This window comes from Hevea brasiliensis, chromosome 8, assembly GCF_030052815.1.
Source record: "Hevea brasiliensis isolate MT/VB/25A 57/8 chromosome 8, ASM3005281v1, whole genome shotgun sequence".
In the NCBI taxonomy this organism is placed as follows: domain Eukaryota; kingdom Viridiplantae; phylum Streptophyta; class Magnoliopsida; order Malpighiales; family Euphorbiaceae; genus Hevea; species Hevea brasiliensis.
In genome coordinates this window covers 101,340,477-101,469,865 of record NC_079500.1, presented here as the reverse complement: position 1 = coordinate 101,469,865, position 129,389 = coordinate 101,340,477, and the positions used below count along the sequence as shown (strand labels likewise).

The window sequence follows — 129,389 nt, the reverse complement described above, 5'->3', positions numbered from 1 at the left end:
TGCTTGCTTCTATGAGTAATGAGTTACAGAAGCAACATGAGAACATGCAGAGTGCAAGTGAGATCCTCCTTCACCTATAAGAGTTTTATGGTGGCCACAGCAGGAATGCTAGGTATGAGATATCTAGACAGCTGTTTCGCATGAGGATGTCTAAGGGACAAAATGTTGGGGATCATATCCATAAGATGATTCGACTAATTGAGTAGCTGGAACATCTTGACTTTAACATGGGTTTCCAACGACAAACGGATTTGATCCTTCAGTCCCTTCCTGAGTCTTTTGGGAATTTTATGATAAATTTCCATATGACTAAACAGGAATGCACCTTAGTGAATTACTCAACATCTGGTTATTGCCCAAAAGAATATGCCGTGCTATAAAGGATAAGAGGTAGCTTTGGTTACATCTTCTTCTGCTGGAATGTCCAACAAGTAGATTGGCAATAAGAAAAAGAAACATCTGATTCCTGGTCCTTCCAAGAAAATAGCTAAACAGAAAAAGAAGACTAAATCTGATGAAGGCAAAGGAAAATGTTTCCACTGCCAAAAGGATGGGCACCGAAAAGGAACCGCCTGCAGTATCTTGCTTCTCTGAAGGACAAGAAGGATACACCTTCTAAGGTATGTCCATATCTTGTTATTTAGATTCGATGATACTCATAGTTCATCTATAGCTTGGGTTTTAGATATGGTGCCGCTTCTCACATTTCTAATGATATGCAGGAACTAGCAAACAAGAGCGACTTGCATTCTCAAGATATTAGAGTCCTGATTGGCAATGGCTCAACTTGAAGCTTTAACCATAGGATCTAAATCTTTTTACATGTTTAGACATGTTTTGTGTTTGGATAATATTTTATATGTACCGGATGCTTTTAAGTACATCATTTCTATATCTAGTTTGACTAGAAATTGCTATGAATTTCGATTCAGATGGTGTTTGCAATATTTATTTTGGAAATAAATATGTTGGTTCGGGTTATATGAATGATGGTCTTTATTATTTGGATAATAATGACAAACACAAACTGAATGCAAGTGATCTAAAAGAATACAATGCCATGGTGAAAACCAACTCAAGTTCAAAATATATTTGGCACTTAAGGTTATGTCATGTTGCAGAAGATAGGATTGCAAAATTGGAGAAAATGGGGATTCTATCCTCATTGGGCTCTGAGCCTACTCCAACTTGTGAATCTTGCCTTCAAGGCAAAATGACTAGATCACCCTTTGTTGGACAAGGGCTAAGAGCTGAAAATATTTTGGAACTAATACATAGTGATGTATGTGGTCCGTTTAAAGAAATGGCTAGAGGGGGCTTTCATTATTTTATTACCTTTACTGATGATAAATCAAGGTTTGGGTATTTGTATTTGATGAAATACAAACATGAATCCTTTGAAAAGCTTAAGGAATTTAAATCTGAAGTAGAAAATCAAACAGGAAAAAATATTATGGCTCTTCGATCAGATCGTGGAGGTGAATATTTGAGTACTGAATTTGATGAATACTTGAGAGAGCATGGCATTGTTTCTCAGCTGACTCCTCCAGGAACGCCACAGCTGAATGGTGTATCTGAAAGAAGAAATCGTACCCTATTGGATATGGTACGTAGTATGATGAGCTATACTGATATGCCAATCTCCTTTTGGGGATTTGCATTAGAATCAGCTTTATATATTCTGAATAGGATTCCATCAAAATCAGTTTCTTCCACACCTTATGAGATATGGCATGGAAGAAAACCAAGTCTTAAGCATGTTAAGATTTGGGGTTGTCCAGCTTATATCAAAAAGCTGAACACTGATAAATTGGAGACCAGATCAGAAAGAGGTCGATTTGTTGGATATCCAAAAGATAGTTTTGGATATTATTTTTATTTGCCTACTTCACAAAAGGTTGTGATAAGTAGAGATGCCACATTTCTTGAACAACAGTTTGTTCAAGAAGGAGGCAAAGGAAGGCAAATAGAGTTAGAATTGGAGAATTCTGACCAACCAACAGATCAGATGGATATAGATCCATCTAGTCAACCTATACCCATTAATGAAACATCTACAGCTGTTCCTCGTAGAACAACCGAGTATCTCACCCACCCGGTGAGATATGGTTTTCTTCATGAAGAAGAACAAGAGTTGTCTACTCATGAAGAAGTAGATCATGGAGATGATCCACTTACCTATGAAGAAGCTATATCAGATATAGACTCTTCAAAATGGATTGATGCTATGAAATCTGAGATTGATTCCATGTATAAGAATCAAGTTTGGGATCTTGTTGACCCACCTGAAGGTATTGTACCTATAGGGAACAAATGGGTTTTCAAGAAGAAAATTGGTTCTAATGGAAAGGTAGAGACCTATAAGGCAAGGCTAGTAGCGAAAGGGTTTCGCCAAAGGCAAGGAATAGACTATGAGGAGACTTTCTGCTTTGTTGCCATGCTTAAATCAATTAGGATTTTATTAGCAATAGTGCATACTATGATTATGAGATTTGGCAGATGGATGTCAAAACAGCTTTTCTCAATGGATATATTGAAGAAAACATTTTCATGGAACAACCTAAGGGATTTGAATCCCAAGATGGTTCCAAGGTATGCAAGCTAAAGCGATCCATTTATGGGTTGAATCAAGCTTCGAGGAGTTGGAACATCCGTTTTGATGAAGCCATTAAATCTTTTGGTTTTATCAAAAATGAGGATGAGCCATGTGTATATAAGAAGGTTAGTGACAGTGCTATCACTTTCCTTGTCTTATATGTGGATGACATCTTGTTGATGGGTAATGATACAGTATGTTGACGACTATAAAGGTATGGTTGTCAAATACATTCTCCATGAAAGACTTAGGGAGGCAACCTATATTCTTGGGATTCGCATCTATAGAGATAGAGCGAAAGAATAATAGGTTTATCCCAAAGTCTATACTTGGAAAAGGTGTTAAAGAGGTTTAACATTCTTGATTCCAAGAGAGGATTGTTACCAGTGAGACATGGTATCCACCTTTCTAAAGAGATGTCTCCAAAGACACCTGAAGAAAGAGATAAGATGGCCAGATTCCATATGCTTGCTATTGGAAGTTTAATGTATGCAATGTTGTGTACTAGGCGGATATCGCATATCTTTATTAGTTTGACTAGCGGTATCAATCCAATCGAGTTTGGAACATCGATAGCTGTCAAGAATATCCTTAAGTACTTGAGAAGAACAAAGGATTTATTCTTGATTTATGGAGGTGGAGACTTCCAATTGGATGGTTATACTAATTCTGATTTCCAATCAGATAACGAAGATAGAAAGACAACCTCTGCATAGCTGTTCATTTGTAATGGAGGTGCGATTAGTTGGAAGAGTTCCAAAGCGAGCACGCATTGCAGATTCCACTCATCGAGGTCGAGTATATTCTTTGCATCGAATCTTTGCAAAAGAAGTCGTTTGGATAAAGAAGTTCGTGATGTAACTTACGATAGTTCCTTCCATTGAGTCGTGTTCCATTACACCGTGACAACAATGGAGCGATCATACTGAGCTAAGGAACCAAGGTCTCACCAGAAATCCAAACACATAGAAAGGCGCTACCACATTATCAGAGAAATAGTTGGGCGAGGCGATGTAGCCATGCAGAAAATAGCATCAGCTGAAAATCCAGCTGATCCATTCACTAAGCCTATGTCACAGACTCGATTAGGACCGACATCTTGTTAAGATAGGTCTAAGATTTTGTAATGATTGGCTCTAGTGCTAGTGGTAGATTGTTAGTAGTATGACCTAGAGCATATCATTTAGTATGTATCTTGTACATATTTTTTAATAAAAGGCATTTCCACTTTTAGTTTACATAATATATTTATGTGTAATAGAAAAGGTCCATTGATATTTTGTTAGAAATATTATTCTTAAGTTGTTAAGAATATGAGTGACAATATTTCTAGCACAAAGTATCATAAATAGGTTCACATTCGAGGATACTTCATAATAACGACATGATTTATCCAGAAAGATTGTATTCATGTTTGTTCCCAAGTTATTTATATGAGATATAAATAAGATGGAATGGTGAGTCTCATGCCATATAACAAACATGATAGGCACTTATAAATGATAAGTAGGTAGAACCGGTGACACTTATGACAAGCACATGGAGTTTACTCTTGTCAATGTTTTGTCATAAATCATATCGATGCATATAATCTTTAGACTGAGATATACAGTTATCTTGTATATAGGTAGTTTGAGTTTGATACTGCTTTCATACTTGTACTATGTATGGGTATATGGGCATGTGTTGGCTCCTGCTAGTTATATATGGAGGTAGGTGTTGATCAAGATGGAATCTGTTCCTCTAAGTAAATAGAGATAAAATCCTATGTTCATTTAATTGTTCTTGATGTTTCAAGTTCTGGCCAGACAGATAGATTTATTCGTAAAAGAGTTTCGATGAGAAAAATCTTTTAATCAAGAACTGGAATTAAAAGAGAACATAATATTCATAGCAAATGGAGTTTGACATAAACCATGACTCGGCTTGAGTTGGGATTTTGTAAGAGAGATTCTAGTGCATGGTAACATATGATTATAGGTTTATTTAAGGTAAATCTTATTACTAATTGGGTGGCCATGGCATGCTATGCTAGGTGTTAACCATGGTCTATGAGGTTCATAAAATGATTTAGAGAAATCATTTATGGTAAGAAAGAGTTCTGATGATATTAAGAGTTGATATCATGTCTCATTGCCAATTAGTGATGAGCCTAGTAAGTCACACACATACACAAGTTATCACCTATTTAAATATGATTTAATTAATTAATTAAAGAGTTTAATTGATTAATTAAATAGATTTGGTTTGCAATTAAATTGCAAAGTCCCTAGCATGACTTGAAACCAAATCTAGATTATTGGATGTGTAGTATAAATTAAATTTATATTTAAAGTGTTTAAATATCAATTTAATTGATGAGAAATTAATTAATAGAGATTAATTAATTAATTTATATTTGATATAAATTAATTAGAAGAAGAAAATAATTATTTTGGGTTAAGAACTCAAAATTAAGACACAGGGGCATTTTGGTCATTTTGCAGTGTGACACGTGGCACCATGAGATGGTGACACATGGCATAACACATAAGCTTGCCAAATTTTTTTTTTTAATCATGTAAGATGATTAAAATCAAGATTAAATATAGGTTTGACACTTGGCACAATGTGATTGGGTCACTTAAACCTAGAGCTAATCAAAAGGTGACATGTGGCTAGGGTTTAATGTGTTAACCTAGCTATTTAAGTGTGGTTATAAAAAGAAAACATAACCAGTAGCCTCTCCTCTCAATTGTCACGCCACTTTGAGCCTCTCCAGCTATTTCTCTTCATCTCTCATCAATTCAAAGAGATTAGCCATCAATCTCTTGAATTAAGAACACCAGAAATTGTTTCTAGTGTCCTGTTTACATCTCTAATCTCTTAAAAGGCAGAACTTGAATTTCTAATTAATAGAAAAGGCTTTAGAAGCTGTTCAAGGGCTGCCATAGGTGTTCTTGGTGTGGACAAGGTAGAGGGACAACATCTGGTGTCCTAAAGATGAATCTCAAAGGCGCAGATACGCTGCAGCACATCAAGAGGTTAGTGTAATCGTTCTTGATTTAATCTAGGGTTCTAAAATTAATCTGATTAATTTTAAAATCTTAAATGGCAAATACAGATCCAAAAACATATTAAAAGAGTTTTAGTATGTTGTTTATCATTGAAATCAAATAGATAAAAATAAATCTTGCATGGTGCATGTGACCCTAGGTGAAAATTTTTGAATTCAATGGTATAAACTTGTGTTTTTCACGCTTCCGTTCCTTCATAGAGCTAAAGAATAAAATGGTCAAATTTTGATTTTGGGTAAGAGAAAAAGAGTTGGCTAAAGAACAAATTGAAAAGCCTAGATCAAGATAAGATTAGGAAGAGTAGAGTTAAGATACAGAGGAGGCAAATGTGGTTCTAGAGAAGGTAAATGAGGTAAACAAAAGGGTAAGGATATGGAGAGCTAAGAAAAAGATGACATTAGGGAGAACGTTTGTCATAGTTATAGGACTCAGAAGTGCAGAACTCAGAGCAGGTCATAATTGATGCATTGTTAGGAGCTTGAACCTAGAGCTCAGAGTTATAGGATTTGGATTAGACTTCATCTGTCTTTTGTCCCCAAGATAGAATAAGGGGCAATGGAATAAGAACCCTTTAGTTTGTTAACAGTACGAGGAAAGTTAAGTAAAGTAAGCAACCAAAGTAGGTAGTCGCTATAGGGTGTGTAGCGGCAGCTTGAACTATCCTATTAGGCAGAAAAGCAAAGTCAGTAAGTAGTAAGTTGAATAAAAGTCAACCTAATGGATTCAATTATGCTTGATAAGAAAAGAATAAGGGATAATGACGGCTTTAGGTTAGACTATTGAGATAATGAGAAGATAGTTAAAGATTTGTTATGAATGTTAGGCGAATGTCTTTAATGTGATCAATAAAGTCACTTTGCAGTAAAGCAATAGTGACAGAACAATAGTAGGGTTAAAATGGGAAATAAAAGGTATAGGTGGTTATAAGTCACTAGGAAGTTTAAGGATCAAAATAATGATTATAGGTAAGGGTAGAGTTAGTATTGGAAGAATCTATTAGTGAGAGATATCTTTCAAAATAAAACAAAAGTCAGGGGCACAATACAAATGATAGTAGGTATGATTGAAGTTAGCTCTGGAAGAATCTGTTAATAAGAGGTATCTTCCAAAATACAGCAAAAGGTAAGGGACAAGATAAAGATAGTATATCAGGATTGGACAGTGGTATAACAAAGGGTTGGTGAAGCTGATATCTTATAGGTAGAGCATAACTTTTGCAAGGAGATGATAAAATTTGAAGAAAAGAACCAAAAGACATGGGTTAAACATTATTAAATGAAATTATATATAGTTGATTGTAGGAGGATATTTCTCCTTCTCTTCAAGATTAGCTCGTACTTTTGGCTCTAGAGGGTTATGTAAGGAGCGGAGATTGGGTCGAGGTGACCCAATTATTTGAAAGTTTAGTAGGCACCAGTTCATACACAATCTCCTGATATAAGAATAACAGTAAGTGCATACGTAACATCAAGGATGTATGGATGATTAGGGCAATGACAGTAGTTAGATCAAGTTAGTTACTAGGGCTTATAGCCCTTCTGAACTATAAGTTGGAGGGAGTGCTATCTGTGGATGGGATTTGATGAATGAAACTTTTACTAATGGGTAGATTCGAGGCTAAAGTCTAGAAAGTTATAGGCAATAGATGTGGCTACATCAAGAAGAAGGAATACATAAAGTATATTGTCTGAGATTGTGGTACAACACACATTTCTCACTGCTTTGACAATTTAGGTGGAACTTGTAGGTTTAAGGACACCTATCTAACCATGAAGGGCAATTCCTTATAAAGGGTAGTAGAGGACGATAATGTTTTGATGATCATATTAGGAAGGAGGAACAGGAAGAATCATCCATGGTGAATGGCCTATGTTCCATAAAATGACTAGTAGGTTAGTACTATAGTATGATACTATATAGTAGATGTGCTGGTGAAAACCAATCCCAAAGTTAAGATTAAGAAATAATAAAAAGGTGTATTTCTATATTCCTAGAGTGAAAGAGTTTAGCTTTAATGGTGACAGGAGTGTAGCTTCATACAATTTAGTATCAACCATTAGTGCTAGAAAGATGTTGAGGCATAGATGTCAGGGGTAAGGGACACATCTGTTGAAGGTACTGATGTGGAGAATGTACTTGTTGTCAAAGAATTTGTAAATGTATTTCCTGAGTAGCTTCCAGGATTGCCACTAAATAGGAAAATAGAGTTCTGTATAGATATTGTGCTAGGTACAAATCCCATTTCTATGCCACCTTACAGAATGGCACTAGCAAAGCTAAAGGAACTAAAGGAGCAACTATAAGAGTTGTTGGATAAGAGTTTCATTCAGCCAAGTACTTCACCTTGGGGTGCTCCTATTCTATTTGTGAGGAAAAAGGATGGAACTTTGATATTGTGTATTGATTATAGACAGTTGAACAAAGTGATTGTTAAGAACAAATATCCACTTGCTCAGATTGATGACCTATTTGATCAGCTACAAGGAGCAAAGTACTTTTCAAAAATAGACTTGTAGTCAGGTTATCACTAGCTGAGGATTAGAAGTAAGGATATGCCAAAGACAGCATTTAGGACTAGGTATGGTTATTATGAGTTTCTGGTGATGTCTTTTGGACTCACTAATGTACCAGCGGCTTTTATGGACTTAATGAACAGGGTGTTTAGGCCGTTCCTAGATCACTTTGTCCTTGTATTCATAAATGACATTTTGGAGTATTCTCAAACTGAGGAAGAGCATGTGTGGCATCTGAAGATGGTGTTACAAACATTGAGGGAGCATCAGCTGTGTGCAAAATTTTCAAAGTGTGAGTTCTAGTTGGAGACTATCTCATTCTTAGGAAATGTGGTCCCTAGTGAAGGTATTCAGGTAGACCCTAAGAAAATTGAAGCAGTAACTAATTAGCTTAGGCCTACTACAGTCATCGAGGTATAAAGTTTTCTAGGCCTAGCAAGTTACTACAGGCATTTCGTGCAAAATTTCTCTAGAATAGCAGCTTCTCTAACACGATTAACTTGAAAGAATGTCCCATTCTTTTGGTCAAATGAATGTGAGAAAAGCTTCTAGAAGCTTAAGAATTGTGTTAACTATAGCTCCTGTGTTGACTTTACCGGTGAGTGGAGAAGGGTATAAGTGTACTGTGATGCTTCTAAAGTTGGGTTGGGGTGTGTCTTGATGCAGCATGGTAAAGTAATGGCTTATGCTTCAAGGCAGTTAAAGAAGCACGAGCAGAACTACCCCACTCATGATATGGAAATAACGGCTATAGTCTTTATACTAAAAATCTAGAGGCATTACCTATATGGTAAAATATATAAAATATACACTGACCATAAAAAGCTTAAAGTATATTTTTCAATCGAGAGATTTAAATTTGGGGCAGAGGAGATGGATGGAGTTCTACGCAGCTGGTTACATAAGACAGGCAGGAGTTGGTACAATGACCTCATGGCAAAAAGTATACTAGAAGCTCATAATATCACAGAATTAAGAAGTACAGGTGCCTTTATCACGGAGAACAGTCTTGCTAACGCTTTAATGGCCAAATAGGATTAGCAATGATTTCTGATAAGGTACATGCAAAGGTAGTTATTTCAGAAGGGCACTTAATGAGACATTATATGGCAGGAAGAGCAGATCCTCTCTGTGTTGGATAGAAGTTGGAGAGGCGAGAGTACATGATTTAAATCTGGTGCAGTGAGATGGTTTCTTTGATCAAGGAATGTTTAAAGACTGCTTTCAGCAAGCAAAAAAATTATGCAGATCCAAGGCGAAAAGATGTAGAATTTGCAATAGGTGACTATGTGTTTTTGAAGGTTTATCCTATGAAAGGGATTATGAGATTTGGAAAGAAATGCAAGTTGGCACCCCGTTACATAAGATTTTTTGAGATCATGGATAGAGTGAGAGCAATTGCCTATCAGTTGAAGTTGCCATCAAACCTTTCTCATGTCCACCCAATATTCCACATTTATATACTTAGGAAGTATGTTCCCGATCATTCTCATGTGCTTCAACCTGACACATTGGAGTTAAATGAGAATTTAACTTTTGAGGAACCATAGTAGACTATTAGATGAGATAGCTTCGGTCAAGACAGATCCCTATGGTTAAAGTCCTATGAAGGAGTCAATCTGTAGAGGAATGTACTTGGGAGTCAGAGTGGGATATGTACAGTTTGATATGTAACTCTGTGCCATTATTCTGCCTTGTGTAAAATTTGAGGATGAATTTTTTATAAGGGGAGAAAAATGTAACACTCGAAATTTTTAAATAATTATTTTATTTGTAATTATATGATTTTTGACTAGTTTGGGGGGTCCAATAGGGGCCATATGATATTGATGAGATATGGATATGGGAGATGTGTTTTAAAAGTATTATTTGGATTATTTTGCAGGTTGGGTAGGTTTTAGGTATAGGAGAGACTCTGCCAGATTTTCTGCATAACTTAGGCTGTGTTTTGTCTCTTTAGAGTCTTATTTTGAAATGATACTAATAAATTTATAATATAATTGTTTAGGTGAACAGGGTCAGTCATCCTTCCTACTCAACTGCCACGATAATCTCCGATAATTGGTGAGTAGATATTGATTTTATTTATAATTTTAATATTATTATATATGTCAGGCATGCTCATGCATCACTTATACATATATATATGTAGTTAAATATTAGGCATGCCTTATATTGCATTTGTACTTAATGATATTGTTGTGATCATTGTGTTATGGCAATCTGGAGCTATGTGTGTAAGTTGTTGTGTACATGTGGATATGGATAAGATGGGTAGATGCAGCTGGAGCTTGACTCACTTGGACCCGATCCTTATTATGGATAAGTCAGGGTAGGCACGGCTTGAGTTGATCTTGTTGGCCCTCGTATTTGGATATTAAGAGAAAGTCTGGCTTTGAGTTGATCTCGTTGGCCCCCGCATTTGGATATTAAGAGAAAGTCCGGCTTTGAGTTGATCTCGCTGGCAGAGGTTGGAACTAAAAGAGCTGGGTAGGGAGATTAGCTCCCCATATATGTATGTGTGAGTGCTCCAGATTGCCTTTGGTGTGATTTGACTTGATTTGCTTGGTTTGTATTAAGATGATGCATTTCATTTCCAAGGATGCATTAGAATTAGATAATTATAGAAATAACATATAAAATCAACATCTTACTCTATGAGTCGAATGCTCACTCTTGTTCATCCTATTTTTTTTCAAGCTACAGAAGGAGTTCTTTTTTTTAAGTAATCTGCTTTCTTCCTCGCAGGTTTAATATCAGTTATTTATTTATTTTATTATTTTCTAAATTTGAAATCTAGAACTCCGCATGTGTTAGCAGTAGTATGAGACTTGTTGGATACTATGTTAATTTAAGTTTTTGATATCAATAAATGAAAATTTTTATGATATTTATATAGTTTATAATTAGTTGATTCAGGGTTGAGCTAGGCTCCCCTGGCTTTAGATTTTAATAATTATTAGGTTGGGTTTACCCGAATAAAAATATAATATGACATTTTATTTTATTTTATTTTATTTACATGATGGGCCTCAATTTTGGTCCTTGATTATGGATTTGGGATTAGTAAGACTTACTATAGGCTTCGGGGGTTTTATTTTAGCTCAGGTCCTAGTGCCAGTCAGGCCTAGAATTTGGGTTGTGACAATAATGGCATCAGAGCTGACCTCCCTCAGTATAGTGTGGTTCAGGGATGAACCAGGGGGAAGCTAGTGGGACTGTAACATCCAGTGCGGAAAGGGAAGGTCTCGGCTGGAGCCGTCCTTTGGGAGGGCAAGGCTCACTGATGCCCTTGTCCAAATAGGGGGCAGGAATGAACAGAGTCCCACATCGGAAAGGGAGGGGAAAGTGAAGGGCCATATAAGTGACAAGCCTTCTAACTTGGATAGCACGCTTTTGGGCCTCAAAGAAGGGGTCCAAGGGACAAAGCCATGAGGTCTAGTGGGCTAAAACGGACAATACTATCCAGTGGACCGGAGGGGGCATTACAATCCAAATGCGAAAGCCAGCGAGATCAACACGAGCTGTGCCTACCCCGACTTATCCATAATAAGGATCGAGTCCCAGCAAGTCAAGCTCCTGCCTCGTCTACCCATCCTACCCATATCCATATACGCACCACATGCACACCACTCACACACACGGCTCTAGATCGCCACAAAGCAATAACCACAGTAATATCATCAAATATAAATGCAATACAAGGAATGTCTAGTAAATAACTATGCACATATATCTATAAGTGATGCATGAATATGCCTTAAATACATAATAATATTAAAATTATAAATAAAATCAATATATACTCATAGTACTTCACAAGTCTCTACGACACCTGGGCAGAGGAGGAAGGCTGACCCAGCCCACCTAAAAATTATACCACAAATTTATCAATATTTACTTAAAGCAAAACTTTAAAGAATTAAAGACATCCTAAGTTTTATCGAAAATCCGACAGAGTTCCTCCTATACCTAGAACCTACCAAGCCTGCAAAATGATCCAAATAATACTTCTAAATCACATCTCCCATGTCCATATCTCATCAACATCATATGGCCCTCCTGGGCCCTCCAAAACAGGCAATACTCACAAAATTAAAAATTACTTTTTAGTCCCTAAAACTAACATTTTATAAAAAAATCCTTCAAATGAGCTCTAAAATTTCTAAAATTTTGTCTCACGGTCTTTAACAATATTACAAAGCTAATGCAAAAGAAATTGAAATTTTCTAGCTCCCTACAAATATTTTGTAGATTTTTTATCTAAATTTGGCACTAGTTAATTGAAAAAACTTAGAGTGGGTTTACCTATGCCAATTCTGATGCTTGGAATGCGTCTGAGGCGTCTAAAAATGGTGGGAGATCCAATTCTGAAGTGACTCCTATAACTTGTCTATCTAGCCCAAAATTGCAAATCTGGGTGCCGGTCGAATTTCCTCGAAATGAAGATACCTATGCGAAGCCCATACTATCAGGGGTTAGAATATAATGTTTATAAAATTAAATAAGCTCGTTTAAAGCCCAGAAAAATACTCTAAAGTTTGTGGGACACATGCGATTTTCGATGCTAGAAAATTTTGAAATTTATATTGCCGCGAAGCTCTCGTCGAGTGGAGCACGCTGATACTCTCAGAATTTTCGTGGGGTTCCCAGCTTGAGAAAAATTTAGTCTAAAATTCAAAATAGGTTAAAACTTTCCAGGCTAAAATTGGACAATCTGCTTGATGAAAATTTGTGATCTTGGTGTTTATCCAAAGTTCTCAAGGAGTATAAGATGTTTGGGATAAGACACAGTTCGATTGGTGGTTGGATTGGCGGGATTTTGGCTGGGAAGTCCAAAAGTTGCGCTGCACATGGACACTTCTTTAGGAGAGTTTTTTGGCCACCTGGGTCGTCGGCCCACGGTGGGGAGGCTTGGAGGTGATGCGCCGATGATTGGGGAAGGGAGGGGCAGTGGTCGGCCGGCAAGGGGAGGAGAGAGGAGAGAGAAACGAGGGGGAAAGGGGATGGTGTCGGGGCGTGCCAAAGGAGGGAAGAAAAGAAGGAAAAGGGCCAGTCCGATCAGGGTCAATTCAGTTGGTCCGATTCAGAATACTCAAAATCGAATTTTTTACTTTGCCTTGGGACCCAAAACGATGCTCAAAAATTTTGAAAAAATTCCAAAAAACTTAAAAAAATTTATGGAGTTTAAATATATTTTTAAATTTGCCACATGGTTTTTAAATTAATTTCTAAAAATTAATGAAATTTATTATTTATCAAACTCAATTTTAAAATTTTAGAAAATTTCAAATAAATTTTTATAATACTGAATATAATAAAATATTAATATTTACATATAAAATAATTATTTATAAATTAGGGGTATTATATTCTTCCCCCCTTATAGAAAATTCATCCTCGAATTTTATGCAAAACAGAATAAAATTATAAGATTACATATTAAACAAGTACGGGTACTTGCTGCGCATGTCCCGCTTTAACTCCCAGGTGCATTCTTCCATTGACTGAATTCTCTACAAAACCTTAACCATAGAGATCTGCTTTGACCTCAATTGCCTCATTTGATAGTCTACTATGGCTACAAGCTACTCCTTAAAGGTGAGGTTCTCATTCAACTCTGCTACATCTGATTGCAACGCATGTGAAGGGTTAGGAACATAGCTGTGTCAACACTGGTGCCTCTATCAACACAGCCTTCAACTTCTCAAAACTGGCTTGACACTTGTCATTCTAGTCAAATTTTGTATTCTTATGCAATAACTTGGTCAGTGGAGCAGCTATTAGAGAAAACCCCTTCACAAACCTTCTATAATATCCAGCTAACCTCAAGAAACTTCTGACTTCAGTTGCATTTCTAGGAGGCTTCCATTCTATTACAGATTCAATCTTCTTGGGATCCACTCTAATCCCATCAACTGATACTATATGTCCAAGGACTCATTCAACCAGAATTCACACTTGGACAGCTTAGCATACAGCTTCTTTTCTCTTAGAGTCTGCAGAATAATCCTTAAATGCTCACCATGCTCCTCTCTATTCTTGGAATACACCAGGATGTCATCAATAAAGACCACTATAAATTGATCTAAGTATGGATAAAAGATACAGTTCATAAGGTCCATAAAAGCTGCAGGTGCATTCGTCAACCCAAACGACATCACTAAAAATTTATAGTGTCCATACCGTGTCCTGAATGTAGTCTTAGGTACATCTGCATCCTTTACCGTCAGCTGATGATACCTTGATCTAAGATCAATCTTAGAAAATACACCTGCTCCCTTCAATTGGTCAAACAGATCATCAATTCTGGGCAATGGGTACTTATTCTTCACAGTTACTTTATTTAGCTATCGGTAGTCTATACACAGTCTCAATGTCCCATCCTTCTTCTTCACAAATAACACCAGAGATCCCCATGGTGACACACTGGGGCGTATAAACCCCTTATCCAGTAACTCCTGTAACTGGATTTTCAACTCTTTCAATTTAGTGGGTGCCATCCTATAAAGAGTAATCGAGATTAGCGTTGTCCCCGATATTACCCTAATGGAAAATTCTACTTCTCTTTCTGGTAGCAAATTAGGAAATTCCTCAGGAAAGATATCAGTGAAGTCACATATAATGGGAATATCACGGAGACTAAACCCAACCTTTCTGGTATCAATAACATGTGCCAGATAGGCTTCACAACCCTTCCTAATCAATCTCCTTGTAGCCGTAGCTGAGATAACATTAGACAGAAAATCTATCCTTTCACCCACAATTGTGATCTTTTCATTCTCAGGAGTTTTCAAAGTGATTCTCTTTAATTTATAATCAACTATTGCCTGATGATGTGACAGTCAATCCATCCCAAGGATGACATCACACTCGTGGAAGGGTAATTCAATTAGGTCTACTGAGAACTCATACCCCTGAATCCTCAATGGGCAACCTCTGTACACTTTATTTACCACTATACTATGACCTAGTGGGTTAGTGACTAGGATATCTTGATCACTTTCCTCTACTTGAATTCCCCTTTCCACGAGCAACTTGATGCAAATGTAAGAATTAGTAGATCTTGGATCCACCAATGCATGCACAAGCATATTATAAAGTAGAAACGTAGCCCTGATGACATTCGGAGCATCCTGCTCCTCTTGTGCCCTCATAGCATATGCCCTGGTTGGTGCCCTTGCCTCTAGCCTCTCAACTAATTCTGATGCAGGCCTCTGTGAACTCCCAGCTACCTCTGTTTTACCATGCTTCCTACCCCTCTGAGTTGCAGGGGTGGATCTATCTGCTTGTACTAGAGCAGCTGTAACATTTCTCCATGGGCAATCTCTCACTTAATGCTCAGTAGACCCACACTGGAAACATCCTCAAGTTAGTCGCCAACACTCACCTCTGTGCCACTTATGACAATGTGGGCACACTACAGAAACTGCTGGGGCTGGTCCCTTAAACACCGTCCCTGGAGAGCTGCCCAATGATGGAGGGGACTGGCCTCTCCTAGGAGTGGACTGACCTCTCCTAGGTGTAAACTGAGATTTGGGCCTCTGTGACTGGCCCTGACTCTGTGTCTGGCTATGGCCCTAAGTTTGAGGACCTCTGAATTTCTTATTAGGTACAGAAGAGGAACTAGTCTGACCTGGATCTCTCTTTTGTTGTCTATCTCTTCTGCTCTGCTCATTAATTCTAACCCTCTCAACCTTCAGTGTAGCCTCAACCAACTATGCAAACTCTATAATCCTAAAGGTTGTGATGAGCAGCTTGATGTTATCGTTTAGCCCCTCTTCAAATTTTCTGCATCTCTCAGCTTCGGTAGAGACTATTTCTTTTCCATATTTGCTTAATCTTATAAATTTCTGCTCATACTCTGCTACTGACAACTGCCTCTGCCTCAAATTGATGAATTCTCTTTTTCTTTCCTCTAAATACACATTACTGATGTATTTCTTTTTGAACTCAGCAAGGAAGAAATCCCAGGTTATTTGAACTGGTTGTACTTCCTTTAATAGTGTATCCTACCATTGATAGGCATCCTCTTGAAGTAGGGACACAACACCCTCCAAATTCTGCTCTGGGGTGCAGTGGAGCTGCTGAATAACCATTTATGTTCTTTCTAGCCAATGTTCAGCTGTTGCAGGGTCATCTTCCTTTTTACCCATAAAATCCACAACCCCATATTTTTTTAATATCTCCAAATGGGACTTCTGTCGTAGTGGCTGTGGTGGCGAGATTATTGGGATTGCCCCCCATCATCTGTCTGAAAAATGCAGTCATCTACTCAAATAACACTTATTGGGGTTGTGTAAGCCCTTCTGGTACTGGTGGAGCAGGAACTTCCCTGCTTCCAGCTTTGGCCATGGGTAGAGCATGACTCTCCACCTCTTCTTCAACAACTCTCTGCGATGCCAGATCCATATCCTAACCAAAAATAACCAAAGACAAATAGATTTGCATCAATGTCACCTCAACTCTTACAAATACAATGCATGGTATGTACTCTATCTAGGTCCAAAAATGCTTAAACCGTACTCTGATACCACTAAATGTAACACCCCCTTACCTGTCTATAGTGTAGTCGAGCAAAGCATGTCACACTCGGTGCCGGAGCACCTTATCTTATCCTATTACATTCCTAGTAATTAAATTTAATTTTTAATAATTTAAGTTCACTCATTCAATCGGAGAAACCGACGGAGTTTCTCCTAATTTATTAACATTCTGATGAATTTCCACCTGTTGAAAATCTCATCAATAATTTCAAACAAATAAAATTTTCACAATCTCATCATCATCTCATATTTTCTAATAATTATTTCATCTCAATTCTCAATCCAAATCCATACTCATTCATAAACAATCCATAAAGGAAAATTTTCAAATATTATTAAATTATATCATGTATAAAATTAATGTACAAATTTATAATTTACATTACATATCCAAAATTTAATTACGAAGTCCAAAAATAAAATACAATGCTAGTGGAGTCTACAAAAATATGCACTGCTGATGAGGTGATACCTGAGACCCAAATACAGATTAAAATCTCTAACTCCCAGTCTAAGGTCTACTAGGCTCTCTCTCCTGGTCTCCAGTACCTACGCGTGGCAAAAAGCGACGGGCTAAGCATAATGCTTAGTGGTGCAAATATAATATAAAAATAAACTAAAATAATTAAAAATAAGGAAATTACACTATTATGCCACATCGGATGTATTTTTTATAACTATTTAATTTAATGATTTTCTATTAATTATTTGTTAGTAAATTTTTAGGACTTATTTAAATTGTCTAAGTAACTTATACAAATTGACTGGACTGAATAAACAAGTAAACTGACACTGGGTATCAAGTATATCAGGCTGTCACACCGTCAGTCACATAGTGTCTGCCAAGTATGCAACAAAATGGCTAAAAAACTATAATATCAATCGAGCATAAAGCCACATATATCAAAGAATAAAGGAATGGCTAAAAGCCATAAGTCACAAAATGGCAATAAAAGCCATAAGTCACAGAATGACACAGAGCCATAAGCAGTACTGCAAGTCAGAACCCTATTGGTATGCCAACCTATCCAAACCAATCATAACTAGGCATACATGGGCATATTAACATCTTAAGTATTAGTTTTTTGTATTTTTGTGTCATTGTGGTTACTATTTATAACACTATTCATACTAAATTTTGACTATTTCATAAATAATAGGAATACAAGTTCCAAATTCATGTTCATACCATATTTTGATTTATAAAGTTGTTGGCATTGATTGCCAACAACAATTCAAGTCCTCCTAGGAGCATTTTAAGAATTTCAGATTTTGTGACCTAAATTTACTATTCTATTAGGCCAATCTACAGGGAAAATTTGGCCAACTTTACTTCATCAAAGTTATTCCTTAATGTCTTAACTTTAATTCTCCTTTTGAATCACTCTATTTTGAGTTTTGTAGTCCAAGTTATGGTAGTTGGATTAGTCAATGTCCAGGATTTTTTGGTCAGTTTTGTTGAGTTAACTTTGGTTAACAATTTGACTAGGTTAAGTTCAGAATTAGGGTTCATGATCTTCATAAAAAATGTTCTACTATATCTAACTTTCCATGGGTTTAAGAATCAGGTCATTTGGACCTTTATACAATAAGTTATGCCCATTTGAACAATTACTATTTACATTGTCATTTTTCTAGGTCCAGCATATGATAATTTGGATTCAAGCCAATTTTAGGTCACCTTGTGTTAAGTTTCTGGGCAGAGTCTCTTCATGAGAAATGTGGAATTATGTCCCTAGTTTTATCTCCAATTGGCCTTATACCAATTGAAGCTATACAACTCTACTTATGGCTGCCCAAACCTACTAGACTCAAAGTCCAGATTTCCAGCACAATGAGCACTTTTTCCTTTTTGCATTTCAACTCCAAAACCAACCCCAATTTAAGGTTAAACTACATCAAATGGTCATTAATTGACCTTAACATCATCAATTCAACATCAATTTAACAAATCCCTAATTTATCACAATCCCTAACCATCACAATCCATAATTTCATCCAACACAAGCAATTTAAATTATCTATCATGTTTATCACTTCACCAAAATTAAAATCAATGTTTAATTTCAACAAAGAACATCAATTTCTCCATGTACCTAGGCTGGCCGAAATTCTTCCCAAACATACACACACAATTTTATCATTTCTTCTTATGATTTCTCATGCTTAGGACTTAAATTCAAGAATTAAAAAGGAAAGTAAAGTGGAATAAGCACTAACCTCTCTTGCCCCAATTATGACTTTGTCTAAACTTCACTTTCTCCCACTTTCTTGGCTGCCAAACACTTCTTTAAGCCTTAATTACTAATTTTTGTGTTGAAGTTTATGGGTTTTGTGGTGTTTTTGCATGGGAATTTAAGCTTGCATGAATAAAAATGGAGGAGTTCTCTCTAATGGGGTTTCGGCCAAGGTGAGTGGAGGTAGAAGATGAAGCAAATTTTGGTTTATTTATTTCCTTTTATCTCTAATAATTGTGCTTGTCTAATTTTGATTGGCTAAGAATTTTTAATTGCATCACTATTGCATCGTGCACATGTAATAATTGGAAATTAATTTCACTTTGTTTTATTTTTCTTTTCTTCTTTCTTTTACTCATTTCTAATTAAATTTTTATCAATATTTATTCTTTTTTTATTACATAATTCTCACTTACTTAAATAGAAATATTGGTGAAAAATCAACTCTGAAGGTGAAATAATCAAAATGCCCTTCGTTGTGTTCACCGAGTTATAATTGTCTCTATCGATTGACATAAATTTTCTTATATTTTCTTGGCATTTCATTGTCATCTAAACCTCATAATTTCTTTAATTACATCCTAAATAATTATTTCATAGAGTTTCCCACGGGTCTAGGGTTAGCAACTATCTTCATAGTTGCTTCCCGTTAGGGTTACCCATCGCTGGAGCTTCGGTTCATTTAACCTCTTTGCATTTCATTTCTTTAATTTCTCCTTAATTTTTCTTAGTCATTATTTAGGTTATTCATGGCTCCTCACTTTAGTTTAAGTTTGATTCCAAACATTATGGCTGTCCAGATAGACATTAGTTATCAAAATAGTAGAATGTATGGACTACCTAAAGTGAGGACGTTGCAAACTGCCCCAACTCTATCAATGACCTTAAAAGGTCCTATGTATCTAGGTGCCAGTATACCTTTCTTTCCAAATCTTATGACTCCTTTCATTGGGGAGACCTTTAAGAATATATAATCACCCACTGCAAACTCTACATCCTTTCGCTTAGGATTTTCATAGCTCTTTTGTCTACTGAAGGCTGTCTTCAACCATTCTCTGATCAAAGGAATCATCTCTAAATTATACTACACTACGTCTACATTGTGTACCTTTGTCTCTCTAACTTCTGTCAAATACAGAAGGGACTTACACTTTCTACCATATAGCACCTCATAAGGTGCCATTCCAATGCTGGAATGATAACTATTGTTATAGGAAAATTCCACTAATGGAAACTGATCATCCCATTGTCCCTCAAAATCTAGAACAAACATAGAAAGCATATCTTCTAGTGTTTAAATTGTCCTTTCAGACTGCCCATCTGTCTGAGGGTGAAAGGCCGTACTAAAGTTTAACTGTGTGCTAAGTGCCTCATACAACTTTCTCCAAAATCAAGAAGTGAATTGGGGTCCCTTGTCAGATATTATGGAAGCAGAAACTCCATGTAGTTTGACTATTTCATGAATATAGAGCCTAGCATATTGGGCAATAGAGTAGGTGGTCCATATAAGTAAAAAAATAAACTGACTTAGTCAAACGATCCATAATCACCCATATCGAGTCATATCTATGTGTGGTATGAGGCAACACAATCACGAAATCCGTAGTAATCATTTCTCACTTTCACTCTAGAATGGGAATCTCCTGTAACTTTCCTGATAGCCTTTGATGTTCAAACTTTATCTTCTGACATGTTAAGCACTTGGACACAAAGTCTACTATGTTTCTTTTCATGTCATTCCACTAGTACCTATCTTTCACATCATGGTACATCTTGGTGGAGCTTAGATGGACATTGTAGAGTACATGTTGTGCCTCCTGCATAATCTCATGTCTGAGATTGTCCACATTTGGGACACATACCCTAGAACCTATCATAAGAGCACCATCTGTACTAAACCTAAAATCAAAGTCTTCTCCTTGCTATACCTTTTCCACAATTCTCATTAATTGCAGGTCTCTGTGTTGAGAAACTCTAATTCTGTCTCGCAGGTCTGGCCTCACTCTAAAATGTGCTAATAGTGCAACCTCATCTGATATATCTAGAATCAGACTTTGATTCATCAACTCATGTATCTCCCGAATCAATGGTCTCCTTTCCACTGATATATGTGCCAAGCTACCAGAAGATTTCCTACTCAAGGCATCTACCACCACATTCACCTTACCTGGGTAGTACCGAATGGTACAGTCATAATTTTTTAAAAGTTCTATCCATCTCCTCTGCCTCAAGTTTAAGTCCCTCTGCTGAAAAATGTACTTTAGGCTTTTGTGGTCAGTGTATATCTCACATATTTTACCATAGAGATAGTGCCTCCAATTCTTTAATGCAAACACTATCGCTGCTATCTCTAGATCATGAATGGGGTAGTTTTGCTCGTACCTCTTTAACTACCTCGATGCATACACTACTACCTTTCTATGCTGCATTAAGACACACCCTAACCTAACTCTAGAAGCATCACAGTACACTGCATATCCTTCCTCACTTATAGGCAATGTCAACACAGGAGTTGTAGTTAGACATTCCTTAAGCTTTTAGAAGCATTCCTCACACTCATTTGACCAAAAGAAAAAAAACATTCTTTCGAGTTAACCTGGTTTGGGGAGCTGCTATCTTGGAGAAATTCTGTACAAAGCGCCTATAATAGCCTATTAGGCCTAGAAACTCCACACCTTAATGACTGTTGTGGGCTTAAGCCAGTTAGTTACTACCTTAATTTTCTTGGGATCCAGTTGAATACCTTCACTTGAAACCACATGTCCTAAGAATGAGATATTTTCTAGTCAAAATTCACATTTTGAAAATTTTTCATATAACTGGTGCTTCCTCAAAGTCTGAAACACCATCCTCAGATGCCAAACATGCTCTTCTTCAGTGTGGGAATACACCAAAATGTCATGTATAAATACAATGATAAAGTGATCTAAAAATGGCCTAAACACCCTGTTCATTAAGTCCATGAAGGCCGCTGGCACATTAGTGAGTCCAAAAGACATCACCAGGAACTCATAATGACTATACCTAGTCTTAAACGCTGTCTTTGGCACATCCTCACTTTGAATTCTCTGCTAATGATAACCCGACTGTAGGTCTATTTTGGAAAAATATCTTGCTCCTTGTAGTTGGTTAAACAGGTCATCAATCCGAGGAAGTGGATATTTATTCTTAACAGTCACTTTATTCAATTGTCTATAATCAATACACAACCTCAGATATCTACCCTTTTTCCTCACAAATAGAACAGGAGTACCTCAGGGTGAAGTACTTAGACGGATGAAACCCTTGTCCAGAAGCTCTTATAGTTGCTCCTTCAATTCCTTCAACTCTGCTGGTGCCATCCTGCAAGGTCACATAGAGATGGGGTTGGTACCTGGCACAACGTCTATAAAAAACTCTATTTTCCTTTCTAGTGGCAACTCCGGAAGCTCCTCTAAATATACATCCACAAATTCCCTGACCATAGGAACATCCTCTATATTGACACCTTTAATAGATGTGTCCCTTACTAATGCCAAATATCCTTGATATTTGGGCCTCAACATCTTCCTGGCGCTAATAGCTGACACTAGGTTGTATGAAGCCACACTTCTATCACCATCGAAAATAAACTCTTCTACTTCAGGTATATGAAAATACACCTTTTTGTTTCAGTAATTCAGGGTGGCATAATGATTTGACAACCAATCCATTTCTTAGATTACATCAAAGTCCATCACTGGCAAAGGTACCAAGTCTGTTGGAAGGATCTTTCCATCTACTACCACTGGGCTACCCGGGAAGCCATATATACATTTATGTTGTCACTAAGTATGGTAGCTACAAAAAAAGGACACTCTAGAGCTGTAGGATTTCTATCCAACCTTACGGCGAAAATAGGGGAAACAAACAAGTGTGTAGCACCCAGATCTATCAAAACATGTACCTCAAAGAAACAGACTGGAAAAATACCTGCCACAACTATATTTGAAACCTGAGCATCCTGGTGGGTCAAGGTGAAAACCCGAGCTTGACCCCTACCTTAAGCTGTAAAACCCTGAAGTTGACTTCTGCCTCTAGATCTACCTCTAAATCCATGTCCTCCCTGTCCACGACCCTATTGGCCACTGCATTGACTGCCCACCATGTTGGATGTGCCAAGATGCATTTGATGGGGCGTATTACCAGTAGAACCTTGTGACCCCATCAAGTGCTCACTGAACATGGGGCATTCCCTAGCGAAGTGGCCCTGTTGGCCACATCTGAAGCATCCACTAGAGCCCATCAAATAAGGCTCTGAGTGTGATCTGCCACATTATGTGCATAGCACTAAGGAGGACCCTGAATCAGATCTAGAACTGCTGTACCCTGAACTTTGTCCATTACTTGAACCATAACCTGGCCTGAATCCTCTGTTTTTATGTTTGTGGCCTACTTTCTTATTCCCTCTAATCCTTCCGTTGTGGTGGCTATGGCTGCTACCCATGGTGTGCATCTGTGGGAAACTAGATGACCCTTCAGCCCTATTTTTCTTTGCCCTATTCCCATCATCTCCCATGTAGCTAATTTCAATTTGCCTGGCCCTATCCACTATTACGTCAAAGGGTTAATCTGACAATATAGCCAGGTTTGTATACTTTTTGTCCATCCCCTTCAGAAACCTCTTCACTTTCATGCTTTATGTAGCGACTGCTATCGAGGCATACATACTCAGCTTTAGGAATTTAGTAGCATACTCATCTTAGACTTACCATTCTGTCTTAAAGCCTCAAAGGTCCACTGCTTTTGATATCTAAAACTCTCTAGTACAAATCTGTTAATGAACAACTCAACAAATTATGTCCACGATAGCCCCTCAATGAGGGAAAGCACATAATTTGACATCCATTGTCAAGGCACGGGCCCCAATACATGTTGCACATATTCTATTAATCTCCTATCAGTTAACTGCAGCTCCATCCCTGCCTGTCTGCAGGAGTCTAGAAATCGGTAGGCATCATCCGTAGTGTCATAAGTACCCGGCACTAATTTCTTAAAATTTATAATATGCTTATACGGTTCCACTCTTTGTACTATGGGCTGCTGCTGTTATGGAGTGTAAACCATATATCGTGCCATCATATCAATGGTCCTCTGTAGACCAAGTAAAGTAGCTGCCATTGGATTTATAGGACCCTGGGCCATGAAAGACTGTTCATGAATTGGTGGCTGCTGCTCTTCTACTTGAGTAGCCCTAGGTCTCCTACCTCATCTCCTTGAGGTAGGCACCTCATCTTGTGCCAATACTTCATCTGGCACTTCCCATTCTGGAGCTGTAGCAACTCTTTTATTTATATGCATTTTCCTGAAATTCAGTAGTATTAGCCCACAAAATCCAAAATAGCATGTCAAGCATCTCTACAAACTCATATTCACACATAGGTACATGAAGCAGAAACTAGATGTAAGGATGACAGTGTAAGGACGAACATGGATCCTATACTCAGCATGCGACCTCCTAATAAGACTCTCCCTAAAGCCGTAAACATGTACTACCCAAGAATCTGGAGCCTATGCTCTGATACCAACTTTGTCATAACCCAAATTATGGGCCAAATCGGCACTAAGACTTGAGTCCGCATAATGCCCCCAAAGCCCGTAGTAAGCCTAACTATTTTCTAATCCAACCATAAAGCCCATATTTGAGGCCAATTTTAAAAAATCAACCAGACAAAGTTCAGCTATAATCTGAGCCATCCAACGGGGAGTTCTTAACTCACCCGACTTATAATCACAAAATATACAAAATTTGGGGAGCTCAGCTCACCCTTAAGATCCTCAATCAATCAATGAAGTCTAATGGGAGCTCAGCTCCCTCATCAATCATAAATATCCATTCCATTCAACATACATGCATGATATTAAGTTTACAATTTCAAAATAACAATCTTTTACCATTTCCAAACCAAATAAGATATTTTTAGCACATGCGAAATTCTAGAGTTCAAATTAACAACATAAAATATTGATGTAGTAGCTAATGGACCTGTGAGGAAGGAAGTAGGTTAAACTTAAGAAAAGAAAAGCCCTCTAATAACCTGGAAAAATAGGGTGAACAGGAGTAAGCGTTCGACTCATAGAGTAAGATATTGATTTTACATATAATTTCTGTAACTATCTAAGTCTAGTGCATCCTTAAGAATAAAATGCAACATCTTCACACAATTCAAACAAGTCAAGTCATAATCAGACCAAAGGCAATCTGGAGTACTCACACACCTGTGTGTCAAATCTATACTCTCACATATATATATGGGAGCTGATCCCCTATACAGCTCTTTTAGTTCCAATCTCTGCTAGCGAGATCAATTCAAAACGGGTCTTTCTCTTAATATTTAGATGCGGGAGCTAACGAGATCAACTTGAGCTGTGCCTACCCTGACTTATCCATAATAAGGATTGGGTCCCAGCGAGTCAAGCTCCAACCGTGTCTACTCGTCCTACCCATATCCATATACACACCACATGCACACCACTCACACACGCGGCTCCAGATTGCCACAAAGTAACAACCACAGCAATGTCATCAAATACAAATGCAATACAAGGCATGCCCAGCAAATAACTATGTACATATATCTACAAGTGATGCATGAATATGTCTTAAATACGTAATAATATTGAAATTATAAGTAAAATCAATATCTACTCACAATACTTCACAAGTCACTGCGACGGCTGAGCGAAGGAGGAAGGTTGACCCAGATTACCTAAAAATTATACCACAAATTTATCAATATTTACTTAAAGCAAAACTTTAAAGAATCAAAGGACATCCTAAGTTTTACCAAAAATCCGACAGAGTTTCCCCTATACCTAGAACCTACCTAGCCTGCAAAATGATCTAAATAACACTTCTAAATTACATCTCTCATATCCACATCTCATCAATATCATATGGCCTTTCTTGGGCCCTCCAAAACAAGCAATACTCACAAAATTAAAAAATTACGTTTTAATCCCTAAAACTAATATTTTATAAAAAATCCTTCAAATGAACTCTAAAATTTCTAAATTTTGCTCTGTGGTCCTTAACAATATTACAAAGCTAATGCAAAAGAAATTGAAATTTTCTAGTTACCCACAAATATTTTATAGATTTTTGTTCTAAATCCGGCATTAGTTAATTGAAGAAACTTAGAGTTTGGGTTTACCTACCCCAATTTTGACGCTTGAAACGCATCCTGAGTGTTTGAAAATGATGGGATAGACTATAAGTTTGATCCAATTCTGAAGCGACTCCGGCAGCTTATCTGTCTAGCCCGAAATTACAGATCCGGGCGCTAGTCAAATTTCTATAAAACGAAGGTACCTACGTGAAACCCATACTACCAGGGGCTAGAACATAATTTTTACAAAATTAAATAAGCTCGTTTAAAGCTCGAAAAAATACTGCAAAGTTCGCAGGACCCAACAAATTTTCGGTGTCAGAAAATTTTGAAATTTATATTGCCGCGAAGCTCTCGTTGAGTGGAGCATGTTGGTACTCTCAAAATTTTCGTGGGGTTCCCAATTTGAGAGAAATTTAGTCCAAAAATCAAAATGGGCTAAAACTTTCCAAGCTAAAATTGGACAATACATTCAATGAAAATTTGTAATCTTGTTGTCTATGAAAAGTTCTCGAGGAGTAGAAGGTGTTTAGGATAAGACTCGGTCTGATTAGTGGTCAGATCGGCTAGATTTTGGCCGAGACGTCGGTCATGGAGGCTTCTTTGAACTCGTTTTTTTGACCACCTGGGACGTCGGTCGACAGCCGGGAGGCTTGAGGTTGGTGCGCCGGTGATTGGGGAAGAGAGGGGCAGTGGTCAACTAGCAAAGGGAGGAGAGAGGAGAGAGAAAATAGGGGGAAAGGGGGTGGTGTCGGGGCACGCCGAAGGAGGGAAGAAAAAGAAGGAAAATGGCTAGTTTGATTCAATCGATCCGATTCGGTCTGGTTCGATACGACTGGTTTGATTCAGGATACCTAAAATTAAATTTTTGCTCTACCATGTGATCCAAAACGAGGCACAAAAATTCTAAAAAATTCAAAAAAATTTATGAAGTTTAATTATATTTTTAAATTTGTCACGTGGTCTTTAAATTAATTTCTAAACATTAATGAAATTTATTATTTTAAGAGAATTTTAAAAATTTAAAACATTTAAAATAAATTTTCATAATACTTAATATAATAAAATATTTATATTTATATAAAATAATTATTTAAAAATTATGGGTGTTACAAATAAAAATGTAATTTCTCAACTTTTATTGGCTTGTATAGCAAATAAATGGGAAAAATAAAGATAAATTATATTTTTCAAATTTTCTTCATTAATAAAAATATTTCCCTCTAATTTTGAGTGAAATATAGGGAATTGAAAAAATTATATACTATTTATAATAAAATTACTTATAAGTAATATTATATAATGATAAAATCACAAATAATGGCAATTAAATAATTCTATTAAGAAAGAAATTTTATTTCTTTTTTATTATCATATTGCCATGTAACCGGATTAGACACATCTCTCGAAACAATATGCACCAGATTGGTGTGGAATATGAATGTTAATGGGTAGGATATTCACGAAAATTACCGTATTTAAACTTGAATTCGAACCTGATTAATATTCTCAAAATTTAAATTCGTCTCAAATTCGATTAAAATTTATTTTTAATTATCCGAATCCGTTTCAAACCCGATTATTATTATCTGAAAAAAACTAGAATTTATTTAATTTTATATATTTAATTAATAATCTATATAAAAAATTATTTTTATTAATAATTTATATTTTAAAATTTTAATAATTTCATAAAATATTTTAATCTTATTTGTATAAAATAAAATATACAAAAATTTATAAATACTATTAAAAATATATATTTTATATTTAATTAAATATTTATATAAATAAATTTAAATAAAATCCGAAGTTAATTTAAATTTATTATAAATATTAAATTTTAAATTTAAATTCATCATTATATAAGTATCCGCAAAAACCTGATCAGTTGACGTTGACATCCTAGCGTGGAAACGGCGACCTTGGTGCCTTGTGTTGCCTACTCCCCTAACACCTCAACGAAACAAAGTACAGACCCAGTCCTCTCTGGTCGCTAACCTGGGTGGATGTATGCCATTTTCACCAACAATTATGCTTTTTTTAAGCTTGATTTCCTTCTGAGGTAACCTACCTGCTCATCTACTTATCATTGTAATTTTGTCATCACCGCTTTTTTCGCATCAAAATCTCATATTGCCTCCTGTTTTTGTGATTTGTTAATCTAAATCACCAAAGCAGCAATGCCAAAACCTTCCCCAAGAATCATCCATGGACTACTCAGATTTCACCACCGCCAAATCATGTCTCTAACTCAAAACACTTGTCTCCAAGCACTTCTTCTCTCGCCTCTAGAATTGGCAGCTCACTTAAAAGACCGTACTCGAATGGGTTCTCCAATTCTACTTCTTTCCCATCTTTTATTTCAAATCCCATTTCTTCAAATGGGGGATTATCTCATGTTCTCTCGCGGGGAAAACCCAACTTTTCATCTTCATTGAGGACTTACCGCCCGTTTTCTAAACAGAGTGAAACAGGGTTAAACAGAGAACGAAAAATGACTTGTAGAAAATGCTACGAAAAATGACTTGTAGAAAATGCTTTCTGCATTTGCACTCATGGAAATAATGGCGTGCCAGCGTTTATATACAAAACTATTCTAGAAACTACTTGAACTAACAATGAGCTACTGCCAGCTGGATAACAAAATTTGGCGCCTATTTTATCAAGCTACGTAATTTACATCATGATTCGCAGAGTTGTTCCTATGAGGTGAGGCAGTTTTCTTTCAAGAGTTCTTCGAATTTTGGGAAAACGGTCAACGGGAATTTTGCAAAAAAATATTTTTGAGATGCTACGGCGGTTACCTCTACTTTTTCGAGGTACAGTGAGGCTGTAGGTTTGCAAATTGATGCCTTTTGGAAGAAGAATTTTATCTTCCTGCTTGGGGCTGGAGGAGTTGTACTGTGTGCTTTGCTTTGGAGGGTTATGTTTGGGATTGCCAATACTTTCATTGGCCTTTCTGAAGGCATGGCCAAATATGGTTTCCTTGCCCTTTCTTCAGCCATAGTTGCCTTTGCAGAAAGTTTTTTCTTCAATTGTTTTATTGTACCTTATTCTATTTACTTCTTGTCAAGTGTCAACCCTTTTAAATTTACTTGCTGATAAAGAGTATGTCTCGGTGCATTCTAGTATTATTGATGTGTGAAACTATTTAGAAACTTAAATTGACTTGTGATCTACTACCAACATATTTACTAGCAAAGTATATGGGCCACTTCTCACATTGTAAGCAACACGGTTGCTCTTGTTAATGTTGTTTCCTACCTCCTTCAATAACATTTTCTGCAACATTAGCTATCAAAATATAGTTTTTGAATAGGTGCATTCGAACATGTATGCAGAATGTCATTTGTTTGAGGAACAATAATGGGATTGCATTTGGAAGTGAAAGGACCTTTAAAAGTTTCCTTTTTGATGTGGAAACTCTGTGACAGAATTTTTAATGCTTGGAAATTTGAGGAACAATAATCAAAATGTGGGTATGTGCATAGGCAGAAAACTGGCCTTATCAATAATTCCCCATAAAATTTTGCAGCAAAGGAGCCTGTTAGGATCAAAGTCAGTAGCTGGTTGGTTATTGATGTCATTCTTTGTTAGGAGAATAGTTAGTATTCCAGCTGATAAATAGTGATAGTCCATTGTAATTGAATAAAGAAGTAACTGATTGAACACAACATTCTCTTTCTGTGTTCTTGAGACTTCTATCTCCTTTCTCTCTTCGTGTTCTTTCCCTCTCCTCTTATCACTAATTCTGTTCACTTTTTTTTCTCTTTTCTCTCTATTTTCGTGGCTGCTAAACACTGAAGTTGAGTCTGAATCTCAGGTCCAAACCAAGTCAACCAAAATTGTGAGAAAATGAAAATAGAATGAACAACAGTAAATTGACTAAGAAAATCTATTATCCCACGGGAAAAAAATTAATTAATACTGGTTTCATGCCAGGGAAAAGTCACCAAAGACAGAAAAATTAGAAATTAATTGAAGTAAAAAAGAAGTAGGAAATAAAATCTTACCTGTAGGCTGTTGCTAAAAAACAAGATCCTTAGTGAAGAGGTGATAACCATCAACTGTAAAAGAGTTGGCAAGTCACCAGTTTTGAGCTTTGAGAAAGGGAGCACAGCTTGTAGAACACAAATCAAATCTTGAAGAAGAGAGAGCATAAAAAGAACCAGGGAAAGATTTTTGCTTTGGGGCTTCTCTTTTCTTCTAAGTACTGTATAACAAAACTGTATAGGTTAAAACAACCAAGTATTACCAATTTTGTCTAAATTGGCAAGTTCACCTGTTTTCGTTGGGTATGACTGGTTCAATTATCAGTTAAAAATGTAGAAGTAAACCAGACTAGACTGAGGACCATTTCCTAGTTTAACTAGATGGACTGGCCAGTCAGGTCCAGTTTTAAAAACATAGTGCAATGTGCAATGGCATTGATTGGCTACATTTTGTATAATGAAAGGGAATGGAATTTTTGCTAGCTTTTTACAATATAGAATCTTCAATCAATAAGGTTAAAGGTGAGTCTTTATGTACCATGCAATTTGGGATGATTGGGTAGTTTAGTTGTTATTTTGCTTGTGTAAGTTTTATGGATAGTCGTCCTCCTGTTTGCACATGAGTAAACACACTGTTTGCTGCTTTTATCAATACTAGCTTCATTTATTGATAAAAAGAAAAATAAAAAAGAGATGAGAGTTGCGAAACTACTAGCTATCTAATATGCATTTATCGTAAGGAATTTAAATGTGAGAAGGTTTTACTATGCGGCAGCTAGCGACAAGCATGTGGTTGCATCTGCATTCTGCAGTGATTTGCAAGTTCTACTGCTTACATGTTAGCAACGTGATTCTCAAGTCTCAACTTTAGCTTCCAAGCACTAGTGACAGGCATTCTGCTAAATTGCAGATTCTGATGATAGTCATCTTTCAATGCAGATTCTGGTGATAGTCATGCACTTATGTAAAATGTTTCAGGGTTATAACGTTCACTGTGTCATAACTGAAATGGTCATGTGTCACTATCATTTCAGGTCATGATCAGAAGTGCATATCTTTGTAGCCTCTCTGAAAATGAAATCTGCAGATATCTGAAAAATGGATTTGTTTACTGTCTATATGGATAAACTATTGTTGCCACAGAAGAAGCATGCATCAAACTTGCAGATTATCATTTGAATGTTTTATGTTTCTTTCTTACTGTAGGGTCTGTATATCTGCTCTAGAATCACAATCAATCCTGATAGAGTTTATAGAATGGCTATGAGGAAGCTTAATACTTCTGCTGGAATTCTTGAGGTTATGGGTGCTCCTTCTACAGGAGCAGAGTTAAGAGCCTACGTGATGTCAGGAGGTGGGATTACATTGAAGAACTTCAAGCCAAGGCTTAGGAGCAAGTGTTCTTTTCTCATCTTCCCCATACGAGGTTCCGAGAGAAAGGGTCTAGTCAGTGTTGAAGTTAAGAAGAAAAAAGGCCAGGCTTGCTTTTGTACATCCTGCACTCTGTTTTTTTTTTTTCTCATATGATGTAGTGGTATAAGTATTCATTTGGACTAAGTCCTGTGTGTTAGGTTGGTTTTTCTTGTTTTGCCTCAATTTCCTTTAACAAGACTTAGTGACTTTTTATTGAAGTTCTACTAAATTAATGCCCTGCTGTGTGTGATGAAGATAAGTATATGCCAGGATCGGGATTAAATTCTTGGTTTTTTGATGAAATGTTTACGCATCCTTTTCTTTTCTTTTCTTTTCTTTTTTCCAAATAACAAGCTTGTTCGTGGAACTTATTAAAGTGATTGAGGTCATGAATATGATTCTTCCAATCGAATGTCGCTCTTGTTAAACTGTAAATTAAGTGGCTCTTATGTGCGGAAAATTGATTGTAGACTTTTTTTGATGATTTGGCTTTCATTTTGTTGTGGATGAGCATTTTTGAGATTTGACTACATTTGTTTCCCCTCAAACATTTCCTGCATTTACTTGTGTTTGGCATATACAGGAAATTGGGTAATGGAAATTGCATTTCTAGTCATGGTAAAACTTAGCCATTTTCAAGGTAAATAACTTCCATTTCAAAATGGCAAGTCTTGTTTCAAAAGGAAATTGTGTCTATTTTGTTAAGTCTCTGTGGTCTCCATTATTGTTTCTACCGTTATTTTGTTAAATCTTTTGAGGGTTTTGCACAACAATCTTATAACGTTAACAAGTACAGTCCTGACACCTCGTAAAATTATGGAATGCAAATGTGAGCAGATGGGGAGTAATTGAAGGTCATTCACACTATCCTCTACTGTAGAATTGAGATAAAAAGACCTGTTATCCTGATGCTTTCTCTGCACAATCATTCCTGCATATCTCTAAAAAATCACATCATCCTAGAGCTGCTCTTACATGCATCTCTAGGATCCTCTTTTCTTTTATTTGGATGATAATATTGATAGAGATACTTAAATGGTAATGTCCTGATGATGTTATTCTGCTGTGCAGTATGATATGAAGCTATTGGCTGTTGATATTCCAATGGCATTAGGACCTGACCAGAGATTATTTCTGATTGGAGATGAGGATGAGTATAAGGTTGGTGGTGGACTAATATCTGAGCTGAGAGATACTGTTGTGAAAGCTATGGCAGCCAGTAAGGAATTTGATGATCTTGATCAAAATGAGGAAGAGGAGGATGTGGCAAGAGAACTCCAGGAAGCAGAAAGAAGGCACCGTGAGGAAATTGAAAAGCTTGAAAGAGATGGTTCCTAGTGTGTGTTTATTAAGGATTTTTCTTATTCAAACTTTTGCTTCATTCTTTTCTGTTTTGTTTTGCCCTGGAATTTTTTGGGTAAATGCCTAAGGCTTGATGTAGGATCATCTTGCATCTGTATCAGAGTTGAGTTTTGCAAGTCTTTTTTCTTTAAACGGCTAATGAACTCCTACAGAGATCTCAAATTTTTAAAGTTGAGATGTCTAATCAAGGTAATAAAGTATACAACTGGGGTACTGTGCTTCACTAGAAGTGAAATTTTCCTGATTTGGATTGCTTGCCTTTATTTTAGGTTTTGCTTTCTTTTCCTTTTGAGTCTTACCATTTTTGTAGCAGCAACTTATAACGTTTTATGGTCTTGTGAGTCTTCAATGAAGACATGCCTTAGTTCCCCTGGGTGTAATTAGAAATCTTTTCAGAGAAGAGAACGATGGTGGGGAGTCCTACTACTACTTTCCTTTATTTCCTTGTCACACTCATTCGTTACTCGTGGAATGTAGCTGTTGTCAAAAACTTGATGTTAGCTGTGAAATAGCTTCCGCAAGTGCACGGGTCACAGTAGTATAATTTTAAAAATAATATCGTTCCCACAGAAAATTGTGCTTAAATTGGAAATAAAAGAATAAGTTAATTAGAATAGTAAAATTTAAAGATATTAAAAAAAATGAAATTTAAAATTTAAAATTTAAAATTTAAAATTTAAAATTGAGAAATTTAAGCTAAATCAAATAATTAACTAAATTACCAAAATTTAAATTGAAATTGCTAATTATGAAATTGGAAGGAATTAAATCTAAATTCAATAAAAATTAAAGTGATTCTAAAGATAGGTTTTTCAATATTATTTGCATGTGGTTTATCTCCAATTTAGCCAAACACACGAGAATTACAATTTTGAGGGAAATCAATTCTTAATTCTTTGAAACATTTTTCAAGCATTTTAAAGTTGGTATTCATCAAATCAAACCCTACTTTCACGGTATTTCAAACATGATAAAAACTCAATTAAAGCTCTAATTGATTTTTGAAAGTCCCCTTAATCCTCTTAGCTTATCTCTAACACCAAGAAAATTAAGTTTATTGCAAGATTATCTATCCCAAATATTCTCTTTTCAGTCCATCTGTCAAGGATTAAAACTTAACTTAATGAGGGCCCATTCATCAAGCAAGGCAACAAGCTCACAAGCAATAAATCAAAATGCAGCAAATCTCATTTAAATGACTAAATTAGTTCAAAAACCACAATACAAAGCAATATTTACAAATCCATTTCTAGAATCTCAAAGATCTACTCATAAATCATGGTTTTAAGACAAACCCAAGTATAGAAATGAAGAAATAATAAAAATCTAAGCTAAGAAACTGAAAAACCCAGTAAAATGATGCAGAATCTGTTGCTGAAATGTTGCAGAAGGCGTCCCTTTTACTGCAGCAAGACTAGATTTCACGTGCCTCTCTCCTTCGTCTCTCCTTCTCTTGTAAAATCTCATTGTTCAAAGAAAGAGAAAAAGAAGTTTTTATATGGTTCAGAGGTTTGCCCTAGAATGGGCAAAAAGGCAGAAGATTCTGGAGAAAGTGATGTATTAAATTAGAGGGACGAAAGTGCCATGTCAGTCATTTTTATTAAAATGATACAAGCTGAATCGGTTGTATCGCGCCTTATGTCACAGGTTGTGAAACTTTCTGCCTGAGAAAAACTTCATATCTGACAACGACACAACCTGTGACACAAGTTGTGTTACAAGTTGTGCAACTTTCGGTTTCTTTAACTCAACTTCAAAATTTTGCAATTCAACTCTAATTTCTTCTAAATGGCTGCTCTGATCAAAATACACTAAAATTCTCCAAATTTAACCTACAAAACAAATAAATTTCAAAAATTAAGCTAAGAAGTGTAAAAAGACAAAATTTACTAAATATATGCTAATATCTATAGTAATAGCTATAAACAAAGGTAAATTATGTGCAAAAATTATATCTACATGATGATACAAAATGCATACATCAAATTCCCCCATACTCAAACTCTTGCTTGTCCCCAAGCAAAATTTCATTAAAACTCATTTGGAAGAGAATAGAATCAGTCTTTGAAAACACAAAAATCACTAATCCAAACTACCAACTTACCTCTAGCCATCAACATTTCCCACCAGCAAAGCACAAAGAGTGAAGCAATCACTCTCAACAATTACAGAATAACTAAGAATTAACCAATCAACCCAAGCAACAAATACCAACCAGCTATAAGAGTCAATTATGCCTAAACAAACCTAAATGAAATAGATAACCAATGTGTCTCAAATAGATAGTGAGTAATGTATGGAGGATTGTATTGCCAAACCCATATGCAAGCATAAAAGATCTAACTCTACTAATGTAACAAGCATTTTTCAAAGAATCTTTAGGTCTTTTTAAGGGTTGTAATGGGGTCAAATAGGGTAAATTGTGGTTAACAAAGAAAGGAAATAAGGAAAATAAAATATGAGAATAATATTAATCATGAAACTCAAAGTGCATCCAATATTCTTTTTTTTTCTTCTTTTTTTATTTCCATTTTTTTAAAAATTTTTTTATATAATTTTTTTTCTTTTAAATCAAGAGGAAAGAAATCCACAATGAATCTCAAGTGCTATCACAATAATTATATAAAGGGACTACTTTTTATACTCTTTTGATTTTGTACTTGTCTCTGTTTCACGTCACACCCAAAATTACCTTTGGGATATTTTGGTGACCTCTTTTTTTTTTTTTATCAGCTTTTCATAATTACTCTAGCACTTTTCAAGATGTTTCAATCCTCCAAGTTTTTTTTTTATGTGCACTTAATTGCTAAAATATTATTCTCATAAATAGGTGGTAGTGTTTAGGTTTTATAGCTAGGTAAATGATTTGGGTTCCAAAGAAATTAGGGAACTAAGGTTCAAGGGGGGTTTGCAAGGGTTAAAATGAAATTGAGGTAGGTTAAGGCTAAATATGATGTTTAAAAATATGAAGGAATGCCTAAGTCATATTTCTATAAAATGCAAGTTAAAAATTTCGCTTTGAAAGATTTAAGATGTTTGTTCTAGGAATGGTGAGACAGCAATGACCATTTTCTTCCTTAAAGGCTTATTTAGACACTCAAAAACTCAAAATAACTAATCAGAATTTGCATACCTAGATGAATATATTAATTTTCAACTATTAAGTAAGAGAAAGAATAATGCTTAAGACTTTGTACCCAACTGGAAACTTTCATTCCATTAACCATCTAAAGGCAAGTTAGATTGCTTGAATAAGCAACTTTTGGAATTCAAAGACTGGTTTAAAAATCCAAAAATTTTAAATGAATAAATGAAATACATGAATGTATAAATGTATAATCAACCTATATGCAACTAAGTATGCATAACTAAGTATATGAAGCTATATGCAGTGTATATATGTGAATATGTACAAGTATGAATTAATGAATGAGTATGTCACTATATGCAAATAAAAAGGAAAATAATTTTTACAAAAAATTTAACCTTTCCCCCATACTCAGATTGGACATTGTCCTTAATGTTAAAAGATTGCAAGGAATGGAATAATTTGGCTATAAATTCAATGGATTCTCTTAAATATTGTGCAGGAAATAGTAGCTAATATGTGCATAAAGAATGAATATGTAAGCCTAAAGTGGATAAGGGGTACCCTGTTTCATAAGTGGTAGCACAACTTGTGCTGAAAATAACACAAGCTGAGATAAGAATTGTTATCTCATTGAAGGTGCAGCCAATTTAATTAAATAAAATTTAGACAGCTGTTGCACTCATTGCAAAAGAAACAGTGGAATGGAATCCATTAAAGCAATTAAACTCAAAAAGTTGAAATAGAGAGGTTAAGCTTCAAAAAATATAACCATGAGATATCCACTCATCAGGTGAAATTCCGAAGTAGCATATCAAAAGCAAGTGAGCAAAGCACTAAAGATTCAAAAGAAAAATGTACTTATGAGTAACTAAAAAAAAAAACTGAATAAGCAATTGTTTCAAATAAAAGAAAAGCAACACAAGCAAAATATTAACTAAACAAGTCGCTAAAAACACTAATTAATTAAGCAACTAAAATAAAGACATGAAATATGTAAACTGAAACTAAAAACTGATCAGTCACGAATGATGACTCCTTTGCCCTTGCCATCTGGTAGAGGTGGTGGTGCTTTTGGTGGTTGTTGTGGAGTGGGGGGTAGAGTTTTCGAAGGAAAGAGGGGAATCAGTCATGGCGAAAATGGAAAAGAGGGAGCAAAAAGAAAAAAGAAAAAAAACGAAGAAGGAAACGAGGAAGGCGTAGAAGAAGAAGAATATGGTTATGGGTCGTGGGTTATGGCAAGGATTGTGGTGTGAGGGAAGGAACAGGGGCGGAGATTATGGTTGTGTCGGGGGTTATGGCGAGAGAAAGAAGGGGGTAGTGGGGATTTTGAGTATCGGGTATAGGTTCGGGTTAGGGAGTAAAAGTGAGGGGTTTTGGATATGGGTTATGGGCTTTGGGCTTTGTTAGTTAGGGGTAGGCTTTTTGGTAAAAAGGAAATGATAATGGGCTCTTGGGAATGGGTTTGGTTTAGTTAGTTAGTGATTTTTTTTTCTTTTTTCTTTCTTTTTTTTTTTTAAATCAAATGGGTTAGTGGGCTTTTAGGCATGGGGTTGGTCGCGGGCCCATTCTGGTGAATTGGGTTGTCAACCTGCAAAACTAAATAAACGACACAAGTTAGAACACAGGGATGTAAGTTGTGCTGGAAGTTGTGAAACTTTCTGCCTAAATGTTGCCCAGTGAACACAAGCTACGGCACAACCAAAATTGATTGTGCCGCAGGTTGTGAAACCTTCTGCCCAAATTGCGTCCAGTGAACACAAGCTACGACACAACCAAAATAGATTGTGCCGCAGGTTGTGAAATTTTCTGCTCAAATTTGACAAAATTACACAGTACCTGAAAAAATTGAAACAAATTAGATTTCAAGTAATCAAACCTTCATAACATGAATTCTAATTGCTCAACCTGCTATGTTCATCAAACACTCATTAAAAATTTTTAAAGCACCAATTCATACGTCCACATTCAAATAATTTTATTTTTAAGCCAAAATGACAAAGTTTAGAAAAACTTCCTCTTAAAATTAACAAATAGAGTAATGAGTCCTGCAAAATCCACCAGCAAATATTCAACAATAGAAAGATGAAAAGTACAAGGGAACAAATTTAAAACTAAAACTTAAAGCTAAATTTTAAAACTAGAACTAAAACGGAATGACTAATGCTCATTTGCTTGCAATGAATTGTATCCCATCTGCACTAGAAAATTTGAACAATGTCAAACTCTGAATAATGAGTATAGAAAAACTTAAAACAAATATATGAAAGAAATAAAGAATCAATAAAAAATTGTGGGTTATGCCCAGAAATGCTAAGTTTAGATCTTTAGCTTGACTTTACTCAATCAAAATTTTATGGAGAATAAGAGAGATAGCAGGTTGCTATCTTCTCAATTAGCTCATCAACTGAATAATGCCTTAACCTTTGCCCATTTACCTTGAAATTATCAGATTTTTCACCAAAAATTTTCACAGCACCATGAGGGAAAACTTTTACAACTTTAAATGGACCTGACCACTTTAATTTTAATTTTCCTGGAAAAAATTTCAACCTTAAATTGAATAAGAGCACCAAATCTCCTTCTTTAAAGTCCTTTTTCTTGATGTGCTTATCATGCCATTTTTTTGTTCTCTCTTTATAGATCTTAGCATTTTCATAAGTATCAAGTCTCAATTCTTCTAACTCATCAAGTTGCAAAAATCTTTTGTGTCCAGCAGCTTGTAATTTCAGGATTTCCTTTTTCACAAAATCCTTCATTGTAGGATTTAATCTTCTTTGGTGTTCAATAAAAAGTCTAATATTTGACTCTAAGAAAATCCTATGCATACAGATTGTTGGACTAATTCCCTTTATATCATCAATTGCATAAAACTTGATGTTGTGTATCCGCAAGTGCACGGGTCACAGTAGTATAGTTTTAAAAATGATATCGATCCCACAGGGAATTGCGCTTAAATTGGAAATAAAAAGGATAAGCTAATTAGAATGGCAAAAATTAAAGATATTAAAAATGAAATCTAAAAATTAAAATTGGTATTTGAGGAATTTAAGCTAAATTAAACAATTAATTAAACTAAATTACCAAGATTTAAATTGAAATTGCTATTTATAAATTTTGGAGGAATTAAATCTAAATTCAATAAAAATTAAAGTGATTCTAGAGATTGGATTTTCAATATTGTTTGCATGTGGTTTATCCCTAATTTAGCCAAACACATGAGAATTGCAATTTTGAGGGAAATCAATTCTTAAATTTTTGAAACCTTTTTCAAGCATCTCAAAGTTTGTTTTCATTGAATCAAACCATGTTTTCACGGTATTTCAAACCTAACAAAAACCCAATTAATGCTCTAATTGATTTTGGAAAGTCCCCTTAATTCTCTTAGCTTATCTCTAACACCAAGAAAACTAAATTTATTGCAAGATTATCTATCCCAAATATTCACTTTTTAGTCCATCTATTAGGATTAAAACTTAACTTAATGAGGGCCCATTCATCAAGTAAGGCAACAAGCTCACAAGCAATAAATCAAAATGTAACAAACCTCATTTAAATGACTAAATTAGTTCAAAACCACAATACAAAACAATATTTACAAACTCATCTCTAGAATCTCAAATAACTACTCACAAACCATAGTTTCAAGACAAACCCAAATGTATAAATGAAGAAATAATGGAAATCTAAGTTAAGGAATAGAAAAACCCAGAAGAATGCTGCAGAAGCTGCTGCTGGAAAGTGCAGAACGCCTCTGCTGCTGCTGCAGAAATGGCTTCACGTGCTCCCTCTTTCTCTCTTTCTTTTCTTGCCAAAAATGCCTCCCTTCCTCCTTATGGAAAGAAAATGATAAAGGAGACTTTATATGGGTTAAGGGTCTGCCCTAGAATGGGTAAAAAAGTGGAAGATTCCAGAGAAAGTGAGGTATAAAATCAGAGTAACGAAAATGCCACGTCAGCCATTTCCAGTAAAAACGACATAAGCTGAATCGGTTGTGTCACGGGTTGTGTCGCAGGTTGTGTAACAATCTGCCTGAATATCTGATGATCGACACAACCTGCGACATAAGCTAAATTGGTTGTGCCGCAGGTTGTGTAACTCTCGGCCATTTTTTACTCAACTTCAAAAATTTTTGCAATTCAACTCTAATCTCCTCCAAATGGCTACTCTAATCAAAATACACCAAATTTATACAGATTTAACCTACAAAACAAATAAATTCCAAAAATTAAACTAAGAAGTGTGAAAATTATAAAATTGACTAAATATATGCTAATATCTATAATAATAGCTATGAACAAGGGTAAATTATGTGCAAAAAATTACTCCTAAATGATGATCTTAAATGCATGCATCAAATTCCCCCATACTCAAACTCTTGCTTGTCCCCAAGCAAAATTTCATTAAAACTCATTTGAAAGGGAATAGAATCAGTCTTTGAAAACACAAAAATCACTAATCCAAACTACCAACTTACCTCTAGCCACCAACATTCCAAATTCCCACCAGCGAAGTACAAAGAATGAAGCAATCACTCTCAATAATTACAAAATAGCTAAGAATTAACCAATCAACCCAAGCAACAAATACCAACCAGCTACAAGAGTCAATTATGCCAAAACAAACCTAAATGAAATAGATAGCCAATGTATCTCAAATAGATGGTGAGTAATGTATGGAAGATTATATTGCCAAACCCATATGCAAGCATAAAAGATCTAACTCTACTAATGTAACAAGCATTTTTCAAAGAATCATCAGGTCTTTTTAAGGGTTGTAATGGGGTCAAAATAGGGTAAAATTGTGTTAACAAAGAAAGGGAATAAGGAAAACAAAATATGAGAATAATATTAATCATGAAACTCAAAGTGCATCCTTTTTTTTTTAATAGAAAAATTTTTTTTTATCAAGAGGAAAGAAATTCACAATGAATCTCAAGTGCTATCACAATAAAGGGACTACTTTTATAATATATATATATATATATATATATATATATATATATATATATATATATATATATATATATATTTATTTATTTATTTATTTTGTATGCGTCCCTATTTCACGTCACACCCAAAATTACCTTTGGGATATTTTGGTGACCATTTTTTTTTATCAACTTTTCACAATTACTCTAGCACTTTTCAAGATGTTTCAATCCTCCAAGTTTTTTTTTTTTTAACAAATTTTTTTTTATGCACTTAATTGCTAAAATATTATTCTCATAAATAGGTGGTAGTGTTTAGGTTTAATGGCTGGGTAAATTATTTGGGTTCCAAAGAAATTAGGGAATTAAGGTTCAAGGGGATTTGCAAGGGTTGAAATGAGATTAAGGTAGGTTAAGGCTAAATGTGAGGTTTAAAATATGAAGGAATGCCTAAGTCATATTCTTATCAAATGCAAGTTAAAAATTTCGCTTTGAAAGATCTAAGATGCTTGTTCTAGGAATGGTGAGACGATAATGACCATTTTCTTCCTTAAAGGCTTATTCAGACACTCAAAACTCAAAATAACTAATCAGAATCTGCATACCCAGATAAATATATTAATTTTCAGCTATTAAGTAAGAGAAAGAATAATGCTTAAGACTTTGTACCCAGCTGGAACTTTCATTCCACTAACCATCTAAAGGCAAGTTGGATTGCTTGAATAAGTGGCTTATGGAATTCAAAGACTGGTTTAAAAATCCAAAAAATTTTAAATGAATTAATGAAATGCATGAGTGTAAATGTATAATCAACCTATATGTAACTAAGTATGCATAACTAAGTGTATGAAGCTATATGCAAGTGTATCTATGTGAATATGTACAAGTATGAAGTAATGAATGAGTATGTCACTATATGCAAATGAAAAAGGAAAAATAATTTTTGCAAAAAATTTACCCTCTCCCCCATACTCAGAATGAACATTGTCCTCAATGTTAAAAGATTGCAAGGAATGAAATAATTTGGCTATATGTGCATAAAGAATTATTAATGTAATGGCCCGGCCCACTAGTGATATTGTCCGCTCTAGGCCGAAACCCTCACGGTTTTAAAACGCGTCAATAGGGGTTAGGAACCTCCATCTTATGAACCCAGCATCTCTCCCGTGTTTTGCCGATGTGGGATTTGCCTAGGGTGTTACAATCCACCCCCCTTATGGGACTCAGCGTCCTCGCTGAGGTTTGCCCCACCATCGTTCAAGGTTGCACGCGGAGCGGCTCTGATACCACAAATGTAATGGCCCGGCCCACTAGTGATATTGTCCGCTCTAGGCCGAAACCCTCACGGTTTTAAAACTCGTCAATAGGGGTTAGGAACCTCCATCTTATGAACCCAGCATCTCTCCCGTGTTTTGCCGATGTGGGATTTGCCTAGGGTGTTACAATTAACCTGTTGCATAAGCGATAGCACAACTTGTGTTGAAAGTGACACAAGCTGAGATGAGAATTGTTACCTCATTGCAGTGCAGCCAATTTAATTAAGTAAAATTTGGACAGCTGCTGCACTCATTGCAAAAGAAACAGTGCAATGGAATCCATTAAATCAATTAAACTCAAAAATTTGGAATAGGGAAGTTAAGCTCAAAAATATAATCATCAAGTGTAAATCCGAAGTAGCACATAAAAGCAAGTGAGCAAAGTACTAAAGATTCAAAAGAAAAATGTACTTTATGAGGAACTAAGAAAAATACTGAATAAGTAAATGGTTCAAGTAAAAGAAAAACAACACAAGCAAAATATTAACTAAATAAGTTCAAAATACTAATTAATTAAGCAATGAAATTAAAGACATGAAATGTAAATGGAGAATAAAAGCTGGCCAGTCTGGTATGAGAATTTCTTTGCCCTTGCCATCTTGTGGAGGTGGTGGCTGTGGAGAGATGATGCTCAAAATCAGTGCTTGGTTTGTTTCGATCTGCTCCAGCTTAGCTCGCATGACTTTCAACTCGCCTTGCATTTCAGCACTTCTATCCAAATATATATCAGCTAAATCCCTTAATGTTTGAAAAGAGACATCTGTCATTTGCTGAAAAGAATAGATCTCATCACTGAGATTCTCCATAAATGTCAGAAGGGTTACCATGGATGGTCCAGAAGCTGTTGATGAAGCAGGTTGGGCAGCTGGTGGAGCCTGGCGTGGAGGTTGTGTAAAAGGCTGCTCGGATGGTTTCTCAGATGCTGAGGAAGAGCTAATTGCAGTGGGAGAGCCAGGTGGTGGTGCGGTTGGTGCAGGAATTTCATACAGCTGGGTAGCCTCATTTTTTATACAAAATTTTTGGTTGGCCAAATGAGGTCCATCCAAAAATAGCAAACCAGTTGGAACAGCAACACACTTGTGAACTTGAGGATTAAAGCCAAAATAATGTGCAATGGGTGTGACCAAACCTCCAAACACAATGTTACCAGTACCCCTAGTAGTTTGGTGGATCACATGACCGCAAAAATAATAACCAGGTGAAGCTCTTTTACCAGTTTTTGCACACCACAAAAAGAATAAATCATACTGAGACATTGTGCCAACACTAGTTCCTCTTCCTAAAATTGTATTTGCAATTAATCTCAGAAGCAATCTCAAGGCATGACTCTCAATCTTAGAGGCCTTACTGTGCCTCGGTTTGAAAATACCTGCTGAAGGTGCAATTTGCTGCCAAAATTCATACCCATTATAATCCCTTTGGCTAGTAGGTATTTTGAGCAAACCATCAGGTGGAAAGCCGAATATATGGTGAAAATTATCCATAGACATCACCCTATCTTGACCAAGGCATCTAAAATTGATTGTCAAGTCATTATCCAAGTCATTATTATGCTTATTAGTGGTCAGGGAGGCCATAAATTCTTGCACTAGAATGGGGTAAACCAGTTCCTGTTTATGTGCAAATCGCACCCAACCTAAAGCATCTAACAGAGTCTGCATTTCATCATATATCTTCAAAGATTTAAGTGTAAACACATCCAAATACCGAGTTTGAACCATTTTTCGAGCTTCGACTCTTGCCTTATTTCTTTTCATTTTGACAGTAGGTAACACCCAATGTCTAGCAGCAGGCAAAGAGGAGGGAATTGCAAAGTTACCTTTAGATGTCCCTGGGTGTTTGACCGTTGATTTTGGGATTCCACGGCGGACATCAGGTGCAACATAAATTGGTGGCGAGACTGGGTGGGGTTGTGTGGCCGGTTCGGGTCTCTTCCTCTTGACGCCGCTTGTTGATTTGTGCGGCTTAATGCTTTTCGCCTTTTTCTTCTTATATGTAGCGATGGAGGCGTCACCAGAATGGGCCGTCGGTGAGTCAGCATTAATGGGTGGAGTGGTTTGGGATTCCGGCGTAGGGTGGGAGGAATGGGGAGGGGAGTTTTCAAAAGAGAGTGGGGAGTCGGGCATGGTGAAATGGAGGGGCCTGATCGAAAAAGAAGAAGAATGCGGAAGAAGTAGAAAAGGAAAGAAGGAAAATGGTGGTTTAGATGGGGGTTTTGGAGGTGACGGTGAAGATGAAGGTTACGGCGAAGAGGAGGGCTGTGTCGGGGGCGATGCCGAGAGGAAGAAGGAGGGTTATGGGTTTACGGGTTATGGGCTTTGGGTTTGGGTTTTAGGTTTGGTTTTGGGCTTGGGCTTATGGGGTATGGGTTTTGGGCTTTGGATTTGGTTTATTATTATTATTATTATTATTATTATTATTATTATTATTATTATTATTATTATTTTTATATCAAAATGGGTTAGTGGGCTTTTGGGCTTGGGCTTGGGGTAGCTGCTGGCCCATTCTGGTGAAGTGAGTTCTTATCCTGCAAAACAAACAGGTGACACAAGTTAGAACATAAGGATAGGGAGGTTGTGTCGGAAGTTGTGTAACAATCTGCCCAAAATGTGCCAAGCGAACACAAGCGACGACACAAGCAAAACCGGTTATGTCGCAGGTTGTGTAACAATCTGCCCAAAATGTGCCCAGTGAACACAAGCGATGACACGAGCAAAACCGATTATGTCGCAGGTTGTGTCACAATCTGCCCAAAATGTGCCAAGTGAACACAAGCGACGACACAAGCAAAATCGGTTATGTAATCTGCTGCCCAAATTTGACAGAATTAGAGAGTACCTAAAAAATTAAAATAAATTAGATTTCAAATGATTAAACTTTCATAACATGAATTCTAATTGTTCAACTTGTTATGTTCATCAAATACTCATAAAAAAAATAATTTTTTTCAAAGCACCAATTCACACATCCACATTCAAATAATTTTCTTATTAAACCAAGATGACAAGGTTTGGAAAAATTTTCTCTTAGAATTAACAAAAAGGGCAATGAATCCAGCAAGAATCACCAGCAAATACTCAATAAAAGAAAGATGAAAATGGTAAGTGAACAAATTTAAAACTAAAAATTTAAAGCTAAAATTTAAAGCTAACACTAAAATAAAATTTTTTTATGCTCATTTGCTTGCAATGAAGTGTATCCCATCTGCACAAGAAAAGTAGAACAATGTCAAACTCTGAATAAGGAGTATAGAAAAACTTAAAACAAATATATATATGAAAGAAATAAAGAATCAATGAAAAATTGTTAGTTATGCACAAAAATGCTAAGTTTAGGTCTTTAGCTTGACCATACTCACTCAAGATTTTATGGATAATGAGAGAGATAGCAAGTTGCTATCTTCTCAATTGGTTCACCAACTGAATAGTGCCTCAACCTTTGTCCATTTACCTTGAAATTACTAGATTTTTCACCAAAAATTTCCATAGCACCATGAGGTAAAACTTTCATAATTTTGAATGGACCTGACCACCTTGATTTTAATTTTCCTGGGAAAAATTTAACCTTGAATTGAAGAAGAGAACCAAATCTCCTTCTTTAAAGTCCTTTTTCTTGATATGCTTATCATGCCATTTTTTAGTTCTTTCTTTATAGATCCTAGCATTTTCATAAGCATCAAGTCTCAATTCTTCTAACTCATCTAGTTGCAAAAGTCTTTTGTGTCCAGCAGCTTGTAAATCAAAATTGATTGCTCTTATGGCCCAATAAGCTTTATGTTCTAACTCTACGGGCAAATGGCATGATTTCCCAAAAACTAACCTATAAGGTGTAGTTCCTATGGGGGTTTTAAATGCTGTTCTATATGCCCAAAGAGTGTCATCTAATTTAAGGGACCAATCTTTTCTGGACTTATTGACAGTTTTCTCCAAGATTTGCTTGATTTCTCTATTTGTGATTTCTACTTGGCCATTTGTTTGAGGGTGATATGGTGTGGCAATCCTATGCTTTACCCCATATTTTCTCATCAATTTTTCAAATTGGTGGTTGCAAAAATGGCTACCACCATCACTGATTATGGCACGTGGGGCACCAAATCTAGTTAAAATAAATTTTTTCAGAAATTTCACCACAACTTTTGCATCATTGGTAGGTGTAGCAATAGCTTCTACCCATTTAGATACATAGTTCACCCCTACCAAGATATATTTATTCCCATAAGAAGATGGAAATGGCCCCATGAAATCAATTCCCTACACATCAAATAATTCGACTTCTAATATGGACTGTTGGGGCATCTCATCTCTCTTGGAAATGTTGCCTACCCTTTGGCACCTATCACACTTGCTTACAAAGTCTCTCACATGTTTAAACATATTAGGCCAATAGAAACCTGATGTCAAGACTTTTTCAACAGTTTTTGAGACACTAAAATGACCACCATATTCAGAGGAACGACAATGGTAAATAACATCATTTATTTCTTTCTCTGGTATACATCTCCTAATTATTCCATCATTATATCTCCTAAACAAAAGAGATTCTTCCCAAGAATAAAATTTAACATCATGCAAGAATCTTTTCTTTTGTTGCCAAGATAAATCAGGTGGCAAGACACCACAAGATAAAAAATTCACAATATCAGCAAACCATGGAAGTGCAGAATTCAACACATACAACTGCTCATTCATGAAAAACTCATCAATTGGCACAATTTCATCATCTTTATTTTCAGTTTTTATCCCAGAAAGGTGATCAGCCACCACATTCTCAATACTTTTTTTATCTCTTATTTCCAAATCAAATTCTTGAAGTAACAAAATCCATCTAATCAACCTAGATTTAGCTTCTTTCTTGCTCATTAAATACCTTATTGCTGCATGATCAGTGAAAACTATTACCTTTGAGTTGACCAAATAAGAACAAAATTTATTGAGTGCAAATACTATCGCAAGGAACTCCTTTTCAGTTGTAGCATAATTAACTTGAGCTTCATCAAGGGTTCGACTTGCATAGTAAATGGCATAAGGTTTTCTATCTTTTCGCTGGCCAAGGACAGCTCCAACAGCAAACTCACTTGCATCACACATGATTTCGAATGGTAAAGTCCAATCCGGGGGTTGCATGATAGGAGCTGTTGTTAATGCCGTCTTTAACCTGCAAAAAGCAACCATACAATCTTGATTAAAATCAAATTTAACATCATGATTCAAAAGATTTGTTAAGGGTTTAGTAAGTTTAGAAAAATCCTGAATAAATCGCCGGTAAAACCCGGCATGTCCAAGAAAACTCCGCACTCCTTTGACAGTGGTTGGAGGGGGCATTTTTTCAATAATTTCTATTTTAGCTCTATCCACTTCAATTCCCCTATTTGAGATCAAATGCCCTAAAATGATCCCATCTTGGACCATAAAGTGGCATTTCTCCCAATTCAACACCAGATCATTTTCAGCACATCTCTGCAAGATTTTAAACAAATTAGTCAAGCATGAATCAAAATTAGTGCCATATACTGAAAAGTCATCCATGAAGACCTCCATAATTTCTTCAATAAAATAAAAAAAAATGGCCATCATGCACCTTTGAAATGTGCCAGGCGCATTACACAATCCGAATGGCATCCTTCGATAGGCAAAGGTGCCATAGGGACAGGTAAAGGTAGTTTTTTCTTGGTCATCAGGATGGATTGGAATTTGAAAGAAACCAGAATATCCATCTAAATAACAAAAGAATGAATGCTTGGCTAATCTCTCTAACATTTGATCCATAAAAGGAAGGGGAAAATGGTCTTTTCTTGTAGCATTGTTCAACTTCCTATAGTCTATGCACATTCTCCAACCTGTAACAGTTTTAGTGGGTATCAACTCATTATTCTCATTTTTAACAACTGTCACCCCACCTTTTTTTGGTACAACATGCACAGGACTCACTCACTCACTGTCAGAAATGGGGTAAATAATGCCAGCAGCTAGTAATTTCAAGATTTCCTTTTTCACAACATCCTTCATTGTAGGATTTAATCTTCTTTGGTGTTCAATGGAAGGTTTACTATTTGGCTCTAGGAAAATCCTATGCATACAGACTGTTGGACTAATTCCCTTTATGTCATCAATTGCATAACCCAAAACTCTTCTATATTTTCTCAAAACTCTCAACAATTTTTCATTCTCAATATCAGTCAAAGATGCATTAATTATAACAGGATATGTTCCATTGGGTCCAAGAAAAGCATACCTGAGGTTGGAAGGAGGAGGTTTAAGATCTACCTTTGGGGCATCCTCTACCTTTAATGATGGTGGTTTGATATTTGCACTTCTTCAAGTTGAAAAATTGTGGCTTCAGGATGTGGTGGAGAACTCTCCAAGTGTTGTGCAAAAGCAGCTATGTTGTGATTATCATCATCAATGCTCCCACCATGGACTAAGCAATTTTCAAGTGGGTCTTGTGGATAGCTTTTTCTGAAATGATCTTGAACAATCTCATCAATAATGTCTACCTGCAAACAAGACTCAACTTCTTCATGTTTCCTTTTCATGGCTGGATTGATGTTGAATATTATTTGATCATCTCCCACTCTAAGTGTCAATTTCTCACCCTTTACATCAATTAATGCACCAGCTGTTGCCAAAAAGGCTCTTCCCAATAAGATAGGAACTTTTGTGTCTTCTTCCATATCTAGAATGACAAAGTCCACCGGAATGTAGAATTTCCCAACCTTGATAGGCACATTTTCTAGAATGCCTTTTGGATACTTAATTGAACGGTCAGCCAATGAAAGATACATGTTTGTGGGCTTCAACTCTCCCATATTCAACTTCTCATATATTGAAAGAGGGATTAGGCTGACACTAGCTCCAAGGTCACATAAGGCATTTGCTACACAATTATCACCTATATGACAAGGAATGGAAAACACACCCGGATCTTTGAGTTTGGGAGGTAACTTCTTCTGAATTATAGCACTGCATTGCTCTCCCAAGTTGATGGTATCATAATCTTCTAGCCTTCTCTTGTTGGAAAGAATCTCCTTCAAAAACTTGGCATAACTTGGCATTTGGGATAGTGCCTCAGTGAATGGCACATTGATATACAACTTCTTTAGCACTTCAAGGAATTTGCCAAATTATTTGTCTAGCTTGTGCTTGATGAATCTTTGAGGGTAGGGAAGGGTGGGTTTGTAAGGTTTAGGTAGGATGTATGGTTTCTCTCCCTCATCTTGCTCACTTTTGCTTTCTTCTTCTTTTTCATTTTTCTTGCTCTCAACTGAATTTTCTTCTTTTGTGCTCTCTTTTTCTTCTCTCTTGTTTTCACTCTCTTGACCAACTTTCTTACCACTTCTCAAGGTCACAACCTTACATTGTTCATGAGGGTTTTGTGGTTGGCTAGGTAGTTTCCCATAGGATTTGCTTCCCGATGAGCTTGCTTATTGAGTCAATTGAGTCTCCAACATACGGTTGTGGACTTGTAATTGATCCATGGTTTGTCTAATGTGTTGCATTTCTTCCTCTAATTTGCTATTCATCTTGCTTTGTTCAGCAAAAAATTTCTCCATCATGCTTTCTAAGGTTGGCTTCGGTTCATGAGGTGGAAGGGATTGTTGTGCTCTTGCTTGATATCCAGGTTGTGGCTGCCTTGTGGGCTGAAATTGAGGCCTATTTTGCTGCATAAACTGCTGGTTATGAGGATAATTTGAGCTTTGACCTTGTTGAGCAAAAGTTGCTTGTGGTCTCCATGTTGAGTTGTTCACATTAGAGTAAGAATTTCCCATTGGTTTTTGTTGATAACCTCCTGCATAAGTAGCTTGTTCTTGCAAATAATCATCACCATAAGAAGAGTAATCAACTCCACAACTTTGAGTTCCATCAGTGAAGGCAACTTGTTGCATAGTTGTAGGAGTTGAGGTTGTTGCCTTTGTGCAAAAATCACTAAGAAGCTGAGTCAACTGATCAAATCTTGCATTCATGTAGCTAACTGAGTCAAGTTCATAAATCCCAGCCTTCTTTGGCTCAAGTGCTCTAGGATTTCCCCATAAATGGGTATTATGAGCAATCTTCTCTAATAAATTATAGCATTCTTCACTTGTCATTCTCATGAAATCTCTTCCTGCTTGTGAATCAATTGTGTTTCTTATGGCTGGAGTAACTATGGTGTAGAAATTCTGAACAATCATCCATTTCGGTGTTTCATGATGAGGACATTGCCTTTCAAGCTCCTTAAATCTCATCCAAGATTCATACAAAGTTTCATCATCCCTTGGCTTAAAAGCTACCATCAAATTCCTCAAATGAGTGGTCTTCCCAGGTGGGAAAAATTGAGATAGAAAAGCTTGAGATAGCTGCTCCCAAGTAGCTATAGTAGCTTTTGGAAGTGAGTCATACCACTCCAATGCTGAATCCCGAAGAGAGAATGGAAATAAGGTGAGTCGAATCACTTCATCTGAAACTCCAGGCTGCCTTTGTGTACCACATATCATCAAAAATTTCTTCAAATGAGAATGAGGATTTTCAAGTGGACTACCTCCAAATTATGAATTCTGAACCATTTGAATGAGACCAGTCTTTAACTCAAATTGATTAGCTCCAATGATAGGTCTGTTATCTCTCACATCTGCACATCTAGGAAAAGCATAGTCCAACATGGATCTTCTCTGAGGATCATTTTGATTAACCACTTCATTTTGCCTATTTTGCTCATTTCCTCTATTGTCTCCACCAATAGCTCTATTTTGATTCTCCATATTTTCAATTGTCACCTCTTGCTCAAATCTTTGTTGTTCTTCTTTTTCTGCTTCCTTTCTTCTCTTGTATTCCTTTTTGTTGGCTAGACAGAATTTTTCAATTTCTGGGTTGAACAACAATTCAGTATCACTTGTGCTTTTCGATCGTCTCATAAACAAGAAAAGTACCTGAAAAACACAAGGAAAAATAGTGAAAATAAAAATTCTAATCAGCTTAAAACAATTAAAATCCAACTTAAAAACAAACGACTCCCCGGCAACGGCGCCAAAAACTTGATGTTGTGTATCCGCAAGTGCACGGGTCACAGTAGTATAGTTTTAAAAATGATATCGATCCCACAGGGAATTGCGCTTAAATTGAAAATAAAAGGATAAGCTAATTATAATGGCAAAAATTAAAGATATTAAAAATGAAATCTAAACATTAAAATTGGTATTTGAGGAATTTAAGCTAAATTAAATAATTAATTAAACTAAATTACCAAGATTTAAATTGAAATTGCTATTTATAAATTTTGGAGGAATTAAATCTAAATTCAATAAAAATTAAAGTGATTCTAGAGATTGGATTTTCAATATTGTTTGCATGTGATTTATCCCTAATTTAGCCAAACACATGAGAATTGCAATTTTGAGGGAAATCAATTCTTAAATTTTTGAAACCTTTTTCAAGCATCTCAAAGTTGGTTTTCATTAAATCAAACCCTGTTTTTACGGTATTTCAAACCTAACAAAAACCCAATTAATGCTCTAATTGATTTTGGAAAGTCCCCTTAATTCTCTTAGCTTATCTCTAAAACCAAGAAAACTAAGTTTATTGCAAGATTATCTATCCCAAATATTCACTTTTCAGTCCATCTATTAGGATTAAAACTTAACTTAATGAGGGCCCATTCATCAAGCAAGGCAACAAGCTCACAAGCAATAAATCAAAATGTAACAAACCTCATTTAAATGACTAAATTAGTTCAAAACCACAATACAAAACAATATTTACAAACCCATCTCTAGAATCTCAAATAACTACTCACAAACCATAGTTTCAAGACAAACCCAAATGTATAAATGAAGAAATAATGGAAATCTAAGTTAAGGAATAGAAAAACCCAGAAGAATGCTGCAGAAGCTGCTGCTGGAAAGTGCAGAACGCCTCTGCTGCTGCTGCAGAAATGGCTTCATTGTGCTCCCTCTTTCTCTCTTTCTTTTCTTGCCAAAAATGCCTCCCTTCCTCCTTATGGAAAGAAAATGATAAAGGAGACTTTATATGGGTTAAGGGTCTGCCCTAGAATGGGTAAAAAAGTGGAAGATTCCAGAGAAAGTGAGGTATAAAATCAGAGTAACGAAAATGCCACGTCAGCCATTTCCAGTAAAAACGATATAAGCTGAATCGGTTGTGTCACGGGTTGTGTCGCAGGTTGTGTAACAATCTGCCTGAATATCTGACGATCGACACAACCTGCGACATAAGCTAAATTGATTGTGCCGCAGGTTGTGTAACTCTCGGCCATTTTTTACTCAACTTCAAAAATTTTTGCAATTCAACTCTAATCTCCTCCAAATGGCTACTCTGATCAAAATACACCAAATTTATCCAGATTTAACCTATAAAACAAATAAATTCCAAAAATTAAACTAAGAAGTGTGAAAATGATAAAATTGACTAAATATATGCTAATATCTATAATAATAGCTATGAACAAGGGTAAATTATGTGCAAAAAATTACTCCTAAATGATGATCTTAAATGCATGCATCAAACCCAAAACTCTCCTATATTCTCTCAAAACTCTCAACAATTTTTCAATCTCAATATTAGTCAAAGATGCATTAATTATAACAGGATATGTTTCATTGGGTCCAATAAAAGCATACCTGAGGTTGGAAGGAAGAGGTTTAAGATCTACCTTTGGGGCATCATCTACCTTTAATGATGGTGGTTTAATCTCCAAAGTTTGCACCTCTTCAAGCTGAAAAATTGTGGCTTCAGGATGTGGTGGACAGCTCTCCAAGTGTTGTGCAAAAGCAGCTATGTTGTGATTGTCATCATTAATGCTCCTACCATGGACTAAGCAATTTTCAAGAGGGTCTTGTGGATAGCTTTTTCTGAAATGCTCTTGAACAATCTCATCAATAATGTCTACCCGCAAACAAGACTCAAATTCTTCATGTTTCCTTTTCATGGCTGGATTGATGTTGAATATCATTTGATCATCTCCCACTCTAAGTGTTAATTTCTCACACTTTACATCAATTAATGCACCAGCTGTTGCCAAAAAGGGTCTTCTCAATAAGATAGGAATTTTTTTATCTTCTTCCATATCTAAAATGACAAAGTACACCAGAATGTAGAATTTTCCAACCTTGATAGGCACATTTTCTAGAATGCCTTCTGGATACTTAATTGAACGGTCAGCCAATGAAAGATACATGTTTGTGGGCTTTAACTCTCCCATATTCAACTTCTCATATATTGAGGTGGCATTAGGCTGACACTAGCTCCAAGGTCACATAAGGCATTTGCCACACAATTATCACCTATATGATAAGGAATGGAAAATACACCCTGATCTTTGAGTTTGGGAGGTAACTTCTTATGAATTATAGCACTGCATTGCTCTCCCAAGTTGATGGTATCATAATCTTCTAGCCTTCTCTTGTTGGTAAGAATCTCCTTCAAAAACTTAGCATAACTTGGCATTTGGGATAGTGCCTCAGTGAATGGCACATTGATATACAATTTCTTTAGCACTTCAAGGAATTTGCAAATTGTTTGTCTAGCTTATGCTTGATGAATCTTTGAGGGTAGGGAAGGGTGGGCTTATAAGGTTCAGGTGGGATGTATGGTTTCTCTCCCTCATCTTGCTCACTTTTGCTTTCTTCTTCTTTTTCATTTTTCTTGCTCTCAACTAAATTTTCTTCTTTTGTGCTCTCTTTTTCTTCTATTTTGTTTTCACTCTCTTGACCAACTTTCTTACCACTTCTCAAGGTCACAACCTTACATTGTTCATGAGGGTTTTGTGGTTGGCTAGGTAGTTTGCCATAGGATTTACTTCCTGATGAGCTTGCTTATTGAGCCAATTAAATCTCCAACATACGATTGTGGGCTTGTAATTGATCCATGGTTTGTCTCATGTGTTTCATTTCTTCCTCCAATTTGCTATTCATCTTGCTTTGCTTAGCAAAAAATTTCTCCATCATGCTTTCCAAGGTTGGCTTCGATTCATGAGGTGGAAGGGATTGTTGTGCTCTTGCTTGATATCCAGGTTGTGGCTACCTTGTGAGCTGAAATTGAGACTGAAACTGAGGCCTATTCTGCTGCATATACTGCTAGTTATGAGCATAATTTGAGCTTTGACCTTATTGAGCAAAAGTTGCTTGTGGTCTCCATGTTGAGTTATTCACATTAGAGTAAGAATTTCCCATAGGTTTATGTTGATAACCTCCTGCATAGGCAGCTTGTTCTTGCAAATAATCATCAACATAACAAGAGTAATCAACTCCACAACTTTGGGTTCCATCTGTGTAGGCAACTTGTTGCATAGTTGTAGGAGTTGAGGTTGTTGCCTTTATGCAAAAATCACTAAGAAGCTGAGTCAATTGATCAAATCTTGCATTCATGTAGCTAACTGAGTCAATTTCATAAATCCCAGCCTTCTTTGGCTCAAGTGCTCTAGGATTTCCCCATAAATGGGTATTATGAGCAATATTCTCTAATAGATCATAACATTCTTCACTTGTCATTCTCATGAAATCTTCTCCTGCTTGTGAATCAATTGTGTTTCTTATGGCTGGAGTAACTCTGGTGTAGAAATTCTGAACAATCATCCATTTGGGTATTTCATGATGAGGACATTGCCTTTCAAGCTCCTTAAATCTCATCCAAGATTCATACAAAGTTTCATCATCCCTTAGCTTAAAAGCTACCATCAAATTCCTCAAATGAGTAGTCTTCCTAGGTGGGAAAAACTGAGATAGAAAAGCTTGAGATAGCTGCTCCCAAGTAGCTATAGTAGCTTGTGGAAGTGAGTCATACCACTCTAATGCTAAATCCCGAAGAGAGAATGGAAATAAGGTGAGCCGAATCACTTCATCTGAAACTCCAAGCTGTCTTTGTGTGCCACATATCAAAAAAAATTTCTTCAAATGAGAATGAAGATTTTCAAGTGGACTACCTCCAAATTGTGAATTCTGAACCATTTGAATAAGACCAGTCTTTAACTCAAATTGATTAGCTCCAAAATAGGTCTGTTATCTCTCACATTTGCACATCTAGGAAAAGCATAATCTAACATAGATCTTCTTTGAGGATCATTTTGATTAACAACTTCATTCTGCCTGTTTTGCTCATTTCCTCCATTATTTCCACCAATAGCTCTATTTTGATTCTCCATATTTTCAATTTTCTCCTCTTGTTCAAACCTTTGTTGTTCTTCTTTTTCTACTTCCTTTCTCCTCTTAGATTCCTTTTTGTTGGCTCGACAGAATTTTTCAATTTCAGGGTTGAACAACAATTGAGTATCACTTGTGAATTTCGATCGTCTCATAAACAAGAAAAGTACCTGAAAAACACAAGGAACAGCAATGAAAATAAAAGAAAATAAAAATTCTAATCAGCTTAAAACAATTAAAATCCAACTTAAAAACAAACAATTCCCCGGCAACGGCGCCAAAAACTTGATGTGTTAGCTATGAAATAGCTTCCGCAAGTGCACGGGTCACAGTAGTATAGTTTTAAAAATAATATCGTTCCCATAGGGAATTGTGCTTAAATTGAAAATAAAATAATAAGCTATTTAGAATGGTAAAATTTAAAGATATTTAAAAAAATGAAATTTAAAATTTAAAATTGGTATTTAAGGAATTTAAGCTAAATCAAACAATTAACTAAATTAATTAAACTAGATTATCAAAATTTAAATTGAAATTGCTAATTATGAAATTGGGAGGAATTAAATCTAAATTTAATAAAAATTAAAGTGATTCTAGAGATAGGGTTTTCAATATTGTTTGCATGTGGTTTATCCCCAATTTAGCCAAACACATGAGAATTGCAATTTTGAGGGAAATCAATTTTTAGTTCTTTGAAACCTTTTTCAAGCATTTCAAAGTTGGTATTCATCAAATAAAACCATGTTTTCACGGTATTTGAAACCTAACAAAAACCTAATTAAAGCTCTAATTGATTTTTGAAAGTCACCTTAATCTTCTTAACTTATCTCTAACACCAAGAAAACTAAGTTTATTGCAAGATTATCTATCCCAAACATTCACTTTTCAGTCTATTTGTCAAGGTTAAAACTTAACTTAATGAGGGCCCATTCATCAAGCAAGGCAACAAGCTCACAAGCAATAAATCAAAATGCAGCAAATCTAATTTAAATGACCAAATCAGTTCAAAAACTACAATACAAAGCAACATTTACAAACCCATCTCTAGAATTTCAAAGATCTGCTCACAAATCATGGTTTCAAGACAAACCCAAGTATAGAAATAAAGAAATAATGAAAATCTAAGCTAAGGAACAGAAAACCCAGTAAAATGATGAAGAATCTGCTGCTAGAATGTTGCAGAAGGCGTCCCTTTTGTTGGAGCAAGACCAGATTTCATGTGCTTCTCTCCTTCGTCTCTCATTCTCTTGCAAAATCTCCTTATTTTTCTCCTTGTTCAAAGAAAGAGAAAAATAAGTTTTTATATGGTTCAGAGGTCTGCCCTAGAATAGGTAAAAGGCAGAAGATTCTGGAGAAAGTGATGTATTAAATCAGAGGGACGAAAGTGCCACGTCAGCCATTTTCATTAAAATGACACAAGCTGAATCGGTTGTGTCGCCCCTTGTGTCGCAGGTTGTGAAACCTTCTACCCGAGAAAAACTTCATATCTGACAACGACACAACCTGTGACGCAAGCTGTGTCACAGGTTGTGCAACTTTCGGTTTCTTTAACTCAACTTTAAAATTTTGTAATTCAATTCTAATTTCTTCCAAGTGGCTACTCTGATCAAAATACACCAAAATTCTCCAAATTTAACCTACAAAACAAATAAATTTCAAAAATTAAGTTAAGAAGTGTAAAAAAGCAAAATTGACTAAATATATGCTAATATCTATAGTAATAGTTATAAACAAAAATAAATTATGTGCAAAAATAATACTTACATGATGATATAAAATGTATGCATCAGCTTCCATCTTGCATGTTTACTGCATGCATGGTGTACATTTCTGTTGTTAAAGGAGCAATTGAAATCATATTGCTTCTTGAAAAAATAGCATTGGAGCATCTTTTGCTAGTTGAATGGATATTTGCAGGTTGGTCACCATTCATGTGACATCTATGATATTATTTTTTGGGAGGAAAGTTGGGAGTATTGCCAATGCATGACCATGACCCTGACAAAGATTTTTTTATCGGACGTCCCCGAGGGGACGACCTTGAGAGAGATTGATATGATAATAATCACTGTAACTTTTCACGACACATGAAGCCTTGCTACATTGCATGGTTAAGCATAAAAAAGTATTCCTGTACCAAGTGTTGGCATCTGCTAGTGAACTGGCAACGCGTGTGAAAAGGTTCCCATGTAACGAGCAAATCCTGCCAATTGAATTCTTTCCTATAGAAGATGGAGAATGCGTGCCATGTATTTAAGATTGTAGGAACCCTAACGGCAACGAGAATGGCATCTTACCAAGGTTGGCGGGATCATGACTTGATGCAAATATCGAACAACCATCGATCGACCTTTAATGTCATTAAACAGTTGGGTCTCACTCTGATATTCCCTTAAAGATCGGTTTCCATTTTCCAACCAATATTCTGTTTTTCTGTTCTCACTTAGTTATCCCTTAACTCCTTTCAAGTAATTGGAAAATGACAAATAAAACAAGTCAATTATTATAAACTAGGGTACTATAATGCCTCAACAGTAAAAAGAAGTTAAAGCAAGGTCCCTACCATGTGATATGGGTGTAGGTTGAAGCTCGTTTTGATGTTTGAGCACGAAGTCAATACAGGGAATGCTCTCACCATGTCATCATATTTGAAATCATCATTTCTATCTCTAGAAATTGCATTGATAATTGCTCTCGGAACCATCATGATCATGAACAACATTTTGGAAATTTGGCTGCAAGAAAAAGAAATGCATAATTATAACTGGATCTCTTAAGAAACTCGGTCTAATACATGACGGCCATAAGAATAATTTATATCTTTTCGACTCACCTTGCATGTAAATGAGGGTGGCTAAGATTCAAATTTTGATAAACCACTAAAAAGCTTAAACTTGTAAGTGAGTATTACAAAAATAATTTTACATCTCTAACAGGATCTAATTGAATATGGGCTCCAGCAAGTAACATTTGCAAGCTCATGCAGTTTGAATTCTTTCCCTGCGTCAAAATAATGGAAATTATGCCAACCAGGCTATCATCTAAAGTGAAAAGGATATGGCGTGTTTGCTTTGCCAATAGCTCTGAGGTTTCAAGATTCCCAATTCCAACAATAAGGTAGGCATTAATACAGGATGGCTTGTTCGATGGCTATAATAATTTTTAATTCGAATTCGCAGTTTCTGCCGACAAATTAGGTTAAAGAAAGTGTTTTGTGGTAGCTCTGCAACTTTACAATTGCTTCTCAGCTATAGCATTGCTTGGTTATTATGAATTTGATGCCTGATGGCTTTTCATGATGTCTTGGAAAAATTGCTATTTCACATTCCTTCTGTTCATATCATTTTCAAAATTCCTACTTTCTGATCAATGATAATGCTTGCCAGGAGAACTAAGCATTTAAGTATGTTCTAATACAACATATGGTGATTTCAACTGCAATCCGAGTCTTCTCCTATATATATATATATGCTGCCTTGCAGATATTTTTGCATTTACAATTAAAGACGGGATTTTCAGGTTTCCTCTTGCATGTTTGGTTTGCTATGGAAATGCAAAATTTAGAAACTCTTTAGGGCACTTTTGCATTTGACTTATTTTAATTGTGTGGTACTTTTAGCATGATTTTCAAAATGAGCATTGAATTAAATATTTAATTTTATAAAATGAAACTGGAATACACAGCTTGGAAAAGGATGTATGGTTCAGGCATAAATCCATCTCCACCCTTTTTTCAATGTTAACAAAAGTCTTTTATTGATATTTCAGCAAATGTCATCATTATCAAGTAGAAGTTGCATTCTTTTAGCTGTACAGAGTATGACAACCAATTGCATATTTCACTTGCCTTGTCCCATTTTCCTGTTTGTCTTCAAGTTTCTATGGTTATTTCCTATGAGCTTCTTTCCTGTGATGTTCTTAATTAATTTCTGATTCTGATGAATAGTTCAGGTTTATACCCAAACTCTAAGCAACTGGATTGCTGCCAGATTCTGTGAGGGTAAAAAAAAAAAAAAACAGTGGCATCTGATTCTTTAGGGTGCTGATTAGAAAAAACAGGCCATCCTCTTTATTTATTTATTTATTTTTTTTAAAATGCACTCCCTTTAACAGAACAAAGGAGAAATGGAACCCCCTTTTTTTTTTTTTGCCCTTTTGCTTTTCCTTTATTACCAATCTTTTTTTCTTGGATTCTTTATCACCACTTTGCTTTCTGCGCTTGTGCTTTCTCTGTTAAGTGAGCTTTACTTTCCCAAAATGAAAAATTTCTATCAAGAGCATCTTATTATTCTTCCAATTCAATCCCACCTTATAGTTAAGCTTCAATCTTATTAAGTACCTGTACTTAAATAGAATCTTTAAGGTTGATAGCATAAGCTTATTCTTTTCTATTACTTTGGTTATAACCCATGCTTCCACAGATATATGTTCTGCTAACCTTTGTTTTTCCTTGTCTTCACTCACCAACCAGGGAAACACCAAGAACTGCTGAGGCAATATCAATGAAGCTCCCATCATTTATTTCTCAACTTGCTCTCTTCATATTGGCTATTGTTCCCCAGATTATTGCTGATCTGAACTCAGACACACAAGCACTTCTTGATTTTGCTGCTGCTGTCCCACATGTCCGACAACTTAACTGGAATAGTTCTATCCCAGTTTGCTCTTCTTGGTTTGGAATTTCGTGTAATTCAAACGGAACCCGTGTGATCGCTGTCCATCTTCCAGGTGTTGGACTCTATGGCCCTATCCCAGCCAACACCATAGGAAGGCTTGATGCTCTTAGGATCCTCAGCCTACGATCCAACAACCTTAACGGAAATCTTCCTTCTGATATTCCCTCCATTCCTTCCCTTCAATACCTATACCTCCAACAAAATAATTTCTGTGGTGCCTTCCCTGCCTTGTTCTCTCTTCAACTAAATGTCCTAGACCTTGCTTTTAACTCCTTCACTGGAAGCATTCCGCCCGCTGTTCAGAATCTGAGAAAACTCACTACATTATACCTCCAAAACAATTCATTCTCTGGAGCCATACCCAATATCAGCCTCCCAAAACTGAAGATTTTGAATTTGAGCTTTAACGGCTTTAATGGCTCAATTCCGCACTCTCTCCAAAAGTTCCCTTATCATTCATTTGACGGAAACTCTTTACTATGTGGACCACCTCTCAAGAATTGCTCCACTGTCTCCCCTTCCCCTTCTCCTTCCCCATCTTACTTTGCTAGCTCACCAACCAAATCTCAAATTCAGGCTGCCACTTCAAAGAAGAAACTAGGATCAAATTCTATAATTGCTATAGCTATCGGGGCATCTGCAGTCATCTTTCTCATAGTTCTAGCCATCTGTTTGAAAAGAAAAGACGACACAAGTAGTGTGTTGAAAGGGAAAGTTGAGAGCGAAAAGCCCAAGGATTTTGGAAGTGGTGTGCAAGAGCCTGAAAAGAACAAATTGTTCTTCTTTGAAGGCTGTTCTTATAACTTTGATCTTGAGGATTTGTTGAGAGCTTCAGCTGAAGTTCTTGGTAAAGGGAGCTACGGAACAGCCTATAAGGCAGTTTTGGAGGATGGGACAACAGTAGTGGTGAAAAGGTTGAAGGAAGTTGCGGTTGGAAAGAAGGAATTTGAGCAGCAGATGGAGGTTGTAGGGAGGGCTGGACAGCACTCAAATGTTGTGCCACTCCGTGCTTATTACTATTCCAAGGATGAGAAGCTTTTGGTTTACAACTACATGCCAATTGGAAGCTTCTCTGCACTCTTGCATGGTACGCTTTCTTTTCTTACTCCATTATGATCTACAAGATTTGTTTTCTTTGCATTAATTTGTTGCTTCATCTGTAATAGATTTAGAAACTTTTATATGGTACAGCACACTTGGGTTCTTATGGTCTCACCTACAAAACGAAAACAACATCTGTTAATAAGTATGGCATTTCTAAGGTTAGAGAGTTTAGAAGATGTTTATGATTCTGTTAAAAATTTGTTTGGTCAGGTGAAAGTCATTCCATCACTGTATTTATCCTAGGCAATTAAAGCTCCTAAGCATACTGTTTATGAGCACTGTATGCTCATGAAACAAGCAACTAAAAGAATGCTCAAACAATGGGGCATCCTGCAGCCTACATTCAATAATGTATTATCATGTATCGCGAATGAGATGTGAAATTTCTCACATGCTAGGAAAGTACAAGCCCTAGTCTATCTTAAAAGAATTATATGAACTGGATTTTATTGTGCATCTGCATTGCTGAACTGGCATTTTAATCAACTCACTCATTTTCACTTTGTCATCTGCATCTTGGAGAATTCTTGACGTGTGCACTCACTTTTGTCTCAGTTTACTCTCTGACACAAATATCAAATAATGATTGTATCTTCTGTATGCAAATAATAGACAGCAGGGGAGCAGGAAGAAGCCCATTGGATTGGAATGCAAGAGTGAAGATCTGCCTTGGAGCTGCTAGGGGCATTGCCCATATTCATTATGAAGATGGTGTCGAATGTGTCCATGGTAACATCAAGGCCTCCAATGTGCTTCTAACATCTGATCTTGATGGTCTCATCTCTGATTTTGGCTTGACTCCCCTTATGAACTTCCCTGCAACTATGTCTCGAACGATTGGATACTTAGCTCCTGAGGTTATTGAAACACGAAAAGTGAACCAGAAGTCTGATGTTTATAGTTTTGGTGTTGTACTTCTTGAAATGCTGACAGGGAAAGCCCCACTTCAAGCTCCAGGGCACAATGATGCGGTTGATCTGCCAAGATGGGTTCGGTCAGTGGTGAGGGAGGAATGGACTGCAGAGGTGTTCGATGTAGAGCTAATGAAGTACCAAAACATTGAAGAGGAGATGGTGCAGATGCTTCAAATTGCATTGGCATGCGTGGCAAAGCTGCCGGACATGCGTCCAACAATGGATGAAGTAGCGAGAGTGATGGAGGGAATTCGAAAATCTGAGTCAAGGAACCAGCTGTCTCCTGAGGCTGGGTCTAATGCCCAAACCCCATGAGAGTCAAGTTGCTCCAAGGAATCAAACATATTAGATACTGTCTAATATGGAGCATTCTTATTTCATTGCCAAGTATTAGATCCAGATGTTAGGAAAATAAGCTTCCTTTCCTTGCTCATTTGCTAATTTCCGAATTATGATATCAGAAAGCATTATTGAATGAATTATCTTGATCTACAGTTATAAGCTTGATTAGAAAGCACTAAAAACAGGATTGCATTGTAAAATCCACACAATACTGTTATAGAGTGTGGTTTTATAGGAATTAGACTACAAACCTTCAAAGGTGGAAACATTCAAAAGGAAAATTGATATTGAGGAAAAGGTACCTTTCCTATGGTTTTGATTGAGGTTGCACAAGATAAAGAAAGCATCTTGTTATGAAGGGTAAATCGTCTTGGTTTTCTCTAATTCAACATCAACAAGCCTTCTCTTCGTATATGAAGAAGAATTTAGTGCTCCTATCGATCAAACCAATCCAAACACCAAGTTAGAAGGATGAATTCTTGTCATAAATCCTATTGCTGTAGATTCTGAAGGATGCCAACATCATTTACTTCGATTGAAATTGTCCTTACTTGGCAGTGACAAAGCAAAGGCACAAAACAGGATCCTCAAAAGAATTGAAACCAAAGTTGATGAAGTTGAAATCATATCTAGACCAAGATACAATGCATATTCTGTAATTTGAACTGCGTAGAGAAAGATGAACACTAATAGGTATAAATATGAGAAGGGATAATCTTTACATGAACCTCTTTTTTTTTTTTTTTGTTCAAAGACATGAACGTTATTTACAAATTCATTATTAAGGCCAATTAACTTCTCACTCTTCTGGCTTTAATTGTTTAATCGCAGGCAAATGGGAAGGGTTTATGGTCTCAAGGGACTAAAAAGCATTGCAGGATTATCAAAATACAGAGAGAGAGAGAGAGAGAGAGAGAGAGAGAGAGAGAGAGAGACCTGCATTAATTGGGGCCATAGAGCAGAAGATAAAGCCAAACGAGCATTTGACTTTGGATTTTGAGGAGCAATAGCCATTTGACTTTGGGTCCATGACAACACCTTAAGAAACAAAACAATCAAACAAGGAGAAGTTATGGATGTGAAGAAACCCATAGGATTCATTTTTATTGGAAGCTAGCATATGCTCTATAATAATAAGAATATCCTATCAAACTTCGGAGAAATCCCTGATATGTCAAAAGAAACAAGCTCAATCAGAAGGGAAATAATTTGAGATATTTTTCGTCTTCTGGAAAAACAGAAAATATATATATATATATATATATATATATATAATATACAGCAACAACAGCCAAGGTAATTCCCCTGTATTTTGCCTGCCGCTTCCACATCAATTCAAGCTCTTGATCTTAACGGCCTTTTTGTCTACCCAACCAAATATTCCAGATTCTTGACCAAGACAAGACAAACTACTCTGCCACCCCTGACCTACTGTTCAAACGCTATATATTATAGATTTCCTCTCTTTGCATCGCCAACCCATCCCCATTTCTCAAATCAGTGCTGACAAAGCTTGTTTCAGCTATGGCCGACGGGACCAAAGCCATCTTCTCTGCCCTGGATAGTGCTAGGACTCAACTCTACCATTTCAAGGCAATCGTTATTGCTGGTATGGGATTCTTCACTGATGCTTATGATCTCTTTTGCATCCCTGCTGTTGCCAAGCTCATAGGGCGCATATACTACTATAAGCCTGACTCACCTAAGCCTGGTAAACTACCGGACAACATTAACAATGCTATAACTGGAGTTGCTTTATGTGGTACTCTATTTGGACAGCTCTTCTTTGGGTGGCTTGGAGATAAGCTCGGTAGGAAGAAAGTTTATGGGATAACTCTGGTGACAATGGTGGGGTGTGCCTTGGCTTCTGGCCTTTCCTTTGGCTCCACAGCTGAAGGTGTGGTCACTACTCTCTGTTTCTTCCGCTTTTGGCTTGGTTTTGGCATTGGAGGGGACTATCCACTCTCTGCTGTAATCATGTCTGAATATGCCAACCAGAAAACCCGAGGAGCCTTCATCGCCGCTGTCTTCGCGATGCAGGGAATGGGAATACTGTTTGCCGGAGCTGTATCCACTATCATATCCAAGGTATTCCTGGAAGCTTTCAAAGCTCCTCCATTTAGCGAAAACCACTTCCTATCCACTCAGCCTGAAGCAGACTTTGCCTGGCGGATTGTACTTATGATTGGTGCAATCCCTGCAGCTTTAACCTTTTACTGGAGGATGAAAATGCCTGAAACTGCTAGGTACACTGCCTTGGTTGAGGGAAATCACAAGAAGGCTGCTGCAGATATGGCAAGGGTGCTTGAAAGAGAGATTTATGTTGAAGAAACAGGCTCGAAGCCTCCTGCTAATCCCAGCTCGTCGTACGGATTATTCTCTTCTGAGTTCCTTAGAAGGCATGGTATTCACCTTCTAGGCACAACTAGCACCTGGTTCTTATTAGATATTGCCTTCTATAGTTTGCAGTTAACCCAGAAAGACATCTACCCTGCAACTGGACTGTTAGACAAGGCCTCGACAATGAATGCATTAGAAGAGATGTACCATCTCTCTAAAGCAACAACCATAATCGCACTCCTTGCAACTGTTCCTGGATACTGGTTCACTGTCTTCCTGATTGATAAGATCGGAAGATACATAATCCAACTTGGCGGCTTCCTCCTCATGTCGATTTGCATGGCAATTCTGGGAATTCAGTATGGGAATCTTCGGGGAGAGAAAGCGAAGTGCGGGCCAACTTCCAAAAAGGAATTCTGCGATGGTAACCCTATATTATTTGCGGTTCTCTTTGGGCTCACCCTCTTCTTCGCCAACTTTGGACCCAACAGCACAACATTCATAGTCCCAGCAGAGCTCTTCCCTGCAAGATTTCGCTCAACCTGCCATGGTCTCTCAGCAGCAGCAGGAAAAGCTGGAGCTATAATAGGTGCATTTGTTGTACAGAGTTACACGCTAGATGGAAAATCGAAGGATATAAAGAAGGCAATCATTGGACTTGCTGTGGTAAATTTGATTGGGTTTTTCTTCTCTTTCTTGGTGCCAGAAACGAAAGGCAGGTCGCTTGAGGAAATCTCTGGAGAGGACAAGGAACTCGATGGCCGTGGAAATGAGAATGGTAGAAACTACAATCCTAGTACTGAGTACTGAGATGATTTAATTCTTAGGTGCACTGAGTGCTTTTCTCCACTATCTATAGGTATGCATAAATAACTAATAAGAAGAAACCTGTTTCATCTTCTTCCTGTTCACAAATACAAATGAAGGTTGGGATAAGATGTAGTGATCTGCATTATTGTAACTAAGGAGTGTAAGCACCCATTCATAGATATTTTTCTTACTGAAAAGCAAGTACTACTGTCATGGATGTGCTCTTCTCTTTCTTCGACCTTGTAAATAGTAGTTGACGTTTGCGTTTTGAAATGAACTTAATGTACTAGGCTAATTTAAAAATAAATAGTTAATTGCATGATAAATTATTTAAAATTAATTTTTAAATAGTTTAAATATTTGATTAGAATAAAATAAATAGGTAAATCATAAATAATACTTTATTTATGATTTTTAATTTATTTTAAATAATTTTTTAACTCATAAATGAAATTAAACATTAATCTACTTTGATTTTTTATTTATTAGTAGATTTGATTGATTTATAAATCAAACAAAATATCCTATGAACAATAAAAAATAAAAACTAAAATACCAAAATCCTATAAAATAAAAACTAAACCGATTAAGTTGCTTTTGAACAGAATGCCAACAACCACAATCAAACATACTATTTCACCAAATTAACAAAAAGGCAATAATGCAAACCCCAAAGAATTAACAAAACACAAATATATGGAACCTATCTATCAATTTCGTCATATATTTTTTGTGTTGAGCTTACTGTAAACTGTGTTTAAGTAAGAAAAATCTTATATAAGGTCTCTAAGGATATGACATGAAATTTTCAATTAGTTTTTAATAAAAATAATCTAACTGAATAATTGAAATTTCTTAAAATCATAAAGTGAGCTCAATCAAACTAATAATTTAAAAAATTAAATAAAATAACTAAATTAAATCAATTCAATTATTCGATTAAAACTGAAATTCAGGCTTAGAAAGCTTTGATAATTGCCTTCCAAACCCACTGCCAAGTTATAGGAGATGGTTTGAATAGGCAGCACTCTGATTGCCTTAGTTTTTATTTGATAAGACAGCTAGAGGGAAAAATATATCTTTGAACCCCTGTATTCTATAAAAATGAAGCGGAAGAAAAAAGAACTATCAAGCATTGAAAATTGCACCGACTGAGGACTCAAATTTCTATTAGAATTTTGATTTTTGACGTTAGTTTTTTAAAGTTATGACTCAGGACAGATACCAATGCGTGTCATGAATCATGTGTAAAAGTTTTTGAGTAAAATTTATGTGTACATTAAAAAAATTGATGCTGAGTGTGAAGAAAGAAGCAGGTTAAATTTTGGGTTAGCAGATGGAGAATCCGAGACTGGCATGTTGGTCCAGCTACAGATGACAGCGGGATCGTCATAAACTGATCCATCAGCATCTAGCCCAACAAGTAAATTTTTTGAGTTTTCATAAGTTGTGGACACCATATTTCGGCTGAATCAATGATTTCTTTTAACACTATATTTTGATTGGGTCTGTAAAAATAACAAATAAAGTTTAATTAATTAAATATATAATATGCGATTGGGTTGTTATTTTTTTATATGCTCATTTAAATTGTTATTAAGTTTTAAGTTTTAATTATGTTTTAATTTTCTATATTCATTTAAGTTTTAATTAGGTTTCAATTTCATTTCTTATGACTATGTAAGTCTTAATTAAATGCCTATCTAAGTTGTGATTAAATTTTAATTTTTATATACTCGTTTAAGAGTTAATTTCATTTTCATTTAAGTTTTAATTAAAGTTCAATTTTACGCTCATTTAAGTTTTAATTGAATTTCAATCCCATTTTATTAACCATCCGATCTCAATGAAGATTTAATTCTAGAAAAGTGGAACTGTTACTTAACAAAAGATCAACTTTAAAAAAATTGACTATTATTTTCAAGTTACAATTATTCAGTGGGCGGATCTCCACCAGCCCGAACATCATTTACATTGCCGCCCTTCCCCTCACTTTCACTCTCAGCTCCAGCACTCGGGGCGAGCTTCTCGAGCCAAGAAAAGTCTTCATTGGGATATCTCTTCAGTAGCTCGGCTAGTAAATCGCTATGGGCCTGCACATAGGCACTGGCTTCTTTCTCAATTGCCTCGTTCTCCTTCGCCTCCACAGAGAACTTGGTCAAGTTAGCAGCCTGGCTTGCCTTGGCATCCTCCAGTTCTTTTTGTAGCCGAGCCATGAGCTCCTCAGAAGACTTAACCTATCGCTCAAGTTCTTCAACCCAAGCATTTGTAGCGATCAAGTGGCCCTTACATGTGATAATCTTGTTGACCGCTTTTGACATCTCCCTCCTCAGAAAGTTCACCTTATCTTTCACCATGTGTTGGGTGGCGACTGCCTCCAAGCTCAGGCTTATAGATTGGTTGAGGAGATCATCGATGCTTTCTGGGCCCATCCAAGTTTGATCTTCGAGAAAGCATATGGTTGCACCAGTGACCTGGGCCAAGTCTATATTCCCTTTCACATATTGGTTCCTCTCCAGGGACCTTAGAAGAACTTAAGCACCTTGGGAGATCGGTTGCCTAGATGAAACTGCTTGCCTGAATGAACAGCCTTCAAAAGTGGCAAAGACCGGCGATTAAAACGAAGGCTGATCTATAGAGGGAGCCAATCTCACGATGACGAGTTCATCTTGGGCCTGAGCTGGGGAGCTCGTTTCTTCCACTCGAGCTATTTTCTAGGCTTCAAGTTCTTTAGCCCTAGTAGCAGCAGCAGCTTCTTTCTTCTCGAGAACTCTCTTGGCGAGTTCTCTTTTCCTTTTCTTGGCAGCTTTCTCGGCCTTGCCTCCCACCATGTCTACACACAAAAAGAAGTTAGTGAGTTCATATATATTGAGAGAGACACACACACAAAATTTACCCTTTTTGGGCCCGAGATCAAAAAGTTATAGTGGGACATTCTCCTAGGCGACCACATTCATCAACCACCACTTTAGCTCGGCCCAAAGATGTCAGCGCATAGATATCGATGAGTGTTGGCTTGGCACTTAAGTTTTGTAACAACCGCATCCTTGTCCCCATTCAACACAATATCATCTTGGGGCCTTTCAGCTAGGTAGTTTCAACTCCGCAGAATGCCCTCAAAACCTCAAGGATCCTGACTTCATAGAACAAAAAATCGATCTTTCTAGTTCTTTAAGGAAGAGGGGAGCTTGGCAAAAAGCCCACAGTTCGGCTTCGCTTAAAAGAACTAGTACTCATCATTCTTCCGTCTTGTGAGGCAATATAGTTCAGCAAACACCTTCACCGTAGGCACCAAGCCCTTAGCTCGGCACAAGCCTCAGAAAGCTACCAAGGTTCTCCAGGAGTTCGTGTGTAATTAGGCCACGTAGACACAATGGTAGTTTAGTACATCCCTATAAAATTGCTCCAAGGGGAACCATAGCCCCTCCTTTAATTGCTCCTCGTACGCGACAATCTGGTCCTCCTCCTAAAAACTATGGTCAGCTCAGAAATCCTCGTGACATCTAATGAGCTTGTACGCGTCATCCGAGAGGTTGAACTTTTGACTTATGTAGGTCAGCTCAAAAAGTTTTAAAACTGACTTCACTTTATCCACCGTGAGAGATTCTTTTCCATTGTTCAGGGCTTCTTATTTGCTCAAGCTGGAGAACTGGTTTGAGATCAGTTCTGTCTGTATTACAACTTCATTTTGGCCACTAGTTCCTGCATCCTTACCCTCGTCAGAAGTCTATGAAATATTAACTGAAGGTGGACTCATCGCCCTCTGGCTATTGCTGCCACTCATCTCCAACCAAGGAAGAAAAAAGAAATAAATAGAAAATAAATAGAATTAAGGATTATACCTTCGCTGAAATAAAAGTTGTGTCATCGGAAACGCTGGAGTTAATGAAATACTCACCAGAGAAATTTGAGAGAGAATGGAGGAGAAAAAGCATGAAATGAAAATTATTCGCAGATATATATAGCCCAGTACATTAATGGTTGAGAGGTTCGAGACGACGTCTTGGATATTAAAAAAAAAAATTAATGCCTTTCCAATTTTCGAGACGTACTTTTGAACGGGTTGTGAAATTTTTATTTCCCAAATTTTCTGACTTGAGCTTGACAGGGAATCAATGACGAAAGAGATCGACCGAGATTGGGCTCACCCAATTAAGTTCGAACTCAAATGGGACCAGTGCTTCCGATCTTAACTAATAGAAGGCCTAGCCTTGGGAAATTTCAACTACACTTTGGCCAACCACAGAAGAGTCAGATAAAGAGATTGGATAAAGAAAGATCGGATAAAGAGGGAGCGGATGAAGAAAAATCGGATAGAGAAATTGAATAAAGAGATCGGATAAAGAAACCAGACAAGGTCGGACAAAGAAATCAAATAAAGATTAGGTAAAAGATTGGGCAAGCCAGGACTTCAGAAAAAGAAACATCATCACTTGGCCATCAGATAATGTATACCATTAAATCATAGCCCTAGATTTTAGAGATTAAATTTTCACCATCAAATTGAGTTAGTTAAAGTATTTTGGTACCTTTTCAATCTTTACCATTGATGCTACTTGTAAGGATAAATTCTTGACCCAGAGATCAAAAGCAATAAAAATAAATTTTGTACTTTTGAATCCCAACCTTTGGTCTAACTTATAAGGCATAAATCCTATCTTTAAATCAAAGAAAAAAAAGACAAAAGAGTCCTGAGTTGATCTACACCCTTGATTATTGATCTTTTTAATTCTTGACCCTCAGATTTATCCTTTTAAATCTCAACCTTCCTTTTCCATCTCCATTCTAGGGTTTACACTCTTTATAAATACCTAAAGTTTTACTGTTAGGGGGGTCTTTTTCTGGAGTTTGGAAAAAGGGTAGAAAGGAAGTGGATAAGAAGAGTCTTTGAAGCCTTTTTAGGGTCTCCTCACTCTCAAAACAAGAACTCTTTTAAGAGCTCCCATATTTCTTGTTCGAAAAAACGATCCCAATTTTCTCCAAAGGGACTGCACGATAGCTCATTATCTCAAAAGGTTGATTCGATAGGGCTTTTCCACGTAGCTCCGCAAGCACCAAATGTCAAGAAGAGTCAACTATCCCATCATTTCTCAAATTTCATCGAAGGTAAAAATTCCTTTGAGGTTATTTACCATTCTTTCCTTGTAAAATATGTATATAGTCCGATTGTGCGATTATGAGTGAGCATCTTGGGCCATACGTAGGCTGGAATTCGATCTCTCTCTTTCCTGCATTTCCGCTAATTATCTTTATGATGTATTGAGTTTTTCTAGCCTTTTATCTTGCCAAACTTATAGGTGTACAAGATTAGGATTGACATTGATTGAAAAACTTTTTATTCTAGAAATATTACATTTTCGTGGAATTATTTTTATTCTATAAATATTACATTTTCGTTGAAATACTTTCATTCTATGAATATTGCATCGTTGATTGAAACATTTTTTTCTATAAATATTACTTTTGATCTTACATTATAAATGTCTCATTATCTTCATTTTGAAAGAGCTTGGAGACAATATTCGTGACATGACATTGGTTTATAGAATTTTATTAAAAAACTAGCATTACTTGATTCGATATTCTAGTATGTTTATCTGAGTAATAATACATGGTCATATTCTCATCCCCTTAAAGTCGGCATAACCATTTTCTTCATTTCTTAAAATGACCTTATGATAATAATATTTTGAAATGCAACCTCTTTATGATATAGGGTTCAAGGGAAAGTCCTTTCCTTGGACCTATGTTAAGTATTTTATTAAACATAACATTATTTTACTTTTGCATCAAGGGAGAGTTCTTCCTTGGATTTTCTCTAATTTTATCTTTTGAGTTTGTGCAATCTTAGCATGTCTTTTGGTTAAGGGAAAGTCTTTTCTTAGACCTATACTGATTATTTTTATGACGTTCCACTATTTTAGGTTCACGGGAGAACCCTTCCTTGAATCCTTAAAATTTTTACATACCATTTATGCTTTTAACTCAAAGGAGAGTCATTCTTTAAATCCTTAAAGCCCTTTTCAAATAACCATCATAGGTACAAGGGAGAACACTTCTTTGAACCATTCCCGATGTTCTATTTGTATATTCTAATTTATGGGAGAGTCCTTCCTTGATTTTTTAACCTAAAGTATCCATTCACTGTTTTGTTCATCTTTTCGAAATCAATTTAAATTTTCACATTCTACACAATATATAAACATTAATTTTAGCTTTAAATATAATACAAAATGCCTCTAATCAAATGTACAAATAGGATAATTATCAGTTTAGTGGCACACAAAGTGTTCATTTTCTTGAAGACTTTTTAAAAGTTAGAAATTGGTTAAAATTTTTTTCTAGCTAACAGAATGAAATACATGTGTGGTTGTGCACGCCAAAATGGCATTTTATGCAAGTTGTCTCGAAAACGACCCTTTATAAATCTGTAAGTTATAAATATATGAATAATCTAAATTGAGTCAATGTGGGTAGAGAATAACAGTTGATTATACTGATGATGGGACTTTGATTCATTGATTGAGGGTCCTCATTAATGAATTAAATTCTCTAGGTTTTAATCAATACATTCCCTTTTCAATTGAAGTCTCAATTGAAAGGAATGAAAATCTAAACCCATCTTATTCAATTTTATCAAGTATCATGTTTTTTCTTAAAATACTCATTTCACACACGACATCCTCTATTATTTGGATACTGATGATGAAATTAATGATGAGTAAGTTGGGAATCCTCATTACTTGTTATAAATCTCTAGGAATCAAATGAGACCTTTTTAAAATTAGAGTCCTAGTTTTACAGAGGGAGGAATTTAGTAAAATAGTAAATGGAGTCAAATTTACTTTTGGGGTCATCCCATTTACCTTTGTATTTGGGCCTACTCTAATAGTGAGATATTGAGTGTTCCTATATTTATGCATTCCATCTTTTATATTGCAAATACAGGAACCAATATTATAATTTAAACTCTAATAAAATTATAAGCAGTAATTTATAGAGAGCACATGTTTAAATCTATCTACCCCATTGAGGGACGATATGGGATGCCTAACACCTTCCCCACATGTATACGGACCCAAAACCCCGAATCTCTAAAATTAGAAGTGGTAAACACTCTTTTCAATTTTTTTTAAAATAATAAATAGTTTTCTTTAATTTTCCCTCAAAATTAAAGTAGCGACTCCTCACTTTCCATTTCTGTAAGAATTTGCTTAGCGACCGCAAAACCCTTGCGACATAAGTGACAATCGAAATTTGAGTTTTCAAAACTAAATTGTGATAAGGCTTGAGAAGAGCAGGTCCAAATACATCGAAAAAATAAAACTCAAAATAAGTTTTATCTGACATTGTCGTTAGTTACAGCAGAGAAAAATACTTCCTTAAAATGTTAATTAAAAGGTATTAGAAATTAATTCAAAGTTATATTTGGCATATTTTAGCTATACTGATGCTGTGACACACGATTAAACACTTTAAAATAAAATAAGATTTAATCCAAAATTTTAAAAAATAAAATTCAATCCAAAAGTTAAGTATAAAGTAAATCAAATATAACTTTATAAAGAAGAAAACTTAATTGAATAAATCTAAAAACTTGTAAATAATGAAAATAGAATAGGTAATTATAGAGTTGCAAATCCTAATCTAAGTAGAAATAAATTAAGAAGTCCTAATCTAAATAGTAATAATATTTTAGAATCCTAAATAAACTAAAATAACAAAACAAAACTAAATAGGAATTAAAGAATCCAAATTATAATAGAAATTCTAAATTCAAATACTCTTTTTTTTTTAACTTAGCATTACGTTATTCACCAACACTTAAAAAAAAAAAAAAAAAAAAAAACTTGACCTTGAGTTGATTTCTGGACCAAACAATAATGGAACAACTATCTCCCACACCATTATCCTCCATTTGAGATAAATTCAACTTCAAATTTTAAAGTGTTAGATGAATCGAAATCTCTATTAGAAAATCACACCATAGCTTCTTCTTGAATGCTATTAAAAAGATTGGCTTGAACAAAATTGATTTGAGCAATTTCACGTCTTCTTTAGCATGCTTAAGCTCACATAGACAAATAAAATCAACAAAAACATTAAGAAAATTGTTAGAGAGAAAATTTCAATATTCATTGAAACCCCTATGGCTTGATGTTTTTCTTCTCTTATAACACTCTGTTCAAACTTTTCATCATTCATCATAGTAAAAAGCATTGTAAAGATGTCAAATTAAAATTCAAGATGATCCCTTTGCTCTATAAAGTCTTTTGATGGCTTGTCTTTAATTTTTTGTAAGAACATTGACCTTTTTATGAAGTATGTAGATTCTTTTTGTTAACCATCTTCCTCTTCATTCTCCCTATCAGGTCCACAATAGATTTTAAAGCCATTGTGGAAGCCCAATATTTTATTTATTTATTTATTTATTTTGATTAACTAATTATATTTTAATATATTTATAAAAAAATAAATATTTTATTGGATGGCCTACTTATATATATATATATATATATATATATATATATATATATATATATATATATATATATATATATATATATATATATATATATTATTTTTGAAATTAAATATATATTTATAATTTGAATAACCCAGTTCAATAATAACTCTTATATCAATTTTAAACCTAATAAAACTCTTGAAGTATATATACCATAATTATCTTTCTGCAAAACTATACTCTCAAAGCCTGTTTACTACCTTCTTTTCTGCCAAATACTCTCAAATAAGTATTTTTCATCATCTTTTATTTATTGTTATATATATATATACGATTTATAATCTGATGTGCGCAGAAAATTCCTAAATTTTTACTTCTCTATTCACCACCTTGGATTTTATTTTCAAGGTAAAAATTATATTTCTTTGTTCAATAATGAGTGAATTTGATTTTTATTTTCCTTCCTTGAATTATTACAACTATACTATAGAAATTCATTTTTTTTTCTTTTTCTTTGGCCATTGGTATTGAATTGGGTTGATCATGATTACTGTTAGACAATAGCTTATTTTTATATCACAAAAAAAAAAGAAAATATATAAAGGTTTCCTCCTTTACCAATACTTGTATACTTGTAACATATATATTCTTGTTCATCCTATGTCTATCCTTGTCCCCTGTTCGTCCACGTCCATCGAAAATATATATAAATTAAAGTTATTTTATTTTATTTTATTATTATTTGATATTTTTCTTTTATATTTTGGGTGTGTGAGAGATTCGAATATTCAATCTGTCAGTTGAAGTTATCATTCCTTTATTGAATCTAGCTATTGTTATGGATGGAGGTTCCAAGTGAGTGGTAATTATAGTACATGGCACCGTTTTAGTCTCTTTTAAAATTTTTTAGTATTAAATTTGTTATTAAATGAAATTTTAAATTAATATTTTAGCAATTATTTTACATCTGATTTTGCTAGAGTTTTACTTTATTATTGAATTTTATTCCGATTTTGATTAAATAATTAATTTTGTCAATTATCTCTGCATTAGAGCCATTAGGATTCCAGGAACAAGCTTTTAATGTCTTTATATTAATTGATATCTTACTATAAAATTTATCAATGTGTTACACTAAATTTATTTGAGATTGATTTGATCTTATTGACTCTCTAAAATTATTGAAATTAACTGTTGGAATTGCACTATCAGTTATTATTTGTTATCTGAAATTTTTTTGTTGATTTTGATTGATTTGTACAAATTGGTTTTATGTTTTGAATTGGTATCTGTGGCCAGTATCTGTATCTATTATCTGGCCCCACCGTGTGGACTATCACGATATTAGATTGCATTGTTGAGTCATGCATCATTGCAATTTATGGTTTGTATTAGTATCATATGCATTGATATTTGTGAAGGAGGATGAAGGTATCTAATATCTGGTAGCGCGCTTACCATCTGGCCTTTGATGATATGAGGTATCATCACCCTGGTGTACTGTACCATAAAATTTTATTGAATAAATCTTTTATTTATATGTTTTGTAAAATTATTTTATTAATGATTTTGATAGCATAAGCATGATTTTATTGGATAGAAAATTTATTGCGAAATTAATCAAGCGTCTACCTGTTCTTGTTCCGTTGTGTGTTATAATTATCATTCACTGAGCATTAGCTCAAACCACATTTTCTCTATCTGTTATCTATTTCAGATTAGTAGAATTTTGCAGTTGATCCAAATATTCAGCCCATTTTCTGGAGAAAGACAATCTTTGATTTGTTCTCATGGTATGCTCGAATTCATATTTCCTCGGGCTAATAATTAGTTTAATTTATTGAACAGTTTAAGTTTTTATTTGAAATCTGTAGAGACTCCGCAGTTATTTATGGGATATTTATGATGTTTATTTAGTATTTTGTTTATTTGGATTTTATCTATTTTTTTGGGATTAGTAAGTGACAATATATTTATTCAAGATACTCTGATAAGCTTGTATGATTTAAGAATACTTAAATTATGCACCGGTCATGACACAAAATTTTGGATCGTGATAGCCATCATCACTTCTTTTAATAATGTTGACATATTTCCTTTTTAGACATTAATTAAACCTGTGCCCCATCTCATTACACCTATAGCATTTGATTGGAGCGTGTTTAGCATAGGGATTATTGGTCTTTGGAGGGTTAATTAGAACTACTGGCTTTGTTGTTCAGACTTGCGGGCTTCTTAGCTCTTTCCATATTACAACCAAAGAAACATCTTGTGAGGTTTCCTCCTTTTCAGCTACAGCTTGGTGGTCATCTCCATCATATGCGGGATAATAAATTTGGCGAGTTTTCTCCTATAACATCATCTCAGCTTTCAAGGCTAAGTTCCTTACTCCTATAACATCATCTCAGCTTTCAAGGCTAAGTTCTTTACCTCTTGCACACTCATCACTAACTGAATTCTAATTTTATCACGAATTGAAGGTTTTGATCCCCTCAAATATTGCACTGCTTGTTAAGAATCACTTTTGAACAAGTGATTTCTTGCTGCCAACCTCAAGAATTTAACGTTATGCTCATTGACACTCTTATTTCCCTACAAGCAATTTTGATAAGATTAAAACAAATATTGTTCATAATTTAGAGGTAAAAATCTACCCCTTAACAATTTTGTATCTTTCTCCAAGTAGTGACTGGATTGCGCCCTTTTCTCCTTCTTGTCTCTTTCAATCAATCCCATCATATGGAAGCTCCTCATTTTAATCTATAATCCATCAATTTTACCTTTTGTTGCAGTGCTAAATTAAAAAAAAAAAATTGTATTTGAAGTCCCACTTAGTTTAGAGTTTCTATTATAACTTGGATTCTTTAATTCCTATTTAGCTTTGGTTGTTATGTCTAGTTTATTTAGGATTCTAAAATATTATTCCTATTTAAATTAGGACTTTTTAATTTATAGCTTTCATAGTTATTTAATGAAGTTTTTTTCTTAATAAACCTATGTTTGCTTTATTTTATTCTTAGATTCTTGATTGAATCTTGTTATTTTAAGATTTTAGATTAGATCTCGTTTTATGTTCAAAGGTTTGATCATGTGTCAATAATTTTCTATGCTACATGTTTTGTCATGTAAGAACTCCAAAATAACTAATCAGCTCTTTCCAAACCGCTTTTTACAATAACATATAAGGGCTTGTTTAGTATTGCTGTTGAAACTGTTATTGAAAAAAAAAATCACTTTTTTAAATATACGAATTAGAGAGTATTAAAAAACAATTTAAAATTAAATTTTATAAGTTTTAGTCATAAGAACACTAAAATAACAAAATAACTTTTTTCAAACTACTTTTTTCAACAATATTTAAAATAATACTTTTATTCAGAAAAGCAATTTGGATCCTCCAAACTTAATGTAAAGTGATATTTTTTCAAAAAGTGCTTTTTCTAACCATCAACCTCAATTCTAAATAGGCCTATAATCATAGGGAAGAGCATCGGCTAGTCCCATTGGAAGAAGTAAGCGATTGTGGAAGGGCGTAGATAATTGAGAGGAAACCATGTTGGCTATATCTAATAAGGACAACATATCTTGAAAAGAAGGGGAAAAGAACCTTAGAATTCTATAGGTTGATCCCTCCAAAAAAATGCAGAAAATAAAGGAAAAACAAAGAGAGGAAGAGAGGTTTCTCTAAACTTTGAAGATCGCAGAGAAAAAGCCACAGCTAGCTAACGGGAATAATATGCTGGATTCATTGCTTGTGTGGCCATTTTCCATTGGCCAATATGTGGGAAACGTTTGAGTGTATTAACTTCACATGAGAATGAATTTAACAATCAGATTAAATATTTATATTGAGATTTATATATATAAATAATTAAAGTATATATATAAAATATATAAATTTATATGCGAATATTTAATTTAATGATTGATGAACTCATTTTCATATAAACTCAACGGTTTGTCCCCTCACTCAAAACGTTTTACGTTTCCTTTATGTAGCGACTTTGCGTTATACAACACAACTACTCTCTTTTAAGCCAATATTAGTTTCTTAGAAACAGAATTTCGTGAAAATTAATAATAAGATTTTTGTATTGATTTTTTTTAAAAATAATAATAATAATGTTTCAACAGTTTGTTTTATATATGTTTTTATGATTTTCTCGAGTAAGTTTTGTGAATAAAAATTAATTTAAGTTATTTTTAATAATTAGATTTGAATTTTAAAAACTCATTTAATTTTTTACTAATGATAAAATTGTAATGTTTTATTAAAAAAATAATAAAAATTTGATTAATTAAGTGATATAATCAATCTCTAGGGTCCAGTATAACAAAAAAAAAATGGTATAACTAAGTTAACATTGCCATGCATGTCTCTTATATCAATTGGAATTGAAATAAAATGTTAATAATATTTAAATAAAATGTTCTTCAACCCTTTTATACTATATTTCTTTTATTATCGTATAATTTTTTTTTCGCTTATAAACTGTAACTAAAGTTCATCAATATGCATAAAAATTTTAAAAATTCAATCAAATAATAAAGTAACACCCTATAATTTTATATTATAATAATAATAATTTAAAAATAAAAAAAAAATTGCTTGGGCAAATGTCTAGCAGAATAATATTGGCAGAAAGAATAATCAATAATGTTACATTTTTGTAGATGCATATACTTTTTATTCAATCAGTCACTCACCAACAAAGAACCGGATTCTGATTCTGTCATCTCCTATATGTATCCGACAGAAGCTGCTGCCTTTACAAGCAAGCCAAAGAGCACAAACGGGGAAGAAAAAAAGGGGCTGTGATCACTATCCAAAACATAAACCTGAGATGGTGGCCACCTCTTTATCATTGCCTCTTGTTGCTGAGGTTTGATGACATGATCATGCGTTGTCTTTATGTACACACGTTTCACCTTATCTACGCCATTATCATCCTCATCCTCCTCCTTGAACTTTGCTGCTTGTAATGCTAGGATCGGTCCTGGCCTCAAAAGCATCGAAGCTAGGGTCGAATCCTACATATATCATGTTTATAATAAAGATGAAAGGAGCCATCAACAAAAAAAGCAACAGGAATGGAAGGACTATATAATTAAAGAGTACTGTCTGATTCCCAACAAAGGCATAAAGATCATGGCAAATCTTTTTCCCCCATAAAAAAGGAAGGGAGGGTTGTGGGGAGCATACACGTCATATCATTGACACTAGCTATAGCTTCAATAAAAAGTTAAAATAATTAAGCATGATGATAATATATACAAGTATATGTATATATATGCAATATGTATACCTCTTGTGGACTCATTTGATAGATGATTTGGCGTTGGAATTCTTTCTTGATGATGGCACTTGTAGGAGGCTGATCATATCCCAATCCAAATCCTAGCTCATACACGTCACTAAATGAGGATAGATCAGGAACTCCCTGTCAATTTCCACATATATACAGGACTAATTAAGCATCACTTTAATTTATCAATTAATTAACCTTTATTCATAATTTCCCTTTCTCCTCTCAAACGATCAAAGGAGGTACAATGGATATGCATAATATGTATTCAAATTAATATTGAAGCTGCGATCTATGAATAAATTTTATGTTCGTCTGGTATCTAGAATAGCCTTGGCATGGAATAAAAAAAAAACCATTAAATCTAGCTTCTAACGTGAAGTGGGTGCTGATGCTATATTCAATAACCACTCCATTTCGATCATGGAATATATATATATACTATTCTAATCTGTTTTCTTGTGGACCAGTAACGTATATACACAGTGAACTCCAATGGCTAATGCCTAACAACCCATCAATATACTTCATGAAGACAGTTGGCAGCCATATAAGTCTCTCTCATCACCAGCACAGAACAAAACTGACTGTGAATAGAAAGACCTCCATTACTTCAACTGTTATAAGGTAGGATAGGATTAATGTACCCCAGAATATATATAACTCAATTAATTAAACAAGATTATTAAAAACAAAATTTAACTCATCAGAAGGAAAATTCAATCGACACAGCTAAAAGAAAATTACATCTTGGATATCTTGATGCGTCCAGAAACCCAACTTGAGCATGGTGGCAGCTAAATACACTGCTAGTCGGATCTTCTTTGCCAACTTGTGAGTTGCCTGAGTTATGCTTAACCCTCCAGCGCTATGCCCCACCAATATCACCTGTCAAGATAGAAGAGGCCAATTATTAATCATCTATCAACGTATCTATACCATGAGAGAAAACACTATATTGCATCGAGAATTGAAGACAAGGACCTGTTCATTATCAGGCAAGGAAGACATGAAATCCATGAGAGGCTTATTGTAATCATCAAAAGAAAGGATAGAATTGGCATCTGCTTGATCGATGCCTGCACCTTTGAGGTCAACACAAGAGACCTTATAGCCTGAGTTCTCCATGAGACACCGGATTTTGTACCAGCACCAGCTCCCTCCACTAATTCCATGCACCAGCACGAAGTGTGGCTCTGATGACAAAGCTATGTCTTCCCCCATGTTAATTGCCTCCTCTCCCATGTGCCCTTGCGATCGATCAGTTGATCTTCCTTTTTTTCTACTGAAAATCAATCACTTAGTTTTTGGAAATTCAACTTGGTAAGGATAGAAACAATTAATGGAGAGAGTTTGGGCATTTGCATTTATAGTGATAAAGAGAGCAATGATGTTTGCCTTTATCTATAATCATTATTGGAAGTTTAAAGGAAGGAGAGATTGAGTTATGTCTGTATAGGCTAAACTCCACCTTAAGAATTTTAAGGTACAGACACTACACACAGTACACTTGCAGAGATTTTTTCACATGATGTGCACTTGTATATCTTACAATGACTATCAACGGTTCAAAATTTTCCATCACCCCCACATGGCAACAAATTGCATCTCACTTTGGGTCAGCATTGCATGTGATGTACTCTACTTATATCCTATGGCATCCAGACCTGTGGTTAATATATATATATATATATATATATATATAACGTACGTGTGTATCTTTCGAAATAGGGATTTATCATTCAACACAAGATCAAGAATTTTTGTATTTTTTTTTATTTTGGTGGATTAGAATAATACTCTGAAAAGTACATTTGTCGGGTAATTCACAATTCCATTGCATTGCAGGCCGACAATATCCATATTTTTATTAATAAATTATTAACAAGGCCATACATACATACATCAGAAGCAACAGAAAGTCGTAATTTCAAGATTTGCAGAGAAAATTAACTCATGGGATATTTAGAATTGCTTGTTTAACCCTCCAAGAACATGGGTTGTTAATATTTTTCTCTGCATATGATTGAGAAACAGCTAGCAGCTTGCTTCAGCTGCAAAAACCTAGCTATATATGTACCTGTGGGGTCATATACAGTCACACAGACTCTCCTAAACATAAACTTTTGAGCAGGTACAACGTACAAAAAGGGATTATGAATTTGCAAGTAGTAAAAAGAGTAGCTGGCATTGGCAATAATTGGAGAACTGTGTCAAAATCTTGAAGGATGAGTAACAATCAAGCTGTAACCAAACCGGCTCTAGTTAAATATATTATAGTCGAAGAAGAAAATGGGGTGTCATCATCTTCATCAGGATATGTATATATATGCATTTACTGAATTAAAAAAAATAAAATAAAAAAAAGGACACTAATTAATATCCATTGAAAGTGGGGTGAGGTGTTGCGTTTCACATTGTGAAGACTTTAGGCATTCCACTCAATTAAGCTAGGTTGTATTCTTCATCTTAATAATACAATTGTCAACTATATGCATGTTAGGTTGGGTGCTTCTATCTATAATAAGATAAGAAATGGAGAAATTAATAACTGGTTTGAAATGGTCAAGGTGTCTTACAATTAGACAATTTCGTCTTGTAGCAGAGGCCTGCATAATCATGTAAATTAACAGATGAATGAATAAATGACTTGTTTGTTAATGCTAAATTAATCTCATATTTAAAAGTGGAGGGATCTACCTAGAGACATTATATGATCTCTTTGTTCTTTGAAGAGCAATAGTCAATTTTTTAATCAATACAAAAAGGAGAATGTCCAATGCTGTCCAGCAATGTACCTTTCATTATTATACTGATTTGGGTTTTCCAGGTCAACAACATATAAGGAAGACTGATCCTCCACTAGTTATAATTTAATTTTCAGGAAAAGCAAGAAAAATGGGTTTGCACAGCTGAAGTTGTTGTCGATAAGAAGAGGTAAGGTAGGCCATATACAAATGGAAGCCAACCATGTGCACAAAAGGTTAATGGAAGGCCTTTATTCACAACAAGTCAAGAAGGGAGAGACACTGAGTGAGATCATTATTTAAGTTGCTTTTAATGGTTACAGTGATAGAGATCCTTTAAAGAGGTTAATCCAATAGAGTCCCTAGGCGGCCAACTTTTTGCTACCAATACACTGAAAAGTATGTGGATCATCTTGAAGCTCATATAAAATTCAAACATCACTTGTCACCCTTTCTTTCAAACCTTTTATGTTAAAATACTTGTCTGGAAAAAGAGACCTTGAGACCATAAAAGAAGCCTTTATTTTAGATTTAAATAATGATCAAGCATATATATACACCAGATATTATTTCTCGCAATTAACAAATAATACAAAGTTGTAATCATACTTAGCTAATTCCCTCATTTCTGCGTACGTTATTCTGATTAAGTGATAAAATGCGGTCTTCTAGCTAGTGTTAGAAAAATAACAACAACAATAACAATAGACTTCGATCATGTAGTCACTTTCCCAAAGGAAATTATATTCTCACTATGTTGTTGTCAGATAGTTTGAGCAAATCCCTCCAGGATAACTACTATTTATAAAATATTTGTACCTCTTTAAACAGATACAATAATTCACTTTGTATCTATTAGAATAATTATATCTGTTCACTCACATATTAAAAGAATAGATACAACAGTTCATTTCATATCTCTTAGAATAATTACATCTGTTCACTTATACTTCTTAAAACAAATACAACTACTGGTAATGAACAATTTCTTTTAATGTTTTTTAATGAATAGACATAAGGACAACTTTTCATATCATTAATTATTTCTAACAATCACCCACTTAGTTAGTGATAAACACAATCAACATGAATTAAGATTTATGCATACAAAAAGTGCTTTTTGACTTAAACCTACTATTAGTATAAATATTTCAAAATCTCATCGAAATTATTGCTTATATTTAAATATTAAATCATAATTCCTATATTGACAAGATCAGAAATATCATGCACATAAATATTATTAACTTCTTTAACACATTCATCATAAGCTTTAGCACCATATTATGGCCTTGTGCGAATTCATAAACACTTACAAAGTTTTATTATCCAAACTTTGATAGAAGCAACATCACTTCTTGTATTTATATAAGTGAAGTTTAAACTAAGTCACAATTATGTGCTTCTCAGTTCTAAACCAAATCCAATATCTTTATTAAGAGTAATAAATACTCAACCTCTTTTTCTTAAGCACTGCTTAATTTCTAGTGCTGGCAAATTGTCACAAACTATAACTTGTTATTACCTTTTAAACCTTTAAAATTGCTAAGGAATAAGAAAGGTAAGGTTCCCATTATTAGTGACAAATTTGAAAAATTTTAGGCCCATCGCACAGGTAGTACTACTAGTCACATCCCTTGAAAGCCCTTTGGTTAATGGATCAGCAAGATTGTTCTTTGATCTGATATAGACAACTGTAATGATATCATCAGAAATTAATTGGCTAATATACTCATGTCTTAAAGCAATATGTCTAGACTTGTCACTATAAATTTTGCTAAATGCTCTAAACATAGTAGATTCACTATCATAGTGCAAAGAGATTGAAGGCACCGATTTTGGCCATAACTTTATATCTAGCAATAAATTTCTTAGCCATTCTACCTTTTTGCTTGCTGCTGCTAAAGCAATAAACTCAAATTCTATTGTAGAATGAGTAATACACGTCTGTTTCTTAGAAACTCATGAGATAGCTTGTCCACCTAAAGTGAATATCTAGATGTAGACTTATTATCATTAATACTAATTATCCAACTGAAATCACTATAACCCTCAAGCACTGAAGAAAACTTATTATAAAACAAGACAGAAGACTTGTCCTTTTAAGATAACCGAGAACTCTTCCAACAGCTCTCCATTGATCAGTGATAGGATTATGAGTATATCTTGAAAATTTACAAGTAGCAAAAGCAATATCTAGCCTAGTATAATACATAGTATACATCAAACTACCAATTGCACTAGCATAGTCTAATTGATTTACAGATCTTCTCAAATTTTTAACTAATTTGTTAAAAATATGAAAAGGAGTATTAGCTTCTTTAATACCAAAATGATTATACTTGGAAAGAATATTATCAATATAATGAGATTGACTTAAAGCAAAACCCCCCTCTATTTTCAAATCTTTGGGTCTATATAGTAAAACAAGCAATTCATCTACTTAATTTAGAATAAATTTATTTTCTGATATGTGAAACTCAAAAAACTTCATACGTAAAAATTTGTCCATATTTAGAAATTTGTCCGTATCTTGTTTTTCATAAGTATACTTGTTCTCTAAGGCCTGCCAGATTTCTTATGGAGTTTTAATAAGTCAAAATAAATCATACAATCTATCAGAAAGAGAATTTAGAATAAATCCTCTGCAGCTAACTTCATCTTTTTCACATTTCTTGTAAGATGCTGTGATTATTACAGCCTCACTATCAGATGGTTCAAAAATTTTGGGCACATTATCATTCAGTTGATATGCAATACCCAATTCAGTAAACAAAAACAGTAATTTGTCCTTCCAATGAGTGAAATTGGTTCCATCAAAATACTCCAGTTTGAAGATATCAGAATTGACAATTTTGTTGAAAATAAAATCAGAAACACCAGTACAAGAAGTCTCCATTATTGTTTATTTCCCTTAGGATTATTACTAAAATAACACTAACATTAACAATAGACTTTGATTGTATAGTAACTTTCTTTAAGGGAATTATGCCCCATTATGTCACTACCGAGTAGTTTGAGCATATTCATCCAGGATAATAAAGCTAAAACAGAATTCTAGACAATTCTAGAATTGTCCCAAGAACAAATTAAAGAATAATAATATTGATTGCAAGTAGAAGTGAAAAGAAGAGATAGAAGAGAAAGAATTAATAGATTTCTATTCAAAACTACTATTTATAAAGCATTTGCACATTTTCAAACAGATACAACAGTTCACTTTGTGTCTATTAAAACAATTATATCTGTTCACTTGCACCTTAAAAAAACAGTACAATAGTTCACTTCGTATCTCTTGGAATAATTATATTTATTTACTTATATTTCTTAAAATAGATACAGCTAGTAATAAACAGTTTCTTTTGACACATTTTAATGAATAGACATAACTCTTTCGATATGGGACAACTTTTCATATTACTAACTATTTCTAACAACTAGTATTTTAGAACGTTATCTCATTTTACAATGAGATAAAAGAAAGAATAAACTCAGTCTTATATAAACAAATTTTAACAAATTTTTATTAATTTACAAATATTTTTACTAATGAAAAGAGAAAGTCATTTTTCTTAAAAATTATTTATATTTTTTTATCAAGAGAATATTTTTCGTTAACCAATTTTACTAAGTGCTCTAAATACTAAAAGATGTGAAAACTGTTTTCAAAAAAATATTTTTTTTACGAAACAAACAAAGTCTTAAAATATTTTTTTCATGCTAAAACTCAATACTAAATGGACAATAGTTTCATGGAAGTTGATATATATTAACACTAAGTTTTTGGAGGGAGTTTTTAAATAAGATATGTATTTTTCAAAAAATATGTTTATTTGAGAGGAAATTTTTATAAATGAATAAAAAATTTCACTTTTTTAACTCAATAAATTAATGGGTTTGAAAAATTTTGATACTTATTACCTTTAATTACCTTATTTTAAAAAAACATGTATGTAAACTCAACTTTCAAGCAGTAATAATTTATTTTTAATTATTATAAAAATTTTATAATAATAAATAACTATTTATCTAGTGCTCTAAGATTACTTGTTGAAAAAAAAACCTTTTGTTATATTAGTATTTTTTGATGCTTTGGAAAATAACATGATTGTGTTTGAATATCCAACTGTGAGATAAACACTTAAGCTATTCACAAATATGGAATCTGTTAGCTCGACCCTTTTGGAGTCTCTAGCTTGTCTCTGCGTGTGTTTGTGTGTATGTGTGTGTGCGCGCGTGTGTGCATGTGTGTGTGTGTGATGACGAAAGCAGGAATTAATCTAAGGAGATCTAACGAAAATATGTAATTTATAAAAATAACATATATAAAATAAACATAAGTTGAAAATATAATTTTTAATAAAAAGTTAATGAGATATTATAAGTAAATTACAATGATTATCATTTATTTTTATTAATTGAAATTCAATTAATCATAATAACTTTATTGTCAATGCTTGTAAATATATCTCTTTCAATGCAATTCATCAAATAATCATTTAGTAATTTATCTCCTATTCTATTATGAATGGGATTTTTCATGTAACTAATAAGATTAATGATTAATTTTACTTTGACAATTCAATTTTATAATTAACAATATAAAAATATAAATTTAATATCAATTTTATTTTGTATATTAAAATATAAGAAATATACGGTTAATCTCCTATCACACGCTTTGTTGTATAAGTATAGACTTTTTTGTTTTCTTAAAAAAAAAAGAGATTTTATTTTTACAATTATACTTTTGTTCCAATTATAATTATAATATATGTTGTTCTTTTTCTCCTGATTAAGAAAAAATATAATTGAGGATACAATTACAATGACAAGAAGTTAAAAACCTTGTCCCTCTAAAAGAATAAAAACTTTTTTTTTTCCTTATAGATGATTGTAAATAAAATAAACAAAAGATAAAATAACCTATGATTACCTCTGAACTCGAAAATGAGTTGTTTAGTCTACCAACTATACGTTAGTAATGTAAAATAATGAGTATCAGCTTATCCAAGTTTAGGACATAAAAAAAGATGATATTCCTATCTTAATTTAATCAAATTACTAATATATCTCTAAGAGATTTAAAAATTTCAATGGGACCCAGTGCCCCCCTTGGCCCTAGTGTGGCGGACCACCACTCACTCTCTCTCTCTCTCTCTCTCTCTCTCTCTCTCTATATATATATATATATATATATATATATATATATATAGGGGCAAACGCAAGAATGAACATTGAGGGAAGATAAAATTTAAATATTCTTGTATGTTCATTATCAGTTTTGTAACACCCTAGGCAAATCCCACATCGGCAAAACACGGGAGAGATGTTGGGTTTATAAGTTGGTGGCTCGTAACCCCTAATGACGCGTTTTAAAATCATGAGGGCTTCGGCTCAGAGCGGACAATATCACTAGTGGGCCGGGCCGTTACATTTGTGGTATCAGAGCCGCTCCGCGTGCAACCTTGAACAATGGTAGGGCAAACCTCAGCGAGGACGCTGAGTCCCATAAGGGGGGTGGATTGTAACACCCTAGGCAAATCCCACATCGGCAAAACACGGGAGAGATGCTGGGTTTATAAGTTGGTGGTTCATAACCTCTAGTGACGTGTTTTAAAACCGTGAGGGCTTCGGCCTAGAGCGGACAATATCACTAGTGGGCCGGTTAGTGCGCTTTTAGGTGTAAAAGCCCAAAGGACAAATCCGTGAGGCCTGGTATGGGCTGGGCCAAAGCCGACACTACTAGCCAGTGAGCCGAGCTGTTACAGTTAGTATCAGAGCACTCCGCGTGGCCTCTTGGGCGATGGTGGGGCAAACCTCAGTAAGGATGCTGAGTCCCAAAAGGGGGGGAGAAAAGTCCCTTAGGCAAATCTCACATCGACAAAGCATGGGAGAGATCCTGGACTTAAATTGGGTGGTCTTGGAACACTGGTTAGCGCGCTTTTGGGTGTAAAAGCCCAAAGGACAAATCCGTGAGGCCTGGTATGGGCTGGGCCAAAGCGGACAATACTATCCAGTGAGTCGAGCCGTTACAGTTGGTATCAGAGCACTCCGCATGACCTCTTGGGCGATGGTGGGGCAAACCTCAGCGAGGACGCTGAGTGCCAAAAAGGGGGGGAGAAAGGTCCCTTAGACAAATACCACATCGGCAAAGCACGAGAGAGATCCTGGACTTAAATTAGGTAGTTTTGGAACACTGGTTAGCGCGCTTTTGGGTGTAAAAGCCCAAAAGAGAAAGGTCCCTTAGGCAAATTCCACATCGTGCAAAGCATGGGAGAGATCCTAGACTTAAATTGGGTGGTCTTAGAACACTGGTTAGCTCGTTTTTGGGTGTAAAAGCCCAAAGGACAAATCCGTGAGGCCTGGTATGGGCTAGGCCAAAGCAGACAATACTAGCCAGTGAGCCGAGCTGTTACACTAAAATTAAGTTTTAAGAGTTTAAGTGAGCATAAAAATAATTTTACATTTATTATTTTTTAAATAATAATTTAAAATTATTATAATAAATAATAACTAAAAATTGTAATTTTATATGAATAAAATAAGTAAATATAAATTTTTATGCTAAAAAATTAAAATTTTAGCTTTATTTTTTAATTTATTTTTATAATTAATGATAAATTTAATTTTAAATATTAAATTTGATAAAATTGTTATTTTAAAATTTGGAGAAAATTTTTAGCGATATTAATAAAATTAATCACTAAAATTAATATTTTTAATAATTTAAATATAAAAACTACTAAAACTTTAATTTTTTTTTATGAAATTACAAATTATCATATCAATTTAAAAAAATTAAAAAAATTAGGGGGGCCAAGGCCCCTGGCTATGCGCGTGGGTCCACCCTGAATATAGTATTATGAGAATGTTGTTTTTGCCTATTAGTGGACCATCAAAGGATAAAAATAAATGAAAAAAAAAAAAAGAAATTGACCCCCACGTAATGACCTAAATTTCCAACATATTTCAAATTGTCCAATATTATTGGCTTTCTTTAATTTACCAAACAACCCTTAATCAAAATATATTTTTATCAGCCTTGCAAATTTTGCATTTAATATAGACTTGCTTTAATATAAAAATAAATTTAATAATTATTAACTTAAAATTTTATATTAAATTTTATACAAAATCAATTAGAAAGCATATACTATGAGCTAAACCCATCCAGATTCTTAATACAGAGGAGGACTAGTGTTGGCTAACCACCACCACCATCACCACCACCATCACCACCACCCCCCACCAGCTCTTGGGATCTGGACATGTGGCTTCCGGCGATCATTGTTCCAGGCATAAAATCTGCACTGGATAAGGATGGCTAAATTTAGAACTTGAAACAGAGGGCATTTCGGTGAATACAGTCAAAATTCAGAAATGAAAAAGGCCGCAAATCTGGTTACTCTGCCCATGAAAACAGGGAGGTAGGCTGGTCTCTCTGTTCCCTCTCTCATACTTTTCTCATTGTCTCCACTCTCCAGAGAGGGGAAAAAAAAGGAAAAAAAAAAAAAAAAAACCATCTTTTTGAGTTTTGATCTAATAATTTGACAAATCAGGATCCCCAAACCAAACCCTCTTTTCATTTTTTCCCTCTAGAGTCCAATTTTAGTCCCTCCCTCTGTCAACTTCATCTGATTTCTCAGGTCAGTGAGTTGCTTCTTTCCTCTCCTCTAATTTTATTCCAGGATATGTATGAATAATTTCCCAGTTTTTGCTTTTCATAATATTGTTAAGCTCTATTCAACTGTTGTTCCATGTTCATCGTTCAAATGTTTGTGTGTGGATTTCCTGTTAGCTCTTGGGCTTTTTTGTTTGAAACAATTGGGAATTGGGATACTCAAGTGTTGATCCCTTGGTGTTTGGCTGTAATTGTTCGCTTCCCATTCAAAATCAACAAAAATTGCAAGTGGTGAATAGAGAGAAGAAAAAGTATGTAATTTGGATGGGTGCATTTTTTGATAGCTAAAACCAGGAGCTTTTGATTATGACTAATAATAGTAAAGTTGACACAGAAATGATTTTATTGTTTGATTGAGCTAGCAACTTGGACTTTAGATTCTTTTTATTGGTCTAGTTATCTTTTTTGTACTTGATCTGGGATCGGGCTTTCACAATATAGCATTTGCGCTCCTACGTTTTGACATTTCCTGCTGATTTCTTTTCTAACAATTTAATGAAAGTAGATGAGGATTATCTGTAGAATATACTTGAGTTATAGAAAATGAAATTGGCATTAAGAAACTTCGCTCATCCCATAGTCTCTTGAGCTTCGTAAAATACACCATAGCAGGCATATTTCTTTGCAGGAATTAGTCTCACTCTTGATCTGGTACAACATCGGTCCATTGCTATCACCGAAGCGCTGCTCAAGTTCATCCAATAGATCTTGTCTGCCTTTTTTCTATACACAAGTCAGTTCACTAGTCTGTTTCAATTACTTAAGATCCTTGTCCTATCCTGTCGTTTTAGATATCAAATTTCGTTTGGTCTAGGTTTTATAACTCCACTTGACTAATATGTCTGCAAATAGTCCTCTATTTTATCACTCATAAAGACCCGAAGAAAATCTCAAAAGATAACAGCTGCATTCTAGTCTCTCTGTCAATGCTTGAACTAATTACAATGGAAGGGATTATTCTGGATATGAAAATCCATTTTTTAATGATTCTGCGTCTTGTATTCTTGTTTAAATCTCATCACTTTATACACTGATTTAGTGTTAAGTTAATAATAATGAATTTATTGATCACAGGGATGGGCCAGGGTGTCAACCTAGTGCTGAAAATGATTGAACAGGACAGTGCTTCTCTAGCAAAGAAAGCTGAATTGTGTAAACAGACTAGACCAGATTTGATTGATGAAATTGAGGAATTCTATTGTTTATATCGATCATTGGCCGAGCGCTATGACGGTTTGAATGCGGAATTATACAAGAGTATACCAACAGAGTTCCAAATGAAGGGTGTTGACAATGCCCTTGACACACCAATGCTTACTCCTGCACAAAAGCTTGGTTTATTCAAGACTGACCGTGTTGCGTCTGTGAGCTCTGGTGGTGCCAGTTCTGATATTTCATCGAAGGGTGGCTCTGACTCATCATCGTCATTATCATTATCAGACTCTGAATCAGAATCTTTCAACTCCTCAGGCAATGCCTACTACAACCTCCCCATGAACACTGATCATCATAAGGGCCTGCACTACAAGACTCTTGAGTTAGGGACTGCTCTTTCTAGCATGGAAAAGAAGTTCAAGGTGGATGTGGAAGAAAATGGAGATGGTATGTTGAACGCAAAAGAAATGAAAATTATGAAGAAATGCGGATTAAGGTTGTCAGATACGAGGAAGAGTTGAGAGTTTTAAAGCTAAAATTGCACCTCTCAAAAGAGAAAGTTACTGAGTTGAAAAACGAGGTTGCAAAGAGTGAACATTTTATGATACTAGCAGAAACTTTGCAGGCTCAGCTTAAGCAGATATAGATGTCAACATGAGGGAGGCTGATATTGAAGAAGAGAGAGCGAGAGTAATGGTACTGCAAAAACAAACATCTGATGATATGCATGAATTGCAAGGTCAGCTGAAATTGGCTCAAGAAGAAAAATCATGTTGAAGGCCAAGCTTGATTCAGAGAGCAATCAGGTTTTAGGCTTACAGGAGAGGATTGTCCAGTGCAAAAATGATTTATCTGATCGTGATGATAAGGTCAAAGCATTAAAACTTGCACTGCTTAATGCCGAGAAGAGTTTCTTGATTGAGAAATCACATCTGCAGTTATATCTAATTTGTCACAGAGAGAGAGCTTGTTGGAGGTGAGGCTCAGAGAACTGGAATTACAAGGCAAATCCATGGAAGATAAATTGAGGCAATGTGAAACAGAGAAAATGGAATTGCAACTTTTACACGACACCCAAGGGATCGGGTTGCAAACAGAGATCAGTCAGTTGAAGGTAGAACTTGTTGACAGAAGTGGACGTAGAAATTTTGAATAAAAACCTTGACTGTCTTAAATTCAAGTATGATATGCTTGTGGCAGAGAAAGATGGGCTGAATGCCAAGGTAAATACACTTACAGCAGATTTGAGTTCACAAGACAATCAAATTGGGCAAATGGACGAGCACCTCCGGCGCATGCAGATGGAAATTTTGGAACTCATTGCTAGGTCTGAAATTGTGCAAAAAGTAGTAGATCCGTTAAGATCGAGAGTGGTGGAGCTAGAAAAGGAAGTGGACAAGCAGAGAGGTGAGCTTTCTGCTGGTGCTGAAGAGAAAAGGGAAGCAATAAGGCAGCTGTGTTTCTCCTTGGATCATTACAGGAGTGGGTATAAAGAGCTTTGTGTAGCTTTTATTCAGCAGAAGCGGCATGCAGTCATGGCTTCCTAAGGTATCCTAATTCTATCATTGTTTTAGTAAGGTTTCTATAGGTCATTTACATGTTTTGTATGTGTATGAAAACAATTGCTTGTTGTGAAGCTTTGTTCTTTGCTGGAAAGTTTTGGGATGGTATTTTTGGCTCATTATCAATCTAGATATTTGATGATAACTAATCTTGAAATTCCTATTATTCACTATATTTTGAATCTTGGCGATGAATACAATCATCTATTCAACTTATGAAATGGCATGAGAAGAAAGTTGAAGCTTTTTCTCATCTTTGCTGTGTCTGTTCTTATCTTTACAAAAAGATGTTAAATTAATGATAAATTAGACCAAGCGTAATTATTTATTCATTCATATCTAACCAATTAATGGCAGTCAATGGATCAAGGGACAGGGCATGTCTATATGCTGCATCATCTGCTCCATATTTTATCAATATGAGAGTATGACCAATAAGAGAATTCGGACTTACATACTGCAGATGAATTCCATGAATGAGAATGCTTTATCATGTGCAGATATGACCATTCATAATGGCATAAAGGAAATTTGATTCCATAGCAGGTAGATCAAGTATCCTTTGAATCCAGGGCTTTGACAAATCTCCACTGTAATTTGGAGTAATAAGCTTAATAATAAAAGGTTTAATTTTAAATTATCTAATAATGCCAACGGAGATGCCCCAGCATTGAACTTCCAATTCTATAAATAAAAATAAAAAATTGAATTTTTTTAAGGAAAAAAAATTAAGCTTTAATTGCACCTTTAAAAAAAAAAAGCCAGTTTCAAAAGCGGTGAAGTAAAATTTTATAAAATAAAGTTATTCAAATTAAAATTTTTTCATAATTTTTAAATATTTATAATTTTTATTGTTTGGAAGGAAAGGAAGATTTTAAAAAAAATATTTGAAGGTTTTAAATATAAAAAGTTAAAATTCAACTTGATATTTCAATTATTAAATTGATTTAAATTAAATAAAAAATTGATTTAAATTAAATAAAATATGAGTGAGTGGATTAGATATATATATATATATATATATATATATATATATATATATTTGTTTTTTTTTTTATTTTTTTCTCCCCTCCGTTATGTGTAGAGAACAGTCTCTAATTATAGTAACCGACTAATGGAAGGTCAAGAATTTTTATCAGTAGGTAAAAATTTTTATCTTTTTATATTTATAAATATTTTAAGAAATATTTTCTTTCATTTGTAATATATTGACTCTGAGAAATAAATAAATAAATAAAATATACTTTTAAATAAAAACAAGAAATGAAAGAAGCATCAAAATAACGGTCGTGCAAGGGAAACTGTAAACTCCTCCAATTACAAACAAACACGCAAGCAGACGTGGGGGAAGGAGCTTTAAATAGTGTCCTGCGCCGACTTCAATACTCTTCCATGTCGTGTTTGCCTCCCCCAACAACCCTGATCCCTTCTCTCACTTACATCCCTTAGCTTCCTGTCTGTTGACAGCCGAATAACTAACAGTGGGTTTTGTTTGTTTTGTCTTTCCATGGTCCGGAGTTGACTGGACGGACCTTTATGGTCTTTAGTCTTCTTTAACTTGAGGAAAAGCCTTCAAGGAGAGAAAATATAAGGTTTGATTTCAATCTTTGTCGGTCTGAAATAAAAAGGAGCTGAGCAGAGCAGACCGATCAGACATTAAAAGAAGAAAGAAAAAGAGATGGCCTGACTGAACTTTGCCGTCACGAAAAGAATTTTCATTTCCTCTATTTTTCTCTTCATTAATTTCTACCTCAGGTTCTTTGCTATTTCCCTTCATTTCTCTCTCTCTCTCTCTCTCCCTCTCTCTCTCTCTCTCTTTTATATACGCTTCCCTTCTTTTGCATTTTCAAAATTCTCCATAATCTGCATTGCATATCATTCATCTCTTAAATTCTAGCTTCTCTCTCGACTCCTCTGAATTCTCAGATTGAAGAATAAGTAAAAGGGTATTTGGGTCTTTTTATGATAGATTTGATCCGATCTAATTGACCCTCTTTACATTCCTTTTCTTTCTGTACTTATTCTTGCTTTGGATTTCATGTTTATGCAGGCTTCTTATTCCCCTCTTTTTGTGTTTATTTGCTGGTAATCAATCCATAATAATAAAATATATGTTGTGCTTGTTCTCTTGTTTCTTGTTTTCTTGCTTGCTTATATTATATATTCTATATCCCATGAGCGGATCCGTGTCCATTTCCGTTCTGTAATAGTAGGGCCAAAAATTTTAGCATCTTTAAGCTAAGTTCTTAACTTGTAGTTCTTCTTCTTCCTTATCTTACTTGTCTTTATATCCTTCTGCTGCTTAAAGTTGACTATTCCTGCAGTAATTAACTTGCTTCTTTTTAGCTCAAGTTGTACATCTAAATATTTAGCCAAATGACGCCTTTTTTTTTTAATGTATTCTTTGTCTTGTTGTTCGATGCACATTTCACATTTGTCCTTCCATGTCTTATTTTTGACAGACAAACAGGCCAGACTAGCTCTGGTTCCACAAGTGTCTTGGCTCTTATGTTAATGGGATGTTTCTCATATCTAGTTGTGTAGCTGAGCAGGATCTAGTAAGAAATGGCGGCAGCCTTAACTGCTTCATCTATCATTTCTTATTCTGGTATTGCATAAGAATGGGTTTTGATGTAAAATGACTTCCGCGAAAACATTATAAATGAAAGCAATTTGAAGTTTTATTTTGTTTAGGCATCATATAGAGAAGTTAATGGTCATGGAAATTAGTGAAATTACACAACTTACCTCGTTGAAGTATTTTGTAGAACTTACCTTTTGTTGTTAAACCATTTCTAGAACTTGTTTTGCTCAATTTACTCCCACAATTATGCAATATATCTAATGTGTGCCTACGTATTTTTCTGGTTGCAGATGGTTTAGTCTCATACTCCAACAATACGGTCAAAGTTCAAGGTTGAACCTATTTGGTATCTAGCAATATCAGAATTACAGGCAAAAGCCAACACTTCGATTGATTACATTTATATATTTGGAGGAAAATGGTCAGTGGTGCAAGTGCGCAGATTCGATTGGTTAGATGTCCTAGATGTCTGAATATCCTTCCTGAGTCGCCAGGTGTTCTTGTCTATAAGTGTGGTGGCTGTGGCACACGCCTCCGAGGTAATAATCTTGTAAGTTTTCGCTATATATCATGGCAAATTCTTCATAAAAATTTAATTATAGATGCTAAGAAGCAAATATTGTCTATTATTAAGTAAAGACCAGCTGAAATGGTGTTTATCTTAGGAATTCTACAATTGAAAGGGATTGTTACATGAGTAAGTCTCTTGTGAACTTTTTCCATTAAATTCTCAACTAACATAAAGTTGAGAAATGTGACTACTCTGCCAAAGATTGGTTGGTGTTATTTTTGTGGCTTGAATTTTGGATATATTTTCCATGGATCCGTATTATGATATAACCCAAAAGTTTTGCGCTACAAACCGAGTAGGATAAAAAGTTATATCTGCCCAAAGCCCACCGTTGATCTCCTTGGGGGTGCAAGAGCAACGCCCTGCGGTATGGACCAGTATAAATATTATAATATTTCACCCTTTGCTTTGTGATAGAGTTGTGAGATATTCGGGAAACATACTGGGGTTAGGTTTTTTAGAGTTCTGAGTGATTGTATCTTACTCTTTTTTCACCCTTTGCTTTGTGATAGAGTTGTGAGATATTCGGGAAACATACTGGGGTTAGGTTTTTGAGAGTTCTGAGTGATTGTATCTTACTCTTTTCATCATCACAGTGGAACTTTTTCTTTTATGTTGCCCGTGGACATAGACCTTACGGTTGAATCACGTTCTGTATTATTTTTCTTATATTTTCTATATTGTGTAATTGTACGATTTGTATGTGTACTTTAGATTTGCTTGCTTGTTATAACAGTTGGTTAAACAGAAAATTGGATATTCGAATAATGGCCAACTCCTTGTTGCCTTGAACCTTACCTATGATGAACCATCCTTACAACTTATGTAATGGTACAATGCTATTATTTTTCCTGTTATACAACTATATGCACTGCCTAGAATAGGATTCTGTTCAGCTCTCTGTGTTCTATCGCAATTGCTATTTGTTAATCAGTTTAATTAATCATGTGCCTTGCGCAGCAAAAGCTCAAAAAGAGAATGCCAAAAGCACAACATCTGGATTACCTGAAACCGATGCTTCAGAGATGGATAAATTGGATCATGTTTCTGATAAAAAGGAACATAGCAGCTTAAGTCATGAAATTGTTTTTCATTCTGTAGGGGAATGCTCTTCAAACCAAAATAATGGGAGGGATCAAATCGAATCCAGCTATTGCAACGGTGACAAGCTCACAGGCCTGTACTTACCAAATGAAGATGGAAACAATGTAAGCAATCAAAATGGATATGAGGATTTTGATAGTGAGCAGCTTGAAGACGAAAACTTATCAAATGCTGGCCAAAAAAGTGGGAGTGATAAAAATGAATCTGGGATTTGTGACAATGAGCAAGACAAAGTTGTTAACTTATCAGATGAGGACCAAAACAATGGCAGTCATCAAAATGAATCTACGGCTTGCAATATTGAGCAGCATGGAGTTTCTAATGAAGATTGTTCATCAAATGAACCTTCTCATCTTGAAAATGGTAAGCTGCCCAAGTCTCCATTATCAGGAACAAATTCAGAAGTTGATGTTAATGATGAAAGCTTACTACTAGCAGCAAAGCGAAAGGTTGAAACAGAAGCAGATGCTAACAATGAGAGTGATTCTTCTATGAGAAGATCAAGCCATGGGGAGCCGGTTGATATAAAGGGAAGTACTTCAATTGCCACTGCCCAACAGCCAGCAAAAGAAAGCATTTCATTTGATGTCTTTTTATCTTCACCTAATGAACTTCTAGAGCAGCCTCAGGAAAGCGCTAACCACGGCTCCGACTGTGTAATGTCTACAGATGCATTTGAAAACACAGATTTTTTCACCCCCAGCTCTGAGCTTAGTGATTCTCTTATAGATTTGTCCAAATCCCCCACAACCAGAAGCTCGCGTGCTTATTATGATGATGGTGTCTCTTCTTATGAAGGAACTGATGATCAATTGCCTGATCGACACAAGCATTCATCTAAACATGCTTATAGGTCTGCTGCTTCTGATGTGAGGCCCAGAAGGGAAAGATTCCTAATCAACAGCAATCGTGAAACACATCATCATTTCAGGAATTCTGCATCAATTCTGCCTGAGAGGACACGTTATGCCATGAAATCTAGCAAGTTGGATCGGGATGAATTGCTGGAGCCCACACGACTTGGCCATTCAGGTAGAAACTGGAGAAGATTAGCGAGACATGAATATCTGTCTCAGCCGTCTTTTCATGGAGGGGACTCCCTTGCTGGATATGAAAGTGGCAGTCCTTCCAATCACAATGAGTTCTATTATAATTCAAGCTTTCCTGCACAAGACAAGCCTCTGTACGCTGAGCAGGAGAAGATGAAACTGTTAAGAATGGTTTATCATGAGTTGCAGGATCAACTTAATAAAACATCTCTAAATGACAAAACAAATGGAGTCACTTGGAAAGATGATTATTTTCGCATGAACTATGGTCGTGAGGTCTTACAGGAGGAAGGTTTCCATAACTTAATCTATCCTAGATTTCCTGGAAAACTCAGAGAGGATAGTAATTGGTCTCAACTGAAGAAACACTCACGATCACGAATGCCTTTCTCAGCAGAGGCAACAACCAGTAGACACCAAGTTGATCATTCCTTCTGCTGCAGTCCCCAAGAGTGGCAGTGCACAGCACAATTTCCTCGACCTGGCCTTCGTCACAATAAAGGGTTTGGTAGGGTACACTCTCATCTCGGCCTTTACAATTCCTATGGCTCTTGTCCCTCGAGTCCTCAATGGCATGTGGAGTCTCAGTTTCCTATACATAGTCGAGGAACAAAGTCTGATGAACAGAGGTATAGAAATAACGAGGTGAAGAGGTACTCAAGGGAGAAACATCACTTGGCTAAGCGACGCGTCATGCCCATTGCAGGTGCAGCCCCTTTCATAACTTGTTATTGTTGCTTGAAACAGCTCCAGCTGCCTGTAGATTTTCTCCTCTTTAAAAGGAGGTGCCATCAGCTAAAATGTGGTGCTTGTTCAAAGGTACTCAAGTTTTCACTTCAAGACAGAACTCATCTAATCCCATGTATGCCAAGTGCTGAAGCACCTCCACCAAGTGAGGCTGACGAGTGTAGCGATGCTATTCATCAGGGAAACTTCACTTCCACATCTCATGTCAGTGGTCCCTGTGCGGATTGTGTGTCGTGTTCTGATGATTGTGGACGCTCCTTCTGCAAAAGCTGTTCCACTGATAGGAATTCTATTTCCCTGAAACCATTTCATGCTATCCACAGCAATGATGTTCAAAGAAATGTGCCACATGTTTCACTCGAGAATATTGAAGACAGAAGGAAGTTTGCTCTGAATGAGGCTCGAAACAAAGGTAAGTATCCTGTGCAAACATATGAATCAGCAGGCCCTTCTTCTAGTACGTCCAAATCAAAGAAAGTATCCTCAGAAATTGAGGAGCTGCCAGCAGCAGGAGGAAGAGGAAGAGGCCCACCACTTCAGAGACTAATGGGTTATTACTCACCGAGCGAAATGATGTATGGTTGGAGACCATCTGTTCCAGCGACAACCTCATACCATCCAGAAATGTAGAGGAACTGAGAGATAATTCTTATGAACTGGTGGTTTGTATTGCCCTCCAACCAAATCCATGGTATCATAATTACTAAAGCTTACACTTGAAGAGATTGCTTTTTCTTTTAAAATCCAGGTGAGAGAGGCCCTGAGAGTCTGGAGTATATATTTTTAGTTGTAGAAACTAGCAGATGTTTCCACTATGATTATGATTTGTTTATTTGTATAGAGTATTATTGAATATGAATATGAATATGAATTCCGCATACTATTTTCCTTATACTAGTTTTCTTAACTTTTTTTTTCCTTATTTTTTTTTAATTTTCATTCCATTGTAGAATTCTTTTATTTTTCGTTCTTATTTTTATTTTTTTACTTTTATTAATTTAAATAGAATATAATTGTATTTTTTAAATCACAAAAATTAAATAAAATTCAAACTAACATAAAAAAAATACTAAACAAATTAAAGAGTAAACAAATAATAGTATAAAAATTAATTAATATATTTTTAAAATAATAGCATAAAATATTAGGTGTGCTACAACTCAACTCAACTAAGCCTTTATCCCAAAAATTTAGAGTCTGCTATATGGATTCGCTTTCTACACTCTAAACGATTTTGGATTAAATCTTCAGAAATGTGTAATGCTTCTAGGTCATGTTGTACTACTCTCCTCCAAGTCAATTTAGGTCTACCCTTTTTTTTCTTTCTATCCTCTAACCTAATATGCTCTACTTGTCTAACTAGAGCCTCCGTATGTCTACGCTTCACATGACTAAACCACCTCAATCTCCCTTCCCTCAACTTATCTTCAATTGGCACCACTCCTACCTTTTCTCTAATACTCTCATTACGGACTTTATCTAGTCTAGTATGGCCACTCATCCACCTTAATATTATCATCTCTACAACTCTTATCTTAGACGCATACGACTCTTTCAGTACTCAATACTCACTACCATATAACATAGCCGAACGTATAGCTGTACAGTAAAATTTTCCTTTCAACTTATTGGGAATCTTACGATTATATAAAACTCCCGTGGCACGTCTCCACTTCAACTATCCGGCTTTAATCCTATGACTAACATCCTCCTCACATCCCTCATCTACTTGAAGGACTGAGCCTAGATATTTAAAGTGATTACTTTGGGACAATACCACTCCATTCAAACTAACTCCTTCCCTATCACCAGTTTGGCCTTCACTGAACTTGCAATGCATGTATTCTGTCTTCGTTCTACTTAATTTAAAACCCTTTGACTCTAGAGTACTTCTCCAAAGCTCTAGCTTTCTATTGACTCCTTTTCGTGTCTCATCTATCAGAACAATATCATCCGCAAATATCATGCACTAAGGAATACTCTCTTGTATATGTTTTGTCAATTCATCTAAAACTAATATAAAAATGTAAGGGCTTATGGCTGATCCTTGGTGTAATCCAATTGAGATCGAAAAATCTCTTGTGTTTCCTCCCACTGTGTGCACAATAGTAGTTGCTCCTTCATACATATCTTTCAACACTTGTATGTACCTAATAGATACCCTCTTTTGTTCTAACACATTCCATAAGACATCTCTTGGAACACTATCGTAAGTCTTCTCCAAATTAATAAAAATCATATGTAGATCTTTCTTCACATCTCTATATTTCTCTATCAAGTTTCTAATGAGAAAAATCGCTTCCATAGTTGAACGACCGGGCATGAAACCAAATTGATTGGGAGTGATAGAAGTATCATAACGTAGTCGATGCTCCACAACTCTCTCCCACAATTTCATAGTATGACTCATGAGTTTAATTCCCCTATAGTTTGAGCAACTCTGTATGTCTCCCTTATTTTTAAAAATAGGTACTAAAATACTTCTCCTCCATTCATCAGGCATTTTCTTTGAGTTTAGAATCTTATTAAATAATTTAGTTAACCATGCTACTCCCATATCTCCTAAACACTTTCACACTTCAATTGGTATTTCATTGGGTCCACAGGCTTTACCCACTTTCATTCTCTGAAGTGCTTCCTTTACTTCTAAAGATCTAATCCTTCTAGTATAATTCAAATTCTTTTCTATTATTCTATAGTCTATATTCACGCTATTACCATTTTGACTATTATTAAAGAGATCATTAAAATAATTTCTCCATCTTTCTTTAATGTCCTCATCTTTCACCAACACTTTTTCTTCTTTATCCTTAATGAACCTAACTTGATTAAGATCTTGACATTTCTTTTCTCTCCTTATAAATATCTTTCTCCCTTTCTTTAGTTCTAAGTTTCTCATATAACTTTCAAAGGCCTGTGCTCTTGCTTGACTAATTGCCTTTTTTGCCTCTTTCTTTGCTATCTTGTACTGCTCATATGCCTCATTATTATCACATTTAGGTAATTTCTTATACCATTTTTTTTTTCTCTTCACTGCCTTTTGTACTTTCTCATTCTACCACCATCTCTCTTTTGAGGGTGGTCCATGTCTTTTGGACTCTCCAAGTACTTTTCTAGCTACTTCTCTAATCTTTGATGCCATCTGTATCCACATATCATTGGCTTCCACACCCAGCTTCCATACTTCGGACTCGAGAAGCTCATTTTTGAACTTCACTTGCTTTACTCCTTTGAACTCCCACCACTTTGTTTAAGCTACACTATTTCTTCTGACCTTACTTGAATTGTTCCTAAACTTGACATCCAAGACCAGCAACCGATGTTGACTTGTTAAAGCCTCGTCTGGAATAACCTTGCAATCCTTGCATAGAGCTCTATTTATCTTCTTGGTTAAGAGGAAGTTGATTTGGCTTCTATGTTGCCCACTTTTGAAAGTCACTAAATGTGACTCTCTTTTTATAAAGTAGGTATTTGCTAATATTAGGTCGTATGCCATAGCAAAATTCAGGATGCTTTTTCCCTCTTCATTTCGACTGCCAAAACCAAAACCTCTATGAACATACTTATAACCTTGTCTATCACTTCCTACATATCCATTCAAATCTCCACCAATGAAAACATTCTCTTCATTCGGTATGCTTTGCATTAAATCATTCATATCTTCCCAAAACTTTTATTTACTCTCATTGTCTAGTCCTATTTGTGGGGCATAAGTACTAACTATATTTATTGTTTCTCCTTTTAGTACTAGCTTTACTAATATAATTCTATCTCCTACTCTTTTCACAGCTCTTACTGCGTCTTTCAATGTCTTGTCTATGATTATGCCCACTCCATTCTTGTTTCTCTCATTTCTGGTAAACCACAGTTTGTACCTTGAATTACCCACTTCCTTACTTTTCTCTCCTACCCATTTAGTCTCCTGAATGCAAGCAATATTCACCCTTCTCCTTTCCAAGGTATCCACAAGCTCCATTAATTTTCCTGTAAGTGATCCAACATTCCAAGTACCAATCCTGATCCTCCTCCTATCCTGCTCCTTCCTAATTTGTCTCCTTCTATGATATCTTCTATTGTTTTCTATGTCTATCTTGTGTTTTATTCCACTATCTATTCTACTATCTGTCCTATGGGCTAACTTCTTTACCCACACCCGTCCATGATGTAGAAACCCTTGCTCACTTAACACCACACCCAGGCGCCGGCATGGCGCGTCACTTTCGGTGAACGCCCTACACCCTTACATATTTCTCACTATACCCGGGCTCCGATGTAGAGCGTCGTTAGTAGAGGACGCCCCAACGTTTATATCATTTGAATCCATATCATAAGGTGTGACGAAATTTTTATGCCGGTTGTCACCTACCGCAACCATCCTCCTTTATCCGGGTTTGGGACCTGCTAAGCGCAAACTACTTAGGCAGAGTTAAAATATTAGCTGTGCTAAAATAGAAAAAAAAATAAATAATAATTTTTCTTTCCTTAAAAAAATGACATGTAGTAGGCCATGTGGCAGGCAGTTCACTACCAGATTCATGTTGATGCCTGCTGCTTAAGAAGATGAAAGAGAGATGCATCAATTGTCACCTATTGCCTTGCATTTTATTGAAATTTAAATTTGTAATTTAAATAAAACTTATAAAATTTTAATATAATATTAAATTTAAATAACTCCGCCTAAGTAGTTTGCGCTTAGCCAGTCCCAAGCCCGGATAAAGGAGGAGGGTTGCGGTAGGTGACAACCAGCATAAAAATTTCGTCACACCCTATGATATGGATTCAAATGATATAAACGTTGGGGCGTCCTCTACTAACGATGCGCTACATCGGAGCCCGGGTATAGTGAGAAATATGCAAGAGTGTAGGGCATTCACCGAAAGCGACGCGCCATGTCGGCGCCCGGGTGTGGTGTTAAGTGAGCAAGGGTTCCCACATCATGGACGGGTATGGGTAAAGAAGTTATTCCATAGGACAGATAATAGAATAAATAGTGGAATAGAACACATGATAGACATAGAAAACAATAGAAGATATCATAGAAGGAGACAAATTAGGAAGGAGCAGGATAGGAGGAGGATCATGATTGGTACTTGGAATGTTGGATCACTTACAGGAAAATTAATGGAGCTTGTGGATACCTTGGAAAGGAGAAGGGTGAATATTGCTTGCATTCAGGAGACTAAATGGGTAGGAGAGAAAAGTAAGGAAGTGGGTAATTCAAGGTACAAACTGTGATTTACCGGAAAGGAGAGAAATAAGAACGGAGTGGGCATGATCATAGACAGGACATTGAAAGATGCAGTAATAGCTGTGAAAAGAGTAGGAGATAGAATTATACTAGTAAAGCTAGTACTAGAAGGAGAAACAATAAATATAATTAGTGCTTATGCCCCATAAATAGGACTAGACAGTGAGAGTAAACAAAGGTTTTGGAAAGATATGGATGATTTAATGCAAAGCATACCGAATGAAGAGAATGTTTTCATTAGTGGAGATTTGAATGGACACGTAAGAAGTGATAGACAAGATTATGAGAATATTTATGGAGGTTTTGGTTTTGGCAGTCGAAATGAAGAGGGAAAAAGCATCCTGGATTTTGCTATGGCATACGACCTAATACTAGCAAATACCTACTATATAAAAAGAGAGTCATATTTAGTGACTTTCAAAAATGGGCAACATAGAAGTCAAATCGACTTCCTCTTAACCAGGAAGACAAATAGAGCTCTATGCAAGGATTGCAAGGTCATTCCAAGAGAGGCTTTAACAAGTCAACATCGGCTGGTAGTCTTGGATGTCAAGTTTAGGAACAATTTAAGTAAGGTCAGAAGAAATAGTGTAGCTCGAACAAAGTGGTGGGAGTTCAAAGGAGTAAAGCAAATGAAGTTCAAAAATGAGCTTCTCGAGTCCGAAGTATGGAAACTGGATATGGAGGCCAATGATATGTGGATACAGATGGCATCAAAGATTAGAGAAGTAGCTGGAAAAGTACTTGGAGAGTCTAAAGAACATGCACCACCCTCAAAAGAGAGATGGTGGTGGAATGAGGAAGTACAAAAGGCAGTAAAGAGAAAAAAGGGAATGGTATAAGAAATTACCTAAATGTGATAATAATGAGGTATATGAACAGTACAAGATAACAAAGAAAGAGTCAAAAAAGGCAGTTAGTCAAGCAAAAGCACAGGCCTTTGAAAAGTTATATGAGAAACTTGAAACTAAATAAGGGGAGAAAGATATTTATAGATTAGCAAGGAGGAGAGAAAGCAAATGTCAAGATCTCAATCAAGTTAGGTGCATTAAGGATAAAGAAGGAAAAGTGTTAGTGAAAGATGAGGACATTAAAGAAAAATAGAGAAATTATTTTAATGATCTCTTTAATAATAGTCAAAATGGTAATAACGTGAATATAGATTATAGAACAATAGAAAAGAATGTGAATTATACTAGAAGGATTAGATCTTTAGAAGTAAAAGAAGCACTTAAGAGAATGAAAGTGGGTAAAGCCTGTGGACCCGATGAAATACCAATTGAAGTGTGAAAGTATTTGGGAGATATGAGAGTGGCATGGTTAACTAAATTATTTAATAAGATTCTAAACTCAAAGAAAATGCCTGATAAATGGAGGAAGAGTATTTTAGTACCTATTTTTAAAAATAAGGGAGACATACAGAGTTGCTTAAACTATAGGGAAATTAAACTCATGAGCCATACTATGAAGTTGTGGGAGAGAGTTGTGGAGCATCGACTACGTCATGATACTTCTATCTCTCTCAATCAATTTGGTTTCATGCCTGGTCGTTCAACTATGGAAGCGATCTTTCTCATTAAAAGCTTGATGGAGAAATATAGAGATGTGAAGAAAGATCTACACATGGTTTTTATTGATTTGGAGAAGGCTTATGATAATGTTCCAAGAGAGGTCCTATGGAATGTGTTAGAACAAAAGAGGGTATCTATTAGGTACATACAAGTATTGAAAGATATGTATGAAGGAGCAACTACTATTATGCACACAGTGGGAGGGGACACAAGAGATTTTCCGATCTCAATTGGATTACACCAAGGATCAGCCATAAGCCCTTACCTTTTTACATTAGTTTTAGATGAACTGATGAAACATATACAAGAGAGTATTTCTTGGTGCATGATGTTTGCGGATGATATTGTTCTGATAGATGAGACACAAGAAGGAGTCAATAGAAAGCTAGAACTTTAGAAAAGTACTCTAGAGTCAAAGGGTTTTAAGTTAAATAGAACGAAGACAGAATACATGCATTGCAAATTCAATGAAGGCCAAACTGGTGATAGGAAAGGAGTTAGTTTGAATGAAGTGGTACTGTCCCAAAGTAATCACTTTAAATATCTAGGCTCAGTCCTTCAAGTAGATGGGGGATGTGAGGAGGATGTTAGTCATAGGATTAAAGTCGAATGGTTGAAGTGGAGACGTGCCACGGGAGTTTTATGTGATCGTAAGATTCCCAATAAATTGAAAGGAAAATTTTACCTGCATGACCATACGACCGGCTATGTTATATGGTAGTGAGTGTTGGGCACTGAAAGAGTCGTATGCATCTAAGATAAGAGTTGCAGATATGAGAATGTTAAGGTGGATGAGTGGCCATACTAGACTAGATAAAGTCCGTAATGAGAGTATTAGAGAAAACGTAAGAGTGGTGCCAATTGAAGATAAGTTGAGAGAAGAGAGATTGAGGTGGTTTGGTCATGTGAAGCGTAGACATACGGAGGCTCCAGTTAGACAATTAGAGCACATTAGATTAGAGGATAGAAAGAAAAAAAGGGGTAGACCTAAATTGACTTAGAGGAGAGTAGTACAACATGACCTAGAAGAATTACATATTTTTAAGGATTTAACCCAAAATCATTCAGAGTGGAGAAAGCGAATCTATATAGTCGACTCTAAATTTTTAAAATAAAGACTTAATTGAACTGAATTGAATTGAGTTGTATTAAATTTAAATATTTAAAATTCACGTATTAACCTGTATAATACTATCTATATTTAATTTGTTTACGGTCAGAAAACTTAATTGTATTTATCAGTCACAGGAAGAGCCTAAGGACAAAAGTTCACTAGAATTAATGTTTGATTAATCTAACCAGGGAAAGCTCTTATGTTCCTGTATTGTTGGAGCACTGACCTTGAGTGGACGGACTGTGCAAGATTAAATTCTTCTGGGAATGATCTAGCTATGATACATGCGGAAATTTAGTCTACACGTTTAGAATTTCATGGGAACTGCTAGAGAAGAATTATAGGCTAGGCTAGGCTAGGCTACTGCAGATGTTTGCGTTCCAATTACTTGCAGATTATAAAAGAATTCTTAGGGAATGCTAAATGACCTTCGTCTTTCCTCCTCATGTGATCAACAGCACTGCAGAATTAGTTTTCCAGATTTCCTGCCAAATTCCATTGCAGAGCTAAGATACTCTAGAAAGCAACCAGCACAGATACACACGCAGAGACGGGGCAAGCATACGAACGCAATGTATTAAATGATCACAGCCACGCATCCCTTTTGGAAAACTGTATAGAAAAGAAAACACAGATAAGGACAAAGGCTTGAAGTGGACGTGGCTAATAATCTTTCAAGAACGTGCCCTCTCTGACTTTCCCTTCCAAATCTCATCTTAAAGCACAGCACCACCGTCTCGATTTCTCTACCTACTGCTTACACGTGGCCTGTTCCCATGTCAGCTGCTCATCTTAGCCAGTTAGCCCCTGGATGAAACGTGGGCTCGTGGGGCAACGGCATCAGCAGCCCGATATCATATATAAGCTCATTGAACCGGCCTCAGAGAACAAAGGCCACAAAAACAAGACACCTATAAAAAATAGTTGGCAAATGTGGAAGCATCTTCTTGTCGTCCGAATGCGCCTTCCTGTTCTTCATTTTTTCCCTCGCGCAAAACCAAACCCTCTCTTCCATTTACTGGTTTGAGCTTCAAGCTCGGAGAAAAGACTAATCATAGGTGTGCTAAACTGGAACAGGTTCGTTGACGCAGTTGGGAAGAGAATTGGAGGCTGAGATAAACCCAGAAGGGGAAGATTGGATGATGGAATTGGGAAAGTTGCGTGAGAGATGCAAGGAAAGGAGGGTATGGTGGAAATATTGGAGTGCTTGGAGAAAGAAGCAATCATGGGTGAGGACGAGGGCAGAGACCCCACTGATTACAACAGAAGAGCTTAGATCTTTGACAAGAGTACTAGAGTTTTTCACGCTCTCAAGGAACGCTCCACACCTTCTCAATAATCTATGTTGTGATTGTGATATCATAATGTCTACAAGTAAAAACACTATATGATGTAATAACATTAGGTCCTATGATTCCATTAATTTTTATAGCAAATTTTCTTGTACTTTTCAGTGGAATACTCAACACCCAGTCCATTTTTTCCTACGGCAATAAGAGCACAAAAACGTTGAAGGAAAGTAAATGAATAGTTAAGAAAACATGATACAAATCCTACATGTTAATACTCGACAGATCAGTTACAAGAAAATGAAAACTATAACAAACTCCTCAATTGAAAAATGAGACACTAACTGAACTAGTGCTGGAAAACAAAAACACTAGCTTATCCTAAGATTATCATCCATTAAAAACGAGCATCTCCTATGAGACTCATCAACAGAACTTCCAATGGTTATTGCAGTTTATACATGTCACATATGTTGTCATAGGCTCATCAGCACTCCTAGTCTGCATTTGATGGTAGGTGGTCTTGCGTTGCCCGCATCGACCACACTTGAATTGATCAGTTGTGGCTTTTGGGCCACCTCCAAGCTCGCAGTGGAATAAGGCTTTCTGTTTGATCTGCTGATTCTTTTGTTGCATTTCATCACTTGCCATTTCTTCTGAACTCAAGTGTACAATTCCCTCAGCCTTCACTTGTCCAAGAAGTACTCTTCTCCGAAAATCAGGATTTTTTGCATCCTTGATATTAAACATCAAGGATCTATACCTGATCTTATGGGAGCCATTAGAACGCCCCCAATGTTTAAACAAGACTGACTCAACAGAAACAGCGACTTGAATTGGATCACAGGCATTCACTTCTTCCCAAACATCTTCCTTAGCTTCGCTAGAGACCTTGTGCAATGCCTCATAAAGTTGTTCCCGAATTCGATCTCGCATAGCATCATTACATTTTGGAACACATACCAATGGAGCTGGTGGATTGCGGCCTGTAATGGCAGTTTCAGATTCCACAACTTTGGCAGATCTTGGTGTACCATTCTGATCAATTTTCTCAACCTTGACCATTCCAGTCTTGGAGGATTTCTCAACCTTTACATGGGTGGTCTTTTGAAGCTTCTCGGCCTTAACATTCTCTGGATTTGCTGGCTTAGCTTTAACAGAATTTTTATCCTCTACATTTCCATTTTTCTTATCACCACTTGTTTGCTCCAAAACCACTTTTTTCCACAATGCGAAGACATCAGAAGCAAGATCCTGGATGTTCTTCCTAGCATGTTTGGTTAGAGGCCGTAAACGCTTCCCAACCTGAAATTCATCAATGAATTAACCTAAACATAATGTTCACTAAATCCTATTCCTTAACTCATCAGGTGTACAAACAAGCAACAGTCGCATATATTTCTTATTAAAGAAAGATTATATTGGGTGCTCCAATTTCTCAAAAGGGAATAATTTTCTTATCTAATGCAATGAGGTCATCTATTTGATGAACAAAGACCGGAGGGCCAAGGCACAAATAACAGAACAGAAGAGAAGAGAATATCAAATTAGAAGCAAAACAACAGAGCAGAAGAGGGCAAAACCAAGAAGAGAAAAAAGAGATAAGTTATTCAAGCCGAAATATATATAAAAAAAAAAAAGCATTATGAGGGAGGGGTTACCTGCGTGGAGACGAGAAGTTGAATGGTAACAGGGAAGGCCTTGAGCTGAGCCAAGGCGTCAAGACATCGACTTTCTTCAGCTCCTCCGTCTTCCTCCGACTCAGCCGCCTCCGCTGCTTTCTTTGCGGCTTCGAATAGCTCCAGCAATTCTTTCTCTTTTCTCTCAGTCAGCATGATTTTTTTCAGTCCAAAACTAACAAAAGTTGAATAAAAGGAAAAAAGAAAAAAAGAAATCTTTGATGAAATACAATCTCCTCCAAAGCAAAAACGAAGTAAACTACAAAGAAAAAACAACAGAAACTCTAGGGACAACAAAAAAAGAAGCCGATTTGAAAAACTGTGAATGAGCTTACGGAGATAACGAGGCCGCTTGGTTTGGTTGTCTTCTCTGAATGAGGCGGCGAGGGCGGCTTAGAATAGTCCAGAAGACAAGAATGCAATGCAGATGCGGCGAACTAACAGAAGAGGCGTGCGTTCGAGAAAATACATATGAAAGAGAGAGAGACAGAGAGAGAGAGGAGGAAAGGTTTTTGAGTGAGAGTTGGAAACCCTTTATAGGTTGGAATTCAAAGGGAAGTTGGAAAACAGAACTGATTTGTAGGGCTTTACACGGGTAAGTAGTAGTTAAGCTTCTACTTTCTCGGCAGTCAAGGTCAGCCCGCATGACTTGGTGGCATTTTTCCTCATTTTCCCTCACAAATAGGATCTGTTTTCCTTCTCTACTTCTATTTTGGGCGTTAGGTCCTCTGTCTAATAAAAAAATTGTACAACCTTCTTTCTTTACAAAATCAGTTTTTTTTTTTTTTTTTTTCAGAAGATTAGCTCCTACTGGAATTCATTACCTCGCAGCCCTGAAGACTTTATAGGTTTATAAATGACCATAATATTACTGAAGTAAAGCTGGTTTATACAAAAAAATCAGTATCTTTATGGTATCTATAAGCATTTGAATGAATGTACTGCCTAGTAAAACAAATTTTTGTTGGGTATACAAATTTACAACTGCCTTTAGAAACAGAGCTTGCGACAATAGACTCTGGCCCTGTGTTACCTTGGAACGTTGCTAACGATAAAAATATTTATTCCTATTGCCATTCTACTCTAAATGACCATAAACAAAATGCCCATTTCTTGCTGAAATTGTAATTTTTACACCTTCCATGCATCCTAAAAATAGTTTTGTTTGTAAGCCGCATAAAGTTGATCAAAGAGGTGTAACTTTGGCACACATGGTGCCAAAGTGTACTAATAAACACAGCCACCCATTCCTTTTTAAGTAATGACTACATTAAGTTATTAATCTTGGAGAAGGTGAGAGAGAATTGTGCAAAAGCAAAGTACAATTAAGATAAATATTGGAGCTTAAAATTGTCCAGTTATCCCAGGAATTAATGCCAATAAGGCCTCAACAATAACTAGAAAATGGAACAACATTATTCATATCAACTTTACTCATCATTTCTCATTGTCAGCCTGATAAAATAAATGAAAAAGCTATTCAGAAATCTGATCCCTATTCACTTTCCTTCGGGCTCCCCTTTCTCGAAAAAGTTCTTCTTAATCCAATCAAATGGCTGAGAAAAGACAAAAGAAAATTTTTAAGATAGAATAAACATCATAAGAATGTGAGAAAGAGATGCACATTGGAGCATGCAAAAGCTTTTCTCATGTTTCCTGTCTTCTTTTAATGGAATGGTAATTAAGCGCTAATTGATTTAGTGATTTTAGGCTTGTGAAGTAGCAAAGATGAAAAATCAATTGCCAAATGTTTCAGGTAAATGCCAAAAGTTATCCATCGTGTAAATATCCTTCAACAGTTCTCACAAGGTAGGGGTAAGAATTTGTATCTCATACAAGCAGTTTACAAAGAGCCAAGAAAAAAAATGTCATTGCAGTAACAACTAACAATAAGCAATGAACGACAAAAAGGAAAAATGTTAAAAAGTCAATACCAGTTAAAAATGTAATGATCACAACTTGAGGAAAGCAAATTCAACATTCAAACATCAAAAGTCACGGATAGAAACATGACTTATCTCACTATGTACAGGCACATTTGCTGCACAAGGTGTTGCTCACAGATAGATAGATACATATGCAGCAACTAAACAGATACTGCTTTTTTTTCCTTTGTTCTAAGTTATGCTCTAAAATCAAACTTCTTTTCCGTTGTCCAAAGCTCTATTCCATGGTGCTATATATTTAACATATTTCAAAAGATATGAGTATTCCAAACATGTGCAAGGGACCTTAGCAGCATAAAAACTAATTCTGCATGAATTTAACCACCATTATCACCAATACAACAACCACATATATCTAATATCAACAGGTGAATGAAACAAAGAATAGGAATAAAAAGACACCAAGACCAAAATAGAAGAAAAAAAAAAAAACCGTAATTGTGGAACAATAAAGGTGCCTTTGAACATCCTCAAGTCACAAACTTTAATTGTTATTCAGTGTAGATGGTGTGACTCGGCTAAAAGCGTTCTTAACAAGCCTTGCTTTGGTTAGTAACCATGTTGTGCTATCACTATTGCAACCGCTACTTGCAATATTTGCCAAAATTCTTTAGCTATAAAAAGGTTTTCTTCCAATTTCATGATAGATAGTCATTTTTTTAGTTCAAATCGAAAAACAACCCTTGCAGAAATCAAAAACCTTCGTAAAACGAATCCATGTTTAATCACAAAGAGCATCTATCAATGGCACATACATGAAAACAGAGAACAGGGAATCACCCAAATGCAAAGTTGCAAATTTTTAAAAACTACAGAATTTTATTCGTGAATCGGCTATCAATTCAAAAAAAATTGAGAGCATCAATAATCATTAAATAAGAACTCAGATCTAAGGAGATACCTGGATGAGATAAAGAGCAGTGGAGACGGCAGCAACGCCCCAGAAGGCGGCGGCCTGGATATCAGTGGATTGAGGACGATTCCTAGGCTTCAGGAACTTGAAAATAGCTGTTTCTCCTGCCATTTTCGATTCGATTTCAGAAACCCCAAAACCTTAAAATCCAAAATTCGAGAGAAGATCTTTGCTTGCCTTTCTTTTCAACACCTGTCAATGGGGAGCACCAACCCCAATGAGTTCCTCGCCGTTCTTATTGTATTTTGAGCAGAAAAAATTATTATTTAATTTTTATATTTTAATAAAATTAATTATATAATTTTTTATTTTAAAAAATGTTGTTTAATTTTTTTTAAATTATTTTTTCTCAAATTATTTATCAAATTTTTTAATTTAAATAGACAAAAAATTTATTTTAACCTTTAAATTATTAGTTAAAATACATTTTAAATTTTTTTATTAAAATTAGTTTAAATAAATTTTATATAACTTTATTTTAGTCCATTTTAATCAAATTAAATCCAATTCAATCAAATAATCACACGTGATAAATAATTTATCATTAAAGATAATAAAAAATAATATAATATTATTTTAAAATCTTTTATTTATTTTTAAATTAAAAAATATTAATTCATTTTATTCTTGCTTTTACTATATTATTTTTTTCTTTTATTTATATTATATATAAATGTATAAAAGAGGGAATATTGATTTTACTTAAATTATCTTTTATTTTTAAAATTAATTATAATTAAATTTTATTTTTTAAATGTCACGACCTAAAATTTTGAGCCGTGACAGGCGCATAATTTAAGTATTCTTAAATCATACAAGTCTTATCAAAATATCTTGAATAAATATATTATCACTTACAAATCTCAAAAAAATAGATAAAATACAAATAAACAAAATACTGAATAAACATCATAAATATTCCATAAGTAAACTGCAGAGTCTCTACAGTTTTCAAATAAAAACTTAAACTATTCAATAAACTAAACTAATTATTAGCCTGAGGAAATATGAATTCGGGTATACCATGAGAACAAATCAATTATTGTCCCTCTCTAGAAAATGGATTGAATATTTAGATCAGCTGCAGAATTCTACTGATCTGAAACAGATAACAGACAGAGAAAACGTGATTTGAGCTAATGCTCAATGAATGATAATTATAACACACAACGGAATAGGAACAGGCAAATGCTTGATTAATTTCACAATAAATTTTCTATTCAATAAAATCATACTCATGCTATTAAAATCATTAATAAAATAATTTCATAAAAAACATATATGTAAAAGAAATTCGTTCAATAAAAATTTTATGGTATAGTACACCAGGGTGATGATACCCCAAATCACCAAAGGCTAGATGGTAAGCGCACTACCAGATATTAGATACATTCATCCTCCTTCACATATATCAATGCATATGATACTAATGCAAACCATAAATTACAATGATGCATGACTCAACAATGGAACCTAATGCCGTGATAGTCCATACGGTGGGGCCAAATAGCAGATATAGATACTGGGTACAGGTACCAATTCAAAATAGAAAATCAATTTCCAAAAATCAATCAAAATCAACTCAAAGACTTCAGATAATGAACAATAACTGACAGTGTAATTCTAACAGTTTATTTCAACAATTTCAGAGAGTCAATAAGATCAAATCAATATCAAATCAATTCTGCATAACACATCTGTAAATTCAGAAATTAGATATCAATCAATATAAAAGATATTAAAGGCCTGTTCCCAGAATCTTAATGACTCTAATGAAGAGATAATTGACAAAATCAATTATTTAATCAAAATCGAAATAAAATTCAATAATAAAATAAAACTCTAGAAAATCACATGTAAAATAATTGTTAAAATATTAATTTAAAATTTCATTTAATAACAATTTTAATGCTAAGAAATTTTAAAAGGGATCAAAATGGTGTCATGTACTATAATTACCACTCACCTGAAATCTCAAAGACAATGGTTATTTTCGATGGAAGAGAGACAATTTCAACTGATAGATTGAATATTTGAATCTCCTATACACCCAAAATATAAAAGAGAAATATCAAATAACAATAAAATAAAATAATTTTAATATATATATATATATATATGATGATGATACCGGATTTCAATCCTGACGAAACCAGACGAAATTCTCTGTTATATATAATCTAAATTCAATGTTATTATCTCACAGTAATCATGATCGACCTAATTCAATACCAATAATAAAAAAAAAAAATGAATTTCTAGAGTAGTTGTAACAAATTAAGGAGAGAAAATAAAATCAAATTCACCCATTATTGAACAAATAACAAGAATTTTTACCTTGAAAATATAATCGAAGATGATAAATAGAGAAGTAAAATTTAGGGATTTTCTGCGCACATCAGATTATAAATCATAAACTTATATATATATATATATATATATATATATATATATATATATATATATATATATATATATATATATATATATATGTAACAATAAATAAAAGATGGTGAAAATACCTGTTAAGAGTATGTGATAGAAAAAAGAGGTGACAAACAGGCTTTGAAAGTAAAGTTTAGCAGAAGATATAATTAGGGTATATATATTTCAAGAGTTCTATTAAGTGTAGAATGGGATAAGAGTTATTATTAAATTGGGTTATTCAGATTACAGATATATATTTAATTTCGAAAATAATATATATAAAAAAAATAAATAAATAGGCCATCCAATAAAATATTTCTTATTTTATTTTATTTTATTTTCTATATAAATATTTTAAATTATTGTTAGATAATTAAAATAAATAAATAATTAAATAGATAAATATTGGGTTTCCACATACTTCCCCCCTTAAAAGAAATTCGGTCCCCAAATTTAAACAGACAAAATTTTAACATGAATAATCAAATAAGTGGGGATATGGCTTGCATTTCAGATTCTGCCTCCTATGTGGCCTCACTACTTGAGTGATTATGCTACAAAACTTTGATCAAAGCCACTTCCTTAGACCGAAGTTTCCTAATTTATCGATCTAAAATCTTTATCAATTACTCCTCATATGACATATCATTCCTAAATTGTATGGTTTGAGGTTGCAAAACATGAGATGGATCTGATACATACTTTCTAAGCATAGAGATATGGAAAACTGAATATACATGTGCAAAACCAGGTGGAAGGGCTAAACGGTAAACAACTGCTCCAATTCTCTCCAAAATTTCAAATGGACCAACAAAACGATGACTAAGCTTCCCTTTCTTCCCAAACCTCATGATTCCTTTCATAGGTGAAACTCTCAGAAATACATAATCACCAACTATAAACTCTACGTCTTTACGCTTAGGGTCAGCATAACTTCTCTGTCGACTTTGAGCAGTCAAAAGTCTATCACGAATTAGCCAAACCTTCTCTGAAGTTAATTGTATCAACTCTAGTCTAGTAAGCCTTCTTTCTCCAACTTCATCCTAACAAATTGGTGACCTACACTTTCGACCATATAATGCCTCATATGGAGTCATATCTATACTTGCCTGATAACTGTTATTATAAGCAAACTCCACTAAAGGCAAATGATGATCCCAACAGCCACCAAAATCTATAACATATGCACGAAGCATGTCCTCCAGTGTCTGTATGGTCCTTTCTAACTGTCCATCTATCTGAGGGTGAAAAGCAGTACTAAAGTCTACTCGTGTTCCTAAAGCTTCTTGGAATTTCTTTCAAAATCGAGAAGTAAACTGAGCACCACGATCAGAGATAATGGAAACTGGAACATCATGAAGATTAACAATCTTGTCTATATACAACTGTGCAAGTTTAGCAAAGTTATATGTAGTCTTCACAGGAAGGAAATGAGCAGATTTTATCAATCTATCCACTATCACCCATATTGCATTGTAAACACCTCGTGTACTAGGTAAACCCACAACCAAGTCCATAGCAATGTGCTCCTACTTCCACTCGGGAATAGGTAATGACTGAAGTAACCCAGATGGTCTCTAATGTTCTACTTTAACCTATTGACAAGTCAAATATTTAGCAACAAAGTCTGCAACATCCCTCTTCATGCCACCCCACCAATAATGCTACCTTAAATCATGGTACATCTTAGTTAAACCTGGGTGTACTGTGTAAGCATAATGGTGTGCCTCCTCCATGATTTCTCTTCTCAACTCATCAACATTGGGGACACAAAGTCTAGTGCCATAAAGAAGAATTCTATCATCATTTAACATGAACCCTTGAGCTTGGCCTTGATGAATACTATCTATAATCTCACATAACTGAGAATCCCTCTTCTAAGCAGCCTTAATTCGATCAATCAAGATAGGCCTAACTCAAAAATGTGGTAAGAATAATCCGGTTACGATTTCAAACTCTACTCCCTGATCTAACAACTCATGTAATTTACCAATCAGAGGCCTCTTCTTGGTAGATATATGGGCTAAACTACCAAAAGACTTCCTGCTTCGAGCATCAACCACCACATTAGCTTTTCCAGGGTGATACTGTATGGTGCAATCATAATCTTTTAGCAATTCTACCCATCTCCTTTGCCTAAGATTAAGTTCACATTGGTCAAAGATGGATTTGAGACTTTTGTGGTCAGTGAAGATTTCATAAGTCTTACCATACAGTAGTGCCTCTAGATTTTCAAAGCAAAAATTACTGCAGCCATTTCCAAATCATGAGTTGGATAATTCTGGTCGTGCCTTTTCAACTGACGAAAAGCATATGCAATAACTCGTCCATGCTGCATCAAAACACATCCTAAACCAATCCTAGAAGCATCACAATACACTGTATAACCCCTTGATCTAGACGAAAGGGCTAACACTGGTGCTGTAGTTAAACAAGTCTTAAGCTCTTAAAAACTTTTTTCACAAGCCTCAGATCACTGAAATTTCACATTCTTCTGTGTCAACTTAGTTAAAGTTGCTACAATACGAGAGAAGTCTTGAACAAACCGTCCATAATACCCTGCTAAACCCAAGAAACTATGAATCTCTGACACAGTTGTGGGTCTAGGCCAATGAAGCACTGCCTTAACTTTCTTCTTATCAACACACACCCCATCCTTAGATACTGTATGGCCTAAGAAAGCCACACTATCTACCCAGAACTCACATTTTAAGAACTTGGCATATAGCTTGTGTTCCCCTAAGGTCTGAAGGACAATTCTCAAATGTTGCTCATGCTCCTCTTTACTTTTTGAGTACACTAAAATATCATTGATGAACAATATAACAAATTGACTAAGAAAGGCTTGAAAACTCTATTCATGAGATCCATAAAAGCGGTTGGAGCATTAGTAAGTGTTATGGAAAGTCAATTACTATATTATTTCTCTGTATATTCTGTATTCTGTATTCCTATTTAGGATTTCTTATTTAGAATTTCTTATTTATGATTTCTTCCTAATTAGTAGAATACAATTATAGGAATCAATTGTATATATATACCCATGTACAGATTAATTGAAATCAAGGAGAATCATCTCTTTCTACATGGTATCAGAGCAGGTCATCTATCTAGGGTGACTATTTGTTCTCACCACCCAGCTCAGGAGAGACCTTAGCTGCCGACCTGCCGTTTCGACTCTGATCAACATCGCCGATGTCGCCTTAACCCCCTCATTCCACCACTGTGTGCTGTTGCCTGATCCAGTACACCATTAAAGGACTTCTGAGGTTTAGCTCTCAGATCCTATTTCAGTATTTGCTTGATTTGTAATTTTGGGTTATTTTGCGACTGTAAGCACTTTGGATTAGCGTTTCGGTTAATTTTCTTTGTCTCAATAAATGGTAGACAATAAGAATGTTATTTCTGATATGATTCCGGTGATGACTAAGATCACGGAACACAAACTTAATGGTTCAAATTGCCTGGAGTAGAGTAAGACTATTAGGGTCTATTTGCGTAGCATTGATAAGAATGCTCACCTTACTAAAGACCCACCTACTGATGATACACAATAAACTTGGCTAAGGAAGGATGCTCGGTTGTTTTTGCAGCTTCGAAACTCGATTCACAGTGAGGTAATTAGTTTAATTAATCACTGTGAATTTGTTAAGGAATTGATGGATTACTTAGATTTTCTATATTCTGGTAAAGGGAATATCTCCCATATTTATGATGTTTGTAAGGCGTTCTACCATGCTGAGAAAGATGATAAGTCTCTCACGACTTATTTTATGGATTTTAAATGGGTATATGAGGAACTTAATGTATTGTTGTCTTTTAGTCCTGATGTGAAAGTTCAGTAGGCCCAACGGGAGCAACTGGCTATTATGAGTTTTCTTGTAGGCCTTTCTTCAGAGTATGAGACTGCTAAATCTCATATTCTCTCCAGTTCTGAGATTCCTCTTTGCATGAAACGTTCACATGGGTCCTTCATACAGAGAGTACTCAATCTTCACAGCCTACCAGTAGCGCTCTTACTAGTCGTAATCCAAATAGACAACAGGGTAATAGAAGAGGAAGTACAGGAGGAATTATAGGCAACAGAGGTAATCAGCGTAATGGGGAGGCTAGTTCTAATCAGGACTCAAGAGGAGTCATTTGTTATTATTGCCATGAGCCTGGCCATACAACATATAATTATCTGTAACTTCAGAGGAAAAATCAGCAATCACAGATGGTAAATATGGCAGCAGAGAATTCTACAGTATCTTTCTCTGAGAAAACTATTTTGGTATCTGCAGAGGATTTTGCACAGTTTTTCAAGTATCAAGCATCTCTAAAGCCTACCAGTTCCCCTGTCACTGCGATCGCTGAGTCAGGTAAATCTACTACATGCCTTGTGTCTTCCTCATCCAAATGGGTTATTGATTCTAGTGTGACAGATCACATGACAGGTAATTCTAGTCTTCTATCTGCTTTTCAGTCTAATCTCACTTCCTCTACTGTTACTTTAGCTGATAGTTCTACTTCTTGTGTCATGGGTTTTGGAACTGTGAACCTGACTTCGTCAATTTCTTTGTCATTTGTTTTGTGTGTACCAAAATTCTCTTTTAATCTACTTTCTATTAGTAAACTTACTAGTACTTTAAATTGTTCTGTTTCCTTTTTTTCTGACTAGTGTTTGTTTCAGGATCTTACGACGAAGCAGATTATTGGTAGAGGATGTGAGTCAGGTAGTCTTTACATTATGGAAAATCATGTACTGAGGTCGCTTGTTTGCTCCAGTACCTTAACACCTCTTGAAGCTCATTGTAGATTGGGCCATCCTTCTTTGTCGACCATGAAGAAACTGTGTCCTCAGTTTTAGTCTTTATCAGTATTAGAATGTGAGTCGTGTCAGTTTACAAAATATCATTGTTTGCTTTCTGTGTCTAGAGTCAATAAACGGGCTTCATCCCCTTTTGAGTTAGTTCATTTTGATGTTTAGGGTCCTTGTTCTGTTACTTCTAAAACTGGATTTCATTATTTTGTTACTTTTATTGATGATTACTCTCGTATTACCTGGTTATATTTAATGAAGAATCATTCTGAGTTATTTTCTATCTTTTGTGCCTTTTGTAATGAAATCAAAACTCAATTTAATATTTCTGTGCGCATATTAAGAAGTGACAATGCCAAAGAATACTTTTCAGCACAATTTCAATCTTATATGACACAGAATGACATTTTTCATCAGTCTTCCTGTGTTGATACCCCATCCCAAAATGGCGTGACCGAAAGAAAAAATCGGTATCTTCTTAAGGTAACTTGTGCTATTCTTTTTCATATGAAAGTTCCTAAACACTTTTGGGCGGATGCAGTTTCTACGGCATGTTTTTTGATCAATCATATGTCGTTTTCTGTCCTTAATGGGGATATTCCTTATACGGCTTTGTTTCCTACAAAATCTTTGTTCTCTGTTGAACCCTGTATTTTTTGTTGTACCTGTTTTGTGTGTGATGTTCATCCACAGGTTACTAAATTGGATCCAAAGCCTCTCAAATGTGTCTTCCTTAGGTGCTCTTGGCTCCAAAAAGGGTACTGTTGTTTCTCTGCTACTCTTAATCGTTATCTTGTTTCTACAGATGTCGCATTTTTTTAGTCCACTCCATTCTTTCCTCAACCATCTGTGTATGAGAGTCAGGGGAAGGAGGATGATCTCTTAATATATACTGTCCAACCAATATCTAGTCCTCTCCCACAACCTGTTCCTTCTGTCTCTAGACCTACTCGACCTCCCGTTGTTCATGTTTATTCCAGGAGATTAGAGATTCCTGGCTCAGATCCTCCACCAGGTACTTCGTTGGGAGATCTTGTACCTCATACTGATCATGATTATGACCTAGACTTACCCATTGCTCTTCGTAAAGGTAAACATTCATGTACTTACCCTATCTCTTCTTTTATTTCTTATAATCAATTTTCTTCTTGTTTTCAGTGTTTTGTTACTTCTTTAGACTCTGTTCCTATCCCTAATACTGTTGGTGAGACATTGTCTCATCCTGGCTGGTGTGCTGCTATGAAAGAGGAAATGGAGGCTTTAGATGCTAATGGCACATGGGAACTGTTGCCTTTGCCCACTGGTAAGAAAGTTATTGATTGCAAATGGGTATTTATAGTAAAGGTAAATCCTGATGGTTCTGTGGCTAGGTTAAAAGCACACCTTGTAACAAAAGGATATGCTCAGACATATGAGGTTGATTACTCTGACACTTTTTCTCCTGTAGCTAAACTTACTTTTGTTCGCTTATTTATCTCTTTAGTAGCTATATATGATTGGCCCCTGCACCAATTGGATATCAAGAATGCTTTCCTTCATGGTGATCTTCAGGAGGAGGTGTATATAGAGCAACCACCTGGGTTTGTTGCTCAAGGGGAGATGGGTAAAGTTTGTAGGCTTTGGAAGTCTCTTTATGGCTTAAAACAAAGTCCTAGGGCCTGGTTTGGGAGATTCAGTGAAGCAGTACAGGAATTTGGTATGCAAAAGAGTAAGTGCGATCACTCAGTATTTTATAGGCAATCTGAGGCTGGTCTAATTCTCCTGGTAGTCTATGTGGATGACATTGTCATCACTGGGAGTGACTCTAGAGGTATTTCATCTCTTAAAACCTTCCTCCAAACCCAGTTTTAGACCAAAGACTGTTAAAGTATTTCTTGGGTATTAAAGTTATGAGAAGTAAGAAGGGTATTTTCTTGTCTCAAAGAAAATATGTCCTCGATCTATTGACAGAGATAGGAAAATTAGGTGCTAAGCTTTGCAGTGCACCAATGACTCCAAATTTACAACTGTTAGCAAGGGATAGTGAGTTGTTTAAAGATCCAGATTGATACAGGAGATTGGTAGGAAAATTGAACTACCTTACAGTCACTCATCCTGACATTGCTTATGCTGTTAGTGTAGTAAGTCAGTTTATGTATTTCCCAACTGTTGCTCATTGAGAAGCCTTGGGACAAATCTTATGTTATCTGAAGGGCACTCCAGGAAGAGGTTTGGTATATGGTAATCATAGGCATTTGCATGTTGAATATTTTTCAGATGCCGACTGGGCTGGATCTAAGGTTGACAGGAGGTCAACTACTGGATATTGCATTTTTGTTAGAGAAAATTTGGTGTCTTAGAGAAGCAAGAAGCAGAGTGTAGTTTCTCGATCTAGTGCTGAATAGAAATATAAAGCCATGGCATAATCAGTATATGAGGTAATGTGGATACTTCAATTACTAGATGAGACAGTTTTTAAGACCTCCCTGCCTACGAATTTGTGGTGTAATAATCAAGCTGCTCTCCATATTGCTTCTAATCCGGTGTTTCATGAGCGGACCAAACATATTGAGATTGATTGTCACTTTGTTCTTGAAAAGATTCAACAACAAATCATCTCAACAGGACACATCAAAACTGAAGAGCAGTTAGGAGATATTTTCATAAAACTCTAAATGGAGCTAGGATTGACTACATTTGTAACAAGTTGAGCATGATTAACATCTATGCTCCAACTTGAGGGGGAGTGTTATGGAAAGTCAATCACTATATTATTTCTCTGTATATTCTGTATTCTGTATTCCTATTTAGGATTTCTTCCTAATTAGTAGAACACAATTATAGGAATCAATTGTATATATATACCCATGTACAGATTAATTGAAATCAAGGAGAATCATCTCTTTTTATAGTAAGACCAAAAGACATTACAAGAAATTCATAGTGTCCATACCTAGTCCTAAAGGCCATCTTGAGTATGTCTTCTTTCTTGACCCTTAATTGATGATACCCAGATCGAAGATCAATCTTGGAAAAATACTTTGCACCTTGAAGTTGATCAAACAAGTCATCGATGCATGGAAGAGGATACTTATTACGCACAGTCACCTTATTCAATTGCCTATAATCAATGCACATTCTCAAAGACCCATTCTTCTTCCCCACAAATAACACAGGAGCACCCCATGGAGAAACACTAGGGCTAATAAACCCTTTTATCTAGTAGGTCCTGTAGCTGCTCCTTCATCTCCTTAAGTTCTGCGGGTGCCATATGATAAGGTGGCATAGATATGGGCTCAGTTCTAGGAACTAAGTCTATACCAAACTCTACCTCTCGCTTCGAGGGTAAACCTGATAAATCTTCTAAAAACACATCAGAAAACTCCTTAACCACTGCAACATTCTCCAAACTTGCACCTTCTACCTGAACGTCTCTAACATAACCTAGAAACCCCTTACATCTCTTTCGCAATAATCGGCTAGCACTCACTACTGAGATAAGATTACTAGAGGCTATACTGCGATCTCCCTGAAATTGAAACTCCACCTCCCCAAGAATTTTAAAGAGTACAACTTTATTATGACAATCCAATGAAACATTATAAGTGGCTAACCAATCCATGCCTAAAATCACATCAAACTCAAACATATCCAAAGAAACAAGATCTGCAGCTGATTCCCTATCTCCAATGTGAACTATACATCCCCTATACACCATATCAGTGTCTATTGCGTTCCCCATAGGTGTTGATATAGATAAAGGATACTCTAACAAAGTAGGTGGTGTACTAAATCTCATGAAAAAGTATGGAGAAATAAAGGAATGAGTGGAACCGGGATAAAACAGTACTCTAGCATCAAATGAACAAATAGAAAGTGTACCTGTCACTACTACATTAGATGCCTGAGCATTCTGCTGAGTCAAAGTAAAAACCCTGGCTTGACCTTTACCACCAGATGTTTGTCCCTGAGTTTGAGCAGATCCTCTACCACCAGAACCTCTACCACCCTGACCACGACCATCAGAACCCTAACTTCTACCACTATACTGTGAAATTGGATGAACCTGAGAAGGAGTAGAATATGCTGCCTGACCAGCACCTGAGTTGTCCCACTAGTAGGATAGTCCTATCTACGGTGTCCTAGTTATCCACAACCAAAGCATGCTCCAGTGACCCAATGAAAAGTGCCCTTATGTGGCTTACCACAACGCTGACAAGGAGTGGAAACAAGCCCAGTGCTAATCTGACTATACCGAGCATTCCCTGCATGAGTCCTCTGCTTACGTCCCTGACCAACTCTAGATTGATGTGCCCTATTACCAACTTTAGACTGAGAACCCTGCTTATTACCCTGATAAGAGCCCTAATGACTCTGTCCTCTGTTAAACTGATTAACCTGACCATCTTTCTTAAACTGCTTACGCTGCTCACAAGCCCAACGTTCATCATCATACATCTCCATCTATCTAGCCCGATCAACCACCTTTCCATATTTAGGTAGTTGTAAAGGAACTACATGATCAATTAGCTTATCTCATAAGCCCCTTTCAAACCTGCGAGCCTTCTTCTCTTCATTTGGAATTAAGTGTTTACCAAAGTGAGATAATTTGGTAAACTTCATCTCATACTCTGTAACTGTCATGTTGCCTTGCTTTAAGGTTTCAAACTCCAAAGCCTCAGCCTTTTGAACACTAGGAGGGAGAAATCGCTCTAAGAAAAGAGAGTGAAACTCAGGCCAGAGGATAGAACCTTCGAGTCACCCATTCTTCTTAGAGATATACCACTCACAAGCAACTCCCTTAAGCTGATTTCCTGCCAACATCACCATCCTAGCACTACTGCAACCCATAGTGTCATAACACATCTCCATGTCATCTATAAACTCTAAGGGATCAACTAATGCATCCTTTCTAGTGAACTCCTTTGGTTTTAGCTTGAGAAAGTCTGTAGAGTTAAGAAATCGAGCCCTATCCTGAGCTGGTGCTGAAATAGGGCCAACCATTGGTTGCTGTGGTTGAGTTGTAAGGTACTTAGTTATAGTATTAACAGCACGATTCACTGCATGCAATCCCGTTGCTAGATCTGCCACAGTAACCTGACCATCTCTATGTGCTTGAGTTGCAGTAGCTAATTAGAATGGTTGTGCCTTAGTCTTAGCCATAGGCGTCTGTTCAAATGTCTGATTAATAGTTTAAGGTGGTACCTCCCCTGTTGGATCAAGGTTTGCACCATTAAAACCCTTGGCCCTAGTTCTCCTCTTATGTCTAACAGACCCAGGCACCTATTCATTTTAATAAACAAGCATTAAATCTGAAAATGTTAGCCAAATTAAGATAGGTGAAAAAGTACAAAGGACGCAGATATCTAAAAGCAATGATAAACTGAAAAGACGTTAAGGATCCTATGCTCCGCAAGTTTACTAGACCTTAACCAGGCTCTGATACCAACTTTGTCACGACCCAAAATTCTGAGCCGTGACCGGCGCATAATTTAAGTATTCTTAAATCATGCAAGCCTTATCAGAGTATCTTGAATAAATATAGTCACTTAATAATCCCAAAAAAATAGATAAAATCTAAATAAATAAAATACTGAATAAACATAATAAATATTCCATAAGTAAACTGCAGAGTCTCTACAGATTTCAAATAAAAACTTAAACTGTTCAATAAACTAAACTAATTATTAGCCCGAGGAAACATGAATTCGGGCATACCATGAGAACAAATCAAAGATTGTCCTTCTCTAGAAAATGGACTGAATATTTGGATCAGCTGCAGAATTCTACTGATCTGAAACAGATAACAGACAGAGAAAACGTGGTTTGAGCTAATGCTTAATGAATGATAAGTATAACACACAATGAAATAGGAACAGGCAGACGCTTGATTAATTTCACAATAAATTTTCTATTCAATAAAATCATGCTCATGCTATCAAAATCCTTAATAAAATAATTTCATAAAACATATATGTAAAAGAAATTCATTTAATAAAAATTTTATGGTACAGTACACCAGGATGATGATACCCCACATTATCAAAGGCCAGATGGTAAGCGCGCTACCAGATATTAGATACCTTCCTCCTTCTTCACAGATATCAATGCATATAATACTAATGCAAACCATAAATTGCAATGATGTATGACTCAACAATGCAACCTAATGCCGTGATAGTCCACACGGCGGGGCCAGATAGCAGATACAGATATTGGGTACAAGTACCTATTCAAAATAGAAAATCAATGAAAATCAACCCAAAGATTTCAGATAATAAACAATAACTGACAGTGTAATTCCAACAGTTTATTTTAACAATTTCAGAGAGTCAACAAGATCAAATCAATCTCAAATCAATTCCGCATAACACATCTGTAAATTCCACAATTAGATATCAATCAATATAAAAGATATTAAAGGCCTGTTCCCTGAATCCTAATGGGTCTAATGCAGAGATAATTGACAAAATTAATTACTTAATCAAAATCGGAATAAAATTTAATAATAAAATAAAACTCTAGAAAATCACATGCAAAATAATTGTTAAAATATTGATTTAAAATTTCATTTAATAACAGTTTTAATGCTAAGAAATTTTAAAAGGGATCAAAATGGTGTCATATACTATAATTACCACTCACCTGAAACCTCAAAGACAATGGTTATTTTCAATGGAAGAGAGGCAATTTCAACTAATAGATTGAATATTTGAATCTCCTACACACCCAAAATATAAAAGATAAATATCAAATAACAATAAAATAAAATAATTATATATATATATAACAATAAATAAAAGACGATGAAAATACCTGTTGAGAGTATTTGATAGAAAAAAGATGTGACAAACAGGTTTTGAGAGTAAAGTTTAGCAGGAGAGATGATTAGGGTATATATATTTCAAGAGTTCTATTAGGTATAAAATGGGATAAGAGTTATTATTGAATTGAGTTGTTCAAATTATAGATATATATTTAATTTTAAAAATAATATATATATATATATATATATATATATATATATATATATATATATATATATATATATATATATATAAACAGGCCATCCAATAAAATATTCTTTATTTTATTTTATTAATTTTTTTCTAGATAAATATTTTAAATTATTGTTAGATAATTAAAATAAATAAATAATTAAATAGATAAATATTGGGTTTTCACATTAAATAATTTTAAAATTTATATAAATTTAAAATTTTTATTTTTAAATTTCATATAAGTTTAAAATTCTTAATCATGTTTATATTTAAATTTAATTAAATATAAAATTTTATAAAAAATAATTAATTAAAATAAGAAATTAATAAATAAAAAATATTATTAATCTATATATAATTTTTTATTATAAATATATATAATATATAAATATGGGAGGGAAATATTGACATTAATAAAAATACTCTTCCTGATTTATGTTATTTGCAATTATATTTTCTTATTATTTAAATTAATAAAAAATTTAATTAATTTAGTTATTAAAAATTAATATATCTAAGAAAAGAGTTAAAATTTCAATTCTAATTCAATTATAACTCAAAAGAAATATTAAAATTTTAATATCAAAATCAATATTTTATAAAAATATATCAAAATCAAACTAGTTTTTTTTAAGGGAAAAATTCATATTCAATTCCAATTCTAATTTCAATCCATCTCAATTATAATTTCAGTCAATTCAAGTTTAAACTAATTTTAGTTCAATTTGGATTATGAGTTGGACCAATCCGATATCTATATTATATGTAAATGTATGAAGGGAGGATAAACATTAGCATTACTCAAAATGTCCTTTATAATTTATTACTATGATCATAAAAGATAAATTTTAATTAACTGTACAAAATTAACTTATTTTAAATTTTGATTATTTCAATTAGTTTTAGAGTTTATATAAATTTTGAATTCTTAATTCTATTTGTACTTAAATTTTATTTAGTTTATGCTCAATAATTTTTTTATTGCAATTTAAAATAAATAAAATATCCTTAAATTTTTATATTATTTATAGTATTAAAAGATTTATAATATTATAAAAATATAATTAAAATAAAAAAATAAAAATAACAATCTTACCTCGCCGAAAAGAACTTTTTTTAACAATAAGTATACAATATGATTATTTCAAAAAGATAAGATTGTATTATTATAGTGACAATTTAAAAACAAAAAACTTCTTTTCTGTTTTTTTTACAAAATAACAATTTAATTTAACTTGAATTGAATTAATGTTGTTAATTAACTGAGCCTTTATTATAAAAAGGCAATTCAATATTTTTTCAATTATAGGTCATTGGTCATCTAATAATGTAGTGCATAAAGAGTGGATAAATATTATATCATATAAAGATATTATTATTTATATATTGAGTGAATTTTAGCCAGTTGATTAAAGCAAACTCCTTATATCTTAGTAGAATATATGTCTAATTTAAAAACAAACACCTCCATTGATTAGTTTCATGCAAAGATGTTTGAAATTCGCAATCTTACTAGTGTAAATATTACTTGTGTTACAAGTTCAACAGAAACACAAAACTCAACGTAAGGAACAACATGTAAAAAGATAAATGTAACCCCCGAATTTTTGAATAAATATTTTATGTGTAAATTATAATATTTTATTATATTAAATATTATAGAAAATAAATTGAAATTTTTTGGATTTTTAAAATTGAGTTTGGATTTTTAAAATTGAGTTTTGATTTTTCGGGACAATTAATTTTATCGATTAAAAAAAAATTAATCTAAAGATCACGTAACAAATTTAAAAATATATTTAGACTCCACAAATTTTTTCTAAGTTTTCAATAATTTTTTTAGAATTTTCGGACCTCGTTATAGATCCCAGGGCAAAGTAAAAAAATTTAATTTCGGATACCTGGAATCGAATCGGCCAAACCGATTAAATCGGACTGGTCCCCTTTTTCTTTCCTCCTCCACTCCCCACGTGTGCTACCCTATTCCCCTTCTCTCCCATTTTTCTCTCTCCTATCCCCTCCCCGCCGCCAACCGCCTCCCTATTCGCCAGAAAAACGCACCTAAAAGCCTCCCTTTCGCTCGCACGTCCTTTGAACTTCCTAGCCTGATTCAGGTAGATCTAGCAACCAATTGAATCGGGTCCAGTCTCAATCGTGCTCTAATCTTCGAGAGCTTTTTAAAGACATCAATAACACAAATTTTCATTGAGCAGTTTATCTGAATTAAGTCTGGAAAAATTTTAGCCCATTTTAACTTTTGGGCTAGATTTCTCTCAAACTGAAACCCTATGGGAATTCTGAGACTATCAACATGCTCTACTTAGTGAGAGCTTCGTTACGATATAAATTTCAAATTTTTCTGTCACTGAAATTTCAATGGGTCTCACCAGTTTTGCAGTGATATTTCAAGCTTGTATTGAGCTTGCATAATTAAATAAAAATTATATTCTAACTCCTAGTATTGTGGGCTTCGCGTAGGTACTTTCATTTCGCAGAAATTTCACTAGCACCCGAATTTACATTTTCGAGCCATACAAATGAGCTGTCAAACCCACTTCAGAAGTGAGTTAATATTACAGTCTATCCCACCATTTTGAAATGCCTTAGATGTGTTCCAATAGTCAGAATTGGCATAGGTAAACTCGAACTCCGAATTGCTTTATTTATCTAATGCTGGGTTTAGAATAAAATTCATAAAATATTTGTGGGTAGTTAGAAAATTGTAATTCCTTATGTAATAGTGTTATAGCACTGTTGTGGATCGCAGGGCATAATTTTAGAATTTTTAGACCTAATTTGAATGATTTTTGGGGAATATTAGTTTTAAAGATTATAGCTAAATTATTTGAATGTTTGAGTTTGATCTGGTTTGGTGAGCCCAGGAGGGGCCATGTGATGTTGGTAATATGTGGGCTTGAGGCTTGTGATCTTAGAAGTGTTGCTTGAACTACTTTACA

The 129,389-nt window shown here is 35.1% G+C and overlaps 6 protein-coding genes, 2 non-coding genes and 1 pseudogene across 19 annotated transcripts; 7 read left to right on the top strand and 2 right to left on the bottom strand.

Moving 5' to 3' along the window:
• Positions 1 to 28,084: 28,084 nt before the first annotated feature.
• Positions 28,085 to 33,080, top strand: LOC110657639 (uncharacterized). The gene is made up of 5 exons (XM_058150865.1): positions 28,085 to 28,140; positions 28,257 to 28,579; positions 28,867 to 29,093; positions 29,638 to 29,640; positions 31,277 to 33,080. The coding sequence occupies exons 1-5, from the start codon at positions 28,085 to 28,087 to the stop codon at positions 31,595 to 31,597; spliced, it is 930 nt and encodes a 309-aa protein (XP_058006848.1). The 3' UTR covers positions 31,598 to 33,080.
• Positions 33,081 to 50,356: 17,276 nt separating this feature from the next.
• On the top strand, positions 50,357 to 50,463 carry LOC131182718 (small nucleolar RNA R71). Its single transcript, XR_009150979.1, has one exon. It is a non-coding gene; the product is annotated as a small nucleolar RNA R71 (small nucleolar RNA).
• Positions 50,464 to 54,748: 4,285 nt separating this feature from the next.
• On the top strand, positions 54,749 to 54,855 carry LOC131182699 (small nucleolar RNA R71). The gene has a single exon (XR_009150960.1). It is a non-coding gene; the product is annotated as a small nucleolar RNA R71 (small nucleolar RNA).
• Positions 54,856 to 58,486: 3,631 nt separating this feature from the next.
• On the top strand, positions 58,487 to 62,497 carry LOC110657640 (probable inactive receptor kinase At5g58300). 4 transcript variants are annotated; one of them, XM_021814937.2, is made up of 3 exons: positions 58,487 to 58,705; positions 59,774 to 61,065; positions 61,695 to 62,497. In XM_021814937.2, the coding sequence occupies exons 2-3, from the start codon at positions 59,805 to 59,807 to the stop codon at positions 62,309 to 62,311; spliced, it is 1,878 nt and encodes a 625-aa protein (XP_021670629.2). In that variant the 5' UTR covers positions 58,487 to 58,705; positions 59,774 to 59,804; the 3' UTR covers positions 62,312 to 62,497. The 4 variants fall into 4 exon arrangements, with proteins under 4 accessions (XP_021670629.2, XP_021670626.2, XP_021670630.2 ...); XM_021814938.2 differs by lacking the exon at positions 58,487 to 58,705 and adding an exon at positions 59,466 to 59,616; XM_021814935.2 differs by lacking the exon at positions 58,487 to 58,705 and adding an exon at positions 59,466 to 59,665.
• Positions 62,498 to 63,664: 1,167 nt separating this feature from the next.
• On the top strand, positions 63,665 to 65,685 carry LOC110657612 (low affinity inorganic phosphate transporter 8-like). The gene has a single exon (XM_021814883.2). It carries the CDS (start codon positions 63,863 to 63,865, stop codon positions 65,486 to 65,488), a length of 1,626 nt encoding a protein of 541 aa, XP_021670575.2. The 5' UTR covers positions 63,665 to 63,862; the 3' UTR covers positions 65,489 to 65,685.
• Positions 65,686 to 78,560: 12,875 nt separating this feature from the next.
• LOC110657641 (methylesterase 17) lies at positions 78,561 to 80,834 on the bottom strand. The gene is made up of 4 exons (XM_021814939.2): positions 80,246 to 80,834; positions 80,009 to 80,149; positions 79,262 to 79,396; positions 78,561 to 78,986 (listed from the first exon to the last, which is right to left on the bottom strand). Exons 1-4 carry the CDS (start codon positions 80,504 to 80,506, stop codon positions 78,696 to 78,698), a joined length of 828 nt encoding a protein of 275 aa, XP_021670631.2. The 5' UTR covers positions 80,507 to 80,834; the 3' UTR covers positions 78,561 to 78,695.
• An 8,399-nt stretch (positions 80,835 to 89,233) lies between these two features.
• LOC110657642 (protein NETWORKED 4A-like) lies at positions 89,234 to 92,554 on the top strand (annotated as a pseudogene).
• Positions 92,555 to 93,785: 1,231 nt separating this feature from the next.
• LOC110657643 (protein ENHANCED DISEASE RESISTANCE 4) lies at positions 93,786 to 99,356 on the top strand. 9 transcript variants are annotated; one of them, XM_021814948.2, is made up of 4 exons: positions 93,786 to 94,164; positions 95,284 to 95,532; positions 96,525 to 98,423; positions 98,537 to 99,356. In XM_021814948.2, the coding sequence occupies exons 2-4, from the start codon at positions 95,412 to 95,414 to the stop codon at positions 98,593 to 98,595; spliced, it is 2,079 nt and encodes a 692-aa protein (XP_021670640.2). In that variant the 5' UTR covers positions 93,786 to 94,164; positions 95,284 to 95,411; the 3' UTR covers positions 98,596 to 99,356. The 9 variants fall into 9 exon arrangements, with proteins under 9 accessions (XP_021670640.2, XP_021670638.2, XP_021670632.2 ...); XM_021814945.2 differs by lacking the exon at positions 93,786 to 94,164 and adding exons at positions 94,201 to 94,355; positions 94,460 to 94,494 and having other exon boundaries at positions 96,525 to 99,356; XM_021814946.2 differs by having other exon boundaries at positions 93,789 to 94,164; positions 96,666 to 99,356.
• Positions 99,357 to 107,906: 8,550 nt separating this feature from the next.
• Positions 107,907 to 112,486, bottom strand: LOC110657644 (transcription elongation factor TFIIS). Its single transcript, XM_021814949.2, has 4 exons — positions 112,213 to 112,486; positions 109,701 to 110,921; positions 109,348 to 109,540; positions 107,907 to 108,991 (listed from the first exon to the last, which is right to left on the bottom strand). Exons 2-4 carry the CDS (start codon positions 110,009 to 110,011, stop codon positions 108,113 to 108,115), a joined length of 1,383 nt encoding a protein of 460 aa, XP_021670641.2. The 5' UTR covers positions 110,012 to 110,921; positions 112,213 to 112,486; the 3' UTR covers positions 107,907 to 108,112.
• Positions 112,487 to 129,389: the final 16,903 nt, after the last annotated feature.

Excerpts from the sequence above, each read along its gene's own strand:
- LOC110657639 (XM_058150865.1), top strand. The coding sequence starts at position 28,085 with ATGTATGCCATTTTCACCAACAATTATGCTTTTTTTAAGCTTGATTTC. Across the intron at positions 28,141-28,256 it reads AAGCTTGATTTCCTTCTGAG|CAATGCCAAAACCTTCCCCA; the intron begins GTAACCTACCTG and ends TCACCAAAGCAG. Across the intron at positions 28,580-28,866 it reads CAGAGAACGAAAAATGACTT|ATGCTACGGCGGTTACCTCT; the intron begins GTAGAAAATGCT and ends AATATTTTTGAG.
- LOC110657643 (XM_021814940.2), top strand. The coding sequence starts at position 95,412 with ATGGTCAGTGGTGCAAGTGCGCAGATTCGATTGGTTAGATGTCCTAGA. Across the intron at positions 95,533-96,524 it reads CTGTGGCACACGCCTCCGAG|CAAAAGCTCAAAAAGAGAAT; the intron begins GTAATAATCTTG and ends TGCCTTGCGCAG.
- LOC110657641 (XM_021814939.2), bottom strand. The coding sequence starts at position 80,506 with ATGGGAGAGGAGGCAATTAACATGGGGGAAGACATAGCTTTGTCATCA. Across the intron at positions 80,150-80,245 it reads CCTTGCCTGATAATGAACAG|GTGATATTGGTGGGGCATAG; the intron begins GTCCTTGTCTTC and ends CTATCTTGACAG. Across the intron at positions 78,987-79,261 it reads ATCAAATGAGTCCACAAGAG|GATTCGACCCTAGCTTCGAT; the intron begins GTATACATATTG and ends TGATATATGTAG.
- LOC110657640 (XM_021814934.2), top strand. The coding sequence starts at position 59,712 with ATGCTTCCACAGATATATGTTCTGCTAACCTTTGTTTTTCCTTGTCTT. Across the intron at positions 61,066-61,694 it reads CTTCTCTGCACTCTTGCATG|ACAGCAGGGGAGCAGGAAGA; the intron begins GTACGCTTTCTT and ends TGCAAATAATAG.
- LOC110657612 (XM_021814883.2), top strand. The coding sequence starts at position 63,863 with ATGGCCGACGGGACCAAAGCCATCTTCTCTGCCCTGGATAGTGCTAGG.
- LOC110657644 (XM_021814949.2), bottom strand. The coding sequence starts at position 110,011 with ATGCGGGCTGACCTTGACTGCCGAGAAAGTAGAAGCTTAACTACTACT. Across the intron at positions 109,541-109,700 it reads CAAGCGGCCTCGTTATCTCC|TTTTGGACTGAAAAAAATCA; the intron begins GTAAGCTCATTC and ends AACTTTTGTTAG. Across the intron at positions 108,992-109,347 it reads AACTTCTCGTCTCCACGCAG|GTTGGGAAGCGTTTACGGCC; the intron begins GTAACCCCTCCC and ends GATGAATTTCAG.